This window comes from Eulemur rufifrons, chromosome 24 (assembly GCF_041146395.1).
Source record: "Eulemur rufifrons isolate Redbay chromosome 24, OSU_ERuf_1, whole genome shotgun sequence".
In the NCBI taxonomy this organism is placed as follows: domain Eukaryota; kingdom Metazoa; phylum Chordata; class Mammalia; order Primates; family Lemuridae; genus Eulemur; species Eulemur rufifrons.
This window is the reverse complement of record NC_091006.1, coordinates 31506546-31650724: the sequence shown is the minus strand read 5'-3', so window position 1 is coordinate 31650724 and position 144179 is coordinate 31506546. Positions and strand designations below refer to the sequence as shown.

Genomic DNA, 144179 nt, shown 5'->3' with positions numbered 1-144179 from the left:
AATTAGTGCTCTGGGTAGTAAGGCATAAAGCCCATAAGAAATGTATGTGCCAACTGCTGCAGGAGTTCAAAGGAGGGAAAGATCACTTCCAGCTAGGGCATCAGGGGATATTGCCCGGAGGAGGTGGCACAGTACCTGGACCAGGAAGGGCAGGCAAAATATAGGTCGGTGAATACGATACAAGACCTTGCAGGTAGAGAAAATGGCACCAGTAGGATCAGTCTAAGGTCAATGGCGTGAGCTCAATTGCTTTAGGGAGGCTGTAGGAAGTGATGGGAAATAGAGCTGGACAGGTAGGTGGAATCCAGTCCTGGAAGTCCTTTATTAACAGGCCAAGGAGGGCAGACTCCATCCTGCAGAGGGTGGGGTTTCAGGGAAGGAGAATTGAGCTTTACGAAGATAAAAATAGATATGGCCATGAGATCTTGGATGAGAAGAGCCAGCTCCCGGGAAGCCAAGTAAGCCCATAGCTATAATCCAGACCCTCGGTCTGACGTGCTGGGATTCACGTGTCACAGTGTGACAGAGCAAGGGGCTGACCAAGCACTTCAGAGGAGCTACTGAGTCAGGTGGACCTGATGTTTTGATCCCAGCTCCACCACTTTACTGATTTGGGTAAACTGACTTCTCTAAGCCTTAGTTTGTTCATCACATAGGGTTGTGCTGCAGATTAGGAATATGAATGGATATAAAGAAACTGTTCACAATAGCAAGCTGATAAATGGTACTGTCCCTATAATTATTATTACCATCCTAGCCAGTCTTAATTTTCTTTGAGTTTAGTCTAAACACAATTTTCTTTGAGTTTAGTCTAAATTAGATTCCTTTCACCCAGAAGGTGAATATCAACCTTTAAGGAAGCAATCTCCTTCAACAGATGGAAGCCCTTTCAAAATCCTTTCCAAACATAGACTATAAACCAAACCAAAACAAAAGAAACCAAACCAAACCAAAACAAAACAACACAAAAATCTGTGTGTGTTTGTGTGCATATTTATGTCTCACTGCACATTCCCATCATCGACAAAAAAAATAACAGCTCTCTAGAGGTCAAAGACCACAATCATCTCTTCAGATGGACGCATGATGACCATCCTCCATCAAATCCAAATGCAGCTTCAAGGTCATGAGTCACACCAGTTACTACTCCTGACTGGAACAGATGCTTTCTTACGAGCTCAATTTTATTTATTTATTTAACATCAGACACCACTCTGTCTGACTCAAAGTGTGGTTAGTGTCTGTAACAAAATCCATGTAAATAGGTCTCCCGTGAGCCACTGCAAAGATCCTCAGTAACTTCATGCATAATGGAAGCTTACACGAGTGTGTGTTGCCTCAGGCGGGCACTTTCTCAGAGCTCCTCGGGGCTTCTCTTGTGATTTTTGTGTTCTCTCTCCTTCAGATGTTTGGGTTCTCTGAGATGTCATTCCACAGAGATGATTTCAATCCTAGACTGAAGGGCCCATCAAGGAAAAAAAAAGGCAGAAAGTGAATATTTATTTTTCCCTTCAGAATTAATTTGACTGACCTAAAACTCACAAAACGGATGTCAAGACAATAGACTTAGCTTCACCAGAAAAAGAAATGTGGTCTCTATGGTGAAAGGTTATCTTGTGAAGACGAAAACTTCTCCTTCCTGGGTCTTCCCCATTCTCTTCATATGCTGGATTCTTTCCATCCTTCAAGGCTCGTCATAAAGTCCCATTCTCAGAGAGGCCATCCTTGAACACACACGACCTATAGCAGTTCACTGGGTTTTTAATTTAAAATAATGTTCTTCCTTGTTGTTGTCAAATACAACACAAACACACAGGAAAAGCCCAGCGTAAGACAGACGTATTATTGAATGAGTCATTATCTGGTGAACACCATTGCAACCTCCACGCAGGGCAAGAAACAGGCCTTTGGCGGCTACCCCAGCACCAGTCCTCTTCCATTCACTACAGCAACTGACTTTTACAATGATTGCTTCCTTGCATTTCTCTACAATTTTATCACTCAGTGTACATCCCTAAACAGCCAGTGAGTGGTGGCTCTAGACTGTCCACACTCTGACCCAGAAGTACAATTATGGGAACAGATAACCCAAGACACAAGGGGCGGGAGGAAAAACTGATGCAGGTGCTTCCCGGTGTAGGTGACCTTGGACTTGAGTTCTTTGAGATAAAGTTGGCGGTGGATTATAGGCAGAGAAGTCTGAAACAGCAGGATGAGTTCTGGAATTCAAGCAGTTTAGTGTAGCTGGAGTAGGAGTATAAGGGGTAAGAACTGGGTGGGACGTGAGATTGGAGAGACCACCAGGAGGCAGATTGCAAAGCACTGAATGTGACATCCAGCAACTTAGACTTTGTCCTATGGCTTGTGAAAGACTTAAATAAAGGACAGACATGGCCACAGCTGTGGGCAAAGCCCTGAAGCTGGGAATATGAGTGTCTCATTCTCTGAACTCTTCTGGATTCTAAGTGGATATTTTTCATACTAAAAAATAAAAGAAAGAAAGAAAAATACCCAGGAACCCACAAAGGTTTATTAAAACAAGATGGGTTATGAGACATTTTAACTTACTGATGACTTGGTTCCTTGATTAGTCAATAACACACCTTAGTATCTCATATTAATAAGAGATTTATAAGCTCAATTAATAAATTAATAAGATTAAGAATTAATAGGCATAAATAAAATATGTAATGAAAAAACATTTATTATAAACCCGATTGTCCTCTCTGCTTTCAGAAAGAGCACATTTTTTGAGTGTTTATAGAATAATTTGCTTTATGCCTGCATTTTAGATTCTATCCCCAGATTCAAATCTAAGCTTTATGCTGGGGAAAAAAATCTCAGTCCTATACATATTGTACAATCCATGTACCTCCTGCCCGTGTGCTCCAGACCCTCCACCTTCCGAGGGACATGCTTTCTTTTCACATACACATCAAACAGTGTGAGGCCCCATCTCATGTATTACAGAAAAAATACACCTTCCCAAGATTGCCAAAGCTTCCCAGGAGTCCCACGTTTTCAGGGTCACCTCTTGTTTTGAATTCTAGCTCCCACGAAACTTTTTTCTCTTTCATAATCATACCTGCTTATTTAGGTTTTTTTTTTTTTGTCCCCTTGAACAAAAGAGCTCTTTTCTTCTTAAGAAGAATTTTTGCCCGCCTTCTGGGTCAACCAGTGTAAACTGCAAACAGCTTTTAAAGTAAGAATGTTTTCTTTCCTATTACAATAATACCCTACAATACTACCTGTATTATAATTGCCTGGTACATTACAGTGTTCAAAACATTCTCACAATAGAGCAGATATTATTGTCCTCATTTCAGAGGGGACTGGAGGAGGCACCAACATTTGTAGACCTCTTAGGACTATATGACTCCCAGCCCGCTTCCCTCTCCTGCTTGTCCTCGTCTCTCCCCTAGAGGTTCCCCAAACTTTCTCTATTCAGTGTCCTAAGTCTCTCCCCTGTTTTTTCCCCCATGGTGTCCACAGGCCAAAAGAAATACCTAATAGTTCTCATTATTAAATAGTTACACCCAAACAGCTTAATAAGTAATCATGTCCTAAGTATGTAGCAGTTGTTTGAAAAAAAGTAGTGCATATAAGTTGAACGAAAGTTGCTATTTTCAATGTTATTCTTATATAACCGCAATGACTAGTGGGGTGTGTGTGCCTGTTGGGCACTGCACAACTTAGACTTTGAAATCAGATTGGACACTGCCACCCTCATTGCCTGTTCCACATGGATTTTTATGCAGTCCTTGCATTTTTATCAAAACGACTGCCAAGAATCTAGCTTCATAAGGATAGGGTAAGATCAAAAAGAATACAGTATGAACTGATGTTGAAACGATGAGCTACCTCAAACTAGTAGTTTACACAGCGGATGATGAAAGTGTCACCGTGTTTTGTTTTATTTTAAATAAAAAAATATCCTGTGGTGCCCCTGTGAATTCACTGCAGCACCCTGGGACACCTCAGCATACAGTTTAGGAATCTCAGATCTAATCCCTTGCTACTCAAAATTTGGTCGTGGGCCAGCAACATCAGCATCAACCGGAACCTTATTCCCACCTCATTTCTACCCCACGGACCTACTGAATCACAATGTACATTTTAACAAGCTGCCTAAGAGACTCATGTGCATATAATAGATTGAGAAGCATGGTTATAAACCATTATTTATCACCTAATCACATCCTACTTTTATAAGACCTCTTATATTATTATACATTTTTAAATTCTTGCATTGTTTAGACTTTTCTGTGCAACCTTCTCAAGTGGATAGTTATCTAGATGGAAGGCAGAGGTATTATTCCGTTTTGTGATACCACAAACTGTCCAGCACAGAGCCTTGCATGGAATAAGGGACTCAAATATCTGCTGAATGAAGAGTTCCAATATCTAGACCTCCCAGATGTCCTGGACAGAGTCATTTATGCAAGAAAATTATTGACAAAGCCAGATGAAGGCAAGATCCCAAAGACACTGACAACATTCTCGGCAGGTTTAGAATGAACATGGAATTTTTGGAATCTCGGGTTTGATATGTTAGTCTTTTAAAACGAACACATCCCATGATTTGGGTCATGGCAAGAAGAGAATTATATTCTGCTGTTCAGCTTGATAAGGAAGATAATTACGTTTTAGGGATACACGTCCAAAAACTACAGTGAAATGACTAAATAGAAATGAAGGCAGAGTACAAATTGTTAAAGGTTAGGTAGACTGCATTTCCTGAAAATATAATGCACTAAGTGTTCCAAAATAATGCTGCCATTTATTAATTGCACTCACGAATCATTTGAATGCCAAGATCTGCACGCGTGCAAAATGTCATGGAAATTGGATTCAATTCTATTTGAAACAGCTGTCTCCACTACAGCCAAACTGAATGTACCAAGTTCTTGGGAACAAATTTGAAAGGGAAAGAAAGCAGAACTTTGCTTTGCCAGAGATTTCAGGTTTGCCTAAACACCAACAGCCACTCTCTACTTTTATTTTCTCTCCAGAGGTATTTCTCACGTTGAACACCCCGTTGCCTCATTGAGGCGAAGCATTACGCTAACAGAGGCAAGGTCTCTCTCTGACCTCTCTGTAGGTTAGCCAGGGTCAGTCTCATAGCCACGAACCGCCCTTGTCACCTAATCAGCCACCTCCTAGGTGTGCAGGGCAGAGAGGGGAGCTCAGAGAGGAGCACAGAGTAATGGAAGCTTAGAGGCCAATAGATCAGACTCATAAACATCCACTCCTGGGCAAGTGCCCTCCTCTCTAGCTCTGTGACATATCCCAACTGTTCTTCCCACCACCTCCACTGCTGCCATTGTTCCTCACCGGGGCTGCCGCAGGAGGCTCTTACCTCGTGCCTTTGCTCCATTCTTACCCCAGTACTGTCCCCCTTCACGTGGCAGCCAGAATAATCTTAAAAAATAAAATAAGACAAAAATAGACCTCATCACTCCCTTGCCTAAAACTGTCCAATAGGACAAAATTACTCATAAATATCAGAACAAAATCCAAACCCCTCTCCATAGCCAACCAGACTTACAGGATCTGCCCCTGTTCAACTCTTGGCCTTCATTTCATATCACTTTCTCTTTCATTCACTACAATCCAGCCACACCGACCTTCTTATCCCTGGAATATACCAAGCTCCTTCACCACCTGGGTCCTTGCTCCAGCTATTCTTGCTGCCCAAAACACCCGACCCTAGATTTCTGTGTGAATAACACTTCTCATCACTTAGGTCTCAGCAAAGTAGGAACTTGATCATAGTTTCCTGACTACCCACTCTACACAAATAGTTGCTCCCAACAAACTCACATCTCTCTAAATGCCATTATGCCATTTTAATTTCTTTATACACTTATCCTGTCTGAATGTACCCTATGCGTTTATTAATACCAGTTTTATAAATTATGTTTCCCTGTAACAGTGATCAGTGGGATCAGGAATCTTACCTGTTTTATTCATTCCCATATTCTTTGGGCAGAGCCTGAACATAACAGGCACCTGCTTGTCAGGCCTTACAAATGATCTGTTCTTGCTCCCTTGTTTTCCAAGAGTAATTGAGATCCAGACAGGCTACTGGCTTGTGACGTAACATGTAGCCAGTTAATAATGGAGCCCAAGCTAGGACCTGGTCCTGTAGTTTCTGGTCCACTGCTATTCCTGCTACACCTCCTGGTCATTCATTCAAATGAAAATTAATTCCATCCTAAGTGGTTTTAAAAAATTGTTCAAAATAAATTCAGGTGAGTCTGATTCATGAATGCACCACCTCTGGGTATGAAAAATTCTCAGCAAAGTTCATCATCCAAAGTCTTTCTGTGCAGACACTTCTATACTTCGCTAGATTTCCTTGGGGTATTAACATGCAAGTTGGTTTAGACTTCAAGGTGGAAATGGTTTTATTTTTTCCCTTTCTAAGTTTCTTTTTTCATTATTAAAATAAATCTGTTGACGAAATTAACATATCAGATGGAACAACAAAACTAGAAATAACTTAGATCTCTGAAGATAATTTATTCATTAAATGAGAACTTTTAAATACAGGCAAAAGAGAAAATAACTATTATTAAAATGTTCCAACCAAATTGCTGCTTATCTTACACTATGCTAATTAGCGACAGCACCCAAAATGCGCTCTTCCACAACAATCAGAGAAAATCAGAGATTACAGAAAGGCTGTGGGAGGGGGTGGTGGCGGAGGACGACTAGTTATTAGAAAGGCACGATCAGAACCATTCAGGCTTGAGTTCAAATTCCATCCTTTGGGGTTTGTGCCCAGATTCTTATCTTTCCTCTACCCACCAGTCTGAGGACAGTCCCTTAACATGCACATGATGGATGGGTTTCTCACAGGCTTAAATCCCCTCCAACCTATTCTCTACACTGCAGACAGAATGACTCTAGTAAAAAACACAAATCACATCAGGTCATTCTTTCACTTAAAATTCTTCAGTGTTTTCCCGTTGCCCTTAGGAGAGAAAATGCAAACTCCTTAACATGGACTTCTGGTCCCATCACATCTTACCCCTGCTTCCTTCTCAAGTTTTATCCATCCCCCGTACCGTCTGCCTCAGCTGCCCTGGACTGTACTCAGTGTTTCACTGAGGACATTTACAGTGCTGACTCTTTTGCTGAGATGCATGTTTTTCTTTTAAATTCTGGAAATATAATATTATACGTCCTGGACTGAATTGTGCACCCCTCCCCCAATTTATACATTGAAGCCTTAACCCCCAATGGGGCTATATTTAGAGCCTTTAGGAGAAAATTAAGGTTAAATGAGGTTGTAAGGGTGGGGCCCTGATCCAATAGGATTAGTGTCCTTATAAAAAGAGATTCTAGAGAGGTAGCACACACAAGCGCTCGCGCTCTCCCTCTTTCAGCAAAAATATAAATAGATTATTGAGCACACAGAGAGACGGTGGCTGCCTACAAACCAAGAGAGGAGTCCTCAGAACGAAAAACACACCCTGCTGGCACCTTGATCTTGGACTTCCAGCCTCTAGAACTATAAGAAATAAATTTCTGTTGTTTAAGCCACTGAATCTATTCTATTTTGTTATGGCAGACTAAGATATTATTAAATATAATAACATAACAATAATAATGTACTTTGTGCATTCCAGACATTGTGCTAGCCATTTTATATGTATTACCTCCCCTAATCTTCAAGACTACCCATAAAGTGGCTATGACTGTCTCCATCTTACACGTACAATAACTGAAGTCCAGAAAGATTATATCTTTCTGTTAGCAGTGATAAGCCTGAACTTGAGAAAAGCTAAGTGGTGCACATGAGGCCCAGCTGCCTTCGGGTGCACTGGAAAGCAGGGACTGTGACTTGGCTCTATCTGGCCGCGTGTCCTTCACACTGAGCTGCTGTATAACCCGGTGCCAGCCCTAAAGGGGATTAACCCCTAACATCCCAGGAGGGACTGACTGCTGAAGGACATTGAGATGCTTTGCTCGAGGATTTGCTGTAGCTGCCTCAAGTGTCTGAAGGACTCAGAAGAGGGATTCGATTTATTTGGAAGAAGAATTAGATTTATTTTCAAAAATATAAGCAAGGGCATTTAAACCATTGGCAGGAAGTTTCATAAAACAGCTTTCGGCCCAGTATAAAAAAGAATTTTCTAACAGTCCCTAGGTGGAATGTGGCGTCTGGAGACCAGGACCTCTGTTCCTGAATGGGTTCAAGAAGGAACCGGAAATTAATGAAAGAGAAGTTATGGAATCCATCAGGCAGCAGGTGGTGGTTGAACCGGATGACCATCCAGCTCCGGGAATAAATGACACTTGGATTTCACAAATGATGGGCTCTTCATAACCTTATTATTGGGATAATTATTAGAGTTGGCAAAACACACAGTTCTAAACCCGCCGGACCAGCTTGGTGAAGATGGGGTTGCATTTTTCTAGCACTATTATAACCAGCCTTTGTTTTACTGAATTCCTGAGCAGAGGTACAACAAAGGTTCCACTCTTGTTTGGGAATGAGTCATTCTGCTTAGGAGTTGGTGAAGACCACGGCAGCTCTCCACCCTTCACTCAGCCTTCGTCCTCTCCAAAGCCCAGATAGAATGTTGAACTACAACAGGCCCTGGGAGGGGAGTTAAACTCTCCAGTTTCTATCTTTAATAAGCAAAATCACAATTGTATTATTTTATAAAACGTAGGTGACAGCTATTGAAGGAAGAAGGGAAATGAATATTTCTAGCTTCTTACAGTTTACTTTGCCAAGTTGGCAGCAGATTTCTTCTTTCTCTAGAACTATTTTACTTTTCACCATTTTTCCCATATTGACTTGCACAAACCATCAAGTTCTTATTCTCTCAATACACCTAAGTAACACTGGATGCTTTCTTTTCATTTAGCATTTTCCAGCTCAGCTCTCGATAAATTAATTCAACCAATTTATATTTTGCTTCAAAGCAATAGACATCTTGAGTGTCTGCTAGGATCTATAGTAGGCTTTGGGATACAAAAATGAACAAATCTTGATGTCCACCCTGGACAAGAACCTTATAGGACTCTTGGGTTGCAAGACATAAAAACAAAAATTAGCAAAAATGGAAATTTATTGACTCATATATCCAAACTGCAGAAATGGCTGGGCTGATATGAACCAGAGCCTTGAGCACTTCCTGGATGTTTTCTTCCCACCTCTTATCTCAGCTTGTTCTCTATTCTGGCAATTCTCCCCTGGAAGCTGACATCATAACAAGGAACTCCAGGTTCCACCTTCCAAGAGAAAAAGACGCTTCCACATAGTTTCAGGCTAAAAAATAATGTAGAAGAACTTGATTGGCCCAGTTTAGGTCACACATTATCACTCACCCTGGCTAGAGGGACAAGGACAGCTATTTGAATCTCGTATTACAGCAGGGTGTTTTGCAAGGCTGAGAGAGGAACAGTTTCTTAAAAACAAGAGATGGGATGCTACTCCCTGAATAAAGAATGGCTACTGGGCAGAAAAAAGACAAAAAATCCACCTCAAGGAGCTTACTCTCTTATAAGGAAGGCAGATACGCAAACTAGTAATAATAATGCAATGTTACGGTAATGCAGTGTTATAATGATGCAATGTGATGCTTTAATGGAAGTACATTCAAGAGTTAGGCTGAAGGTCATCAAAACATGAGAGAGCCATTAATGCTGCCTAGGAGTTTAAGTAAAACTATAAAGAGGAGGTAATTTTTGAATTGAGAAGTTTATGGGAAAATCAGAAAAGATGGGAAATACGCTGAAACCAGGTTGTGCTAGTCCTTGGGTACGAGGGTGAGGAGTTTACATGCAATTCAATGGGCTACAGGATAAAACTTGAGAAATTTACACAGAGGAGTGGCTCAGTACCATCCGTAAACTGAGACAGGGGACATCCACTGGGACCTACCTGGCCCTCCCTAGAGCCACATCAATTTCCACAAGGTGAGGAGTCCAGAGGGCCAATGGGATGTGTCTACAGAAGGCCTCACTTTCTCTCACTTCTAGATCACAGTCTGGGTGCTTAAGAACTAAAATTCCCTTGTCAAAGAATCCCAGGCCTGCTTTAGGGTTTGAAAATTGTATGTCTACAGATCCATCCTCTAGGCCAAGGGTTGGCTGTTTGTTGGGGATTTGGGAAAGGGTTTGGAAATGCAGGCTGAGATGTCCACATGTGTGTATGAGAGGTCCTTTGTAATGGGGTGAGAAAAGAAGGAATTGGGCAATGGACTAGAAACCTCCATTTTAACTCTTTTTTGGGCCTCATGAATGTTAGAGGTGGGTCTGAGTTACACACTATCAGGTAAACCAGGTACCTGTGTGAGAAATGGATTGTAGTGGGGAAATAGTGGAAGCAGAGAGGAGCAGATGGTTTCAGAGAAATTTCTGAAGTAGACCTATAGGAATCAATGACCAATTGAACATGAGACATGAGGAGACAAAAGAATAAAAAAAGACTTGAGGTTCCAGCTTGGATTATTGCGATGCACTGACAAAGTGAACAGTATAGAAGGAAAAACAGGAGTAGACGAATGATAATACTATGATAGAAATGCTTCTCTTGTGACTTCACTAAGAATGTGGATAACCAATGCTCCCTTGGAGGGCTGGTAATAATAGCCAAGGGAAAAAAGTTACTTAATATTTAAAAATACAGAATTAAAATTGTCCTATAAATTCTAGTTTATTTTTTAATTTGGCCACTCACATATTCTTTAACCATAACCATGCTTCATTTATCACTTAGAACTCTTCTTAGTTGCAACTGACAGAAAACTAATTCAATAGCTTAAGCAGAAAGCAGATTTCTTGGCTTACATCATTTAAAAGACTAGATATAGTGTTGGTTTCAGATCTAGCTTGATCCAAGGTTTCAAAGGATGACCTTAGACCCCAGCCTTTTCTATCTCTTGGTCCTATTTCCCTTTGGCTGGGTTCCCCCTGGGAACTTCAGGTTTATAGCTTCACAGTGCTAATCCTTCAGGAAGAGAAAACATTCCTTTCCCTGTTGCTCAAGAAACAGTCCAAGATTAACTAGATTGGGCCTGATTGCCTAGGCTCAGGTCACATGTTCATTCTTGATCCAATGACTGCCCCAGGGCATGTGATGCTCTAATTGGGCAGGACTGGTCACATATCTACTCCTGGAGTCAATAATGGCATCGACTGCATCTGAAGTGCAGGACTGAGAGTGGGGTGGTTGATCAGGAGAATGGGGGAATAGAGGACAGGACACATAAACAATGGATGCTCACTAGACTCATCATGGTACTAAGTCTTATATAAAAAAGTGGAAATAATAATAGTAAATCTTATTGGGATGTCAGGAAAATTAGCAAAAAATAAAAAAGTCTAGAACACACTACTCTCTGCCCAAGGATTTCCTAGGAATGAAGTTGGACCTCCCTTTAAGCCCTCTTTCTTATTTTTCAATTGGTTACAAACTCAGGAAAGAAAGAAATCTATTTTGCGACCCATTAAAACTCCAACTTTATTTGCCCTTCCCCACTGTTTGGGCATGGATGGGCGTTAGGTCTCTCTATTTGACTCTATCTAGTGATCAGGAATATCTCCCAAAGCATTCAAATTACAATGGCCCTTTCTTAGAATGTTCTTCCTTTTTATTGAAAATCCGCTGAAGCAGCACTGAACAAAACTGCTCCATCTCCTATATACACATCTTCCAAGCCTTTTATGACAGACATCACATATTTCTCCAGTCAATTATCTCAACTTCTTTCCCCTTTTCCTCTCATAAGAGATTCAAAGAGTGCAGTAGTCCTCAAACTTGAGCAAGCATTAGCATCACGGGTTCCTGGACCCCATCCTTAGAGTTGATCCAGGAACCGCACTTTGAGAACCACTGAGCTTGAGATGTAGAGGATGCTAGAAAGAGTTTTCAACAAGCATTTAAAAGACCTGGGTGGTCATGCTGGCTGTGCCATCTTCTAATAGAATATGAGAGGTTCTTAATAAAACAAAGGTCCCTAATAAAAACTAAGGTCCCTGCCAATATCACACAGTCGTGAGGATTGACAGCGATAACAACATATAAGTGCTTTGCAAACTGAGGCTCTGTAGACAGGAAATATGGCCTGAAGAGACTTGCCTGTAGACGCTAAGTGTTAATATCCTTTTTCAGAATGACACAAGAATTAAACAGAGTATGACAGCTGCGGACGGTAGCAGAATCCACTAACCCATTTCCTGTTTGTTCCTTCTCCAGATTCCCGTCCTTTCCAGAAAGTCTTGTAATCTGGAAATAAAAGCAAAACAATTAACATGTACTGAGTGCTTCCCATATGCACACGGAAGAGATTACGTTCCTAAAGGAGAAGAGCTAAGCTGCTTTCTAGCTGGGACAATTAATTACTCGGAGCCTCAGTTTCATTTGGAGAAAGAGATAACAATAGCCCCACCTCATAAATTGTTGTGAGGATTAAATGAATTAATATATGTAAAGCTCTTAGAAGCAGGACTGGCGTGGATTAATTACTGTTATTACTGTTGTTTCTCCCATTTTAAAGACGAGGATCGAGGCTTTGAGAATTTGATAAATAGACCTAAACCCTCGCAGCTGGAACCTCTCTCCAATCCCGCCTCTCAGTGAAACAGAGGAATCAGGGCAGGAAGTCAAAATAAAACGTGCAGACCACGCCCCTGACATCAGCACCTCCCCTGGTGACAGGCATTGCTAATCGACCCCAGCACTCTGCAGAGCCCAGACATGGCTCCAGAACTCTCGCGAGGAAACTACCGTGATTGGTGAAGGCTGCCTAGGAGCCTGTGAACCACACCTGTTTGGCACACCAGGTGCAGAAAAATGGAATCCTGGGACACTTCTGGAACATTATAAAACGGAACGGCCAACCTCAATCATGGAAACCTCTCCTAAACCCATTTCCTTGACTCACGGTCTTCCCGATCTTAGGGTGAAGTCCAAGAAAAGAAAGGCCATTTCGACTGCCATTCTACCTTTGGTATATAGGTCAATGGTTTCTTCATCATTAAAAAAAAATAATTTGTATTTTAAAAGACCTGTTTCCATGACTCAATTTTGTCCAAGGCGACTTCACATTAAATGCTTCCTGTTCAGCAGCAGGAGCTCCGTTAAAACCAAATAAAAAGGAGCACGTTTTCAGGATCAAAGCAGATGAAACATTACAGAAATGCCACCGTCATATCAAAGATCCAGTAATTCTACATTGTGAGTCCCAGATTTTTTTACTCTGGTTCTGGAAAAATTAATTGTTTAATCATGATGAGGACATGGCTATAAGCAACATTAATTACTATTACCCTGGGCCTAAATTTTATTCTTCTACCACACCAAGAAGGGGATTATTATGCGTGGTAATAGATAATCTTCAAAGAGATGTTTCAGCAGTCTCCCACCCCTCTCGTCGTACCCACTCAGGCACTTTCTGTCACCATTATTCCCTGGCTGACTTCACGTGTTCTCATTCTGGTCCAGAGCTCAGAACAGAACTAAGTTCCCTTGAAGGTGACCACACTTACAATCATAGCTAACATGTATTAAAATTTTAGATGTTCCAGGAAGAGTTTTGTTCATTTGAGAAGCATTCATATAGTACCTACTATGTGTCAGACCCTTTCCTAAGCATTTCATGATATTCACAAATATTAACTCATTTAATCCCCACGAGCTTGTTAAATTTTATAGAAAAACAAGCCTAGGCACAGAAAGGTCACATAACTAAAAAGTAGCACAGTAATTACATTATGAGTAGGTGTGATGATACAGTCTGGAGAACGTATGATGTTAGATGTTCATGGCTATGAACTTCACCCTGGCTGTGAAGACACCCACTCACGTGCATTATCTCAGTAATCCATAGTCAGCCCTCCAAGGCAGGCACTGTTATTGCATTCCATCTTACAGTTAATAAGAATCAAGACAAAAGAGACTAGGTAACTTGCCCACAGCCACACAACTGTTAATAATACACGGGATTAAAACCCAGGCTGTCAGTCTGCAGAGCAGACACCTGTACCCAGTAGGCTGTGTTGGAGAGACTTCTAGCTCTGTTTCTGCCATACTATGTCTCAGACATAATTCCCCTATTTCTGGCTCGTGAATGAAAGCTTTTCCCCACCACCACCAGTGATGCCACTGCTGCGTTGTTATGTGACCCCTGAATAAACAGTTTCAATCATTCAAGTACCCCAACTTCCCACCCCCTGGGTGCTCCATACAGGAGCTCTCAAGGCAAGTCCAGACACACAGGCCTCTTTGTCTCACCTCAGGGTGAAGGTCATGTGCAATAGCTAGGACTTAGTCATGCTCACTGCCAGGCATTCTTCAGAGCACATCATCAAACCTGATCAAATTGTTGTGCCAAGAAACAGAAAACTTCACAGCACATGGCCCTTAACCTAAGAATTTGCATTTCCCTAGCAATTACATCTTCTGGCATACACGTCAGGGATAGTCATCTATGGCAGAGTCTGGAGCAAAGAATGAAACTAAGTTTGGTTTTAAATAAAAAGTGGGGAGAGAGGATTGCAAAACAAAGTGCAATAGAAACACAATATCAGCTTCTAAACCATTTAATGTTTTTATTAATAGTATTTGAGGAACACAGACTTTCTCTGGAGGTGTGGAAACCAAAACACCTGGCTGGCAAGGGACCGGGAGTAGCCAACAAGCCCAGAGCTTGGCTAATGGTTACCCTAGAGATTCTCTCTCTCTTTCTCTCCTCAATTCACAGAAGCGAAGCAGCAATTCCTGTTCATTTCCTGACGGAGTCCTCCTGACTCCTGGGAGTTGGAAACAAGATGTTTTCTATGGATGTGCTTTATCTGTGGAATCCTTTTCCTTCCTGGACCTGCAGAATCTAAATCTCTCAGCCTTGCACAAAACCTGTTCCAGGGTTTGTCTTTTTAATTGAGCTTCCGCTCAGGAATACTTAAGACTCTATTTGCTTACTACTGACAACACAATGAAACTTGGTCATAAAACAACGATGGACTTTTGTGTTTTCCTGACTTTCAAAGATCCAACTCAATGCTTACTTTACTAGTAACCACCCTTCCTCTTGGACTTTTCTATTAAGGATGTTTTCTTTTTTTTTAGACCCTGGAGAAAGGCTTTACACTGATCTCCTTAGGACTTAGTTGGGAACACCAGGAGGAGTTTACCCCATTGTAAGAGGAATGCACAGATATAAAGCCTGTAGAAGTCAGCGTCCAACAGCCAGCCTAGCAGTCTGAGCCAAATCCAGGCGTCAGGTGTGAGTTCCAATTAATTTCAAAGGGAATAAAAGGTTTTTAAGCCTCCAGAACAAATGCTAAAGCATAAATTAACTTTAAAATATTTTTCGTGTTAATGACTACAAAGGTTTAGTAAAGTGAGCTGTTTTCCCTAAGCTTATCTTGCACAACAAATTGAAATACTGTTTCACATGTCCCTATTTGAGAAACCAAACTGATCCGAGATCATTAAATTTTTAGGAAAAAAAATCATGTCAACACAAACTTTCCAAAAGCAACATATTTAGTAACTAACAAAGTTTATTTTCTCTACTGAAATTCGTTTTATTGTGAGTCCCATTGTCCCAGTAAAACTTTAGTGAGAAAATCGAAGTGCATGTTAAAATAGGGATATGATGTTTTACTGATCTGGCTGGCTCTCATTAACTCTTCATTTGCACACTTCTACAAGGTTCTGTTGGCCGGTAGCAGTCACTGCTAGCAAAGCCATTCAGCCCTGTTCCTAAACCCAGTTCATAACCAGGATGCAGCCTCCTGCGCACGCAAGCCTGTCACCATCCTGGTATTTCCCAGCACCTGTTCGAACCCCGCCACGGGCTTTCAAATCACAAAGGTCAGTGTGGCGATGGAGTGGGGAAGGCAGGAAGCCCCACGATGTTTTCAGATCAGAGTGTTCACTGCACCGTGGCCTCTGCGCTCCTGTTTCCTGCATGCTGGCCCTTGAAAGTGTCCCGGGGGACCGTGGGCTGGAGGATGCAGCTTCCAAGACTCAGATCCTATCAAGAGTCCAGTTCTTGGACTTGCCTTTTTTTTTTTAATCATCAACCCTAATTTCATTATTTTTAATAATTATAGGTACATAATAGTTTTATATCTGTATTAGTTCTTGGATTTCTGATGACCTCTGGGTCCCTAGCTTGCTGACTCCTCAGCCCAGCCCTACTGCCTGGGTATTTGAAATGACAAGCTGCTGTTTGTGTAGCTCCATTTCCCACTTTTAATAGAAACCAGTGGTTCAAGATGTGCCAGGTGGTGCTGCTGATTAATAACAAGTTCTAATACCAGATTTCCTCCTGGGAACTCAGGCCCCTTTTTTTTCTGGCTGATGTCCAAGATAGGAGGAAACTTGGCTATGCCTTCTAGACATTCTTCCTTTGGTAGCTCATCTCCAGTCCCCACAGAGTGACAGGAGAAGCTGGCTGTGCGGGACTCCCGCTCTAACCTGACCCAACTTACTAAATTCCTGAGGCCAGGGCCCCTCCCCACTGAGCAGCTGGTCTTAGCGCAGTACCTGTGTGACTCCCGGGTGCCCCTGGTGATGCTCCTCCACCTGCCACAGCCACGAAAGAGCCACCCTTGACACCTGTTGCACCTTCCACCAAAACATTTCTTATCTCTGTTCCTGGGCATAGTAAATACTCAACGGGCATTTTTCAAAGTTAAGTGAACTCTACCCATTCTTTTCCAGCTTCACCAATATTCCCTTATTTCAGAATTATTGCTTCAATCCGGCAACTGTTTTTCTTATTTCTAAGATCCATGAGAGACAGTGGGGTACACTAGAGCCTGAAGGCCTGATCGGTATCGGTTTTGACACTTCATGATTATGTGGTCGTGGGCCACTTCCTTCACACGTGGCATCAAGCACTCATTGAATGACTACGGGTCAAGGACTGTGCAAGACACAGGGGATGCAGAAATGAAAGACGCAGGGCCTGCTCGCAAGCTGCAAGGATCCCACGCCTGGTGGGAACAGAGGGTACAACAATTGCTGTCCAGTGTGGTAGAGGCATGTGATGGAGATGTCATAGACACGGAATAAGGAGTCTGAGTCTAGCTGTTGGCGGCAGGGGCAGGCAGAGAAGACTTCCCAGAGGAAATGACACTTTGGCTGGGCCTGGAGTTATAAATTCACCATTCAGAAAAGAGGAGAAGGAGTACTTGTGGCACAGGGAACAGAATATGCCAAGTCAAAAAAGGTCAGAGGGCTCAAGAACAGTTTTAAAAAGCTGGAGTAAGGAGTCTTTATGGAAGAATAGTAGGAGATGACGCTGGAATGTGAGGCAAGTGGCCTGTGTTTTATTATATAACAAGGTGTTTGATTTTTACCCTGAAGATAGTGGGGAGCAAATGAAAGATTTACAAACAGAAGTAGCCTGATCAGACATGCATGTTAGAATGCCCACTCTAAGGAAGAGAAAGCAGTAGAGGGAGTTAAACTGTATTCATTTAGCAAATATTTAGTGAGGTCTTCTGTGTGCCCAGCACACATTTGGCAGACAGGGTTTCTGCCACACAGAGCTTGCAGCCTAGTCTAGAGACGAGGGGAAGGTTTGGAGGCCAATATGTGGCACAGGAAATGAAGAGAAGGACATTGATTTGAGGAATATTTAGGAGGCAGAGTTAACAGGACTTAGTGACAGCTTAGCTGGGTGAGAGGAGGAGAAGGGACAGAAGGGACTTTGGATGACTTCCAGGTTTCTAACTTAGGCAGTTGAGTATCTACTAATGACATTCACATGATGTTTCTTAACAGAAGTGTTAGTGGCATTTTGGACAGAACAATTCTTTGTCTGTGCGACTCCCTCATTCATTTAAAAATGTTTGACATCCTTGGCTGCAACCCATTAAATGCCAGCAGTATTGCCTAGTCATTGCAACCTCCAAAACGTCCCCCCATACACCCACATTTCCAAACAGCTCTTGAGAGCCAGAATATAGAAAAAAGAATGGATTGGGGTTGGGGAGGAGAGATTAAACCAGTTTGGGGCATGCTCGGTTTGAGGCTCTAACCAAAGCCTCTGTGTCTGTGGAGCATCCACTCAGGCGCCACTGTACCTCCCTGTTTTCGATTCTCCATCCTCACCTGGTTCCGCACTACAGCTCATTTCGCCTAAGTTTCTTTCTTCTGAAAACCCGTGGCAATGCCCATGAGCTTGCTCTTGCCCTTTCCTTTAGACACGATCTGATAATTCCCCCCAGTTCTGGTATCAGCGCTCTAAGTAAGAGGCACTCCCACCTTCCACTCCGATCCCTGTAGGACGCACTTCATTTACCAATGCAGCCAGGAGCATGAATGTAATTGCCCAGAGAACACGTGTTAGCTAAGGTCATCCACGGCCAGAACTTTGGTGAACACCAACACTGAAGGAGGAAACAGAGGTAGAGGCTTCCAAAGAGGACCCAAGAAGCAACAGGCACAGAGTAGGAGGAAACAAGGTAAAGCCACCAAGGAAAATATCTCACAAATAAAGGACTGATCAAGTATTAAATACAAAAGGGAATTCGAGTACAACAAAAACTGAAATGAGTGTTCTGAGTACAGCAACTGGGAGGAAACAAGTATCCTTTCTTAATCAGCCAGGATAAGCTAGATTATTAATGAATGACCCCACATCTCAATGGCTTATGATATTAGAAGTTCCTGTCTTGCTCTCATTGCCTGTCCACTGTGGATTACTGGCTACAGATCTGTCGGGTTCTCCTACTCTAAGACCCAGGCCGACAGGATAGCTTTATTTCCAAATAAGGTCACATTCTGAGGTTCTGTGTCAACATGAATTTGGGGGTCAACATGAAGTCTGTCCTCTTTCTTGCTTCCAAAAATTTCTCTCTCTCTCACGTGAAAAATGTGTTCACCCCATCCAACATTTTCAAAATTCTTACCCATTCCACCATTCACTCTAAGTCCAAAATCTCATCTAAATATAACCAATTCAAAACCTCCCAAGTCTCATCTACTAAACAATTTCAATCAGGTATGAGTGAAAATCATATGGCCCATCCCGAGGCAAAATTTCCCTCCATCTGTGAGCCTGGGAAACTTAGAAACAAGTTATTTCTTTCCAAAATACAATGATGAGATAGGAACAGGATAGATATTCCTATTTCTGAAAGGGAGAAAATGAAAGGAATTAAGGGGTTAGTGGTCTAAGGCATGTTCAAAATCTAGCACAGCAAATTCCATTAGGTCTCTAGGCTTGAGAATAATTATCTGTCACTCATTGCTCTGTCTCTAAGAGCTAGGGAAGCCCCACCTTTTGGGATCTTGGTGGTGGTCCTGCCCTCTGGGCCCTTGAGTCTTCCCTCAAAGTCATTCTTCCATCATTTCATTCCATTTCTGTCTGTTTCAGTCCAGGCTGGCAGTGTTTCCACAGGTATAAAATTCTCAAAAATCTTGTCAGTCTTCCATGGATGTCAAGGAGATCCATGCCATTAAATACAAGGGTTCTCTACAGATATTTCCTGGATAAATTCATCTCTATTCCTGGTTTCTGCTGAGATGGTTGATTGGACCCATAAATCACACACCAAATCTAAGCAAACGATTGTTCAGCCACACTCTTAGCTCTTCTTTCAGAGAGGTTGAGAATTTCCCAAATCATCAAGTGCTAGTTCCTTTTTGTTTAATAGTTAACTTCTCAATGTATCTCTCGCCTCTCACGATTTACTATAAGCAGCAAGGAGAAGCCAGGCTGCACCTTCCACACGTTGCTTGGGAGTGTTCTCAGCTAAATATCCAAGTTCATCACTTACAAGTTTTACTTTCCACCCAAAAGCAGAACACAATTGAACCAAGTTTTCTGCCACTTTATAACAGAAAAAAAATGTCTCCTCCAGCGTCCGATGACATGTCTCTCATTTCCATCCGAGACATCACTGAAGCACCTTTAACATTCATATCTGTAGCAACACTTTGTTCATGACAATATATTTATTTCTCTAAGATAATAGAAGTTTTCTCTACAAGTCTTCTTTCTCTACAACTTCTTTCTTTGTCCTCATCCAAATTGCCTTAATGTTCATAATTCAATCAACAATATCTTCAAGGCAATCTAGCCTTTTTCTATCAAGCATCTCAAAATTCTTCCAGCCTCCGTCATTAACCAATTTCAAAACCGCTTCCTCATTTTTAGGCATTTATTACAGCAACACTCTACTCTTGGTACCAAAATCTGTATTATTCAGGGTTCTCCAGAGATATATTTTAAGGAATTATGGAGCTTACACACCCAAAATCTGTAGAGCAGACCAGGAAGCTGGAAGCTCAGGCAGGAGTTCATGTTACTGTCTTGTCTTGAGTACAAAATTCGTAGAACAGGAGTTAAGACTGCAGTCTCGAGGCATAATTTCTTCTTCTCTAGAAACTTCAGTTTTAAAGGTTCTTAAGTCCTTCAACTGGTTGGGTAAGATCTACCCACGTTATCAAGAGTAATCTAACTTATTTAAAGTCAACTGATTATAGATGTTAACCACAAAATATCTTCACAGCAATACCTAAATTAGTGTTTGATTAAATAACTGGATTCTCCATCCAAATTGACACAAAAGTAATCATTACAACCGCTCACTAACACCTTTCCTCTCCCTGACACTCCTAACTAATCCCCTACCTTGATCTTTATTTATTTATTTTTTTCATAGCATTTACTACCTCTAACATGTTATATAATTTACGTATTTATTATGTTGATTGTTGTGTGCCCATCCCCCTCAAATTTACAAAGATAAGGAATCTTTTCTATCTTTTCACTGATGTTTTCCAAACACTTAGAATAGTGTTTAGAATTCAATAAGTTTGTGTTAAATGAATGAGTTCAGACTCTTCCACTTACTGGAAAGTTACAGTCAATGGATGAATTATTTAACTTCATTGAACAATTAAAAGCAAATAAGCAAACAAGAATATACCTCTTAAAGTTGTCATAAAGATTAAAGGAGATGTTTATAAAGTGCCTGTCACACAGAGAGCACTCAATAAATGGCATCATTGGCTGTCATCGCACTTGACAGCTTCCTCCGCTTATTCATTCAGCAAATGCTTACAAAGCACCTACCATGTGTTATATACCTTTCCAAGCACCAAGGATTCCATAGGGAGAGTAACAAAGTCTCTTCCCTCTTGGAATTTACTTTCTTGTGTAAAAATAATACCATAAACAAATTCCCTTTCCTAGATAACTAGTTGCTATATTTTTATTACGACGTTTGGTTCTACAAGGTTAGGTGCATGGGGAAGAAGAAGGTCTTGCACAGTAGCTTGGATGTGCTTGATCAAGGACATGAGGGGCATCTACTTCACATTTCAGCTCTTCTTCACTGTCAGATCCTTTGACACAGAACAACTGTGCGACACTGAGCAAGGAATTCGGCCCCTCTGAGCCTCGGTTTTGTCATCTGTATGTGATAACGGTAATGTCTCCTACTCTACAGACTTGTTGAAAGCATCAAAATAGGCATAAAGCACATGGCGCACAGTAGGTATTCAATAAGCAGTAGTTATAGATCAAGGGTCAGGTCCAGGCTAGACTTCGGGGCCAGGACGCAGCTGCTCGCTAACTGTGTGACTAGAGGCAGGGCTGCTACCTCTCCAAGTCTCTGTTTCTGCATCAGTGAGATAAGAGCTGACAGCAGAGTGGTTGGGAGGAGAACTGAGTATATGTGAAAGTACTTTATAAACTGTAGGGCTAAAAATGCAAGTATAGGTTTGATATCGTAAAGGTATTTCTTTTTCCTCCTTGATGGGAAAAAGAAAGTGAGACTATCTGTTGTGCAATGGAATTGCCTAACACTTTCCCCAAAACATACTTTCAACAAAGTAGGAAGTTGATACAGGTAACATCTCACTTTCCACTCAAGCCTGGTTACTCTTTGAAAGAAATGTCCTTACTCATTTAAAAGAAAAAAAAAAAAAGTCCCTTCTGCTTTATTGGTGGGACAGTTTCTCTGCAAATAAGGCTTTTCTCCCACCTCACCCTCCTTTCTTTTACAGATCTTGGTGGCAGCCCTTAGCCAAGATCCCTCCAAACACATCCCAGTAAGTCCATTAAAAGGGGACAGGGAAAGGCTATGTGCTTAATGGATACCTAAAAGCAAAATTGGATAATGCTCTGCAGAGGGAGCCCCCAGAGGGGGCGAGGTGGTGGCACCCAGCAGTGCCAGGCCCCTTGTCTCAGCTAATAAAACTCCCCAGCAGCCGTCCCACGTGCCCAGCTCCTAAGTGCCATCTGGCACCCACATCTTGAGATCTGCCGCTTCTGTGTGGGATCCAGACAGCTACAGCTCACTTCCACGTGGCAACACAAGTGTATTGACATTTATCATTGGCTTCCGCTTTCCAGAGCAGAGAGAGACGGGCCTGGCAGACACCGGGGACGTATATCGCTGTGGTATCGCACCCACCAGCTGACATGGGGATTACTTTTCTATTCTGTCACCCTTTGGCACAGACTCCTCTGCTCGGTGCTAATGACAATCACTAGCTTGTGTTCTGAATAAGGAGAGAAGAGTGTTATTCCAAAACCCATGCTTCATGCAAGTTCCTCTCTCTAGGACAAGATTATGCAACTTTTGCAGATGCAATTCACATTTCAAAAAAAAAAAAAGAAAAAATATATATCCATATGTTTCTGTTAAAAATACCGAGGCATTATTTGAGCATGTATCTGTGCATGTGTCAGCGTGTTCACATATGCAAGTCTATGTGGATAAACAGCACTGAAAAATACAGGTTATTTTCCCACAAACTGTATCCTAATGTTGCGTTAAGCAGCACACTCAGTTTTCCATTATTAGGATTCAGACATTTGTTCCTCAATCCCCACTGAAGGGCTAGAAATCTGCTAGAAAACCCAAACATACTCCCTCTCTGTTTAAATTCATTGTTGTTCCATTAAGAAGTCTTGAATGAGCTCCGAGCAAAAAGGAAAACATGACTCAACTTTTGGAGCCCCTGAAAATGCTATCTAAACCAGAAAGTTCCCAAACATTGCCTCATTTATTCAGGTGTTATCCCATTCTTCCCAGTCTTTTTTTTTTTTTTTTTTTTTTACCGACAGGCCATTGTTTTAAAGGTGAGCTCATGGACAAAACAATGCATCTTATATAACTGAGGCTGTCAAAGAAGAAACCTCTCACCCACGTTATCGGGAGTTCTTGTTTATGGTGAGCTCACAGTCAAATAATCGGCCTTAGAACCGGCCAGTGAATCACGCTGTCGCAGTGGCAGGAAAATGACGACAGCAACGACTTTTTGAATCCTCTAGAGAGGAGGAAACGTCAGTGGGTGGACAAAAGTTTACGAGAGAAAATAAAAAGACCTGACCGGGAAGGAAGAATGGATGCGGGCTTCTATTATGCCTAGCGTGTCGCCATTGTTGGAGTAGCTCAATAAATATTATCCGAGTTGAATTGAAAGATCTCTATCAGCCTGCACAAAGGCAAAGACAGAACTCAAATTTCTAATAAGGACATGCATTTGCAAGGAAAGGATAATGAGGCAGAAGAATTCTATTCAGACACACTTGACTTTAGATTGACCTTCCGGTCCACAGGTATTGAGGATGAGCTGGCAGGGATGTTCCCTGAAATAGGCAGATAAAGGATCATAGAAACTAAGAGCTGGGAGGAAGACAGATAAAGGGCCCTGAGCCCAGGGATATGAGTAACTCCAAGGACAAGACAAATAGCTCTTGGTCCAGTGCTTTTCGACTTGAAGCCATTTGCCTCCCTGAGCTGTTTTGGGTCCAGGCCTTCTGGTGGCTTGCAGATGGCAACCCAGACCTTCTTGCAGGAGGGTGGTTCATCTGTCCACTTAAGTAAGAGAAAAAGCCAAATGAAACAGTCACATTCTCCCCATGGAAACACAAACCAAGGGTCAGAAACTTCAAGAAATCTCCTTGGCCATCTCACTCAATAAGCAAAAAACCAAGACGTGCATGTTGGAAATCATGCTATGCACAGAACGGGGCTAGACACTGTAGAGAATACATGGAATAGGAGGCATTTCCTTGCCTTCCAGAAGCTACTCACCACCCGTCTGTAGGGCCTGCTTTTCAAACCTCAAGTCACAGAGCTGTCACCCTTTCAACACTCTCTAATGTCCCTACACAACATAGGAGCTAAGGACCTGTGTTTTGAAATCATATGGGCAAGTTATGTGACAGGCCAGTTTCCTAATCTTTTTGAGTATTAGTGTCCTAATCTGTGAAATGTGATAATACTATTAGCATCACGAGCTATTTCTGAGGATTAAAAGAGTTAATGTATGTGTAGAAATTAAGACAATTTTGGAAGTAAGTCCCAGCAAGTATGACTCAAAATGTGGTTTAAGGATAAAAAGGAATTTATTAATTTACATGATTGAAAATTCCAAAGGGTATTCCAATTACAGGAGTAGCTTGATCCAGGGGCTCAAATGCTGTTCCCAGGACTTGGGCTTTCTCCATTTCCTTTTCTGGGCTTTGTCGGAGGCTCCATGTGGTGTCCAAGATGGCAGCCCACGCTCCTAGACCCCATTCCCCCATGTTCCAGTCCAGTACTCAAATGGAAGTCCTGGGCCTGATGCCCATTGGTCTGAAGATGCCGATTCCCGACCTTATTGCTGTGGCCAGGGAGTGAGATGTGCTGATTGGGTTAAGCTTGAGTCACGAGCCCACCCTTGGAGATAAGCCAGAGGTTAATGGCACCCAAACATCAAGTTCTAAGATTGGGAGATGGGGAGTTACACGGAGTAAAATTTGGGTATTGTTTTACCAGAAAAAGGGAGAAACAAATGTGGTGATATGAAATGTTATGTGCATGACAGTATTTAAAGCATCTGTCACCGTGGCTAAAACATAATACGTGCTTCCTGAGTGGCCAACACCATCATCATCACTGCCCTGACCATCCTCCCAGAGATTAAGTTTCAGTCACAGATATCTCAAACAAACATGGACTCAATACTGTTCTCAAAGAGGAGCCTGCCCAGTGCTGAGTTGAGAGAAATATCATCTGCAGCAGACATTTGTTATTCCTGGCTGCCAAAGACCTCTTGAATGTTCTTTCTGCATTTTGATAGCTCCCTGTTACTATTTGATAGTCTCTCATGAATCCTACCTACCCCCAAATAGGATCCAAAAAAATCTGTATTTTTCCTAACCCTCCCCTTGCTCCCAGCCTCTCAGTTTTTTCCAATCTTGTGCCCCCTGAGAGATTTTGATTTGGAAGTATGTCAAGGAAACCAGAGGGGCATGGAACATCCATTTTGCTGGTGCAAATGGCAGGAGCCTTCTGGCTGGTTCCAGGGTTCCGGTGTCAGCGTGAACCATCACCCTTACCAGGGCAGTTCTCTAGGGTAGCATTAAGCATTGTTCCTAGAGCAGCAGCCCAGAGATTACTCCTCTAGCTCTTCCAAAGATCCTGTGAGTGTTTAATATTCCCTTAACAAATCCCTTCTTACATAAAGCAAGTAGAGTGATAACATCGTCTGCAAATAAGAGCACTGACTGATACTGCCCAAGAACTCCCACAGCATCGCACGGCACGAGCCTGTGTTTATAGTTCCCTGTGCCTGTGTCTCATTTTCTTATCAGACTGTTTCATGCACCGCCGGCAAGGTGCCTTGTAAAAAAGCTAATGCTTAAAAAACACCAATTCTACGTGTGACTGAATAAATGAATTCATGACTGACCTTAAAGATCATTTGGGGAAATATAAGAATCTTAAAATGTGAAAGGATTAGGAAATGATCTAGCTCACACTATGCAGTAGCCAGAGGAGGGATTGAAGACCCAGAAAAGTCCATTTGGCTTGAAACTTCACCCTTCTATTTCTGGTTGACATTGCTTCCATCAAACTATCACAAAAATTACGGGCCCAACATCTTCATATCAGATTCATAAAGGTAATGTTAATTATTTTTGAGGTTTGTGAATTTTGTTTGCTGTTATTTGAAAGAACATAGAGTTTGGAAATCACTTTTTCTTTTCATAGAGACTTTGAGCTTCATGATACTCACTGCAATGAGCTTCAACCAGTGACAATGTTAAATAGGAAGGCACTCCCTATTGGTTTGCTAGTGGCTGTCCCCACTGACGCTTAGAGTAAGGGACAGTGTTTCTAGCTATAAAACTATATACAAGTTATTCTCTTATGCCTCAATCTCCCATCTGATAATTTGGTATGATGATAGTACTTACTTCACAAAGTTGCTGTGAGAATGAAGAGAGTTAATATTCACAAGTCATTTTAGAAAAGTACATGTTAGTACATTATAAGTTTTATATGAGTTTTATTTCTCTAAAACAAGATGTGAAGCTTGCAGTTAACTAAACTCTCATATCCTTTCACATACGTGGCTCCCAATTTCAGTCTCCCCCAATCTAAAGTTGTACGGTCGATTTCTTCTTTCCAGCCCAAATGTAAGACTTGTGCATTTCACCTTGTCGAATGTCCCTTTGGCGGTGCTGGCTCAGCGCTGCTTTCATTTTCCTTCACTCTCTGACCCCCACCCCCCCATCCACCTCCCTGTCTCCTGGTGCTAGCAAGAGAGGTAGAAGAGAGAAGGGAAGGAAATCTGTCTGCAAACCGAAGATGCAGTCTGCAGTCATCAAGATTGGCCTGCATCTTAACATTGGCACCCATCCAAATTTAAGTGGCTCTAATTACTTTGCAAGTGGGCATATAGTAAAAGTTTGACAAGCACATAAACTTAATAGCTGATTTCCAGGCAAAATGACTACCAAACTGATTTTTAACTGCTGGTAGAATAAGCCCATGAGCTTGTTATCCCAAGTACCCCGGTAAAATGAAATAAGGATCAGGACATTGGGGACAGTTGTAAAGATTATGAAATTGCCGTGTCCACAGGTGGAACTGTCTGTCCTGTTAATGGATATAGACACAATTCAGGGAAACAGGCCATCCAAATGCATCACTTGAATCCTGTTTGGCTGCTCTGATGTAGATGAAGATAAGAGAAGAATCAATTGGGGAAATGCAAGACGCGGAACTATAAAAATAAACTTGCGGCCCCTGACGTCTGTTTATAAATGAGTTAGGTGAAGCAGCAGAGGTTTTCCCCATGGTTAGCCAACACCAAAATGGCGTCTGGCATGCTTTGGGTTTGTTTGTTTGTTTGTTTGTTTGTTTTTGTCAGCCCTAATCGTATGGGCTTCCTTACTGTCTCTTTGCTCCCAGCTTTTGTTTTATTCTCTCCATATAGAGTTGGCAGAGCACAGCTGGGTAATTTCAGAAACGTGGCCTATCACCAACCTGCTCTATTATTTTGTTGCTAAAAGTGAGTCTGTGCTGACTATTCCTTAACAAAGACATAGCCCCTGCCAGCCCCCAAGGTGGAGGTTCTCCCTATCAATAACCCCAGTGTAGGTTTGAATCAAAGAAATGACACATCCAGCGGCCAGATGTTTGGAGAGTCAGAAAGGGAGCTGAGTTCACATGATTGTTCTGCCTTCTTGCTTTCCGCCGAGGTTCTTTCCTGTGGGCTGTAGGAGTCATTACCAGATGCCTCTGCGCTGGGCATGCACACGGACAGCCTCAGCCCTGCACCTCAGGCAGAGACTGCTAACAGGCTACCTTCCTTTTCCTGTGCAGCTGGTGTTTGCAGAAGGACATGATTTGAAAGTTGATTTATTTACTCTGCCTTTTTTTTTTTTTTGAATGAATGGACATAGATGTCTGTTTGTTGAAACAATTAATAAACTCTACTGATATGATTAGAACCTAACAGAAAAACATCCTTCGCTTGCAGGTGGAAATCCAAGGACTTGGACTTTTAGAATGTTCATGATGTAACTGCCCCACGCAGAACAAGATTGGAGGACATTTTTGGTCTTTGAAAACAAAAACAAAAAACGGCTGATCGAGACTTATTTTTTACTCAGGAGCCTTGGATTCATGAATGAAGAAAATCACTTTCGCTTGGGGAAGCCAGTGGACTCCAGTTCACACCCCTTCATCTTGTGTCTGTTGTCCATGCAGATCTTGGAGATGTTTATGTGGCACCCTAATAAGGACAGGGAGAGAATGTGCCAGAAGCAGCCTCCTCCTCTTGGGCTAGCTCTTCCTTCCAAGTCCCTTCAAAAAGTCAGGAGATCTGAGACCCAAGACATACAGCTTGACTGAAATGAGGAAGTACGCCAGAGAAGATGTGCTTTCTTTGTTTCTTTAAAAATTTGATGTATAACTTTGAGCAATACTATGAACATACACACCAATTTAGAAAACTTTAAAAGAGTATTCAGTGACAAATAACTCTCTCTCCCACCCCTACCTCCCATCAGCCATGAAGTTCCCATACTAGAAGCAACTTCTATTACATTTCTAGACTATTATTCTGGAGACATCTTATGCATTAATAGATATAAACATTCATATATGTTTGTGTTTCTTAAATACACAAGTAATAATGCACAATGCACATTGTTCTGCACTTTGCTTTGTTCACTTAACAATCCATCAGACAAAGGTGTTTTTTCTGCCCAAAGAGCTATCAGGAGAGAAAAGTCATTCTTCAGTTCAGTGATCTGCATCTGGTTCTGGTTTATTGTACCGACAACAAACAAGGTGCCAAGTTAAACTCTACCTCAACCATAGGTAATCTCAGCCTGGAGAAACAGGAATCACAGTCAGACCCTTAAAACTTTGAATAGCAGGAAGCGTGGAGTGAGTAGAGGAGAAAGGGAAGGGTAAATTCTGTTTACTAGAGTGCTGTGAGCAGAGAGACACTTTGAATGCAGTCGTGCAAAATGAAAACCCATTGGTTTCTCTGCCTTAGTCAGGAGAACACAAACTTACTGGCCATAATAGCATCTTTTTTGCTAGCTAACAGATATCTGGGGCAACATTGCATCAATATTCGGGACACAATATGAGGGAGGTAGAAAGAGAACAGGCTTTGGAATCAGGCAGACCTAGATGTTAATACTAGATATAATAGTTACTAATTTAAAAAGTTATTTAACCTCTCAGAGCCGTGATTTTCCTTGGTGTAAAATAGAAATACTATGCATGTCTTAAAAAGTGGTTGTGATAATGAATTAAAAAACAAAAAGGCACTGTAGGAGTCACCATTACTGCAATAGTGTCACGTAACAAACAATCCTCATTTCTCCATGACTTGAAACAATGAACATTCATGTCACATTCATGAGTCTGTTCACTGTGATTTGGCTGTACTCAGCTTCTCTTGCCTGAGCTTTTCTGGCCTCCAGGCTTTGGGTCGGAGTCAGGTCTGCTCCATGTGTCTCGATACCAGGTGGAGGAGCAATAATTGCCCAGGAGCATGCTCTCGTGGCCGAAGATAGAACCTCAAGAGCACTGGCAGCAAGTCACCCTGCCTCATATAGCCTAAGCTCATAACTAGCACATTGTTCCTTCTGCCCATGTTCTGTGGGCCAACACATCAGGGCCAAAGTCAATGGAGCAGGAAGAATACTCTCCCCATAGTGAACCACAGCAAAGACAGACAGGGGAGAAAGAATTGTAAATAATATATATAGACCACCCAGTACAGTACCAGGCACTTAGAAGTTCACATAAATGGGAGCTATTATCACTAAAGTATCAAATATGAAAGTTTAAGAGATAGCACTGAAATTATGATAATTCTAAAATACACATTAAAAAGTAATTTTTAAAAAACACTTTAAAAATCAATCAGTTTGTAATTTTGTTCTCCTAATCAGAGTAGGCACATACGGCGTGTCTGTGTGAATTTGAAAAAAAAAAAAAAAGTGTCCCCTCTAAGCAGATGTACCCCAGGGCCAACAGCATGGCAAGTACCTAAAACAGGGCCCCCTTTCCATGGGGCAAATGCAGCTCTGCAAAGGGCTGCTGGCTTGGAGGCTTGGACAGCTGGAGAGCTGCCCCTCACCAGGCACATTGTGCAGTGTACAACCTGATCACCACGTGCACTCCTGAGCATGGAAGGTGGCCTGGGAGTCTCATCCTACATGGGGTTCTGGTTCATTGACATCGTTGCTATAAGAAATTTCCTTGGGGCTTTGATTCACAACTTCCTTTCTGCTTTCCAAGTTGTGGAACTAAAAATTTGGAGCTCTGGGGACACAGCGGCACCTATTTCCCAGAACTCCTATAGCTTTTCACATCTCCCGTCCGAATCCAGATCCAGGCGACCCAGCAGCGCCCAGGCAGCTCTGGGGCTGGGACGCTGGGATCACAGAGCGCTGCACAGACTTACCCAACTTAATTTCCTTCATCCTGACTGACAGGATGAGGACAGGAGGGAAGAGGAGGGAACTCTAAAGAGGCTTGCTGAGGCTGACATTATAAGCTTTGGGTAGATAAGCAGCTCATGGGGAGCGGGGGTGAGGCAGCAGGCATGGGGAAAGGGATTGAGAGAGGCACCCCAGGGTGGGCTGGGGGTGGGAGACCCTCAGGTCTACACACACAACTGCTCTGACAAAATATGTGCAGTTCAGTCCTGAGTTGCTTATTTGGAAAATTAATTAGTAAGTGGCTAGCAAACAATGGTTCCACTGAACAGAATTCATTTTCTCCCTACGTTATTTAGACCCTAGCAATAGAGGGGAGGGGAGAAGGGAGGCGGGTAACGGGGGGAGGAGAGAGAGAGGAGGAAGGAGAGGGAAGGCAGGATCTTTGCCTGCTCAGCTCCCCAGGGTGAAGCCCAGGCCTGGCCTGGAGAGCCGGAGCGTTCGCACGGGGGAGAGGCAGGAGCGACTGCACCATCCACGTCCAAAAGCGACGCCCAGCGACTCCCAATGGCTAGTTCAATGTCACTGGGAGAACCGCAGCACGCTTTCTACGTAGCTCGTCAGGCCTGTCGCGCCTCCTTAACGTCATCCTGGATTTTGTTCTCCTCCACCTCCCGCAGGCGCTCGGAGACCCGCATCCTCCTCGCTCGCCCTCTCGCGCTCTCTCCTCGGTTTTCCTGTTTTCTTGCCTGTAAAAGTCGGTCAGACACTTCCTCTGAGGTCTGTTTGCAGCTTGACCTGTGAATCTTTGAAACAGTCTCTCTCGTGGTCTCTCCCTCCGGGGACACCACGAGGCCTCCCCTGGCGGGGCCTGGGCGGGGACAGCCGGTCTGCAGACATTAGCCGCTGGCTGTTTCCTGTCCGCGCCGTCCGGGCATAGCGTCCTGAAGAAGGCAGAAGCGCCGGAAGACGCGTCCTCAATGAGCTGTCCTCGGACACCATCCGGAACAAGGTTCGGCTTCCTGTCACTCTTTCGGAGGTGTCTGGGTTCACTCAGGCCCAAAGCGATTGTGCCGGGACACCCTCTCTCAGCGGCGCGCGCCACCACTGGGCCACCCGGCCTCGTCCCCGTTCCCGGACCTTCCCAGACCCGCTCAGAACCCAGCTGCCGGTGCGGGGACTCGACATGCTGGGGACGGCATGTTTATTTCGAAACAATCGTGAGGCTTGATTTGATGTAGCGAAAGAAATGAGTGCTTGCTGAATACGGCCCAATTATTACTGCATTAATTCATACGGATTAGCAGCTGACATCGGCCGGGACGCACACATCGAGACATTTCAATACACGTGGCTGAAAAGAGCTGCCTCCCCACCCCCACCTCAAAGCCCAGATGACGACTCCGTATTTGGAATGAGGTTCACATCAAGGGCCTACGACGTCATTTTAACCTTAGCCGGAGGTGGACAAAGAGAAGCATGGTGGGCCGATGCTCCCACAGCTGCTCATCAGACCGACACCCTTCGGGACCTGCCTTCTCCCAAGCCCAGGTTCTAGCCATCAAATGACTCTTCAAAGATGGAAGAAACTGTAACCTGACACTATGCTAAGGAAATAGAGCCAAACACCTTCTTGCAGATCATCAGACTTAGCATGTGAATCTACACCTTGTGTAAGCAGTTAAGTGTGTTCTCAGCTGCAAGTAACAATGGATTAAACAAAGGAAGGATTGTTTGCTCGCTATTCTAGGCTGAACTGGATCCTACCAAAATTCATACGTTGCAGCCCTGACCCCCAACGCTCAGAATGTGGCTGTATTTGGAGAGAGACCCTTTAAAGAGGTAATTAAGTTAAAATGATTCGGGGCCTTTGGATGGGTCCTTGAAGGACTCAGGATTCCCCAGGAAAACAGAACCAATAAAATGTGTGTATATGTGTAGACACAAACACACAGACACATTTTAAGGAACTGGTTCACACAATTATGGAGGCTGGCGAGTTCCAGGATCTGCAGAATGAGTTGGAAAGCTAGAGACCCAGGAGAGCTCGTGCTTTAGTTCTAGTCCGAATCCAAAGGCCTAGGCCCCAGGAGAGCTGATGGTGTACCTTCTAGTCTGCCGGCTAGCAGGCTTGAGGCTCAGGAAGTGCTGATGTTTCAGTCAGAGACCAAAGGCTGGAAAGAAGCTGATGCTCCAGTCTGAAGGCCATCAGGCCAGAAGCATTCTCCCTAACTCAGGGGAGGGTCAGCCTTTTTGTTCTCCTTAGGCCTTTAACCAATTGGATGAGGCCCACCCATAGTAGGAAGAGCAATCTGCCTGACTCATTCTACTGAGTTAAATGTTCATCTCATCCAGAAACACCCTCACAGACAAACCCAGAATAATGTTTGACCAAATATCTGGGCACCCTGTGGTCCAGTCAAGTTGACATATACTATTAGCCCTACTCCAATCTGACTAATGTCCTTGTAAGAAGAGGAAATTTGGTCATGCATAGAGCCACCAGGGATGTGCGTGCACAGAGGGAAGAATACATGAGGACACAGAGAGAAGGTAGCTACCTGCAAGCCAAGGAGAGAGGCCTCAGAAGAAACTAAACCTGCCAACACCTGGATCTTGGACTTCTAGCCTCCAGAACTGCAAGAAAGCAGTTTCTGTTGTTAAAGGCACCCAGTCTCTGGTACTTTGCTATGGCAGCCCTAGCAAAACTAGGAAACTCACAGAGCAAGAAGTCAAAGGGTAGGCGGCTGCGGGAGCTCGTTCCGCAGTTCAGTGGTATCGGGCACAAGTCTTTGGGATTCTTTTGGCCTCTTCTGACACACTGGCCCCATGATCACATGACAGCTGCTGTACTCCAGCAGGAAGGAGGGGTAAGAGATTAGGGGGTTAGGGGGAGGTTCTTCTGGCAAGACTTCTGGAAGAAAAGACCATTCCAATGCACAACTGCCTAATTTTACTGGTCAAAACTGTGTCCCATGGCTGCTCTGACTTTTAACAGAAGCTAAAAAATAAAATATAAACCTTCCCAGACTTTAGGGTGAAAGAAGACAACGGAGAAGGCTGCTGGGATTGGGTGTTGAATGAGCCATCCCACAACATGTGCCACGATGTGATCAGCAGAAAGAGTTTCATGCTAGGAATGCTTTGCACTCAGTGAGCACTAGATAAAGTCTTTGTGACTGAAAGGGTTGGCTGAGGTTAGTGATCCTTATCGGGCATGTTTCCTGTCCCTCCTTTGGTGCCACCATTTCCTGGACCCTCAGTCACTTGCTCCGTCTCGCACTAGAGGGCCCCGCCAACTCCACTTGGGCCTGAGCGGTTGCAGCAGGTGCGGCTGACCAGCTGCCTGCCAAGGTCAGACCGTCTCGGTGGGGACTGATGTGTCCTGAGGCTGATCAGCCACATGGCCTTCTGTCTCCCGTTTCTTTTGCCACTCCCGGTCTTAAATGAAACACTTCACCTTAGGATGTAGCTTTGCCTTCCCAAGCAGCTTTCAGCAAGGCCAGGTAATGCCACCTAGAAGTGAGAAGAATTAATTTCCCTGTGGAGCAAAATCTGACCAAAGGCAAATAAGAGGTGAAAAAGACAGTCAGTCTCTGCCTTTATATAATTAACAAATTAGAGGAGAGAGAAATATGTATGTTATTCTAATGAAGTATGTTCAGGCTTCTGAAAGAGAAACTACTGAGTGATATAGGAACCAACAGAAAAAAAATCTAACTTACTATCTGCTTACCAAAACCTTCCCATTCTGCAAGGCCTGGGTCATGTGCTGGCCCGTAGCCATTCAGTGCTCCCCCCCCCCCCGCCCCCGGCCTACCCAACGGAATGAACCACTCTTCTGTGTTTGATATATTTTGTTTAGTGATGTTAAAGAGCATTTGTCATGTGCTAGGCTTTGAGCTAAATACTTTATATACATGGTGTCATTGAACCTTTACAATAATCCCATTGGGTACATTTCCCCCATTTTATAGGCAAAGAAACTGAAACTTAGAGACTCATGTGAGCAGAACTTTGCACCAATGTTTCCCTCTTCCGGAAATTCCTTTCCCCCAGACTGTTGCCTGGCTGCCTCCTCCCCTGGCTCTCAGCTCACATGTCCCGTCCTCCAAGAAGCCTTCCTTGACCACTCATTCCTAAAGAACCACCAGTCCAAGTCACTCTTGCCCATTACTCTATTTTCTTCAGAGCCCCTATCACTCTCTGAAATTATACTTTTTATTGATTAGGTCACTTTGTATCATTAATATTTAGAGAGATGTCTGGTACATAGTAGGCTTCAACTAATTTTTCTTGGACGAATGAATGAACATAACCAAAGTCATATCACTCATAAGTGGCAGAGTTGAGATTTAAACTTCCACGTGTCTTTCTGCAAAGTCCTGGATTTAATTCCTTTTATAGGAATACTATAGACTGTTCATCTTGCTTTCGAATTGGTGATTTATTTCTCTCTCTGCTCCGTGGTTCTGAGGGCAATGGCAACCGCGTCATAGACATCTTCGTATCTCTGGCAGCTCCGGTCAGGACACTGCCTCGCTCCCCAGACACTCCACCCGTATTTGCCGAGATGCAGTGAATATGTTTCCATGACAACACCAGAGGAGAAAGAGGTGCTCCGAGGCCCCGGATGATTTTCCTCTCCTCTCCATTGAGGTCAGCATCCCAGACTGCGGAAGCTTCCTCCTCAGAGCTCCCAGCAGGCAGGTGGACAGGCCACCTCAAGCCCGAGGTGACATTCATGGCCTTGAGAGGGAGGTGCCACCCTGGTGCTGGCGGGGGGCGGGGGCGGCCTGAGTGACCCACATTCCAGGAGTGGAGGTTTCAGCCCAGCCTCCACCTAAGGATTAAGGGCCAAGTCCTCGAGTTTATTAGAAGACGATTATAGTCCTTATGCAAAAAAACTGGCTTGGCCCCATTACTGCGGGCAGGATTCTTCTCCACTAAGGAGGATGACTGGGCATCTCAGTGGAGGACAGCATCTTTTCACACAGGGCATGGACATAGCTCGGCAAAAAAAGGGCTCCCTGACACGTGGTAGCTTCCTGTCCTGTCTCTGATACTTGACTTTTCACATTTTCCCTTAGCTACAAAAAAAATTTTTTTTGCTTAGGTTCTTGGTCCTTTTGAATGGAAACATTGCATTTACTTACTTCTCCCTTAGAGTAAGCATAAATATAAATTATAATTGAATGTATGTGAGTGTGGGATAACCATTTTTCACAAAATCATCATACTCAGAAAAATAAACACGGAGGTTGAGGCCAAGTCGACTTCAGACAAACATGTGCCTCAAAATGCATGTGTGACTTCATCCCCGTTCCCCTTTCCCGCTCTCTTCCTGACAGGCACATGCTGAAATGCAGGCACAGTGAAAACCTGACTCGCCCTCCTTTGGGCCCTTGGCCCATAGTCATCTGTCCTCAGAAATCCTACCTTGAAACAAAGAAATTCTGGAAGAGGGAGGAGGGCAGGACAGAGGGCAGATCTGGCTTGATTTTTAGGACTTTGTCATCTAATGCAGTAAGTAGTCCCTGCCAGGATGCGTGTCGGCCATCACAAAAACCCATGCTTAACAAAGCTTTTATTCTTAAATTTGCATAATGCCTCATTCACATGCATAGAATTTTACAAAGTATTGCGTCTGACCAAAGAACTCATTTGACACACACACACACACACACACACACACACAAATTGTAACGAGGGGCTCGTGTCTGTGGAATCCACCGGTTTTGACACACTCCCATTATCCGGGAGCAGCTGGCCTTATAGAAAGCAGAATGGCCTCTGGAAGCCTCAATCACAGCACAGTTTGGGAGAAGACCCTGAAGGTCAGGGTTCTATCTCACAGGATGTCACCTGTGCTTTGAATCAGTGGCCAATACGTGGTCCTGTTTCCTGCCTTACCCAGAACATACGGGGCCAGGAACCAAGGATGGAAGTGGGAGTGTTTTCTCTCACGACTACACCCAACAACCTCTCACAGAATGTTTGCTTTCTGTCCCTGAAACTTTAGACTCTTCTGGTTCAGAGGTCTATTTTTATGATAGAGAAACATTTCCACCAGGGGATACACGAATTGCTCCACTGATTTGGAAGTTGAGACTGTGGGTCAGCCCTTTGGGGCTCCTAAGCCTGCTGAACTAGCCGATAGGAAAAGGGGGTTACTGTACTGGTCGATCCCGGTTACTAAGAGAAATCCGATTTCTGCTACTCGAGGACTATGTCAGGAACCCACGGGATTCTCCACAGTATTTCTTGGACATCCCTGTCCGATAATAAAAGGTAATGGAAAATGATAGCATCTGTGGCCAAATAAGAAGTTATTATTTTTGTATGGAACTTTAAACACAGTCAGAAAGTGTGTATAGTAGCTGAGTAACCAAAGGGGTGGACTATGAGAATTATGAAGCTATCACCTCTTAGCTCCAAAGCTACCTGTCTTTATTTTGCTCAGGGATGTTGGAGGCTGTCTTTCTCTCTCTTAGTTGGCGCCCTGTTATGTTCTGCCAGTAGGGGGCCCTAGAGAGCACTAGACGGTCTAGGGTGGAGCTGCTGTTGCCTAAGGACCGTTCACCCTGGCACTGACAGTGTCCATCTGCTTTCAGCATGGACAGAGCCACCCTCATTGCACCCTCTTGGAGATGTCTGCACAGCCAGGCAAGGTCCCTTCCCTGAGCATGTAGGTTATGACAGTCCCAGCCGCCTTCCCTTTGTTTCCTCAGCCGACTGCTAGTGGTTCCTTATGATACTGATGTTTCCTTTTGTTCCTTCAACTCTCCCACACCTATGTGATAACTTCTCCATATCCAATCACCTCTGTTGAAATGTCAAGTGGTTTTTGTTTTCCCAGCTGGACACTGTCTGATACAGCCTGAGGCAGGAAGCTCAAGAGATCATTCGACATCTGAATGACTATCACTTTTTCGGAAATACTCATCAGGATTCTCAGTTGCAAAAAGAAGGCAGGGGTGGGATTTTTAAGAAAATTTAATATGGAATTACTGTTTTTCAAATGCCATCATCCAAACAGGAAGGAGAGAAATTCTCGTGAACGCCTGCTGGGAAACAAACTCATTTTATTAAAAGGTTTCCCTCTTTATATTTGGAGGTTAAAGAGATGATAGGATTTATTATTCCACCAAACAAACCATTTCACTTATTTTTGGTAAATTACACAAAATGTGGTTTAATTATTGTGTTCAGAATAGCATTTCACATCTGTGGCCCCAAAGGCTGTCCTTGCTACGGACATTTGGGGAAAAGAAACGGAGCCCTCTGGTGGCCAATTGAAGCGCTACAGCACCTTTGCGGTTCCACATTGGTCGTGTGAACTAGATCGGTCTACTCACGAGATCACTGGATCTTTGAACAGAAAGACCTTCAGGGAAACCACTCTGCATCACCACTAAACAGACATGGAGTCTGCTGTCCAAAGAAATAATGCCTGTGCGTCTTGGCACTGTGGGGATATAACATAAAAACACTTATAAACTGTATAAACAAGGCCATTAAATGCCAAATTTTATAAGGCAGAATTAGAGGGAGTAGAGTCGGTCTGAGTCTACGTAACATATTGGTTAAAAGAGACACTTAGATCCCTTACCTGGCAGAGGTCTTAATACAAACCACAGTAATATCCTTCTGAACTGTTTCCGCACTCAGGTAAGGCCCCAGGGTATCACAGTGAGGAAAACTCGATACATTCAGCGAAAGATTGACATGCACAATCTGCACGTTATAACCCTTTGTGGGCAAAGACAACAGAATCCAGTGAAGTGGAGTGTTAGAGACCTCACAGAGAAAACTGGGGCAAGAGAGAGCCTGGAAGGGGCACGCACTTACATTTGGGGGTTGGGTGCGTCTGGGTCCAAACGCCATCTTAGCTCATTCTTAGCTGTGTGACTTAGGGCAAGTTATTTAACCTCTCTGTTTCTCGGCTTGCTCCTCAGTAAATTGGAAATAACACCATCTACTTCAAGATACCATACAGTATAAATCCCTTTATTAAAACGATTTGTCCTGTAAAATTTGGATTCAGTCAAAAGGCCACACTCAAGGATCCAGAAGGCCCCACGTGCCCCAAGGCCACAAGTTCCCTACTCCTGAAGACTGAGAGCACAGGCTTCAGGGCTAAGCTGCCTGGCTTCAAATTCTGACCCCACTACTTACTGTGTGACCTTAAGCAAGTTACTTAACATCTCTGTGCCTTATTCATAACGTAGGATAAAATAGTACTGACACTGCAGGGCTGTTTGGAAGATTAAATGGTTCAATATACATAAAGCACTTAGACCAGGCCTCATGGATGAGTTTGCCATCATTATTACTGTTTGAAGTGCCCTGTGCATGGTAAGTGTGCAATGTTAGCTTTATTGCTGGCTGTAAATCATCATGGGTAATTTACTTGTCGTCTTTGCCCTACCTACTTCCTTTTCTAGCAGGTTGGCTCCTATGAAATTGCCATTTTCATAGGTCAAAAATACTCGGATAGAGCAATTTCTTGGTTTAGCCTAATGCAGACCAATGCTCGTCAGCAGGTCACATTAAGGGTTATTGGTAAAGGAGTAAGACCGAGGAAGAAGATGGAGCTTTCTGCTGCATTCATACCGCTGGGCCCCGGAACCCTTGCCTGATAAAGTGTGTCACTTACCCACTGTGACGACAAAGACCTTGACAAATACCCTGAGCAGTTTCAGTGAGACTTAGCCCCTCAGCTCGCCGGTGCTCACTTTGGAAAGGAAGGGGGGAATGTATGGGGGGCGGGGGATGGTGGGGCATGCACAGCAGGTGGGCCCCGGTCAGGGAAACAGATCCCACTCCAGGGAGCTCCATGGGGTGTTGGGAAAGATGAAAAGCCACGTAGGGGACGTTGAAGGCACCGGAGGTTAGCAACAGCAGGGCGTGGCCACAGCCTCTGCTGCTGGAAGGATAAAGCCCAGAGCAGGGGTTGCCAGAGGCCAGAGGCCAGACCCAGGGCCACCAGCAGGAGCAGGAGCCATGTGGGGCTGCCCAGCCGCTCCCAGAGATGCCCCCACCCAAAGCAGAAGGGCCAGTGGGGGCGTCTCCCTGCCTTCCGCCCCTCCGCCTCTCACCCATGCCTCTCGACTGAACTCATCGTACCCCAGCTGGCAAAGGAGCCTGGCAGGTGTCATGTGCGGGGACTGTACCCTTGAACGCTGAGCAGTGCAGGAAAGAAGGGGGAAGAGGTACACAAGCAAAGAGGCCAGTGCCCCCACAGGAAGCAGGAGCTGAGAGAGGAGGGGGAAGAACGGGAGGTGGCAGGGCCATGACATAAAATCCAGCTGCCGCCATTTTGTCTCTTCCCTGGTGAGGAGGCCTGCCTGCCATGCTGCCCGCCTCAGGCCGGGGCGCCAGGCCTCAGCAGGGACTCCTGGGTTTACAGCTCTCTCACTCAAGATGCAGAGACAAGACAACGAAATGCAGTGTGGCGTCCGGGACAGAGTCCTGGAGAAGAAAAGGGGCATTAGCCGAGGAACTAGGCAAAGTCTTTATTTAGCTAACAGGACCTACCAATGTTAATTTCTCAGTTTGGACCAATGTATTATGGATTTGTAAGATGTTAACATTAGACAAAGCTGGGCAACGGATATGTGGGAACTCTGTACTCCTCTTTATTTCAAAAAATTTTTAAAAAATTAAATGACCGCCTCCAGAATGATTTCTGCCATTGGCTCAGTGGGCAGCTCTGGGTGGGTGGCCACGTCACTGCTAATTTATTGAGGCATCCTCCAAGAAAAGTCAACCCTTCCCCAAATCCCCATAACCGTCAGGAGAGTGTCAGGAAGACCACATCTGGGACAGATTTCTGCAGACATTTCACTACTTATATAATAGAAAATATGAATTCATTAACACCAGCCTACTTACAGTGAAAATTATTAACTCTTTTGTGGCTAGCACAGCCATGTCGTTACTCTCATCAAAGGATTTGTTTTTTGTTTTTTTTTTTTGTTTGTTTGTTTGTTTGTCATGGCCCCTTTTGCTAAGGCTTGAACTGGGTGATGCTCAAGTTTAATGAACAAAGTTTACGTTTTTCAGTCAAGACCAGTCATGGTAACTGGGCACAGATATTCAGGCTCATCTATAAATGAACTGACCTAACATAGACACTCATCTTTAAAAACTGCCTTAAATCACTTGCAGAAAGAGCAGAGTATAAATGTATACATACACACGTGTCACCAGTTCAGGAAGGGGTGCCACTCATTGGCAGAGAAGTGTGAATGACTCTATTTTATGTTCCAGTGAACTGTTTTCACTGTTCTCTATTGAAGTCCCATTGGGTGGTGGCTCCTTTAAGCCATCTTAATCCAATTCTACAACTATTTTTTTTTTCATTTTTGGTAATTAAAACAGTCTCATCTGGTTACCAAGACTTAGTCATACATACTTTAAATTTTCAATATTGTATTTGATTCCAAGCTGCTTCTCCCACCAGCGTAGGCTGGTGCATGGAGAATCTTTTTCCCTCTGACTTTTTTCTAACGGTTACTTCTCTGGCATTGGGCTGGGAGGGCAGGGAGGGGGAAAGTTTCCCTTTGAGTATTGTGATGAGGTTGTTTGCCCCCATTATGGACGGAATGTTTATGTCCCCCCCAAAATTCATATGTTGGAATCCTAACCCTCAATGTGATGTTATTAGAAAGTGGGGCCTTTGGGAGGTGATTAGGTTGTGAGGATAGAGCCCTCATGAATAGGATTCGTGACCTTAATAAAAAAGAAAAAGACACCAGAGAGCTCTCTCGCCCTCTTTCTGCCGTGTACTGATACAATAAGAATATGGCAGTCTGCAACCTGGAATAAGGTCTTCCCCAGAATCCAACCATGCTAGCATCCTGATCTTGGACTTCCAGTCTCCAGAATTGTGAGAAATAAGTTTATGTTGTTTAGAAGCCACCCTGTCTAGGGTCATTTGTCATAGCAGCAGCACTCCCTCTCTGTAAATTGAGGCCACTAATCTGGCTTCCAAACTATTGACTCCTCCATGGCTACAGATGGAAATTGTAATAATCCCTAATGAAAAAGACATTTGATTCTATCTACTTCTGATCCACAAACACTGGCTCCACAACCATATTCCCCGGATAGAACACGCCTCTTTGGTTGTCACTCCGGCAGTCCCTGGTAAGCCTGAGGCCCCCCAGCTCACGTACTATCCACAGCTCCAATCCGGGGCACAGGCTCAACACATCTTTGGGGCCTCTCAGAAACCAGCAGCCCTGGAGAGTGGTCTCTGCCCCTTCTTTGCCTGGCTGTGCCCCACTCTGATCAGACAGGAAGCTTGGTGGCTGATTAGCTGGGAAAAGGAATGTTTCCCACAACTCTGAATAAGTAATTTGGGGCATTGTCTACCATTCCTGCTCACCCTCCCACCCGCTCGAGGGAGACAGAAGTGAAGGACTGGCCCTCTCTTTATTATACCAAAAGAAGTTTGACCTTGACGTCTATCTATGTCTCTTGACAGGCAGGATCTAACCTCAGTCAGCATCTCTCACCCCTGGAGCTAGAGAGCCTAACTCCAAAACGTACCTCTTGTTTGAACTTGGCCCTAGAAAATGCAGAGGCTTCCCCCCGCAGGATACCGTCTCTACTGTGTGTAACCTCCAGGCAGACGCCGGTGCACACACGTGCATACACACATTCCTGCATGAAACAGCAGCTCCCTCAAGATGATTGACCTCTGTGTCTCCCCGGACATATTATTTGAGATATAATGTGATGCTATGCTATAGATCTGCCCCACCTTCACGCTCCTTTGAACTTCGCATATTCTTATTTATTCATTTAAAACAACAGTGGCAGGGGATTTGGAAGGCAAAAATTAGCAGGGGTTGCTTCAAAGTCCCATCCATATAAAATCTGGAAGACGCGGGAGTGGGGGGGAGGTCACCTCCCATGACTACTCTTCAAGGGAGAGCTGTCTACATCAAAGGACAAAGGACTTGGCTAAGCTCATCCAAAACCACACTTTCATATCAGCCATCTGCAGTGTCCCTGGAGAACTTCCCTTATGTCTCATTCAACAGTCACTTGTATTGATTATTTAACAACCGACATCTCCCTGCCTCTCTCTCACGTGCCCAAACCGGCTGAAAGGTCATTACCTCGGTGCTGCTAATTTCCCTTTGAGCTGCTCCTTCTGGGGATTTAACTAGAAGGAGCCGTGGAGGCTGACAGGTGGAGAAGCTCTTTCTAATTCCATCCAGGGGCAATAAATGTTCACAGCACTGAACACTTTGTTCTTATAAACATTTGCTGATGGCCTACAACATGCCGAGGCTAAAGTAAGTATTGGGAGATGATGAATAACTCACAGTCCCTGCCCTGCAGGAGCACAGAGCCTGGCAGGGGAGACAAATAACCATGCATGCTCAGAGAAAGCGTGCCTGATGTGCTCTGGGAGGGACTCACTTGCTGTTCTTGGGTGCCAAGGTAAGGCTACCAAGAACAAGTGACATAGGAGTTGGGGTCTGGAAGGGTGAGAAGTCGAGGGGTGGCGGTGAAGGAGTTTTTACTCCAGGCAAATGGAACAGCAGGACAAAGGCCTGGGGAGGTGAGGGTCTGGCATTCATAGGAACCGTGCTGTCTGGCTGAGCTACAGGCAAGGGTGTAGGCCTTTGGGAGAAAATTCCCTGGTAACCATGTCAATGGATCATGAAGGATAACCTGACTGCCTTGTGTCCAGACCATACGAAAACTGGTAGAAGTCTGGAGATTCTGGGAGAATGGCCCACATCAAATCTTTACTGCTGCTCGTGTTTGTGTTCAGTACCTACTTGTTTGCCAGGCAGTCCACTAAGCATGAGTAAACCTCATTTCATCCTTACAACTAACCTACACATCGGTACTATGTGTAGACTTCATTTTATAAATGAGGAAACAGGCTTATCAATTTAAATAATTGTATTAAAATCATATTACAAATAAGTAATGGAGCCAGGTTCTAGTTCAGGTGAATACAACTATAAATTTTATAATCTTAACTACCTTTCCCCTGGTAGAGGAATTATGAGGGACAATCTTCCATGGATGACTGTGTGTGATTTCTTTCAATTTTATAACCCAAATCATATTTTGGAAACCACAGGACTCTTTCTCATCGAGATCAGGTAATTTTGCCCAATCTTGCACATGGGATTAATTATCTTAAGCTGAACAGAAGTATTTTCACCCTCTACAGCTGATTCAATCCTGTTCCAAATGGTGGACCACATCCCTAGCTAAGCTATTTACTCTGTTAACCCATTTAAGGATTATTCATGCCTCAGGATGAGCAGAACCTGTAGACTGCCTCTTTTTTTCTCCAAAAAGATCAGCTTTCTATCTACCTCAAATCATGGGCTCATCAATTTTCTGGAAAATTATTACAAACTCCACAATGCTTTTTTTCTGACTATTGTACGAAGAGATCTTTCCATTGAATGTGAGAGGCAAGAGGGCTCAAGCTTGTGTGTGCAGTGGGGAGCAAACTTTGGTCCTGGACCACATCTTTAGCCTTGGATAAAGGAGCATCTGTCTCTAATAAACAGGAAGATTAAATTGTTTAATTTCGGGGAATGATCAGCAACCTATCCCAGGTCGGCAGTGGGTCTAGGAAAGAGAGCTGGATCTTCCCTCTACCCGCCTCTCTCATTCTATCGCTCTAGTAGTTCTGTGCTGCGGGACCTGCTGCAATGAGCAAGTGCATGTTCTTCACAGGTCAGGGTGTATTGGAACCTTGGCACAAGAAAAAGACAGTTATGTTCTGTCTTGTAAAGCTACCAGACAGGGCAGGGCATTCAATTTTTAAAGGCAGATGTATCCCAACTATCATCAAAGCTCCATTCACCTTTGAATTCAAGGTTTTGCCCTCAAACCATGATTTTGATTATCCTGCTAAGATCTTACATAGAGTTGTTAGTTTCATTAAATTCAGATACTTCAGGTTGAATACTTTACTGAGCACAGGAGAAAGCTGGGAGCTACAAAGAAAAACATAGCCTGGCCCTCCAATCTTACTTAGAAAACCGTTTTAATGCATTCATTGGTTTATTCATTCGTTCGTTCCATTCAATCATATCGATGTTGAAGGTGTAATGCAAACCCCGAGACCTGATAACACGCCCTCAAAGAACGTGCTGCCTGTCCGATGAGAAACAAGTGAGTAGCCAATCACAGTTCAGAGTGGCAAGAATAATAATATATGTGCATAGTCTCAAAAAGTGTAAAGATGGGGCCACCACCACACAGCAGAAAATGAGATTGGAGGAAATATCATGGAAGGCTTCTTGGAAGTGATGAAATCTGAGACCCGAATGATCAACTTTCAGGAGCACTGAACCCACACTAAAGTCAACCCTCACTTAAAACCAATAAAATTAAATTGTGTGCTCGTGCACACGCCTGGAAAAGAAAAGCACACAAAATATTAGTAATATGAAGCCCAGATCACAGGTAAACTCAATTTCAAAGCAAAATCAGAATGAGCAATCTGCCTCCCTGGACGCTGAACCCGCTTGTCCCCTGCGGCTTGCCGTCCGCGCAGCCGCGGTGGCCGCCGGTCCTGTGGCCGTCCTGGCCTTGCGGCCTTCCCCACTGCTGTGTCCTCTGCCGTTCCTGGCACTCAGAGAACATCCAAAACTGAAAGTCTGCCGAAAAGAAAGGCACTACCTCCTGGGACAGAGGAAACGGCTGTTGACCAGGACTGGCCTAGCGCTTACCCTGCTGCAGCGCCATTTAAGCCCTCTGCGGGCCGTCTTCCTGTTAGAATGGGTTAGCCAGTAGAAAAGGGCGTGCCCGTGGCAAAGGAGGGAAATCGGGAACTTTGAAAGATCCCCAATTTTCTGCGTTTGACTCCTGTAGCAATTAAAAGGCACCGTGAAGCTCTTAAAGATGTTTGCACTGAGTGGCCAGCTGCATTAGACCGTGATGAGAAATGGGAAAAGCATTTTCCAATTGGAATTGACAGTGCTCATTGTGTTTCATCAGGACCGTCTATTCAAAACCCCAAAGCACGGGTAGTAACCTCAAGGGTTAACCTTTCCAGTTTGAATTTAGATGACCATGCAAAGAAGAAACTTACTAAACTTGTAGGAGAGCGATACTGGGAGACCACAGATGTGCTTAGCATCAAAACAGACAGGTGTCCTTTAAAGAGACAGAATTATGATTATGCAATGTATCTACTAACAGTTTTATACCACGAGTCTTGGAAAACCAAAGAATGGGAAAAAAATAAGAGACTGACGCAGACATGGAAGAGTATATATGGAAAAATAGCTCCTCAGAAAAAAAAATATCCTGGAAACACTTCTTCAGATTAAAGCAGATGAGAAAAATATGGAAGTAAATAAAGAAGAGCTCCTTGGCACTAAAGAAGTTGAAGATTACAAAAAGTGTGTCGTTACTCTTAAGAACAAGGGGGAAATGAAAATACCCTTTCTCAGTACAAAGAATCAGTGAAGAGACTATTAAATTTGACAATGGATTACAAAGTAGAAAAACCTGAGTGATTTATTAATTTTGTGATATATGTAATCACTATCTAATTGGACATAAAATTGAAAATGTTAAAAAATCATTGTCTTATATAAGAGTTAAAATTAATTCCTTTCATGCTCACTGACAATAATTATTCCGAAGTTTTCTTATTTGTATACTGGCACAGTTAGACTAATTAGAAGATCTCTGATTTCTTCTGATTCTAAAGTGTGTTGATTTTATTTCTATACAATTTTAGTATGCATATATACATGTACTTAATTGTTATTTTGGCATCTACCACATTTCTTTCCCCACAAGCTGGCATTCAGTGGTTGCTTTTGAGTAATGATTTTGGTTATTTGTGAAGGTGGGCCCAGAACCCAGTCTCCTGACTTGCAGGTCAGTACTGGTTCACACGGCTGCTATCTAGCCAATCCATTTTTCACAGTTGCCAATTCTGATCAGAAACAGGTCCTTAGGAGGATTTTCTCACCTGAAATGTTTGTTCCATCCATCCCTTTTGGGGGCACTTTATGTTGATTCAACTCCATTGAGCATTCTGCTTTCTATATTGTGAGGCTCATTTTGCCAGGCCCAAGCTTGCAGAAAAGTAGAAGTGGAGATTAGCTGGTTTTCATCCCTTTGGCTGCCCCAGTTAGAGCTTCCACAGCTCAGAAAGAGATGATATATAAGGATCTTGAATGTAATTGGAGTGAATGACAAAATAAGAACTACCCTAAGATGCATTCCATTCAATTTAGCTGTCAGTTCAGTATTTTTAAGTACACCTGCAAGTTGTTTCTTACCAATTCCATAGTTGTTGACAAGTGATTAATTTAAAATAAAAATAAAGGAATTATTGAGAAAAAAAATCAGCAATCAACACAGAAAACCATACTCAAAATATACTGTCATATTAGCAGATGAAGAAAGCTTGAAATTGCTGGTCTCCTTTAGTATAGCTGTCACTTCGAAGTTCAACGCTAGGTGGTGTTCTTAGCACAGTTTGCTGTCTTTGACATCTCGGAAACAGTGAAGGTTCACTCCTTTCCAGGAAAAACAAAGCAAAACGCTGAATACATCTATCATGAAATTAATTTTACAGGAAGAAATAATACCTTTTATGGTATCCTTTCTCTACAATGAACAATAAATTTATCTTTTGTTAACAGTAAATATTTTCTTGTAGTCACATCTTCCTTGCGAAAATGAGATGGAACCACTAGAGGGACAAACGTTCCCAGGACCTTTTTAGCCAAGCTGCTTTGTAACGGTAGCTATGGCCTCTGGATACTGAAGCCACAACGTCTGTATTTAACCTTGACCCAACATTCAACTTCACAGTCTTCCAAGGCGAAGCTTGCAACTTGGAAGAAGTTGCTAGAAAACATTAAACTCCTAAATCGCCACAGCTGGGCCTTAGTACAAATGCTTGTCCCCAGCCCTCCCCACTACCACCAAGCAGAAAACGCTAGATTAGAGGATTAGGATTAGGTGATACTATGCAAAGCACGTTAAGCTCCTTGAATAAAAGGAATTATGAGGATGCCAGATGCTGGCAATAAGTTTCAAAGACGACAAAGGTAAGGAGGAGAGCTTACCTCTTAAAGCCACTCTCGTAAAATAGCAAAAATCAGATAGGACAAGGCGGAGAAGAAAAAAGAAAGAAATAATTATAACTGAAAGCATTTTAAGCAAACAAACTACGGGGGTTGAGGGAATGTAGAGCTCATCTGGTGTATTTAAAAGGGATGGAGACTTTTTTAAATAGTGCAAACTGGAAACCAACTAATATAGCACAAGACACTGGGCAGGGAATAAAAAAGTAGAAAATGATTTACCCCAGAAAATATTCTAGGCAAACCGTTCAATTACATCTGGTTTCCAAACACTGGTCAAAGAACCAGTCCTGATCCATGACAAAGTTCCCACGGGTCTGCAATGAAAAAGGGAAAATAAGGACATTGTATAAAGTCTTTCAAAAGCTAAACAGAATGAATTTAAAGAACTTACTTTTATTCTCACATAAGATCTTTCTTGGCTTATTATAATAAAAGGTCTTTCTAAAGTTAAAAAAAAGAAAGAAAGAAAAGTCTTCTTCTATGAAGTTATCATCATAGAGATGTTTATGTGTCATTTCGTTCCGTTGTTAGTTCTCAGTTGACAAACTCCAAGTTAGCATCATTATGTATATTTTTTTGTAATGTTCCTGGTCTAAGAAATCCAGAAGTCTGAGAACCACTGCACTGACAGCCCATTTGAAAGAGAAATAGTCAGCTAAGGTCATTCCCTCATTCACTCCACTGTTACCCGGTGAGTCCCTCAGTAGTCTAGGCCCCGTACTGGGCCATGGGTGATAAGCGTGAGCAAGGCTGACATCGTTCCTCCCCGCAGAACATACCATCTAGCAGGAATGTCTGAGGTGGTGAAGAGGCTGAAGGGCCATTGTACAAAGGGAAGGATCATATTAAGGATGACGGTGTATTAGACTTGTAGTTGCACGTGGGATAATTTTAACATAAAAATTTATATAAAATTTTGCACTGTATTTTTTAAAATCCAGCTTGGATAAACAGTGTCTTTCCTATAAAGATCAAGTTAGTGAATGTCTGTTTCTATTGATTTACTTAAAAAGCATCCACACCCCACTGTGATCGTTGCCAGACTTTTGGTCCAAGGCACGGGGCCGACTCCCTATATACAGTATGTGATAAAAAGCATCTCTCCAAAGATGGAGCCTCAGAGGTTACATAATGAATATCTCATATCTATACTGAAAGGGTAGATTAGGAAGGTTAGGTGTGGACAGGGTAAGTTATTTCTCACCCTGCCAACGAAGGAGGAACAGGCTGTTTAAGGGATCCATGGTGGCTCCCTTGTCCAATGTGTACAGGCGTCCCTGAAGGACAGATTGTCAGCTGGTTATGTTGCTTTCCAGTGTGACATTTCTGGACTCTCGGGGTCATTGGGTTATATTTATAGTCCATCACAGCTACGGTCTGGGTCTCCCATCTTTAACAGTCAAATCAGCAGGAAGGTTTTAGATAGAGAAGATTGATAAAACCTGACAGCACTGGTTTCCATGGTGACATGCTGAGCACTTACTGGTCCTTAAAGACCAGCAACATGAATAGGTAAAAAATTATTTCAGGGCTGCCTAGCCTAGACTATAGGGACCTGAGATAAGAAAATTTTTTAAATCCTCTGCTTATGGAACAAAATTGATAGCTATAGACATATAGAGAGAAAGGGATGCTAGAAAGTAATATCCAGGAGTAGTTTTGTTTATAGAAAAATAAAAACAGAGATTGATTATAAGTATTTGTACATAAGAGAACTGTTTCAATGCATTACTCGGAGCCTTACTTGATAAGATTTTTGGGTCCTTTGGGAAAGCATTTCAGAACATGTGAAACCTTATCAATTTTTTTTACTGGGACTTGAGTTCTCATTACTGTGTACCTCTGCGCTTTACTTTGCATTTTAAATTAATTTTAAACTATTGTTTCTACACTATACCCTTCAGCCCGAATATATCTAGACTCTTTTGGCTTCTTTGAATCAGTGTGGCTGCCAGCCACCGTGAATGAGGAGGGTCCTTCCTGCTGCACGGCATCTGCCCCCTTGGTCTAGAGATGGCTCTGCTGTGTCCCTTGCCACCTTCTGCCACATCCCCACAGATCAGCTGTACACAGGTCTATATTCCCAATGGTGCAAGAGTCGCTCTGTGTCTAACACCTGACTAGTTAAACAGTGTTCCCAGACTTAACCTATCTACTTCTGGCCGCCGGGTCTCCATACTCCCCCTCTAGCTGGATTCTTCCATGGATGGATCAGAAAGTTCTCTGCGGATAAGCATATGAGAGAGAATGAACTATAATTATAAAATAATGAAAACAATTTCTCTGCACAACTTATGGATATCATTCTCTGGCTAGTCAAATGGTTCTTCCTGCATTCTGCCAAGTTTCTCAGAAATTTAATTAAAAATGGCTTTGATGGTGTGTATCCCAGGGAAACCAATTCCTGGTTTTAACTAAAGAAGAAATGAATACTTAAAGCAGGCTGTTATGATGGACCAGGAGAGCACAAGTAGGGTTTTGAGATATTGAACTGGTTTACATACCATATCTACTCAATAGCTTAAAGAATTTGTTGAGAAAGATGTTTCTTTGGAGTAGAAAATACTGAATAGGAAAAGTGAAAATATTTGATTCGACAAACTTTTTGCAAGGGACCTGCCAAATATTCCCTGTAAAGCGATTGCTTGGACCCCTATAGTCACCCTGCGTTAAACATCCTGTGATCTCAATGTCAATTATACTTCTTCAAATGAATTTTATTCATGTATTTTAGTGCATTCTTACCTGATTCCCTATAGTGTCTTTGTATTACTGCCTTGCACTGCAGTTACGTTTTGGTGGGAAGAATGCAGCTTGTGTGCAACTTGAACAGGGTAAATTTTTCAATTAGCTGCATGAAGTTTGGCAGGCACTTACTCTTTCTCAGTTTTCCCAGTTTGCTATACTATAGAATGGAGCTAGCAATACTTACCTCCTGGGTTACTATGAGGAGTGAATGTGACCATATATGGGAGAATTTGTCTGCTACTATGTGGCATGAGCAAGGCTAGGACCAAGGTGAGGTGCAAAATTTGAGGGGGTACTAAAAAAATCAACATCAAGATAAGTAACATTTTAATGCAACATGTTTTTAAAAAGTCAACATTAATGCAAAAAAAAAAAAAATCCATGATGAAAAAAATACCAAAAATGCTGGCTCTGGGTATGAGAATGTGAGGGATAGAATCATGCATTTGACAGAGGTATAAAGGACAAACATTTGGCCAATAGTCTTTGCCATGTCACATAGTTTTAAGTCAGCTCTTTGTCTTTCAGCAGCTGGTTTCAGAGCTGTGGCGTTGCCATCTTTGTCTGCCTCCTTCCTGTCCTTCAGCTGAAAGCCATTCACTCCTTGCTATTTGCTTAAACTCTTACTTTCTCTTCCTTGTAGTTGCCTTTCTGACCATTCTTTGATTTTTATTATTCAAGTTCCTTCATCGTCCTGCAAGGGGTGCTCCGGTTCTTTGGAAAACTTCTCATTGTAGCTCAAGATTGGTACCAACAGTATTTAACCTTGGTTCTTCTGACGTTGGACTCTTGCACCAAATGCTGGTCCTCTCTGAGGCTCTCAAGGTCGTAAAATGTTGTAAAAAGTGTGCACTCTCACAGTTGTTCACACAGAGTTCCACTCACTGGTTCAGCCAGGTACCAAGCCCATGCATACAACCCGCATATTTCGTGGAAACACAAAGGCAAGCAATGTTTAAATATGGGTTATATGAAGCAAGTTTAGAAGTCTAGGATGTGTGTCCTTAACAAACAGAACTTTCTCAGATTCTTTCCTGGGGAATTCATTGCTTTTGTTATCACCATCATCAAATCCCTACTTCCCCCAATAACAGCTACCCTACACTGCTTACTTACTATGTGGCTACTTGCTATACATACATTATCTCATTCAATCCTTACAACATCCTTTTGGGATAGGAATTACTAGCTCATTTATGGATAAGGAAACTCAGTCTTAGAAAGACTTTTACAGCTATCAATAAGAGATTTATTTATTTAATCATTCAACAAATATTTCTAAAGCTCCTGCAATGATTGAGGCTCTGTGCTAGTATCTTTGAAGGCTAAAATAGACTGGCTGAGTGCTATGTCTTGAATGTTTGTGTCCCTCCCAAAATTAATGCTGTTCTGAGAACTACTCATTCACTTTATGGATATATTCTGAAATGGATAACTTATTGAAAACCATTATTTAATTTTCTGAAGCCCTTTGAGAGACATGTCCTTCAGAACTAAAAGCAAAATACTTTACTTCCCAAGGAAAAGGTATTTTTCCACTAGAGATAATAATACCTCTGTAAATGACCATATTTCCTTCTTTGCTTTGACCACTAGGAAGCTCTGAGGCAAATTTACTGCTCAGCTATTGTAACTGTGTAAGATCTTTTGGGTTTGTTCATCTCCATTTCTCTGGCCCTGCTATTCGATTTTAAATTTATATTTTATTGTATGTATTTCCCATATATTGTTCATAGAACAAGATATGTTATATTAATAAGCCAATTCTGGCTCAAATGATACAATTTTCAAAGTGCATGGATGCCTGAGACAACAGTGCTTAGTGACTAGAATAAGAGGCTATTTACTTGGCTCTTAGAAGGTGTAATGCTTTGTTTTTCTAAAACATAACTCCCACTCTGGAGATGGTACTGGTGGTAGGAGCTCTTTGCTGAGCTTCTGCCCTGACTAACAATGAATTCTTTAACCTCAACAGGTTCTCTTTTCTAATATCGTGTAACATTGCTCACTGATCAACTCCATTTGGATTAATCAGTTCATGTTTGAAATCATTTTAAACATGCAAAGTCCTGAGTCAGGTGCTCAGCATCTATTCCTATCTTAGTTACAATATTAATTCTTGCCTTTGTGAAAAATAAGTGTGCTTAAAGTCTTTCTGTTCTAGGAAACCATTCCCCTTAGGGGTCTGCCAAAGTCACTAGAAAAATAGGTAAAGGGGCCATTGGCAAAGAAGGACCCAACCTGGACGTCTGAATATGACTCAGAGAAACCAAACAAGAGACATAGAAAGAGGTTGTGGGCAAAAATCTAGGACTTGCAGGGGCACCGGACCCCCAAGGCTTCCAGGGGAGATTAAGGAAACATCTGCAAGGTTAAGCCAGGAAGTGCAGGGGCTGCTTCCCAGAGAGGGATGTGCCTTTCTTGGGACCGCTGCCACAGAGTTGAAACAGTGCGTAACCCAAGGCCAAGGAGGCCTCCTGAATACAAGGGAGTAGACTCCAAGAAGGATCAGAATCCATGAACTCAACTCAAATCCTCAGTCACACAGAGGTGAGGACAAGCCTTGAGCTTGCAGACCCAGCGGACTCCGTGTCAACCGTGCCAAGAAGCGGCTCAGCGTCAATCGCATGACTGTAAAGAATCTGTGCTCAGGAAATCTCTTGACTGCTTTTGCTCCCATTCCTTCCAGCCTTTGCCAACCATGGCACTGCAAAGGGCCAATCATCAAAGGCTAAAGCAAACAGGGTCCACTGCTGAGTGATAATCAAACGGTTGCTGAAACTTTGCCATTTTAGTGCTTGGAAAATACAAGGTCTACAAAACCTCAGCTGAAGAACAGATGATTGACCATAAAAATCCAGAAGGGGCTTGGACTGTTCTGGACATGAAAGGACTGTCTCCCTTCAACTCTGTGGGGGCGTGGGGAGGTGGGAGCCGGGTCGGGGCCGGACTGTCGGACACTCGCAGCAAGTTCTGCCAGCCTGGCAAGACACCGCCTGCTGCCCCGGGTTGGCTCACCCAGCACCAGTTCAACCCTTCTCTGCTTGTCGCGCACCCTTTTGCAGGTCCCCAGAGGGAGCTCGCTTTCAGCCTTCCCATTTAGAGTCACCACCTTTGGGAACCTGACGCTTCAGATCAGTCCAGCATTGTTCAGCCTGACAGATGACCCAGCCTCCTGGTCTTCTTAAAATAACAAGAGAACATTTGCTCTCTGGAAATACAAGGCTACATCCAAATTTAAAAAAGAAAAATAGGAGAGGAAAGCATTCAAACAAAACTCTTGGAATTGGGCTCCTGTGCTAACATACGGGCTAAAGGAAAACAGGAAAGCAATTGCAATATTAAAAATAGATGACTTCCTGCATGTAAATTCTTTGCTGACCTTGTTGATTGCCGTGTGGTCCGTGTGCGCTGGCTTTGCCACCTTCTGACTTCATGAGAGTTCATACCAAGGGACAGTTCTCGGGGCCCAGAAATCCACCCCAATTTAAAAAGCATTTGTTTATAAATCTGCCTACTGGCATCAAATCTCTTCTCTTTGATCCTTGATGCCTACCAGAGATCAATTCCTTATCCTTTGTTTCACTGCTGTGTGTCCAGGGCGAATGTCCTGAATACTGAGATTACCTCCGAGGACCCTGGAGCAGAGATAGTACCTGAACATGCCCCAGTGCACCTTGATGATTTCGGCATCCACTGACAACACGGCATGAAGGCAAAGCAGAGGAAGCAATGTGTTTTCTGGCCGACAGAGCCTTCACCCCCTGAGTGGATACTCAATGAGCAGCTGCCACAAGCCAGGATCTACACCACACACTGGGGCAACACCCACACCCTCAGTGAATGCATATGCTAGTTGGTGAAACAGACAATAAGCAGAGTAAATAAGCAAATTAGATGGTATAAGTATATAGAAAGAAGGGAAAGTAAAGCAAGGTAGGGGGATTGGGCAAGTGAGTGGCACTAATGCAATAGTGTGGGCCTTAGTGAGAAAGGGAACATCTGAGCAAAGACACGATGTGAAGGAATAGCAGGCAGATAATCTCGAGGAGTGTCCAGGCTGACACAGCAGCCTGAGCAAAGGCCCTGAGGCAGGACCATTTTGATTAGTCAACAGCAAGACCCGGCATCTCTCTCTTCCACTGTCAGGGACGCTCAGACAAGATAGTTACTCTCCATGGGCAGCGGAAGGAATGGCTTTGAAGCAGTGGGAGCAATGGTAGAATGATTTCAGTGATGAAATAGCTGGGCAGCTTTTGGAACTGAGGTGAGCTGGAATGAAAGGAAAGGTAAAAGGCTTAAAAGAAGAAAAAAGGAAATACCTTCCAAGATTCCACTGCCTGGGCAGAGAATAAGACTGACCTGGAATCCAAAGGACATGCCCAGGACAAAACAGCAGGACACAGGAGCCCCGGTCCTCGTGGTTTGACCCCCCTTGCAGCGACGAGCATGGCTCGGTGCCTTCCAAAGCACTCGTGGAATTTGGCCTCGGATCACAGAGTTTTGAGACTGGATTGTTCCTTCCTGGCTGTGCTTGTTCTCTAATGCCCTTCTCTGGATCGCCTTGGTCACTGGAGTTCTCTTAACCGTTTTTCATTCCGGGCCGCTCTTGAAATTAGATCCAGCCAAGGATGGATGATCAGCAACTCGCAGGGCATCCCTGCTCCTCTCTCCCAGGGCAGATGGATACACTGTCATCTGAGGTCCTGGGCTGAGTTCACACCCTGTTGTAAAAAAGGCCTGGCAGAGGCCGGGGCCGTGGCACTCAGGTGGTTTCAAAACGCATTTGGTTTTCTCTCATAGCCACTAGGGTTCTAGGATTAGAGAGGGAGGTAGAGCTAGAAGCACGTGTGCTTAAAATCCTCGCAGCTCCCCATCGTTCTTGGGAGACAGTCAATACGCCTCAGCTGCCTTCCTGCCTCTACAGCTGGATCTTTTTGAGTCCTCCTCCTTTGCTTACTGAAGGCATTGGCATTTCTCTGCAGGGCCCTGCCTCTAGGTGTTTGCACCTGCTGTCCTGGAATACTGTCCCAGCACCCTCTTCACCGGACGAAATCCTACTCACCCGTCAAGTTCCCCTTCCCTCAGGGAAAGACGTAGCACCTGGCACATGGTGTGTGCTCCATAAATATTGATGCTTTCTTTTTTTTTTTTTTTTTTACCTTTTTTTAATTTCAAAATATTAGGAGGGTACAAATGTTTAGGTTACATATATTGCCTTTGCCCCACCCGAGTCAGGGCTACAAGAATGTCCATCCCCCATATGGCACGCACCGCACCCAATAGGTGTGAATATACCCATCCCCTCCCCCCCACTCCCACCTGCCCCGACACCCGATGAATGTTGCTATCATATGTGCACATAAGTGTTGATGCTTTATAAATTCATTTGATCAATGAATCAATGAGCAGAAAAACAGAAAGAGAAACTAAAATCAATGTGAAAAAAAGAATGTTTTTAATTGAAGACCAGGATGACAAAAGTCGCTACCACAAAGAAAAGGAGAGGAGAATAAAAGATGTATGTCCTTTAAGGCCTGGTGTGCTCTTGCTTAAGGCAGTAGCAGGCAAGGTCAACCAGGGCAATCGCCTGAGAAAGCAAACAGGGTCCATGGTCTCCACGTTCCTGCTTAGCGTCACAAAGTGACATTGTTACGGAGACTGCCAATGCACTGGATTACACCAGGCAGGAGGGGAAACAGGCACAGTCAGGACAACCAAGCGCACAGAGAACATCCAGCTTGCAGGGGTGAAGAAACTAAATTGCAAGAACATAATTTCAGCTTTTTGCTCCACTTGATTCATTGTGTATGTGTGTAAGTGACCTTGGGCAAGTCACTTAACCTTTGGAATTACACTTTCAGTATCCAAAAACAAAGAAAGAAATAAACCGTGGGGCATATCGGGAGAGCAAAGGGTGGTAGCCAAGTTTGCGTACGTTCGGCCAAAGGCCCCACACAATAGGGGCATTATTCATGATCCCCGATGCTAACCCCAGCTGTTCCCCAGTAAGATTTTATTAGTCCCACTGCTATTTCCTGACTTGTTTCCATTCAGGAAGCTTCGAAATAATGGTTAGCAGAGGGGCACGTTGCAAAAATAAAAATTCTCACTCTTTTAACTTTTCCATCCCCTTTAATCCCACTGCCCAGCCCTCCTCTCGCCCCAGCTTCAGCTGGAGTTCTGCCAGCCCTGTGATCAATCAAACGCTGGGGGGACCCCGGCGGGCTGGAGGCTGGGGGCAGGGGGAGCTCGGGCCCAGAGTGTCTGTTGAGCATGATGTCCTTTTGTGGTGCCCTCACAAACAGAAGTGAGGAAACAGGCCGTCATTTATCATGTGGCTTTGTAGTGGATGCTGATAATGCAAAACAGCCAGGCCGCTCTTGAGGTCGCTCCAGTGAAGTACTGAGTCAGCTGTTGGGGGGCAGTCGGAAAAGGAGGTTCCCCACATGACTTGCCCTTCTGCCAAGGATCTCCCTGCGGTAGTAGCTGCCCACTTGTTGATGGAATGGAGCCTGCCATTTGCCCTCCGGAAGGCACAGCTCCTCCTGCCTCACGGACACTGGCAGCGTTTGGCCTCTAGGGGGAGCAGAAGACTTCTCCCCACCCACTCCCCACTCACACCCCAGTCACACCCCCACTCACACCCCACTCACACCTCACTCACACCCCACTCACACCCCCATTCACACCCCATTCACAACCCCCACTCACACCCTACTCACACCTCACAACCCATTCACACCCCACTCACCGCCCATTCACACCTCACAATCCATTCACACCCCCACTCACGCCCCACTCACAACTCCATTCACACCCATTCACACCCTACTCACGCCTCCCAAACACACTCAGCCACACTCTCTCCCTTTGACCTCTGCTGCTCTCCACGTCCCCGGGGTCTCCGTGTTGCTCCGTCCAGAGCTCATTTCTCAGGCCTCATCTGACTTGTCCCAGCAGCAGCATTTGATCCGTCGGTAACTGTCTTCTCCTTGAAACCCGTTCTTTCCTTGGCTCCTAGGACATCACACTCACTTGGTTTCCCTCCTACCTCACTGACCATTCCATCTCAGATTCTTCTGCTGGTTCTCATCCCTCCAATCCCAGAATGTCCAGTGCCCGTGAGTCAGTACTAGGACCTCTTCTTTTCTATCGATGCTCACCCCTCAGGTGATCTCATCCAGTTTATGATTTTAATGCAATCCATGCGCTGCAACTCCAACATGTGAGTTGCTAGCCTAGGCCCCTTTCCTGACCCCCAGGTCTGATACCAAACTTTCTAGCGGCTGTTTCTACTCAAATGTCTAATAGACATTTCCAACCAGTCCCATCCAAAACTGAGTCCCTGGGAGCCCTCCTTCCACCATTTTCAAAAAGAAAACAGCTCTTTCCATAATCCAGGCATGCAGACAAAAATCCACGATGTTGTTCTTGACTCCTGTCTTTCTCTTACACTCTGCATCTTGTCCATCAGAAAATTCTACAGGCTCTACCTTCAAAATTTAACACCACCACCACTGCCAGCGCCCTACTCCTAACAGGTCTCCCTGCTTCTGCCTTTGCCCCTACCAGCCCTTATCCCCAGTCAGGTCATGTTAATCCTCTGCTTCAAAACCCTCGTGGCTGCAGAGTGAAGCTGTGTCCCTGTGTGGGTCTATGTGATCTGCCCCTCATGTACCCACTCACTTCATCTCCAGTTACCCACACCCTCACTCACTCCAGCCACCAGCCACCCAGCCTCCTTCCTCAGCCGTTTCATTCCAGGCACACTTCCCTCTCAGGGCTTTCCACGTCTTCTTCCCTCTTCCCGGAATGCCCTTCCTCTAAATAGTCACATGGCCCCCTCCCCCACTCTTCCAAGTCTTTGCTTGAAAGTCACCTTCTTGGAGAAGTTTTCCCTGGAGACCCCATCTGAAATCCCACACCCCACCCTTTTTGTTCCCCTTCCCTTCTTCTTTTTTTCCTTTCCTTTTATCGCTAACATTCATATATTCTTTTTACTTATTTTATATTGTACACAGGACAGGAATATTTTTGTATGTTTCGGTCATCAAAACCTAATATTGTAGTATTAGAAACTACAATAGTGCTTTTGCATAAGAAGAAAAGTAAACAAGATAGCCTAATTGTACAGCTAAAAGTGGAGTCCCTTGAAATCCACACTCTATATTTGGGCTTAACTTTTGATTAAATTCAGTGATCAGGCAGGATGGATTTCCAAATTCCAAGGCTAATTCTTGGTGGGGAGGGCACCAGGAAGACTTTTTACTCATGTTACTGACTAGCTCCATGGTTTCCAGTAGCGTCCCATCGCCTGCGCTGCCCTCAGGGACCCGGTTCGTAGCTCCATCATCCCACCTGTCCCAGCCCGTCTCCCGCATCAGCAGTGCGCATGTCCTCTCCAGACAAACTGCTCCAGCCACGATTTCCCCAAATTGCCTGAGTTTATCTTTCTCTGTGATCCTTCTCATCCCTTTCTCTCCTCTGAAACACCCTCCTTTATAACCTCCAGCCACATATCCAAGTCCACCCTGTTTTTAAAGACCTCTTCCTTCTCCACGTGCTGAAATTCAACTCGTTTATTCATCTCACTGGGCACCTCCTTCAGAAAGTCTTCCCTGAGTTCTCCAGATGAAATGAAACACTCCCTATAATTTTATGCTATTTTGTTTCTAACTTCATCCCAGCTTGTTTCGTAGTACAGTGTGAAGTAGTCCACAGCAGAGATCCTGGGGCCTAAGTGCACTGATTCAAACCCAGGTTCTGCCATTAACTAGCTGTGTGGCCTCGCACAAGTAACGTCACCTCTCTGTGCCTCAGTTCCTTTCTCTGTAAAATGGGGTCAATAACAATTTTTGAAGAAGTGGTAGTCGGCTGGTGAGAGGTCAGGTGAATATGGCTGATGAGGCAAAACTTCCTAGCCCAATTTGGAGCCCAATGCATCCAACTTTTGAGGTGTTGGTTGTGTGACGTTCGGTCGGGCCTTTTCTGTTGACCAATCCTGGCTGCAGTCGTTGCAGTTTTCAGTGCATCTCATCGATTTGCTGAGCAGACTTCTCAGACATAATGGTTTTGCTGGGATTCGGAAAGCTGGAGTGGATCAGAGCAGCAGCAGACCACCAAACAGGACCATGACCTTTTTTTGGTGCAAGTTTGGCTTTGGGAACTGCTTTGGAGCTGCTTCTCAGTCCAACCGCTGAGCTGGTCATCACCGGTTGTCATATAAAATCCACTTCTCTTTGCACGTCACAATCTGATTGAGAAATAGTTCGTTGTTTCGTACAAGAGAAGACAACACTTCAAAATGATGATTTTTTTTTTGATTTTCGGTCAGCTCATGGGGCACCCACTTATCCAGCTTTTTCACCTTTCCAATGTGCTTCAAATGCCCAACGACCATAGAATAGTCGACGTTGAGTTTTTCAGCAACTTCTTCTGTAGTTGGAAGAGGATCAGCTTCGATGATTGCTCTCAATTGGTGGTTGTCAATGGAATTCCAATGGCCGGCCACTGCGCTCCTCATCTTCAAGGCTCTTGTCTCCTTTGCAAAACTTCTTGAACCACCACTGCGCTGTACATTTGTTAGTAGTTCCTAGGCCAGATGCATTGCTAATGTTGTGAGTTGTCCTGCTTTACGACCCATTTTGAACTCTAATAAGAAAATCGCTCAAATTTGCTTTTTGTCTTACATCATATCCATAGTCTAAAATAAATATAAACAGCAAGTAATAAATCATTAGCAAAAAAATAATAAAATTAGAAATGTGCATTGAAATGATGTATAACATAATCACATTTATTTTAAGAATGTATTCCAATATCAAACAGCAAATTTCAACAATACTAAAACCACAATTACTTTTGTACCTAGCTAAATAGATAATTTTATTATATAATGATTATTTCTTTTTCCTCAGTTTGGAGGTACAGGTAAATTAAATCCATTACAGGGAGATTCTTGGTATAATAAACAATTTTATTGTTTTTTTTCTGACTACACAATGTATAACCCCAATGTAAGTGTTACATTAAATTGAATTGAATTCAACTCCCATTTATTGAATTCAAGTTAATTCAACCCACTGTAAGACACAGAAAGATGAAGAAAAGTCCCAGACCTCATAGAACCACTAGCTATTTAGGAAGATTAAAATATAGACAATTAACTTTCCAATATCTGCTATATACTACATACCATATGGTTCTCTTATTTATATCTTAAGGTTTCAATTTTTCTCAGTCTCCCAATCATATATTTTTATGATTTTGAATCCAGGGTGCATTAGTTCATTGGAACCAGTTTCTTGTTTTAATGTGGGGACACAAGATATTAGCTGTAGGCTGTTACTGTCTACTTAAAAAAATTGCTCTTGAAACCCTGCCCATTAACCTTTAGCCTCGAGGCCCATAAATAATTTCCGTGTTCATTAAATGATTAACTCACTTACCAGAGGTATTTATGAGTTCTTGGCTCAGCCTGAACCTGCCTGGCCTAGTCAAGAGGCAGAGATGATTCCAGAATGGCCCCCCTGGCCTTCTGCAAGACACATCTCTGGCTGCCCCGTTGGTCTTCCCTTTCCCAGCCATCCCCACTCGCTGTTCTCTCACCTCCACTTCATTCCCTTCTCCAGGAGGCACGATTGCATCTGGTCCCCATTGTGGTGATCATCTGCCTTTGCAGTTACTTTTATAAATGTTTAATCAGGTGTGCAGGCAAAAAGATGAAAAATGAAGGGCGGATGTTTCTAAATATTTATTCAGAAAACAAATTCAGTAATATTCAATCTAGCCTCTTCCCCAGGGGCATCGGCATCAACATCCTCTTGTTCTACAGCAGCCTAAGACACTCAGTCCTTGGAGGTGAATCATGGAACTGCAGCCTAATGCCCATGAAATTAATTGTTTTTTCACGCCTAATAGTGTCCTCACCCTTAACTCTGGATAAACAGGCACTGAAGCGGTTTATAAGCCAGGCTTGTTTTCCTTCTGAAAGAGGATCCTTAAAGTAACTTCAGAAAACAGAAGGTCAACTCTAGAGATAAAAGAAGCCATGATTATATGTAAAAACGCTTTTCAGTAAACTAAGACGTGATATGTTCACAGAAGTTGTAAAATAATCTTTCGCCAGTTGCTAATTATAAAGTATGTAGACCAATAGGATGCATAAGAAAAGCACATATGAGCATCTAAGGTAGCACCTTGGGTCATTTTTCCAAAGGTGATTAAGATGAAACAAAATGGTGTAAACCATCTATCTAAAACGTCACCCTGTTTCAGTAGGAAGGAGCTCGATGACTACATCGCCCCTCCTCCCATAGATCTGGAAGGGAAATATTGAGAGTGGGGAATATGTAATAGAGGAAATGGCCTAAAAAAACAGCAAAAATAATTTCTGTCTGTTTAAAACATCCTCCACTCCTTTTTGAGAACTAAAATCTGCATTCCTTCCTCAGGCCAGTGGCTGGGAGGGGCAGGGCAAGCCTTTTGTTACTTGTGCTAAAGGAGATGGCCCAGCCCAGACCTGGTAAAGGAGGTCCTGGGTGGAGGTCAGGGGATTGTCTTCAGCAGAGATGGGACGATCAGAGTCATCAACTGTAGTTGAACAGTAACTGCCTGAAGCTGAGACCCCATCCTTTAAAAGCTCTGTGTTTCTGCTTATTATCAGGAGGATGGCATGTCAGACAGGCGTCTCCACCCTCCTCCTTTGCTGGAAAAGTAATAAAATGTCTCTTTCCTCTCCCCACTAATCCCCCCAAAAATGCTCTTCATAGTCTGATATGAGCCACTTTAGGATACAAAGTCTGGAATATTTAATTCTTGAAAGAGACAAAGTAGTTCCTCAACTACCCCCTGCATGTTCTCACCTCCCAGCACTGTCCAAGTGTATCTTCACACCAGGTGCAAGTTCCAAATGCACCATCTCTTGTCTCTTCCTGACTCTCCTGCTCCCCCCTACTCCCACTAAACGCACAGAGGTGTTACATGTGTGCACACACACGTCTGCTCTTTATGGATAACCCCTTACATATGCCTTTACTTCTCAGCACTGGTGTCCCTGTCTCTGACCTCCAAGGAGGGTCACCCCCAGCTCTGCAGTGGCATTGCTTGATTGCGTGTCTGTCTCATCCACCAGGTTGTCATGGGCTCCTTGCGGACAGAGACTGTCTCATGGGCTGTTGTTGCTCAGGCTCCTAGTACAACGTCTGGCACACTAATGCAGCTGCTCTCTTTTTATGATCACTTTTCAGCACGTCTCTGTCCCCACAACACCCAACACAGCTCTTCTCAGAGCTTTAGGACACCGGACAAAGTGACGATCTTCTAGCACACAGAACAAAGTGACCTCATAAATCATACAGTGGGAAGCAAGAACTGCAGGCAACAGTATTATGTAAAGGGGAATTATGTACTCAGGCTGTGCCTCCAGAGAGGACCAGGGCTGCACAACAATTGTATAATCCAACCTGCGTCATCTTCTGCCAATCCTCCCCCTTGCTTCACATTTACTGCAACAGTGCAACACGTTTGCCAAAGAGTGGGCCAAGACAAGCGTAGGAAATCAGTCTGCCAAGCCCAATTTGGCTGGTGCTTCTTGCTCTCCGTGCAATGTTGAACCTAAATTTGTCATCTATATTTCCTTGGCAATAAGTCAGCAACCCATTCTTGGTAGAACTGAGGACACGATCTTGTCAGTAAGGTAATCAGAAAAACTACTCTCGTTGAGCACTAACCGTAAGTCATGTGCTGTCTGACATACATTATTTCACTTAGTCCTCACAACAACCCTTTGAGATGAGCATTACTGTCCCAATTTTGCAGATGAAGAAATTAATGGAGTTTGAGTAACTTGCCCAAGATCACACAATTAAAAAGTGTTACAGTCAGGATTTGAAACAAATCCTTCTGTCTTATCCAAACTGTACTGCCAAGAATCAGGGTTATAAGAAATTTACTAGCGATTGCTTTGAAAGCCAAAAGCTTAGTTAGGAAACCCAACCTCAAATTAGGATGTTCAACTATGATAGTAATTGACTTATCCAGTAGACCAGGGATCTGGTTGAACTATTGATAAGTATGCAGCCTTTAAGAGACTTAGGTTGTAGTGGTAGCAATCACAGACCTCAAAAGCATGTTGGAAGTTGACCCCAATTAACACCACTGGGCATACTCAGTTTAGCTGTAATATCATGTAACTGCTACAACATCCTTCAAACTCCAGGTTCTGTTTTCCAGGGTCACTGATGACAGTTTTGTTTTCAGAACAAACAGCTAGAGTGGGGTAAGGATTCCCAGTGGATATTTAGTCTCTAGAGACGTCTATGACCCACATTTTAAGCCCTAGAAATAACTACAGTCCACTTGCCAAAAGGTCCGCCTATCGCGTTGGTTCAGACAAAGATAAACCCAATTAAGTATAACCAACAAAGTGAGGAAAGTTGCTGAGTAAAGGAAAATTCCACACCATTAAAAAAGCAGCAAGACAAATCTACTTTTCTATGGGTTTAAGAGGGCCTGGGGTGACTAGATTAACTCTGACATCTGTGCTCAGATTCAAACCTTTGGTGGAAGAAAAGCTTATAGCTTAATTTTGCAAGACCCAGCATGGAACCTTTGTTGGCCAGTAGGGAGATGGGGTCTGAGAAAATTGGATTAGAGCTCCTGATATACGGACTTGAGCAATTGAGAGGAAAGTGCAATTATAAGCAACTGTACCAGACAAGTCTCTTCCCCGTGTGATGTTTCAATTCCAGAAAAGATCACAAGCTTGATAATCAAATCATTACTGATCTGGACTTGAACTGGAGTCACAGTAACATATGCTGGCCTTGTGATCAAAATGCTCTCAATCAAAATGTTTTGAACACACATATTTATAAAACTAACAGAAACCTGCAAGTATTAAGCTATCAATCCTCAATGAACATATACATTTGGAGGAAAAAAGACATGGGGACTATAATTAAGAGATCTAACATCTATCTATTAATAATTGGAATACAAGAAAGAGATAATAGAGAAAATGTAGAAGAAGGCAATATTCAAAGAGATGTTCACTAAGAATTTTCTCAAATTTACAAAAGACAGAAATCCTCAGATATAGGAGACAAAATAAATACCAAGCAGAATAAATAAAAAGAAATCCAAGGCTAGATACTTTGTAATGATACTGCAGAACACCAAAGGGAGGGAAGGAAGGAAGGAAGGAAGGGAAGGAAATAGAATTTTTAAGAAGGAAAAAGATAAAGAAAAGAAAGAAAATCTTTAAAGCAGCCAGAAAAAAAAAAAAAAACACAGATTACTGACATAGTAACAAATTCAATTGATCTAATCTCTCTATTGAGAAATTAGTGGCTATTCTCACTAGCCATATTAACAATCAGAATAAAATGGAATTTTTTTTTAAAGCAAAGAGGAATAACCATCAACCTAGAATGATACTACCACAGAAATGGTCTTTCAAAAACAAGAGTAAAATAAAGACATTTTCAGAAAATAAAAATTGGGAGACCCTTTTTAAAGGAATGTCTAAAAGATATACTCAGGAAAGAAGAATAATGAGCTCCAGGGAAGTCTGAAATAAAGGAAGAAATGATGAGCTAACACAATGTTAAATAAGTGGATAAACCTAAAACAACATCATAATTTGAGGGGTTAAAGACCAGAAGAACTAAAATACTAGATAATAATAGCAAATATTCATAAATTGGGATGGAATGAACAGAATCAAAGGCATTTTAAGTTCTTTACATTATTTAGGAAAAGAATAAATAAATGAATTAACTTTAGCCTTTGCTAAATTAAGATGCATTCTAAAATTTCTAGGGAATCATTTATAAATAAAGGTAAAGATACAACTTACCATTAGTTGAGGCAAAAAGTGAAATGAGAAAAAACAAACTCAATTCAAAAGAAAGTATTAAAAGAGAGAAAACAACAAATAGAAAAAATGTAAATATAAAGCACAACATAAACAGTAAAATAGATCCAAATATACCAGAAATCACAATAAATGTAAATGCATAAACTCTCCAGTTAAAAGACAAAGACTGTCAGACTGGATAAAGAAACAAATTCACCTATATGTTATTTACAAGAGAGCCAACTAAAATCTAGGGACACAAATAGATTGAGACTAAAAGAATGAAAGAATATTTTCATGCAAATACTAAATAAAAGCTAAATTACCATCAGACAAAATCAACTTAAATAAAACATTGTTAAAGACAAAGAATCACTACATAATTTTTTTAAAATTAAAGTTGCTAACAAGGTATAACAAATACAAAATTGATAAATTTACCATCATAGTGAGAGATTTTGATACATTCCCTTGGTAACTGAGAGATCAGGTAGACAAAAGAACCAGTAAGAAAATGAACTTGACTGGTAAAATTAATAGGCTTGAACTAACAGACAAATATAGAACAAGCATCTAAAATTTGGTTATTGGCATTTTTTCAAACATACACAGGACATGTATAAAAACTGACCATGTGTAAGGCCATAAAATAAGTCTCAAAAAATTTTACAGAAATCAGAATTCATACCAAACAATTTATCTGACTAAAATGCAATTATGTCAGAAATCAGTAACAAAAATAACCAAATCCCTTTTTTAAAAACACATGCTTCTAAATAACTTCAAAGAATAAATCATAAAAAAATTTAAATTCTTAGAATGGAAAGAATAAAAATGTGTGATGCAGCTAAAGCTATACTTTGAGATAAATTTGGAACCAAATGTATTTTCTAAAAAAGGAAGACTAAAAGTTAGCAAACTAAAATATAACTTAAGAATTTAGTAACAGAACAACAGAAAATATATAAAATTGAAAGAAGTAATAAACATAAAACTTAAAGTTAATCAAATAATAAGCAGATAAAGAATATCATCAAAGCAAAAGTTGGTTCCTTGAAAAGACTAGTAAATCAACAAACCTCTGATAAGATTGAGAAAAAAGGAAAAGAATGAATAAATAATGTCTTAATAATTGATTGAACATAATTATCAATGTAGAACAGTGACAAGATGGCTAGTGAATATCAATAATAAGTAAATTTGAAAACTTAGATACTTGAAAAAATTTCAGGAAAAAAATGACAAAAATCAATTTAGGAAGACATAGAAAAATCTGAATAATCCTACACTTACTAAAGAAAAGATATCAATAATTTAAAATATTTTCACAAAGTAAAAACTCATCCTTGAACATTTTACCTGTGAGTTCTACCAGACATTGAGAGAACAGATTCAGGTTGAGTATCCCTTATCTGAAATGCTTGGGAAGTGTTTTGGATTTCAAATTTTTTTATATTTGGTAATATTTACATTATATCAGTTGAGCATACCAAATCTGAAAATCAGAAATCTGAAATACTCCAATGAGCATTTCCTTTGAGTGTCATGACAGAGCTCAAGATTTTGGAGCATCTCAGGTTCCAAATTTTTAGATTAGGGATATTCAACCTGTAATTCCAATCTTATACAACTCTTTCAGAGAATCAGAAAAAAAAAAAAAGGAAATCAACCAACCTCAATTCATGAGGCTATTATAATTTTGATATTTAATACCAAAACCAGACAAAGTAGTACAAGACAGGAAACAAATCTTGAAAATTAAAAGACAGTAGAAATAAAAATTAAATAAAATGCCTAAAAAATAAAATGAAGAAAAATTTTCAAAAGACTTAAATTTATAAAATGTGAGAGAAGATAAGAAAAGATCAGAGAACCAAAGAGAATCAAAAAGATAAGATTAGAGACTCAAAAGAGGAGGTCCAATGTCTTACAAACATAAGTTCCAAAACAACAAACACAGAAAATGGATTAAAAAAATTATGTCCTAGTTCCATCACTCTCAGCCCCGTGGCCACCACCTTTTCATAAGGGAGGCAGAGGGACCCGCCGCAGTTCCTTCACCTTTAGTTCTTTTTTGTTACTGGCATGGATAGGGGATCTGTTTCCGCTAATCTTAACTGTGGCAAAATGCTCCAAGATGTCTATTCTTCTGGTTATATATGGAATTTCCTGGACTTCAGTTGATTGCTGGGGATGGGGGCTGATTAGATGCAGCTATTTCCAGGCAACCTTGCCTTTTCTTTCCTGAAAAACAATTGTGTGAGCAACATAGTTCTAGGTGGGGCTACATTACTCATATACATCATTTTCTTTTTTGCCATACAATTTCAAACCAAGTTTTCCTCCAGAAACACACACACACACACACACACACACACAGGCAGCTAGTGCTACTTTCAACATTCCTACTCTTTGTAAGACTATTTGTACGTTCTTGTAATTTTGTAATTTTATCATTTTTATCATTTCAAGGCCCATTTTTTTCCCTGTGCAATTTCGAAAGGCTTCCTCCACCCTCCCCACCCGTTTCCCATATATCTATTTATGGGTCATTATTCCCTTCTCCATCAGCATCTTCTCAGCATAGCTAAATGCCCCGGGGAGGCTGGTGTGAGGCTCTGCCGTGATGAATGGGTTTCTTTTCACTCTTCAGTAACTGGCTGGCTTCCACTAAGGGCTGCTAATTTCTTTGTAGCCACTTGGAGTAAGTAGATTAGGTTACCAGTGTTGTTGCTTATCTCATTCTAGAATCAATGATCCAATTCACACGATCACCACCTATAAATCTCGGGAAACTATTACACAGAAGCCCTAGTAATTGATTAGTGGGTACTTCCTGAAATGAATCATGCATGCTGTGATGCCTTGGTTCCCGGCCTATTTCTGAGGCAATCAGGAGCTACTGAGTGGTTTATTTGTTTATAGTTTGATGACAGCTTTTATTTCTGGCCTAATGTCTGAATTTTACTCCCAGTTTCTCAACATTCTGGCCACCAGCTCCTTTTCATTTCTTTGTTGTGTGCTTCTTTCTGAAACCTTTTCGGGCAGATGCCCAGCTTGTGATGACACAGCTGATCCTCGGTGTCCATCTGTCTGTTGAGTTGAATGCATGAAAGTATGGTCGTTTTTATTCTTGGTATTTATGATTTTGTATATGCCCGCCACTATATTACAGACTGTACCTTAAAACTGGGGCGGGGTGGGAAGCCAGGTGGCAATTGCTACCATCCACTGAGCGCTTTCTATGAACAAGGTGATTTGTGTTGAGAGTTTTGCCTACAGTATTTGGTTTAATCTTACAACCATCATGCGTCCTGGGTGTTATCATCCACGCGAGAAACCTACCACTGGGGGAGGTTGTGTACATTTTCTAGGTCACTCAATTAATAAGTGAAGACATTCAAACATTGACTTAACTAATGCAAAAGGGTGCTTTCAGCCACTACACCAACCTGCCTCCTTCTTAAAACAATAAATGATAGGCCTGCATTACATGGTGCTAACTAAAAGGAGGTCGCAGAACGGCAAGTTCAAGGTAGGCTGGAGTAGTCGTGGGCTATGGCAGAAGGAAGGGTTTCCTAGGGAGCATATAACCCCATGTTTCTTACATTACTTTTTCTTATTGTGGAAAAAAAACATGTAATATAAAACAAAATATGAAATGCCTCATAAGTTTGTAGATAAAGCAGGATGGCTGTGCATCCTCGCTCAGGGGCCACGGAATCTTCTCTGTACTGTTGCAGTTATAGTACATGTGCTGCCGAAATGAGCTCTCGCAAACTCAACTTGTCGTCCTCAATTTGAAACGCATTTTCCGTCATGACTCAGTACACACATGCATGTATAACTGAAACAAAATTTTACTTTGTAATATTTGCCCTTATTCTATGCAGTGCGCTATATTTTTCTATCATATATCTTTAAAAAAAATAATTCTGGTTACAGCCTATTAAATGGACCTTGCAACCTACAAATACTGGTCTACAAACATCAACAGATGGGGAAATTGAGGCTCAGAGATGTGTTGAGCACCCAGCACAGTGTCTTGCAGATAATAATCCTAAGGGTCCCGCTTTATCTCCCTGGGTCACAGCAAACCCTCAGCGGGCGGCACCTCAGCGGCGGAGCTGGGATGGAATCCAGCTTTCCTGATGCCCAATACAGGGTCTTCCAGTTTGTCAAAGAGGAGGGATTCTTTCATGGCCGAGTTTCTCCACAGGGGTGGGCAGAAGGAAGAAGAAACAGTGACATTGTGGAAGTTTCACGCTGCCCCCCAGTGTGCCTGGTCCAAGGTCACAGAATGCTAGAACAGGACTATTAATAATCCCAAAGCCCACAGTCTTCTTGTGGTTTTCTGCCCTGGTTGCTCAGTAAAATCACCTGGGAAGCTCTACAACAATACCAATGCCCGGGCTACCCTCAGATGAATTTAATCAGATTATTTAGGGGTGGGGTGTGTTCTAAAAGCTCCCCAGCTGATTTTAATACAGAGCTACTTCCCAAGGTAGGATAGAAGAGACCTCTTAAGAAAATGTTCTCACTTATCCTTCAAGCCCCAGCTGAAATGCCCCACGGAGTCCTGACTTAAATTCAGTGAACAGTAATTGCCCTTTCAGTGTACTCATCTGGTATTCATGGATCCCTTTATCCTGTGTTTCTCTCCCCTGCTAGATGGTGCAGTTATTGAACGCAGGGCTTATGCCTTACTCACAGTTGTATCCAAGTGTGTAATAAATATTTAGAGAATGCCCTTTGCTCCGATGGCTGCTCTTCCCCAAACCATCCACGCTTCTGAAATCTGCTGTGATTCAGCTGTAACTGCTAATGAGAGTGATTGAAATTCTCCCCAGGACCAGCTCCACAGGGAACAAGAGGGACGCTCACTCCAGGTGTTGCAGAATCCTGACCAGTGAAACCCTGAACAGCCACTCAAGGCAGTGAGACTGCAGCGTCCCTTCTCATGTGGCTGGGTTTTCTCTCCCCATCTTCCCCCTCCAGTCACCTCCTTCAGGTTTTCAAATCCTCCGGGATTCCTCACGAGGCAGTGTCGCCCACTGGGTGGCACCCTGGCCCGGAAGTAGGGAAGACGAACTTCCTGTCCAGGTCATGGCCGTCAGTGTGTCGCTGTAGGGGCTCCCTCTTGTGTTTTGATAGCTGGGAATGACAACATTCCTAACTCAACTGTCACCCTCCGGCTCCTTTGCCCCCTGGGGATTATGTAAGAACTCCTCACACGTGAAAACAAGCTTCGTTTGGGTCCTTGAGCTTTTCCGAGGAAAGCTTCGTATAAATATAAGATACCTTTTGTTATTGTTTGTGGCTCAAGGGATTTGCGGAAAGAAGTTGGGAGCCAGCAGTGCTCATTTTTATGGGCAGAAAATAGCTGTTGGAAAAACAACCTGATGTGTGGAGCACAATGTTCTTATCGAGTAGACAGAATTATCTGTCCCAGGCAGCCACGAACATGAAACACCTGGTACACACGTTTCCTGCCCCTTCACATATTTTGAAAGAGAGAGACCTTTCCCCTGACCTGTCAAGCAATGATCTTCGTGAACTTCTGTCCACAGACCCCCGACTGTTATCTTGGCTTGCTTCTGTGGGTTTAAATGGTAAACATAGCTGATCCTCGCTAATAGGGCGTCTTCTCCAGATATCACCCAGACCTTATCAGATCCACACACGCAGTTCGTCTTCCTCAAAATGCAGCCACTGGATGGGGGCTCCTGTCACTGATGTCGGGGGCCGCGAGTCAGGGGCTTCCTGCCCTCAGCCCCACATGGGCTTGGGTGCTGTTGAGGAGTTGGGGACCTTGAAGACCTGACCCTGACCTGGCAATTGCTGGAAAATCTTTTGGGAGAGAAAACAAAATGAATTCACTGAAAATATTTAGAGAACAATACAAATCTATAACTACTCTCTACCTCGAAGGCTCAGAGGGGTTTAAAGAAGGTAGAAATCAGTGTGCTCCACAGAGGACAGGGCACAATACCGCAGAAGGTGCTCAATAATATTATTAATAGTTGAGTGAGTGAAGGAAACTTGGAGCAGATGAAAAGCGTTTGGAATGGAGGACAGAGCAAACAGCCATGGCTGGGGAAGCCGCGAAGCACATTCGTGTGGGTGTTGATTTCGGAGCCAGGCAGATTGACCTGAATGTGCCACTCACCGGCTGTGTCATCCTAAGCGAGTTGTGTAACTGCTCTAAGCTTCACTCTCCTCTTCCATAATAAATGATCCATAACAATACCTCCATCCTAGGTTCGGGGGAGCATTGAATGAGATAAATAAGGCAAAACTCTTAGCACAGTGCCAGGCATATAGTAACTGTTCAAATAATGCTTATTATTATTGTTTTTGTTATTAGGGAAAACATGAACAAAGGCAGGAATTACTTAGCCTGTACGTGGGGAAAATGTATTTTCCCTATGATAATAAAATAATCAAAATACTTCATACTAAGTGTTTTTTAAGTGGATTTGAGCAGACAGTGCCTGCCCACTGCAATATTGTGAGGGAAAGAAAAATGCATATTTATTATCTCTCTCTAGCTCTGATTTCTCGCCTCTTCCCTTTCTTTCAGCTCCCTTCTCCATCCCCACTATTTCATGTCCCCACGGTGCTGCAGTGACCTCTCTCTTCCCCTCCATCCTCCTCTCCTCTCCATTCCCACCCCACCCACCCAAAAATCCCATCTCCCAGGCTGGGTGGAAGCCTGGTAAACCCTAAGAAATGGGTCTGCAATGCTGGCCTTGCAGGCAATGGTGACAGCATATGGTGTCTGGGGACAGAGAGTCTCTTAAATATTCCTTGATCTATCAAGCCATATATAGGCAGCTACCACCTCTAACACAGGGAGCACTCAGTAGAACTTCAAGTTCCTTTACAAATCAAATTTTCAAGAGTGAGAACTTAAGGAATTCTTCATTTTCCTCTTGGAAGAGATATGTATTGAGTCACAGACACCGTAAGTAAGCCATGATGTCACAGGTCATTAGGGCTGTTATGTACTGTTGTGCAGTTTGTGCACTGCACACAAAAGCCTGATGTAGTCATCTGCCTGTCAAGCTGAGCACTGATGGGGCTGTGAGCACCCACGCCTCTCGCTTGCCAATTTGCCCTATGGATGGCAATCAAGTTCCTACTGAAATGGCCTTGGCCACGTGCCCAGGTTCGTAAGGCTCCTCTGGCTCCAAATTACCTGCAAGATAATACACAAACTTCTTAGAAAAAGCTCTTCACATCCATCCCTGCCTTCTTCTCCTCACCTCCTGTCATGACAAATTTTTCCCAAGTATTTCTGGATGTAGCACCTCCTGTAGGCCAAGGGCAAGTCTGCAGTGAGGGGTGCAGCTACAAGCCATTTTGTCACCAATACTCACAGCAGCTGAGTGAGGAGAGAACTGGTCTGTAAAGAGATGTGAGCAGCGCATCAGCAGCCTCTACCACACCCCTAAAATAAATAAGATAATAAAAAGTGTTTACTCCAGATGGAGTATGCAAGCTTGTAACTAAAACCTATCTACTCCTACCTGATCAACAAGTCTAATCAACGTAGTTATCCGGGCTGGTTCTTTACGTCTTAACAGATTAGAATCAGCACAATAGAAGAGGAGACAAAAACCCTTAAAGGTCAGTGCACCAGTGGAAGCAAATACAGAACGGAAACTCCAAAAAGCTCAGCAGTCTGGAACTTCGTAGTGTTGAGCTAGGGCTTCATTGGTAAATCTCGATTTTTTAAAGACTTTTCTTTAATTTGCTACTCTCTGGGGCTCTACATAATTTTAAAACATAATTTTAAAAGATGTCATATGAAATTTGGAAGTTTAATTTGGAAGTGAACAATTACATAGACATTTTATTTTTGCAAAATATCTCCTCTGCCAGCCCTGGGTAAGCGAGGTGTTACTGATCTACACCGTTGAGAACATCTGGCGTCCGGGAGCTCCCTGAAAACTTCTCAGAGAATAGCAAAACTTCTGACTTGTTTACAAGTTCTGACAGTTTTGATCCCACCTAGCATGCGTGATTAAAGCATCAGAGCTGATGGAAACATTCTTCAACTACATATAAACACAGTTTGGTACAGAGAGAGTCTAGCCTGGCATCAGACAAACGGACTTCAAGTTCCTCCCCTGGCATCAACATCCATGTGACCCTAACCACATCATTTATCTTCTCTGAGTCCCAGTGACTCCATCTGTAAAAGGGAAATATTAATATTTGTTATATTATATCAATGCATTATTTATAATTTATTATATTTACTATATTAATACTACTATGGCTCACAAGTCTGTTGTGAAGAGCAAATGAAATGTTTGTGAACTTGCTTTGTAAGGGGCAAAATATAATTAAAATGAAAGTGGAGCATTTGGAAAAGTAACCACCCTTTCCATCCCTTTCTTCTTTTTAATGAACCTTTTGACAGTTTTCCTAAATCCGTAAAACTGGTGAGAGGCACACGGATGCCATTTCTCATCGATTTATTCTGTCCCAGTTCACCACCATCTGACCTGTTATGCTGCCATCAGGGGGCCTGGCCTGAACCCCCATTTCTCACCCCTGTTTCAGAACAACTGCCTTTGGAGAACGGGATTTCTCAGGAAGGACATTGCACAATCAGAAATCGCTGATCTGCCAAGGCTGTAACAATTTTTTCCTGGAGCACTTTCAGGAATGTGTCACAGGAGGTGGGCGAGATGGGCAATGGAACAGAGAGTACTAGGCACCAGCGACCAGGTAATAAAATGTTCAAGCATTCCTGTCCAAAATCTAATGAAGACATCAATCTTCATTAAGTCAAAGGGTCTGGGGTCCACAGCGGTGAGATTTACTGAGCCACTTCAAAAAGCTGGAGAAACAATGACCAAAACGCAGGCCATAGAGCGAGCAAGAGGCAGTGAATTCTAGAACTTGATGATGTGTATTTTCAACAAGTATTAAATTTGCCAATAGCTATTAGCCCTCAACATGAGCCTCAAGCTCAGTGGTGTACTGGAGCCAGCTTGCACTGGCTCGAGAAGGCTGACTGTTCATGGCTCTTTCCAGCTCCCTGCTCGGTGACTTCATGTTGGTAGCGTGTCATCGGCCATGGTGGCGGTATTTACGCTATGGACATCAGCAGGTGCCACACAGAGGGGTGGCTCTTTTCCCCCAGAGAGCCATCTTACCAGCACACCACTGCTTAACGTTGTATCCAAATGTCAATAAGATGTGTAGAATCCTGAAATAGCTTCCAGAAGAGCAGTGTTGTTCTTGAATTTCTGTGTGAACCACTGGAGGTGGGGAGTGGAGCTCACATGTGTATAAATATCAGAACTTCTTTGCTTTCATAATTCTCCTCCCTTGGTTAGCCTCTCTTTTCCTTGAGGCTAAATGTGGAAATTGGTTGCTACTGAACTGAGAAAAGCCTGAGGCATTGTTACCTCCTTGGCTTTGTCAACTTCATTGTTTTTTCCACCAGTGTTTCCAGGGGATTCTAGAGAATGCCTCTAGAAAGCAATTTTTCCTGCAGAAAGCATACCTCAGAGCTTGAAGTATCTTACAGAAAGGTAGAGGCAAGATGCTATTGTTTGCTTGGAGGAATTTTGTAAAACAGATTGCATTTAGCTGAAAGTGACCAATATACAAGGAGAATATAGTTTCTTCTTTCTTTCCATATCAAACTAGGATTAATGGTGAAAAAAAATGATACAAATACAAACGTGTACATTATCCACTTCCACAGACCTTTATTTTACTAATATCCTTGTGACTGTAGCCAATGATTTCACTACACTTTCTCATGACTTCTCTAGAGGCTGAAAGGAAAGGAGTCAGGCAGAAAGCTAGCATTTATAGAGCACCAACTATATATTAGATATTAGAGTTCCTTCTTTAATTATCACAGCAACTATGCAAGGACAGTACTATTATTTCCCTTTTTCCAGGGAAAAGGTCCAAAAATTTACTAACCTAGATGAAGTGAACCAATTTCTTGAAAAACATAATCTGTCAAAACCCACCCAAGAATAAATTGACAATCTGAGTAGATCTATATCTATTAAAGAAATTGAATCAATAATTAATAACCTTTTAAAAAAGAAAGCACCAGGCCCAGATGTATTCACTGGTGAATTCTAACAAACATTTAAGGAAGAGATTATACCAATTTTTTATCTTTCAGATAAAACAGAGGGAATGCTTTCTAATTTATTCTATGAGGCCATCATTACCTTAATACCAAAACCAGACAAAGACATTACAAGAAAACTACAGACCAATATCTCTCATGAACATAGATGCAAAAATCCTCAATAAAATATTAACAAATCAAATCCAGTCATGTAATATAAGAAGTATATAGCACAATCAAATGGTTATCTCAGGTATGCAAGTCTAGCTCAACATTGGAAAATCAATGAATGTAATCCATCACATCAACAAGCTAAAGAAGAAAAATCACATGATCATATCAATAGATGCAGAAAAAAAGCATTTGAAAAATCCAACACCCATTCATGATAAAAAAAAAAAAAAAAAAACTCTCAGTAAACCAAGAAGAGAGGAGAATTTCCTCAACTTGATAAAGAACATTAAAAAAAAACACCTACAGCTAATATTATACTGAATGGTGAGAAACTTGTAGTTTTCCTGCTAAGATCAGGAACAAGGATGTCCCCTCTTACCAATGTTTTCAACATTGTACTATTAATAGAAGTCCTAGCTAATGCAATAAAACAAAAAAAAAAGCAATTAAAAGGTATACAGATTGGGAAGGATGAAATAAGGCTTTCTTTATTCACAAATGACATGACTATCTATGTAGAAAGTCTATAAGAATCAAGAAACTCCTAGAACTAATAAGCAATTATAGCAAGGTTGCAGGATACAAAGTTAATACACAAAAGTCATTCACTTTCCTAAATATCAGCAATGAACAAGTGGAATTTGAAATTAAAAACATATCACCATTAACATTAGTATTCAAAAAATGATATGCTTAGATATAAATATAACAAAATGTGTACAAGGTCTATATGAATAAAACTCTGATGAAAGGTATCAAAGAAGAAATAAATAAATGGAGAGATATTCAATGTCCATGGATAGGAAGACTCACTATTATCAACATGTCAGTTCTTTCCAACTTCATTTATAGAGTTAATGCAATCCAAATCAAAATCCTATCAAGTTATTTTGTGAATATTAACAAATTGATTCCAAAATTGATGTGGAGAAGCAAAAAAAAAGAATAACCAACTTAATATTGAAGGAGAAAACAAAGTTGGAGGACTGACACTACCCAACTATAGATTTACTATGGAGCTACAATAATCAAGGACGTGTGGTATTGGTGAAAGGATAGACAAAGAGATCAATGGAATAGAATAAAGACCCCATAAATAGACCCACATAAATATAGTCAACTGATCTTTGACAAAGGAGCAAAGATAATAAAATGGAGCAAAATTAGTCTCTTGCACAAGAATTAACCCAAAGTGGATAATAGAACTAAATATAATATGTAAAACTATAAAACTTTTAGATGATAATACAGAAGAAAATCTGTATGACCCTAGGTACAGTGATGACTTTTTAAATACAACTCCAAAAACACAATTTATGAAAGAAATAATTGATAAGTTGTATGCCAATAAAATTTAAAAATTTTGCTCTACAAAAGACACTGTTAAGAGGATGAATAGACAAACCATAGACTGGGAGGAAATATTTGCAAAAGATAATATCTGATGAAGGATTGTTAGCCATAATATATAAAGAAACTCTTAAAATTCAGCAACAATAAAATGAACCCAATTAAAAAATGGGCAAAAGAACCTAAAAAAGCACTTCACCAAAGAAGATACAGAGATGGCAATAAAGCATATAAAAAGATGTTCAATATTATATGTCATTAAGGAATTGCAAATTAAAACAATAATGAGATACCACTACACACCTATTAGAATGGGCAAAATCCACGGACAACATCAAATGCTGGTGAGGCTGTGGAGCAACAGGAACCCTCTTTCACTGATGGTGGGAATGCAAAATAGTACAGCCACTTTGGAAGATAGTTTGGCACTTTCTTACACAACTAAACATAGTCTTACCACATGACCCAGTAATTGCATGCCTTGGTATTTACCTAAATGCATTGAAAATACATATTCACAAAAAAACCTATACATAGATGTTTATAGAAGATTTTTTTCATAATTGCCAAAACTTGTAAGCAACCATGAAGCAGACAGAACAGGCATTGCTGCTGTACGCTTTCTGAATTCCTGATCCACAGAATCTATGAGCATAATATAATGGTTGTTATTTTATACCATTAACTTTTAGAATAGTTTGTTATGTGGCAATAGATAACCAGAACACTAACCATATCAATAACTGTATTAAATGTAAATTAACTAAACACTTAAAATAAAGGCAGAGATTATAAAATGGATTAAAATGTAGCATCCAACTATATATACTGTCTACAAGAGAAACTCTTTGAATAAAAAGATATAGACAGAGTAAAAGTAAAGAATAGGAGAAACCTATAAACATTAATCATAAGAAAGTTGGTATGAATATAATAATATCAGGTAAAGAAAACTTCAGAACAGGAATTATTATTGGACATAAAGAAAGATATTTCATAATGATAAAATGGTCAATTCATCAAGAAGACAAAAGAAATCCTAAATATGTATATACCTAATAATAGTTGTACAATTAAGTAAAAATTGATGAAATTAAAGGAAGATACAACCAAACCACAATTACAGCTGGAAATTTTAAGATTGATTTTAGCAATTGATAGAATATGTGGATAAAAATCAGTAAAGTTTTAGGATACTTTATTAACATTATCAACCAACTTAAGTAAATTGACAATTATTGAACACTAAACCCAACAATTTAGAATGCATATTCTTTTTAAGTGCCAATAGAATGTTTACCAAGATAGACTATATCTTGGCCATAAACTAATCTTAATAAAATCCAAATGACTGGTCAGGCTTGGTGGCTCAAAGGACTGGTCAGGCATGGTGGTTTATGCCTATAATCATAGGGGGCCTGTAATCATGCGAGGCCGAGGCAGGAGGATCACTTAAGGCCAGGAGTTCAATATCATCCCAGGCAACCTAGCAATACCCCATCTCTACAAAAAAAAAAAATGTTTTCTAATTAGCAGGACATGGTGGTGTGCACCTGTAGTTCCAGCTACTTGGGAAGCTGAGGTAGGAAGATCTCTTGAGCCCAGCAGTTCAAGGCTACAGTGAACAACGATTGCACCATTGCACTCCAGCCTGGGTGACAGAACAAGACCCTGTCACACACACACACTCATACACACACACACACACACACACACACGCACAAAATCCAAAGGACTGAAATATTGTAAAGTATATTATCTAACCACAATGAAATGTATTTATAAATTAATACAAATATATCTATTTAAATGAAAATTTTCCAAATATTTGGAAATTAAGCAGCATGCTTCTAAATAAGCCTGACTCAGAGACTAAATCACAAGGGGAATTAGAAAATATGTTAACTAAATGGTAATGAAAATACAGCAAAATATATGGAGCATATGGCTAAAGTAGTGCTTAGGAAAACCTTTATAGTTTAAAATACTCATATGAAATAAGAAAAGTTAAAATAAGTGAACCAATCTTCCACTTTGGGAAGCTAAGTTAAAAAGAGCAAACTAAACCCAAAACAAGCAGAAGAAAGGAATAATAAAGACAGATGTGAAAATCAACGAACACAAAAATAGGCAAACAACAGAGAAAATCCACAAAGCCAAAAGTTGGTTCTTCAGAGAAATTAATAAATCTAAAAATTGCAACAGAAATCATTTGGCTCACAAAACTCAAAATATTTACTCTCTGGCCTTTAACCGAAAAAGTTTATCAATCACCAATATAGATCCACTACAACTCTCATGCATTTATGGAGGGAGTGAACAATGGTACCTTCACTTTGAAAAAGATTTTGGCGGTATCTTAGAAAGTTAAACATGTACCTATCTTTGACTCAGCAACTTCACTCTTAAGTATTCACCCTAAAGAAATAAAAACATATGTTCACACAGGACTTGTACAAGAATATTCATAGTGGCTTTATATCTAATAGCCAAAAACCAGAAGCTGCCTAGATGTTCATCAATAGGAAAAAAGAGAACAAACCTTGGCATATTCATAATATAGAGTACGACTCAGTAATAAAAATGAATGAACTACTGATACGCACAACACAGCTGAATCTTAAAAACATTACACTGAGTTTTTGAAAAGCCTCATACAAAGAGTATATAATACATGTTTCCATTTACACAAAATTGTAGAACTGGAAAAACTAAGGTGGAAAAAAAAAATCAGAACTGTGGTTGCTTCTGGTGAGGGAGGGAGTTGGCAAAGATTGATTCGGAAGGCCCAGAACAACTTTCTGGGCATGATGGTACTGTTCTGTATCCTGAAAGTGGTTTAGGTTATACAGGTGTATGACTGGTCAAGTCAGCAAATCTACACTTAAGATTCATGCATTTTCTCATTTGTAAATTTTGCACCAAAAGAAAAAACTACAACAAATATTAAACTTTGCTTAATGTTATGCAAGCCGAAATATTTAGAGGGAAGCCCACTGCGGCCTGCAATTTACTTTGCCATATAATAAAGAAAAGGTGGAGTAAAGGATGGATAGGGGTACAAATAGATGAATAGATTCATGATAGAGCAAATAGAGTTCAATGTTCATGGTAGACTCTAGGGAGAGGGTATACAGGTGTTCGCTGTAAAATTCTTTCCACTACGCTGTAGCTTGAACTTTTCATAGTAAAATGCTAAAAAATTATAAAAAGCTAAAAGTTATTTAGAAAAGGGAGAGAGGGCAGACAAGGAGTGAGCAGTTTTGGGAGTTGCTCCTTTTTCTTTGCTGTGATTCTTGCTTTATAGGCAGAAGAAAATGCTTCCATAAAAACTGAGTAAACAAAGACCCCAGCAGAGTGGAATTTTACAGGATATCTATATTAAGTGGTTTTCAAATCCTTCCAGAATATGTCGGAAATGTCCAGGTTCCTGAGGTTGTAGGAGACTTCCTTGCCTGAATTTGCCATGGTCTGCTCATCGCTGGTGGCCTATTTGGTATTGAACTAGGGATGCCCAAATACAGCAAGCATTTGCTTTCAAAAACACTCAGGCTGAGAGACCTATTGAGACGATATAGTCTGTAAATGGACATCTCCAAGGAGCTCGTTATTCTAGTATAGTCCAAAGAATTTTTCCTATACAACCCCTAAAAAAATACAAGGGAAAAAGTCCCCTGTAATATAAACTCCACAGAGGCAGAAACATATCTATCTTGCTCACCATTTTATCTCCAGTACTTAGAATAGTGTCTGGCACAAAGCAAAGCCCTATTAAAGATTTGCTGAACAAATAAATAAATGAATGATGATCCCTCCTACTGTAATTTTAGGGTAACAACATAAGTGATCTACACATTTCAACTGTCCTCTCTACTCTGTATCAGTAGAAACAACCTCCCAGCAAGGAAGGTCTTGATTGAATATAGAATTTTATATCTCTGTTGGAATGGTTAATATGTCTTCCCAATAAAAGATCAAACAAAACAACAATTCCTGCTGTTATTACCATTTATTGAGCAAGTACTTGAAAGCTAGTAACTACGTTAAGCAGCTTGCCTTGTTGTCAATCCTTACAATAATCCTGAAAGGTAGGAATGAGATAAGAAAATGAGTGCTTAGCCAAGATAATAATTTATCAAAGGACATACTGCTAGTAAGCCCTAAAGCATTCAAACATAAGCTACCTGATTCCAAAGCTTATTTGCTAGAAACATCTAGCACAGTATGAGACATATACTTGTATGTATGCATAATACAACACATAAATAAATGTAGAGAGGCTGTTATCTAGTTAGGTTGTTTTTCCCCATATGCATATATGGAGAGGATACTCTTGGCAAATAGCTACTGTAGACCATTGTGTGTGTGTGTGTGTGTGTGTGTGTGTGTGTGTAGCAACTGCCTAAACAATTAGAAACAGGAAGGAAGCACATCCTCCCTGGCCTTTGGCCTCTCCCTTCCTCACGCCCTAGTCAATATAAGCCCATCCAAACCAAAAAGCTTCTTCTACCTCTAGTAGAAATGGTGGCCCCAGCATTATTATTCTCCTCCCTGCACAGTGTTTTTTTAATCCATTCTCATAAGAGGACGGCTCCTGGGGCTTATTGTTTTTCCATTCCTTAACGGACACTCCAGAACGCTGTTCTTCTCCCCAACAGAAGCTCTAAGCACTGAACAAGTATGAATGCTCCTGCCCTGATCATAACCATCCGCAAGGGACAACACAAGAATAGCACTGATGTAGGGACATAGGGACCACAGACCTGGAGAAGAAGCTCATCTTGCCCAGAATCAGGAAATATCCCAAATTTGTCTTTAGTGCAACCCACCACTCTCTCATCAGTGTCTCTCTTCTCCATGTTGAAAACCTTCCTATCCAGCTGGAACCTTGTCTAGAAATGAACAGCTATTAACACATGGGCCTGAATCAGGACAGGTGATTACTAGGCTACAGTCAAAATGTCAACTAGACTCTCATGTCACGCAGCTTCAGTAGTATAAACCAGAGCCCCATTCCTGGAAATACATGTTATATCATCAGGCATCAACATCAAAAAAGAAAAATAAAATTCCTATACATTTTCTTTCTGATATGAAATATATCATAATATAGAATAGTACAGAAGACATATTTAACATACAGTTAAAATAGTAATTACACAGTTAATACCAATCTTAACACCCAAATCCCAAAAGAGGTCCACTCCTGAGAAACAGTTAGCTAATTCAAGAAGCAGAACATAGCCATCTACAAGCCAAGAAGGGAGCCCTCACCAGAAATTAAACTGGCCAGGACCTTGTAGCCTCCAAAACAGTGAAAAAAATAAACTTCTGTTGTTTCAGTATGTTATGGCAGCCCAAGCAGATTAATGCAATGCCTAAGATTATTTCCCTGAACCTATTAAACTAAACTTTGCTCAGGATGATAACTTCTTCCTTTGATGCCTTACCACTGGTAAAATACAAATGATACCTTTGCTAAAATCTCTCATTTGGATTCCCTGCTTCTGCTCATGCATAGAAACGATCAAAGTTTTACATCTCACAAATAAGGACATGCACTCTCAGTTCTGTTGACTGCATTCATTTAATGCCAACAGAGTTGGTCAACAGTAGTTTCGTTTCTACTCTCAGGCAACCATCAGGAGATTTAGCGGTTGTCTGGATGTGCCTCACCTGAAACCTGTCACAGCTATTCTCAATTCAGGTCTGCTACACAGTGAAAAATGTGTAATTTTTATTTAACATTCAAGTTTCCCTCAAAGACAACAATAAACATTTTTCTGCAATAAAACACAATTGTAGGTTGATTATGACACACTGAGCAGATATAGATAGCCTCCCCCACCTCTCCAACACATGAAAATGATGAGTTAGAAAATATGGGATCAACAGCAGATATTTAAAAGGATGCAAGAAAAATCTCCAGGTGCCAGAGTCCTAACAGGTTAGGGGAAGCTTGGTAGATCATAGGTATTTCTGCACTGGGGGACCTTAGGGCCTGGGAGGTGAATGCCTTACAGAGATGGGAGATAATGTGCTTGCATGTCAGAGAGAAAGACCTGGGTTCCCTCATGAAGTCAGGGGACAGGAAAAGTTACCTTGGTGCTTGGGAAGCACCAGTAAAGTGGGCTGTCCCTCTGGTTGTAAGAGAAAAGAAAAGGGAAGAAAAGAAGAAAAGGAAAGGAAAGGAATGGGAAGTAAAGGAAAAGAAAAGAAAAGAAAGGGAGGGGAGGGGAAGGGAATAGAGAGGAGAAGAGGCGGGAGGGGAAGGGAAGGAAGGAGAAAGGAAAGGAAAGGAAAGAAAATAAAAAAGGAAAAGAAATCACTTGTAAGAAACTGGAACCTAAGTATGGTGTGAGTAGTATAGGAATCTCAGCTAAGAAACTAATAAAAAACAGTCCAGGCCTAGCAATATCTATAAGAAGCTGGCAGAGGAAAATAAGAAACCATCATGTAAGGCCCTGTACAATAGTGTTAGACTTGAATGAAAACCCCAAGACAAAACAGCCAACCACTAGTGAAGATAGATTTACAGAAGATAAAATTAGTTGTGAGAATCATTCAGTAGATGGAACAAATACGAGAATTCACACCAAAAAACCAGAGATCGTAGAATAATCTGAAAGAGACTGCTGTGGTTCACACGTGTCTGTGTGGTCTGATCGTGTCCCTCCAAAATTCGCATGTTGAAATCTTAACCCTCAAGGTGATATATTAGGAGATGGTTCCAGGTGACTTTGGATATTTGTAACACTTCAAGGGATCAAAGACGTGAATGAACCTCCTCAATCATTTAATAAAAGTGTTTATTTTATGTTTTCAGAAATACTTTGTAAACGGTTAGCTTTAATACAACAGTTTCACTGAATGTTTTGGCAATTGTTGAGTTTGGATATAACTATCCAATGCATACAGTATTTAATTAAATATCTCGTGTTTTGGTCAGTACATTGCAGAAGGTACAAGGCTCTAAAATCTTCATATGCTGAATTTTTATAAATTGCCAACAAGCTTCAAAAAGTTTTTTTTTTTGATGCAGGGTTTTCTTAAAATCACTCTTAGCAAGAAGGCTGTTATAAATAGTACCTGGTTCGAAGAGGAGTTCAACAAGCTCTTAGGATACCTTGCACGGCATCCATTCTTAATACAGCCCATCGAAAGCACCATGTCTGAACAGCTGATGGGCGCAATGGGGTAACACAAGCTGTCTTTTCAGGCAAATAGTGAAAAAAAAAAAAAAAAAATCAGTGAGTCCCCAGTAAGAATGGCAACTTTCAAACTGCTCCTCCACTCTAGCTACCTAGGCTAGGAGCACATTGGTCTGAGGAGACAACTGTGACCCTCCCAAGCCCTAACCCTTCCCAGTCACAGCTGCACAATTAGCACAAGCTGTGGGCTGCCAATAAAACATAATAAGCCAGACTCGAAGACACGAGATCACTGTGGGAACCCAGTCGGGCCCGCCACACTACTGATGGTTTTCGTGCCATTAAACAGCAAGTAAGTTAATAATTGCGGTGGTTTATCTCAAGATTCCCTGCTGCTTTTAGTGCTTAACTCAAATGTAATGTTCATCAGCTTCTGCCAGTAGGCAAGAGGGAGAGCTTTATCAGAAAATGTAAAGATCGCTTTGTGATTATTATTTTGCCTTAGGGCAAAGCCACCCTAAGTGCCCCCACGCAGCTCCCGGTGGTACGTTATCTCCTGAAGGCTCTGGAAATGAGCGCCGTGGCCTTTCGAAGATTTCCGTCTGTGGCTACCCCACCCTACCCCCAACACACTTTTTAAAAATTTAATACTGGGCTGTCTTAAATCACACAAAATGGCAATTGATAAGATACGGAGTAAGCTGTGTTTTTCCCCCAGCGCAGCCTGGCTGACCTGGACAATCCCTGCTCCAGCCCCACCTGGTCTTCGCTTAGCCCCAAAGCCACATACTTTCTTGCCATCCTACATCTACTGCACGAACTCTGTCGTGTGGTGTGCTAAGCGTTCAAGACAGCCATATTGCCCCCTCCTATGGACTCAGTGCTTCATGCTACAGAGCCTAACTCTGGTGGACTAAGAACTCCAGCAGGCTGCAAAGGCCAAGATAGCCTGAGCCTAACTTTGGATTAAGTGCTTGGTGGGAGAATCTCTTGTCCTTTAAGAGAAATCATTCAAGCTTCTTAAAGTGATTCAGTCCCTGGGTATTTTCCATCACATGAGTGGCTTGAAGATCCAGCAAGTGTCTTAAAGGGAGCAGTGACGTCACAATGTGCCTCTGCAGTGAGTGCAAATTGGATTTGCAGGGCAGACATTTTTAGCATTCAAATAGTTTTGATTAGAAGATGCATAGAATAAACCAGAAGAGAATGTCAACTCACAAAAAGGTTGTACACCAGTCATCCACCCAGAAGCATCTTCTGTTGGAATTCTAACTGGACAAGTCAAAGGAAAGAGTCTTTCTCAGGCTTTTACCTAAAAATCTCGAATTTTAACTCGCACCGATCTTCCCAGCATCCTATCCCAACTGTTAGTTATTTTCTTGAAAAGTCCCATCCTCATAAAATTGAAGAAATCCAAAGATATGATTGTAAGTGCTTTTTACTACTGCTCTGCTCTTTCACCATCTCAGAAAGTTCCCGAACATCATAAAGTTAACCACCAACGAATGTCCAAAGACCAGGCTAGACCAGGCAAAGAGAGAACGTATGCAAGAGCACATTGTTTTAGTCTCTGCCTAAGCTTCTGTGTCACTCATTGTTAGTCTATTTGATGCCAGTTGGAGTCTGAGGAACTGCAGAGTTTTTCCACAGGGCATTGAGACATGTTACTAGTGAGCCCTAAATTATTTGTTATTATCATAAATTCCAGAATCAGCTTCTGGGGTTAAAAACCTGGATCTACTACTTACTAACTGTATAACTTTGTTGTTTTTTTTTGTTTGTTTGTTTGTTTTTTGACAGAGTCTCACTCAGTTGCTCAGGCTAGAGTGAGTGCCGTGGCGTTAGCCTAGCTCACAGCAACCTCAAACTCCTGAGCTCAAGCGATCCTCCTGTCTCAGCCTCCCGAGTAGCTGGGACTACAGGCATGCACCACCATGCCCGGCTAATTTTTTCTATATATATTTTTTAGCTGTCCATATAATTTCTTTCTATTTTTAGTAGAGATGGGGTCTCGCTCTTGCTCAGGCTGGTCTCGAACTCCTGAGCTCAAACGATCCGCCCACCTCGGCCTCCCAGAGTGCTAGGATTACAGGCGTGAGCCACCGCGCCCGGCCTAACTGTATAACTTTGGACAAAAAAAGTTAACCTGTCTACACCTGTTTCCTCATCTGTAAATTGGTGATAATATTAGTCGCCAGCTCATGGAGTTGTTGTGAAATATACATTAGATAACAGATACAGAACTGCTGCTTACTCTGCCTAGCAAGCTCTGAATTATTGATTATTATTATTAGTATTTAAATTAAATCAATGGGCGTACTACAGAAGGGCCATTGGCATAGGAGGTAAAAGCCATTTAGAAATGAGACTTGGAGTCTCCTTCCTCTGACAGACTGTTAGCCCCGTGCAAAACTACAGCTTTCCCAGCCTTGCCTGGCATCCATTTGGCAGTTCTGGAGGGGAAGTGGCCTTCACCGAGACCCCCTGGCACTTCCAGGCAACCTAACATCACAGCGCCAAACCGTGGAGGCAGCAGAAAACGCCAAGTGAGCGCTGCCATATTACGCCTCCTTATGACTTCTTCAAAGCCTCCCTCGTTGTGGAAGCAAAAGGCTCAGGGGCCCTCGGTCTCTTGCAGCTGTGGCTCCTCCAGGTTTTGTTCCCTCGGGAGCCCAGGGAGCTCGGCCACCTGACCCATCATCAGTTGCCTTTCGAACCATCCAGCAGGAAAGGATACCTGCCAACGACTGGGTCCCCCGGGGTAGACTCCGAGTAATTTATGAGCCAGAAGAGCGCCCCTTCCTCAGGACTTACTATGCTTAACAGCTAATTGCATCGGTGTAGGGATTACACTTCACATTGTCCCGCTTTATGAAAACAAACCCCGGCTTCCTCAGATTCCCTTAAGCAGCTCCTTATCTCTAAGCGTGAGATCCTTATCAGCGCCATATGTTAGAGGGCCTGTGCTGTTTCCACATGACCCGGGAAAGCCTCCTGGGGTCTAATCAGTCTGCAGGCAGGAGGGGGAGCCTGATCCCACCGGGAATGCAGGGCTGGCAGGCCAAAGCCAAGGGGGGAGATGCCTCCCTGCCTTCTGTCCTCCATAAACCTGTCAAAGGTGGAGGGTCTGGACCAAGACGACCCCACATCAGCGCCTCTCCCAAGGTGACCAGCACATCCTGTGACAACCTTCATGCAATATGGAGCTTGAGCGTGCAAATCCCAGGGGATCATGGGACACCATTGGCCAAAGTCAAAGTGAAGTCTCTGCCCTCTCCAGGGGTGCCGTGGAAGGACTGTTTTAACAGCAACACTTGGGTGCAAAGGACAGGCCTCTGGCTTTCCAACTCCCAAGCTAGCTAAGCCCCTCCAACCCCGGAGGAAACAAGTCAATGTGGCCGGCTTCCTTTTGCCATCATGGCGAGGGAGTCCCCCACAGGGGGCCAGCTTGCCTCACGCTCCCTGTTCTCAAGGCTTGGGAGATTCCCAGCCCTGGCAGGCACTGAAAACACTCCTTCCCTTGGGTTACAATTCAGCCGAAGACCTTGTCTTAGGAAATTCTTGCAGGGAGGGGATGAAGAGTGCAGAGAGCAGGAAATGTCTCCCTGGGTGAAGAGCCCAGCAGACAGAGGGACAGTGCTGTAGCTTCCCAGCCTGTGACTCACGGGCCCACTTCCCTGCTCACCCCAGCCCAGACTCCAGCTCCTTGGCCACCGTGTCTCAGCTCCTCTTCCTGTCTCCATGCCACCCGAGCCCCGAACAAAGCAGAGGTCTGCAGCCCACGGCAAATACTGAAGTGTTGTGTACATTTGGGCGTCATCTGTGGAAGCAGCTATTTTGAAAACAAAAAATAACTTTCCTGCCCTCAGAAGAACTTGGTGAGCTCTTAGAAGTGCCTACTTTAACCATTTGAGACTGAAACCTGGGTTATCACTTCTTGAAAAAAGAGAGGAAGATGTGGTGCATTCCTTTTCATTGGTTTAGAATATTGGCTAGGCATTTATTGCTTATTTTGTGTCAGGCACTGCACTAAGTGCTTTATATCCATTATTTAATCCTTATAGCAACCTTATGAGGTGCATATTATTATTATCTCCATTTTATGAATGAGGAAACTCAGGCTCAGAGAGGTTGAGTAACTTGCACATGATCACACAGCTACTAAATGGTGGAGCCAGGATGAGAACACAGGTCTGTCTCACTTGGGAGCCCAGCTCCTTGGTGTCCAATATGCTGGTCTGAAAGGGAACTTAGAAGCCACCTGATCCAACCGCAGTTCTTATTCCTTAACACCTTATAACTTCTTAACTCCTCTCCAACAAACTTATAGAACAATCTCCACTTACCCCATGGAGGAGAGAATCCAAGAAGCACAGAGGAAAGGGCATGTGACTGGGAATCAGATGACCAGGATCTGCCACTGTCATGGATTTTATCCATTGATCTAACTTTGCCCTTTGGGAAGACAAAAAAAAAGGAAAAGCCAAAATACTTTCCTTGGAATCCTCTTCGTATATGAAAAGAGAGCCCTTGCCCTCTTAAATCAATCCTCTCCAGTCTATTTCCAGTTTCCCAACCATTCCGTAGGTAAGACCATCCTGATCAGCTTCCACTGGGGGCGCTGCGGCTTGTCAAGTCCTCTCTTCAATGTGGGTACGAGCATTGAGCGTCAAAATCCAAGTGGGTCGGACCAGCTTGGAGACAACAGGACAGTTCCCTCCTTTGTCTCCACATGGTTATCTAGATACACAGCTTAAAATTTCCTTCACTTCCTTGGAAACCCCAGCATACCCTGAAAACACGGTCAGCAAAAACCCCTAAGTATTTTTGCCCTTGCAAAGGACAGCAGGTTAAAAATGCCAAAAGTGAATTTTCTGAGAGCCACCCAGCTAAAATTCTATTCACCAAATGACCAATTTTATCATTGCATTCCACGGATATTTATTGAGCGCTTACTATTGTTAGGCATGTTCTAGGTGCTTGCTGGTGATAAAGCAGTGAAAAAAATAGACAAAAACATTCTAGTATGATAGAATTTCTCTAGCCACGTTTCAGTTTTTCTGATTCCTTTGGAATGTTGTTGTAAATTTTTTCAATATTTGGACATCTTTACCATTCTTTCAGTAAAGCCTTCATTGGCATATAAGCCTTAATTTTTTATTTCTACTGGCGGGAAAAATTCAGCATTTCATATTGATGTGATTAGCTTGAATCCTTCCACAGAATTTTCACGTTGATGGCAAATATATTATATAACCTTATGCTGAAATTGATAAATTTGAATAAATCATTGAAAATCATTAAATGTATTTATGGGAAGTTTAAGCCTATATGCCTCAATGTTTGAAAAACTGAAACTTCCATGAAATTCTGTTATGAAGGCAGAATGAAAATCATTCCATTCAACCTTCACAGAAATCTTCAATACAAATCACCGTAAACTTTATTAATAATTCTTAAGAATTTTGGTTTATTGATAAATTTAATTTGATGAGTTAGTCATTGAGCAAATTGATCATTTGACAAACTGATCTTTAATAAGTCGATCACTGGCTAATTGACTTTTGGCAAAGTGATATTTGCTAACCAATTTAAAGCTGTTGCTAAGCCTTGTGTCTCATCCCGAAATTGGTGCAGAAAAATCAATTTAGCTTATTTACTTCAGCCTTCAAATCCTGACCAGTGAGTTCTTTCTGAATCTTGACTCTGTCATACTACAGCCTCCCCACGCACATGTCATCCAGTAATTTGTTATTCAAGGACTGTGACAGTCCTCGTGTAAGTCTTTAAACCAAATTGACCGGGAAGGGCAGCATATTCCTTTGAAGATCCCCATCCAGTTTGTTGCTGGTAAGTTAATTGACAATTTTTGAGAACTGTCATTCAACAAGGTATAAATAGACCTACTATCACTATCACCAGCATTATCATAAGATAAGCTAACTTTTATTACATATTTTCTATGTATCAGGTAGTGTGCTACGTGCTCTACACACATCTCATTTAATCTTCATCCAGCTGAGGGATGTAAGGCTCAAAGACTGTTAAGTAACTTGCCAAAGGCCACACAGCTAGTAAGTAACACGTCTTTCTTCTGAAAGTCAGATGTTTATTACTACACTGAGCTTTTATGTTTAGTCTTTGTCTAGGGGAATTATCTTACAGATAAAGCTGCCTTAAAGATAGGAATGTTGAAGCCAACACGTATTGACTAAGACATGTAAAGGCACCAGGTCACCTTACATGTAACTTTCAGTGGAGGGTTGATTTATAGGATGAACCAGCTCACTGCCTTCCATCAAGAGAGAAGATCCCATCCTTGTTCTTATCTCAAATAACAACATGGCCCCAACGTCTTCAGGAGACTGGATTTACTCCTGGTGTGTATGACCTTGCATATTGAGGCTTCAAGCCTTACCTGCCAATCTTCACTTGTAACATGGTCATGATAGCACCTAATGCAAGGGCCCATTGCAAGGATTAAAAAGGATGTATGAAGCTCAATGCCTGGCATGTGGTAGATGATCAACGTCACACCAGGAAATATACAAAAATAATGAAAGTTAAATCCATAATATGTATTTATTTTAAAATTCCATTGTGCCGTGATTAAACTTGCTCCAACATATATGTTGTCCAAAATTAATACTCACTGGTGCCTTTTTTAAGTGAGCATTATTAACTCATTCTGTAAGATACAACTCAGGAATGGATTCTGGCATGCCATCTTGCTCCTCTGTCAAAGAAGCAATAAGCCCTCCTCTAGTACAAAAGGTCACAGGAACAAAAGCTGGGCTGAATTCCGAAATTCACTGATGAATAAGGTGATAAGAGAAGAATGAGGATCTTTTTTCTCTCTTCATGACAGATCCTCAAGGTAATTTGCCAACCATATTAGACAGGGGTGGGGGTTGGGAGGAGGCCCAGCAATACATCATGATCTACTGACAATGATTGAATGGAAGGAAAATTCATTTCCATTGACTCAAGTACAGGCCACTGAAAAGATCTCAAGATGATCTATACAGGAGACCTTGCTTTGTAAAACAGGCATATTTATGAAAAGTTGTGTGATATCCGATAATATTTTTGAAATGCCAAGAAGAAATCATTATGTGAAACAATTCCTACTGAATAATTCCTAGTAAAACTAATGGCAATGATAGAATCTATTCTCTCTGTACTCTGGATTTTCATCCATGGGAAAAGTTTAAAATGTAGAACAGTGGCATAAAGAACAACACGGTGTTACTTATAACACCAGAGAGTCCTTCTGTGTTGCCATGCAGTCCCTGCCAACATGGAGTTCTTCTGGAGCACTAACAGACTCTTATCTTGCTTTACATGAGAAATGCAAATTTTGCAATATGAGGTGAACCAGATAAAAATAAACCTAATTTCCTCAGTCTTCTGTAAGAAGGTTCTTACCTGGGTTTTTCCCATGAGCTTCCTGACTCTGACATCAGGTTAGGTGCCTCCTATAGTGGTGACTCTATGTATTACAACACCTAAAGGGGTCCTTGAACTCAGATTTTTATTCAAGAATAACTGAATGAAGAATGACGGAGCCGATGATGAGAACTATGCTCAATTCATTAAGGTGAGACTGTAAGGACATATAAAGGAATAAATACCTGGAGTAAGAGTGAGTATCCTCCTCCCTGTGGTTCTGTTCACGACCATTAACCATGCAGCTAAGAAAATGATTTTGACCACTGCCTGCTAGGTTGTGTGGCACACAGTAAATCCTTAGCAAACACTTGTAAAAACCATTAAGGAGGGTCCCTTTGTGTATCCTACTCTGGCTCACCCACTCGGTCTACACTGCTTTGCCTACAACCTTCTTTAGGGTCCCTACCACTTGAGTTAATAAACTTTTTTAAAAGAATATCTGGCATATTGTATGCATTTTGTAGATGCAATTAAATATAAACAAACAAATACATATATAACTATTATTCATTTAAACTTTAGTATTAAGGGCTGAATCTTTGAAACTTGATTTCTAGGGAAGGCTCTGCTTTCCCCACCATGGGCTGCGGGATGCCGTCTGCCAGGTTTCTCGCTCACCTGGGCAATGACTGGGAGACGATGCCGCTCACTTTCTGTCTAGCTTGAATTCTCTGCCTCGTATCTAGGTTTTCATCCCCAGTTATGTTCTCTCTGTGGCAGTGAAGGGAATGTTTTCAATCCCCTTTGACAGGATAAGTCATTTCAGCTTAAAGAGAGCTCCTGCGCACAGCACCGGGACCCCGTTAAGCCTCCCCCGGTAACACTCGAGCAGGGGGCCCCTGGTGACTCATGCCGTGTCCGTGTTCTGTGAGCCGCACTGGGCCCCAGAGCCAGACACTGCGAGAGGACCTTTAACGGCAGAACTCAACCCACGTTCCTGAATTTATTCGGCCCAAATACTACTTCCTGAAGAAAAGACAAACTGAGCAAAAAATGAAATAAACTAGAGCAAAAGCCCGTTTTCTTATTCCTCCTATCCTTTTTCCGTTGCAAGGTATTTAAAAGTTAAGATCTTCAAACAATCAAGGTATGAGGGTATACTGTGACCAGTGTTTGGTAAGGACACTGATTTGTATGTTCTGAAGTACTTGGCATTTATAAGTGAGGCTAAAATACAAAATTAAACCACGTATTTATCTCTTCATTTTTAAATTTTTAAACAAAAAAAAAAAAATCAGTGGAACTACTGAATGTCACATTGTTTTTTAGAGGCATCAAGCTGTTCCATAAAAGTCACATGTTTTAAAGAAAATAAAATGTAAGGTACAATTTGATGTCTTCTAACTAACAGTCACTTGATATCAATCACAGTTTACTGTAACCCTTGTCTTATCAGTAGTATTCATTAGAATACTATTCCCTAACTCAGAGTCCTTATCTCTGAGTCAGACCTCTCCCGAGTCAGATATTCTACCCTGTTAGCTCCAGAATTTCAGGTCAACTTGGCTGTTTAATTTCTCTCTGGGTTGCTCCTCCCAGATTCTGCCATTTCTCTCTCCATTTCAGTCAAAAACAGAGTAAACAACTTTATTTTACCGTTTCGATTTATCACGTAGAAGCAGTCTATAACTTTTCCAAAAATTGGACTTAAAATGGCTTTCACAAAAATGATGATGTTTTTACATATGTCTAAACTCTTAACATGGAAGAGATTCATTCAGAAAATGCAATTTTATAAAAGCGAGTTAGAATGCACTTTGAGTTGTGCTCACGCATACCCAAGAATGCAAGGACATGCCCACGGCCCCTAAGGGAAAGAGACACGCAAATGTGGAAAAAAGTGTATGAAAAGCTTATTTTCTGGGTTTGCCTGCATTTTAGCATCTGGTGATAAATATCTGAGTCAAAGGTAGAAAGAAAGACTTGCTAGGGAGAGACAGAAACACTGGGTTAAGTTAGCAACTAGAAACTTGTGAGTTTGAAGTTTTCACTTTTCTTCTTCACTTTTACGGAAGAGGACAAAGGAATATGCTTAGATAGGATCACTTAATCCAGAGGGAATGAACTTAACCTCCCCGGGACTCTCACCTCTCCTGCTGGGCTTGGGGTGCAGGGGAGAGGAAGGTAAGTGGGCAGAAAGTGGAAGGTGAGGAGCCAGAAGGGTTCAAGGGGCGGGAGAAGGACGAAAGCAAATTTAGGGAGGGAAGGAGGGAGGAAAGGAGAAGGGGAGAGAGACCTCAACTAAAACACAGCAAATGCCTCCAATCAAAGGTTTGAAACTAAGACCATGGGAGAAGCACTTTAAAAAGCCACATTTTTTTTTTTTCTTCAATACAGGAGCACATGAGGAGAAAAAAAGAGCTAAGAACAAGAGGCATGGATGACAGAAGAGAGAGGAAGAAGGCCAAACCTCACCTCCTAATCATCCTGCCTGAGGTGTTGAAAGCATTTCTTAATAAAGTGTGAAGCTTCGGCTGAATCCAAATTCCCGGCATTGGAAGCAATGCCACGAGCCACTTAGGAGAAACAAAATCTTCCCTTTTTCCTAAAGTGGAGAAAAATCCTGTGTGTTTGTACGAGGTCTCCTCCATCCTGAATAACCTAGAGTCTTCTTCTATCCGTTTCCTGGAAGAGGCTATAATAACGGGAACTCTCTGCAGGGCAAACCTGCCCCATGGTTTACCAAAGTCTGTCAGAAGACCCTGCCGCTCTCCTCCCAGCCAGTCCCACGACCCATAAGCACCATTCCCAGGAATCTTCTTCATTGCTAAGTTGTGCAGAATGTCTGTGACATGATAGGGTTGGGAAAATGATACAAAAGATATTTCCCTAACCACAGAGAAAAGGCGGATATTTAATAAATGGTGCTTCCATGATTGACAATCTGCATGGAAAAAAAATGTTAGACTCCTATGTCACCCCATATATGAAAATTCCAAATGGATTAAGTACAATAAAAGAAAATTTAGAATTTGGGGTTATTTGAGAATTGGGAAGACCTTCCTTAATAAGACAAAAAAAAAAAAACAACAACCTAGAAGCTGTTTCTTTTTTTTTTTTTAAAGAGAGAGAGAGGCATATTTGACTAGATAAACATTTCAAAACCTTGTATAAAAAATATCACATATAAGTAAGGTCACTTACCGGTGCCAATGATTTGTTAAATAATCACGCTTACTGAATTCAGGCAAAAGTAATCATTCAACATGATCATAGGGGGTCTGATGTTTTTCCCTGTAAGTGTGCAGCGAAATACTGCTGGGCACTGTAAACATGCTCCGTGCTTCCCTGTGCTGCCCCGGGTCTGGCCACCTGTCCCAGGTCTCTCACCCCGAGTTTCATGGCTGGCTATCCTGACACACATGGGGTTCACTCCAGGGCCCCAGAGCCATGTATCTCTCAGTCTACGTTTTAACAATCTCAAAGTGCCCAGAATATAAGAAAGCCTGTGTGTGTGCGTGTGTGTGTGTGTGTGTGTGTGTGTATGAGAATTATTTGTGTAATGAAGAAGAGAGGGGAATAAGAAATTAGACCTCAAACCAGAAGTACTTACCCCAAGACAGCTGTGGTAATTATGCCATGCTATTTTTCACTGTGAATACATTTATTGGTTTATAAAGTATAAACATTTTGTGAAAACGTTCTTTATAACTGCTGTCCGCAACCCCTGGGCTGCAGACTGGCACCGGTCCGTGGCCTGTTAGGAACCGGGCTGCACTGCAGGAGGTGAGCGGCAGGTGAGCCAGCACAGCTTCATCCCTATTTACAGCTGCTCCCATCACCGTATCACCACCTGAGCTCCGCCTCCCGTCAGATCAGCAGCAGCCTTAGATTCTCACAGGAGCCCGAACCCTACTGTAAACTGCGCATGGAGGGATCTAGGTTGTGCTCCTTATGAGAACCTAAAGCCTGATGATCTGAGGTGGAGCTGAGGCCGTGATGCCAGCGCTGGGGAGTGGCTGCAAATACAGATTATCATTAGCACAGCGGTTTGACTGCACAATAAACATAACACACTGGAATCATCCCCAGACCATCCACAGTCTGGAAAAACTGTCTTCCATGAAACCAGTCCCTGGTGCTAAAAAGGTAGGGGAACCACTGCTTTATGAGAAGAAAAAACAACCACGTGGAAATTATGTCGGATTCCTCCTCCCCCAGTTTAGACATGAGAAAATGATGGGTACAGTAATGCAACCTTGCAAAGAGATCCCTTCGAGTTTTTCAGTATTTTTTAATAAAATGACATCAATTGCTGAAAGCATTATGGCCTTGGTTATGCTACATAATACTGATACAAAACGTGAATGGTACAAAGTTCATTATATATAATATAAGGCTTTAATATATTACATTTGTTTCTACATAAACAGACTATAAATATATGTGCCATAGCATGTTTTATAGTCATTGTTCCCAGTATTTCACACTATGGTACCAAATGAAAAACCCATTTTCTTCTTTTTAAAGAAAAGGAAAGAACAAGGGCAAGAACCAGTAGAAATAGCTCTATATGTTAAAAGTCTAAATAATACAATAGATGTTGTTAAATTTTGGCTATAAAGTAATTTTTGAAATCTGGCTAATAATCATTCAGGGGGTGAAAAAACCCAAACAGGTTTACTGGAGTGTAGGGGCCACATAACTAAAATACTGGCGGGTTGTGGGGAGAGCAGGCTGGAGGGTGGGGGAGGAACAAAAGGGTAAATTCCTTCCTGAAGCTTTGACACCACAGCTTGACACTGAACTAGTGCATTCAGTCTCAGACATATCCCATCAGGACAGATATGTGGGTATTCATCCAGAAGAAACCAGAAGCTGGTCTGTGCAGTCAGAGCTCTTCAACACGGCGGGGAGCCCCGGGCTGAATGTCCTTTCTTTGTGGTGCTCTGAATAAAGGATCAGCCTGGGAGACAAGGAGCCAGAGCTGCATCATTTCCTTCCTGGGGCCTGGCCAGGAGACACGTAAGGGTCCGGAAGGAAGGCTCATTAAGAGTCGGAAACAGCACAAGGAACTCTCCTTTAGCCCAACTGCGAAGATCACGCAACCTTCTAAAACCAGAACCCTCGTCTGAAGCCTTTCGATTCCTAGCAGACCACATGCCCACCTCCGCCAGAGCTGGCACAATGCACTTTCAGGCTCCACTACTCTCTCAAAGCAAGCTAATGTCTTCCTTTCTATCAACCCAAATCCCACACTTAAGACTTGGCTGGGACCCAAAGCCTAAAACAAAGCCTCGCAGACAGACGCAGCCCCACCAATCTTTCCCATCTTCAACACCTAAAGCACATGCGTTGCCGGTTCATCTTCTAGTTTAGCAGAAGTGTCAACTCCCCAGGTTCTGCTACTTCTTGGAGGATGGAGCCATTTCTTGACCGTCTTTGTTCAAACCCATGTTGAGACCCACAGCCGGGGGCATTATAAATGCTTTTTAAAGGAATGAAAAAGAGAATCGGGTCAACACTGGGAGAAGATACAAACACATTCTTGGGTCAGAAACATCTTCTCAGGAAATGCCTAGAGGACTAGCTCCCTGCAGTCCAAGGTCCTTTTTTTTGAAATGAAAATCAAATGTGGCTACTTCCTGGTGGTGGAAAGAACAACACTTGACAATCTGAGCAGCACCTCTCATGTGGTATCCACGAGCAGGGGGCGGGGGGGCCTCCTTCTAAACAGGGGGCAAGCTCAGTGCATGCCCAGCATCAGGCTGGAGAATCTGGGCCACGCTGCCAGCTTGCACGCCCATCTCCACCAGCTTTAAAAGTTCTGCCTCCTCGCTGGAGTACACGGTGGTGTCCGTGTCGTCGGAGTGATACCCGGACTGGTAGCCACTCGTCTGGTTTGAGCCTTCAGATGCCACAGACTCCCTGCTTTTGCTGGGCATCATCCCGCTGCGGAAGAAATGGCAAACAAATGAGTGGGCAGAGAGAAGACAGTTCTTTTGCTTCTCACCCTAACCCCATTCCCAACTCCATGTGGGCTGTAATCTCCCTGGAGACTCCAGCCTCCTCTCTCTCCCAGCCGTTACTCAGCACATCAAGTTTACTCCAGCAATGTCTATTTTCAGGTACTCGCATGAATTAGTAGTTGCAGATAAGTCCTCTTATGGAGGTCCAAGTCTCCCAAGCCTGGGATGAGATGAAAGGCAGTTCTTCTGAGTTATGCAAAGGCTCCGACCAGTGGAACATTTTTACGGTCTCGCAGATTGACAAGTTTGTATACAATGACAGGAGCCAGAGGGCCGCTGTCAGGATATTCAAGGAAATTGGGATGTTCTGAAAGTTCACTCGTGCTTTCCCCTATTCCATCAATTAAGGGATTACAAGGTATGTGTATGGTGTTAATAAAGTTCTTGAGCAACTTTAATAACTTAAAGCATGTGTGCGATCAAGCCAGACATGTCAAACACTGCTTTTTACTCATCAAAACCACATTCTTTGGAAGGACTAAGGACCCCAATCACTCAGCAGCAACTAGAGAATGTTTTCAACAGCCTGGAATCATGACAGACGGTAATCATGTCAAAGCTTAGAAATGTACTCTGTGTTGATCTAAAACTTCAGGATTTACATGTTCTCAAGCCATGTGAGGGTGTTTTTCCCCTTTAATAGGTATTTTACCCAAATTATTCATATTAAAAACTGCAAAAGAGGATTTTATGAACTTTGTGTTCGCATATGGTTTAAGATACTTCAAATAACTAGAAATATAATTTTTTTAATCCAATCCCAATAAAACTAGTTTAGGTATCTCAATCAATTGCATGGTCCCTGGTACATAGTAGTTGCTGAATAAGTATTTTTTTGAGTCATTAAATGAAAGATCTGATTGGCTCTCACAATTTCTTACCTTGGGCCTTAAAGAAAACAATAAAATTGCACAATGGCATATTTTAATTTTTTTGTGTGTGTATCACTCAAAAACTCATGAGTATCCCATTTTATATAACAGATTATATCAAATTCTTACTTAGAATGAGCCCTCTAGCAAATAAATTACTACTCTTATCCTCTTATTCTTATAGATATTCATGTATTTGTTAGGTTAAAAGCAGGTACATCTATTCAAAGCAACTATAAATTCCTACTGAACCATATAGAGGAGATTATATTCAAAACCAAATTTAATGCTTTTCCCACAATTTCCCACAATTGTTTTAGGGATTGTATCTAATGACCTCTTTGTTATTTAGCAAGTACATACAAACCACTGGCCATAGTAAATATGCTCAGAAATTCCCTAGTATTCATAAATTCTCATAAAAATTGACCAAATCCTCTAATTTATTTCAGTTTACTTTTTAGATTTGTTGATTTCATTGTTTTGTCGGTTTCAATTTTTCCTTAGGTGGATGGATGCTAATTTCCCCAACCAATAAAGACACTCACAAGGGGAAATCTGAGCTTGCACTGAAAATCCTAAGTTTCTTCCAAAAATTCCTGTTGAAATTTGTCTATTTTATGGAGCTGAGTCTTACCTAAAAGATGGAGCTAATTTTGTTCTGTCTTCCAAAGTTTTCAGCTCTTCTGAGGCAAGAACCATACCACTATCCGTCTGGTTGTCCTTTTTAAGAGACAATGAGATGGCACAGTTGATTGAGTGTATACACTGACCAACTATTTAATGAAACTGATTTTTAACTCATCTATCAGACAATATGCTCCAATGGCCCTCAGAGGAAGGTAAAGGTATCAAAGCCAAAAACTGCATGCTACAAAAGGAAGCAACTGCTTCCTGTACGTAGACTTAGGCCAGGGAGAAGAGAAAATTTATAAAGCAGCAGCTGAGGATGCCTGTTTTCATCCCTCTTTTCACAATGATACTATTCAGACTTAGTGAAATTGGGCATAAAGCTAGACTATCTTGAACCTTGGACCCGGGCCTTTAGTAGTAAAAACCAAAGTTCCATCTCCATAATGACTGCGGTGACACATACCTTCAAGGACAGCCTTATAATGAGGCTTCAAGACTTTAATGCTTAGGCTAATATTTATCTAGCTAGTGTTTCATCCTTTGTATTATTTCTGAGACTATTTTTAAAAGATGTACTTACATCTGGGATTACTTTTACTTCTGGTTCTTCCAATGGGATATCTTCAAATGTTTTTACACTCACAGGCCGGCTCTTTCGCTTACTGTTCTGCAGATACTGACTGCAAAAGAACAAATATTTATATTTTAGTGGTGGTATATTTGGCTGCAGATACTACCAGTGGTACCTAAGTTCATTATCTTTCAACCACAAGTTTAAGAGCAACCTTCAAAACATTCTTTGGAAAAAGAAAAACAAAAAAAAAAAAAAAAAAAAAAACAGAATCTTTCTCTGCTAGCACACATGGAAGGCTTAATTTCCTGTGAATGTCCATCATTTAAAAGTATAATATAACTGAGGAGCCCAGATGACCCCCGTTCCTCTGAATCGCAGTTCTGAGATCCACTGCTGCCCTAAAGACAACAGCGGCAGACTGGGTGATCCCCTGCCTTCTACTTGGCTTCCTGATTGCATGTGATTCCTCCACTGGGCTTTGGACACATCAGCAAGAGTTTCACTCCAGATCTCTCCGGCCATCTCCTAGGAAAGTTTTCTAGATAATGCTCACAGAACAACCATTCAATGAAAGATGGGCAGAGGCTAGCCCTTAGCCCTGTAGGTCTCCCTAAAGGATTCTGAGCCCAGCAGTGACCTAAAGACAACTCCTCCTTCTACATGTGACAGAGGCTTAGTGTGCAGGGGAACAAGGGCTGAGTCTCACTGTCCCTTATTTTTGGCCCCCCGAGCCGCCTGTCTCAGGAAAGGGCAGTGGTTTGAAAGTCATAAGATATTTTGCTTATTTCTGAGTCTTCCACTGACTACAGGAACATGGGAAAGTCATGAATATTTCTGCGTCTCTGATGCTCCCATTTTAAAAATGTATTTGGCAATAGCTATCCCTCCCTAGCTCACTAAGATATTGGGAAAACAATGTGGCAAATGTTGGGCTTATTGTTCTTAGAAAGAATAATGCTCTATCAATCAAAGCTTGTTTTTCTCCTTTCAATTCCAAAGGGTGCCAAAAGGGACTCCTTCGGGAGTCCAAAGAATAAGACTTGTCAGACAACAGATCACCTCTTTCTTGGGAGATGCTCCTTCCTGGCCACAGGGCTTTGGGTGAGTCTGGGTGATCTATCAAAGTCACTTAGAGCTCAAGGGGAGAGAAGAGAAGTCCTTTTCACAGGAAGGAATGGAAAATACACTCTTAACTCTTATCCCAGCCTACTTTCTACTACAAGTAGCCTTCTGGGACATGCTGCATAGACCTGGGGCCAAAGAAGGAGAATGGAAACTAAATCTCTCTCCCCTCCCCCTGGAGGCTGGTTCTTCCCCTTACGGAGAGGAGGGAACGAGGTTTACCAGTGGCATCCTCACTAACGAAGCTCCACAAGAAACAGGACAAAATATACAGGGATCAAGCAAAGCCCACTTTCTCCGAGGTCTAGTCCCTAAAAGTAGTGGCTGTCAAGAACTACTGACACTGCAGTCACTCATTTTTTCATTCGCTCATTCAGGAGCCCTGATTAAGAATGTGCCACCTGCCAGGCACTGTGCCAGGTGTTCTCTAAACAGCATCCCATGGCATCGTCACGACACATCTCTAGGGATGATTATTATTATGCCAACTTTTTAGATGAGGAAACTGAGCACAGCAAGTTTAAGGAATGAATCCAAAATCGTCTAGCTAGAATGCTTGCATTACTCTGTGGAGGGCAATGAGGTGCCATGAAGGAATCTAAGCACGACACTGACAAGGTCAGATATGCCTTTAGAAAGGTGACTCTGGGTTGAGGAGGATAAGACCAGAGGGATGCCACACTTCTCTGGGAGGAAGGAGGGAAGCCTGACTAGAGAAAGAGAATGCCTGATTTCAGATTTCAGTGGTATCTGGGGTGTAGAATCAACTTGAGCTGGTGAGCTTGGGCAGTAATTCAGCTGCCTTAGAAAGGACAGCTGCTTGAGTTCTGAGTCCAGTAATTTGAAAAATGATGTGGCCCTTCCCATCGGACAAAGCATTTGCACAGACATTGTTGCATCTACTCCTCACAAGACTAGGAAATAGGTCTTTTTATTATTTCCCACTTGCAGATGAGGAAGCCAAGCCTCGGGGAGAAAATGGCTAATAAAGGGTAGAAATAGGACTCAAACTCAGGTCTTCAGACTCCAAAGCCCATGCAAGGTTGGTTTGTTTGTTTTCTGTTTTTTGTTTGTTTTATCCTACTCCACATTGAATGCCTTTAAGGAGTCTCAGGAAGGAAAAGGAAGAAGAGAGCAGCAGACAGGATTGTTCAAGTCTTTATTAAGCAGCTACAATGTGCACAGTGCTGTCCTGGCTGTCGTGTGTGCACTGACCGTGCAGTAGGGGGAGAGTGCGGGTAAGTGTGGGGTATGAAACTGACCAGAGGTGGAGAACGGACAGTCCCACTTCAAGCAGTCTAACAGCAGAGCCAAGTTCAGGAACATATAGCCAGCAGGCTGTCCCAAGCATCAATCTACAAGAGGCATTTAATCATCACTAGCAATTAACCAAAATGAAGAAAATGGTATGTACCGAAACCTTTCTCCGAGAGAGAACTGCAAAGAAATCTTTGATAAGCTGCTTGGAGCGGGAGGTGGAAGTCCCAGGGGAAATGACAGAGCAACCCCAGATGGTCCCCAAACTGCCCTCAAAGAAAGAGGAGTCCAGTGGCCATGTGCTTTCTTGCAGGAAGCATGCAAACTTGGGGCCAGAGCTGATCCACAGGGGAAACTAGAGACAAAACTAAGTCTAGATGTGCGTGGTCCTTCCCCCCACGCTTCTCAGCCTCTTCTCTAAATACATGCTGAACAAATATTTTTAAAATGGTTCAAAGGGGCAATGACAAATCATGAGGCCAGTTCCCACAGTGATGTCTCTGTCCAGCTCTATTTATAATGCCATGGAATTGAAAATTACAAGGAGGAAGCAAGTGAGAACGACGCCTCCGTGTTTCTGCTTGGCTGGAAATGAGAACGAGGATAGAGCAGTCCCCCTGAGAGGCACCCCAGCCTCATCTCCCTCTCCCCGGAGACGCGTAACCACAGGAGAGCATCAGAGTGAAGCGTGCCGGGTGCAGATGCCTCTATCTGCCTTTCTTTGAACCCAGATGATTAGAAGGTGACTGGGAGTTTTATTTTTATAAAAAGGAAAAAAGGTGGAGGGGGTTGAGAGGGGATGCGGACAAAAGATTCCCATTCCCATTTTATTTTTCAAAGAACAGCTGGATAAAAGAGAAATTGGACTGGAAAACCCATTCAAAAATCACAGACAGAAAACAGGAGCCAGGCCTGGGTCAGGAGCACGACGTCACATTTGTCCACGCTGCTGGGGATAAATGTCAGCAGTCCTTTTTTAGATCCAGCATCATGGCTGGCACATCCGTCACACAAACGTGACTTGTCTCCTGCTCTGCACCGTGTGCAAAGCACCCAGCGAGCCAAGAGGCTGCCGGCTTGGATCCTCACTCCAGTTGGTCACAGAAAACACAAGGAATATAGTTCAGGACCAAACGGCTTTCTGATAAAGGAGAGGCCAATAATAGTGTTGCGGGAACAATTATCACACCAGGAGGCCGAATGAACTTGAACTAGGAATTCGTCAACATAGGAGTGGAACTGGAGTCTCATTTCACGACTCTTTCTCTCTGACGGCCCTCCTCGGTACGGGAGAAAACAGCGCTGAATTAGATGTCAGAGGAAATGGATTCATCTCAGGGGCGTGACTTTAAGCAGCTCACTTAATAGCTGTCTTTTATTGAGTGCTTTCGAGTGCTGGGCACTTAGAAATACATTCTATCATGTAACTCTCCAAACAGCCGTTTCCAAACAGCACCAGTGGTCTTGCCTCATGTCACAGATAAGGAAACTGAGGGAGAGGGTAGGGGATCTGCCCCAGTCACACAGCTGCTAAAAGGCACACTTGGGAGTTCTACTGACTCTAATACCTGGATAGAGCTGAGCCTCGTGTTCAACTGTACATCAAAAAAAGACAATAGTTTCTCCTTTGCCTAACTCTGAGCATCATCATGTGGGCAAAATCTGAGAGTCTATGGAAAAGTCCTTTTAAAAATGCCACATGCTTTTACATGAAGGGAATGGTCAGCTCACTTGTTGGCTTCTAACCGTTCTAAGCTTTCCTCTCTCATCACGGTGTTCGTGCTGCCCTGCGTGACTCCAGGGGGCACACAGTCCACCGGCACCTCCTCAGCATCCCCTGCGATGCGGCACCCCGGCCAAGCGCCCGGCACATGGGAGAGCTCCTGCCCCCTCCTCGCAGCCACCACACTCAGGAGGACAGGCTGGACCCGGGCCATCAGGGGTTCCAGGCGTTCCAGTCAAAGGAAGAAAACACCCAAAGGGGTTGGGAAGGAAACAAAGCAAAATGAAGTAGTCCCAGGCTTAGTAAAAGGCAATTTTAATATCACATTGCAGAAACCCGTATCAACTCCTTCCTTATGCACAGGTGCTGGGAGAGAGAAAAAAGAAAGCTGCCTTCAGAACCCCTTGACAACCCAGGAAAGGGCTGCAGTGCATGTGTTTCAAATAAGCCCAGACGTCCCATTATGCAAATAAAATGCTGAAGATCAGACTCAGGAGGGGCTTCCGAGACACAGTGTCCAGTCTAATTCGGGACTCAGATCTATGGCGTGCTGTTTCCCCGCCAGAGAGCCCTAAGTGTGTTCTCATATAGGCACAGAACTCTTCCTTCCTCAATCTCTTCTAAGCCATTTAATTCACGTTAATAAAAGCGTACATGGGGATGATTTAAATACAGATGTCTCTGTAAAACCGGTCTCTCTTTCTGGAGAGTAACACACTGTGGCATTCCAGCTATTGCAGCTGCAGGGCTCAGGATTCGTAAAGGAAGAGCAGTGGCAACAGCGTGGGCTACAGATGGGAGGAAAGTCACCTACCAGCCTCCTCCAGGAGCACTCACCTACCAACCCTCCTCCAGGAGCACTCACCTACCAACCCTCCTCCAGGAGCACTCCGCTTTATGTTAGTGTCAGGGCTAAGGTTACCCAGAAGTGGGATGCCGCAGCCTTAGACAAGGTCTTCCTTCCACTCCCCCTCCCTGAGATGGCCTTGAAGCCCCCCTGCCCCGGGGGATGTCAGCCGTATACAGTACCTGATTCCTGCTGTGTTGTCATAATGGAATTTGGGGTCACACACTTCCTCTTCCTCCATACAGGAAACAGGTGAGGTAGGCAGAGAGAGTCCAGAATCCTCTTCCATGCTCAAAGTCTCTGATATTGGAAGAACAATGTAGTCTTTGCCATCCTGAAACAATAAACACAGCATACTATTGTTGTGGCTTCAGTCCTTCAAGAGTCTTTTCATGCAAACAAAGGCCACAGGGGCTTCTTGGCTATAGGGTGTGTTTTCATATCTCAACAGAGAACATTAAGACAACATTAAACATGGCTTGTCAAAAACAAAAGGGCACTTGAAAGGGATGTGTATACTAAGGTCTGTTAAAGGAGAGGACTGAAAACGAGGTGGGTAAGGAGACCACAGGGAACTGTGCTTACACTGCAGACAAAGCAGGCTGAGGTCAGATGTAACAACACGACACACAGAGCTAAGAAATCATTTCTTCACAAAGCCCTGTCTACACGAGCCAGGCCCTTCACAGGGCATGGCATCCAAGTTTAGCCTCCGCATTTCAAGGCAATGGAAAAACTGATGGCAGTCTAAAGAAAAGCAATAAATAGGTAGGAAAATGGGTCTTCTGAGGAAAGGTTGCACAATTTAACATGACTTCAGCAAGGGAAAGAAAGAAAGGGCAATTTGATACCTTTAAATGTTTGGAATGTTTATTGATAAAATCAGATTTGACCCATCATCGTCCCCCAGCTGTTCAAAAGAAACGGAGGAGGACAGTGGCATCTATTGGGGTGAGAGGTGTTGGCTGTAGATAAGTAACTTTCTAATGGTGAAGGCTACAACTCTCAAATCCTACAATGGAAGTTATTGGGGGGGGGGTGGTCTGAGATTTTACCAAGGAAGAAACCACCTATTTTGCATAGTTTGGATGTATTTTTGCCTATAGAATTTATTAAAAATTCCTTCCATTGTTGATATTCTGTGGACAAACCAGATTCTTTTTTTAAATTTTAGAAGAGCACGTGAAGACATAGCAAAAAGACAAGCAGGTAGAAATAAGAGTGATCTGCTCCCAGGTTATAAATTAGGTTCTCATCTGCCTGAAAGGGTCATGTCATTACAGCTCTTAGAAAAGCATCACTGCTCAGATGCAGAAGAACACGGCTCCCCATTCGGTGGCCGAGAGGACGGCATGGTGGCCGTGCGGTTGGGCGGTAGGGAAACTCCTTGACACCTGGGTGTTTCTGTAGACGTGTCTCAGATGGAGGTCACAAACCTGCTGAGCATTAGCTTGTAACAGATTCCCCAGATGTTCCACCAGCTCTGAAAACGTGGGTCTCTGGTCGGGCTCCCCATGCCAGCAGTCAAGCATAGTCTGGTACCTGCGGACACAAAACACTGATGTCACGAACTGCCTCCTTCCTCCTGGATCTGAGGCTGAAAATAAGCACTTGAACGGGGAAGCATTTAGAGAGAGCCCACCGTGAGTCAAGAGGCACAACAGGCAGACAATACTACACGAGAGACAGAGCCCTACACTCGGAGGCTCAAGTGTGTACGGAAAAGAAAACATCACAAATCAGCACCTAGTAACAACTAACTGGCTGGCGCGGGTCATAAAGTGCTGCCATTTTTAGAAGCGATGATTGCACTTGAGATGACCAAGAAAGGCAGAAGCAGGACACGAACCGGGCCACGGAGGAGGTATATGTGCTGGGAAATCTTCCAGGCAGCGAGAACTTGTGAGCAGAGGAAGAGAACAGATAGACACTTTCTAAAGTCTTACATTTCCGGTGTGGTATAGTCAGGGGCCCTCATCCTAGTTCCTTCTTTCAATCGCCTACAAAATTCCTCGTCGATCTTTACCCCGGGATATGGAGAAGCACCTAGAATAGAACAGGGAGAGGACATGATTTAATTCGATTTTCTTTTATGGAAAGCCCTGAGTCTGATTCTTGCACATCTTCATCTCCTATATATGTTGTTTGTCTCCTTTTAGATTTTACAATCCAAGGCGTCCAAGAAGTTTCACCTGACAGAGGTGAAGTACAGGAGGGGAAAAGACACCAACTTTTATCAACCTATTTGGAGTCTAGATGGAAGGACAAAAAGAAGTGACTTACCCAAGGAAAATATTTCCCAGAGCAAAACACCAAAAGACCACACGTCACTCTGAATTGTGTAGACTCTGTCAAAAATCGTTTCCGGGGCCATCCATTTCAAAGGGAGGCGAGCCTGAGAGGGTAGAAGACAAGGAATCAGAACGTAGATTAGCAAGAATCTGAAGAAAAAAACTTCTTTTATTCCAGAACACAGGTCCTGAAGTTTGCTATGGGGAGTTTGAATTCTATAACTTGATAGACCACTGGGTTCATCTTTGAAACTTACATCTCCTTTTCTGACATAATCCGGGTCTTTATAAATATCCCGGGCCAAGCCAAAGTCACAGATTTTAACCACGTTCTTCTCCGACAAGAGGATGTTTCGAGCCGCCAGGTCCCTGTGGATACACTGCAAAGAGAATTGCGTTAGGTCTCGGCACAGCTGATCTCTTTTACATCTGTCGTGACCTCATGCTTCAAAAAAAAAAAAAAAAAAAAAATCCCACATCAGAAAACCAACGATTAACACGGACTGGGTTAGTATCTGTTATCAACACTTCAGGAAAAAAGTCTGCGAGCTTCGTGGAGACACACATCTGCTTATTCCATAACCAGCCCCAGCCTTTGGTGTTAAATAATTTAATTATAATACGATAATGGAGTCATAAATAGACTTCTCTAGGACACAATTAAAAACGTGTTTCTGGTCACATCCACACATCCCTTTTGCCTGGCACCATATATGGTTAAAAGTGTGTTATTCTAAGGAGGCCCCAGAGTGGGATTTATTTTGAATGAATGCACGGAAATCAGAAACAAGAGCTCTCACTGGTTTGGTGCTCTTTATCATTCTCCCCATTCCATATGGAACTGAAGCCGGACCGGCTCTGATGCACCATTCCCAGTGGGGCTCATTCTGATCTCAAAGTGTTGGATTATCCTAAAGGTCTATTAAGGCAATTTCAGCCTATCATGAGGCAGATCCAATTCTCCAGTGCACTAAAAGTAAAATGGATTCACCTTGGCTTTCCTTCTATTCTTTTCAGCTTTCCGTGTCTCCTTTCTCCGTATCTAACTTCCTACTACTTGGCTGCTTTAGTTCTACATGATGAATTTGTGAGAGAATAAGAATCTCAGGGAACATGACAAATGAAGCCAAGACTTAGACGAGAATTCTCAAGTCAGTGTAGGAGTGATCGTGTGGGCTGGCGTTACTGACCTCCCGGCCACTCACAGCTGTACGGCACTCTCTTCTGAACAAGGCATATTCAGAAGCACATTGTCCAAAAAATAGACAGTACTTTCTAATGTCCCCTCAACCGCTTTTTGAGCCCAAGAACCAAGTGGTATTCAAGACATCACCTGGCAGATGCCAGGGAAATTAAAGGATTCCCTCTCCCCCCACCCCACTCCCACCTCCACGCTCATTCCCTTCCTAGTTGCCAAAGGAACCCTGACTAAATGGTGAGCTCTGGCCTTAAAATAATAATAATAATAAATCATAATCTCCAAGAAGGGCAAAGGGCTTTTCTCTTTGGAAAAACCCTGTAAAATCCCAGTTCTCCCCCTTCCCCTAAGGGAACACAAGATCTACCAAGCAGATACATCTGAGATCCTGACACTCTGAAGGCTGTGAGAAGCTTTAAACTTCAGGGGGGAAAAAAAATGGGTTAGAGATTTCATCTAATTTAGAAAAAACAAACGACAACAACAAAAAAAAAATACTTAAGTCTTTCCTTCCCCAGTAGGCTGTGGCAAAATACATTGTTAACTGACAGTTTTCCTGAACCTTCATTTGGATTTTTCTTCTTTAATGTAAAATTATGCATTTTTACCCTTTCCAGAGGGGTGACTGCGACCAACCCCGCTCGCTCCCTCCGTGGTGTTCACAACCTTTGGGATATTTGTCACTTGTCACGTCCCCACCTCAGCCTTTGTTTGGCCTACTTTTCTAATTTTAGCTCTTTTAATCGCTTTCATCTGAAGCCTGTCCTTCCTGGTTTCTAATTATACTACTAACAAATACTTCTGATGGATGGTCATGAATGCAAAATGAATTAACAATAGAGACTCTCGTGCTGAGATACCTGTGAGGCTCAGTCCCTCTCCTCTCCAGGTCACTGCTCCAAAGTCACATTCTCAGTAAAGCCTTCCTCGTCCACTTGTTTTAAATGGCTGTGTACACACACACACAAGCATAGGCACACACACTCGCATCCCTCCTGTGTCCTCTGTAACTGTGTCCTGCTTTATTCTTCCCATAGCATTTACTCCCATCTAACCTCCAGTGGATTTTACTTGTTTATATTGTTTATTGTTTGCTGCACCCTCTAGAATGTAAACTCCCTGCGGGTGGAGAGCTGTGCCTGCTGGTTCACTACAGTATCCTGAGTGCTCAGAAAACCACCCAGCACTTCACAGATGCTAGATAAGTATGTATTATACAGATTAGTTCCATGAGCTCTTTAACCATCCTTAATTAGCAGAAATAGAGCCTCCCTGGTAGGGCTCTGTTAAGAGTCCTAAAGGTGATGAATGAATTATAATCCCAAACAAACACCAATGGCTGCCACTAGATACCTTATGTCCACACCTGTGATCTCAAGAGACAGGGTCTTTCCCCAAAACCTGGCTTACCTTTCGTGAAGCCAAGAACTCCATGCCTTTAGCCACCTGGAAGCTGTAACAGATGAGATGCTCCAAGGTCAGGAAGTCCTTATACAGATCTTCAGGAGCTGTCCAAAGAGGCAGGAGGATGGAGATCAGTATTTCTACCCATTAATGTGATTTCTTTCCAAATTTGCTAGAGTAATGAGCTCTTCAAGACTTGGGGGTTAAATTTCAAGAAATAGAAGCAGAGAATAAATGCCTCTAACTTCTGTAATTTGCAGAATCTCAGTATCATTAGCCTTCATCATACCCCTTAGGGAAAATACTGGTTTTTCCATTTTAGCCAAATTGAACCAGTAAATCCAGGAGGTAGAATAGAGGTAAAATTGGCCTAGATAACAGGGAAAGAAAGAGAACTTTTTCAAATTCGCTGTTTTAAACTATTGTTTTTTTGTCATGTACTCAGAGGGATAAACAATCGTTTCATATCAAGAACTCTAAAAATAAAACAACAATATTCAGGGTCATTGGATCTTTTCTCCCCAGGCTTTGTCCTAGGACAGAGACCAAAGGTCAAACTATAATCTACAACGGATAACTAAAAATATCCAGAAACGTATTTTCTTCTCTCACTTTCAAACTTAAAAAGTGCTGTAAATACATTAAATCTTGCCTCCGAGAATGTTTTTTCCTTCAAGGATGTGAATGAGAGATAACAGGAACATGGAGAGAAAGATGAATTTACGTAAAGTAGTGGTATTTACTTCAGTGCAACTGGTACAAATAAACACCAAGACATTAATGGGTGTTTCAAAATGATCTCTTAACTTTGGTCAGATAAGATAAGACTTATGGCTTCTTTCCTGGAGACAAATACCAGCGTAAACAAAAACTTAGTTGTAATAATAACCTCATAAGTATTAAAAAGGCTGCGAGCCTTTCTCTCAACAACTTGTTATGCTCAGGTTAAAGGCCTCTGAGTGAACAATTAGTGAAACCTCCGCGTTTCCCAAAAGAAGAAATGGAGGCAAGATTCCAGGCCAATGCCCTTTCCGCTCCAACATACTACCTCAATCCCTTAGGTTTAGCTCACTGGCCACTATTTTTTGAGAGAAGGAGCAGATTACAGACAGCGCCACTCAGTGTGGGTCCAACTACATGTGGCCTAGACAACCCCTCAGGCACTTCTAGACCAAGTCCCAGCCTCACCCCGCCTACTCAGCTTCTAGGGAAAGAAGCCAATTGTAAGTTCTCTCAGTAGCCCCAAGTCAAGGAAAACAGAGTGGGTTTCTTGCATTCTGTCCTGATCAGATTCTTCTAGACTCATGCCTCAAGACCAGCCAGACGCCAGGAAGCCCCATCTCTCTCTACACCCACGGGGCTGTCCCTGCTCCTTCCGAGGGAAGCAGATACACAGTGTGTCCTGGAGCTGGCTGAAGTCCTAGACGTTAGTCTGGGGCCGCAGCGCCGAAGAGCACTAACATTTCACTGGGAACATAACTGAATAAAGATGAGTAGATGTACCAAGACTCCGCTGAGGAAGTGTGGCTGGAAGGAGGACTTGATAAGCCACTTGGGGTTGGGCAGAAACAGCAGATGGCTCCTACACTGCCCTGGGGAAGGTGGGTATGATGAACCGAGAGACTCCTTGTGTGCCAGGGAAGCATGCAACGTGGGCTGCACCACTCAGGGCCATGGCACTGTGCCTCTCCCACTAGCAATGCCGAACCGGTACTTTAAGAGCATTGGTGTGGTTGCTGCCCACCGCCTAGCCCACCCATGCTGCCCAGATTTCTCAGGCTGGCACTGCCCTGCCCCCCAACCCAGCCCACTGCTCGTTCAGGGCTCCCACGCTCCACTTCTGGGGAGACTGGATGGAGGCGGGCTAGAAATTCAGGTGTCCTTCACATACGAGGTAGTATCAGCCTTTTCCTATGACCAATTCCTCGTGTCACCCTGTCTACTCCTACAAGAGCAATGGCGCTAAGCATGGAAGAAGCAATGGCAGGTACCTTCCTCTTCCTCTACGTCGCTGAGGGATTTCTCCTCCACAAATCCCGAGCTGGCGGAGCTCTGACTGCTGGTGATGCTGTCCAAGCGGCGCTTCGGATCCCCCGGGATCTCCCCGACATAGTCCTTCCCCTGACGGAACCGTGCCCCTTTGGACTGCAAAGAAGCAAAGGAACAAACAAACTCCTTGGATGCAAAACGGGCTTCCAAAACAAGTAAACTGTGGAAATAATTGAAACTATTAAAAAGCAGACAGGAAGGACATCCATTGCAGGGGCACGGAGTCTCTGGGCTGAAATTTGGCGCATGTTTTGTACATAATAGGGTTTTTCCCACGACACCTAGTTCCTTCTTTGGCTTCAGGAGATAAATGCCCCATTTCGAGTTGCCCTCAGACCCACTTCCAACATTCGGGTGCTTTTCACAGAGGGTTTGCACTCCACGGGGCCAAATACGGCTGGGGGAGAGACAGAATGATCCAGAGCCGTCCTTCCCTCTGCCCTTCCCTTTCCTAGATCGTACTCGCCTTCTCCCCAACTCCGGCACTCTATAATGGGTCAGTGGATGAAAGTCACAAACATAAAACACAACCAGCATCTGTCCCGCAGAAGGTACAAGAGAAAGTGACGACAGCCAAGAGGTACTCTGAGATTTCCACAAGTTCCTCCCCGAACTTCAACTAAAAACCTAACCTGGACCCCTCTGAGTTTTCCTTCATTTCACAACACAGCCAGAGTTGAGTTAGGAAATGACATACCTTGTAGGGGACAAATTCATTTCTCTTGCTCCTTAAGTAAGTTGATAGGTTTCCAAACTTGCAGAATTCCACGATCACCATGAGAGGCCCTGCAGACGGCACAGCACGGCGAGAAAGGAAAATGTGTTTTCACTCATGTTTCGCACTGAGTGCTAAATTTATTGATGAACTCAAAAACATGTTAGATGCAGGATCCAACCCTTCACTGGGAAAGGATCATGGAAATCGCCTGGCCCCAATCCCCTTCTGTTGTAGCTTTTTCTTTTCCAGAAGGCAATTTTACAACAAGATTAGCCAACATTTCAGAAGAAAACCCATCTACTTGCTTCTCGGTGCAATCACTTAAGAGGACTGCATTTTGGGGCACACTATTCTTAAGTCCTCTGCTTTCAGATTTTTTTGAGAAGTTTATTTTTCTCATCTGAACATCTATTACACAGTGGCAGACTATATCATAGTGGTGTGACATTTTTTAACTCAGAGGAAGTTTTAGAACAGTTTATGATGCCCATTAAACCTCCATGAAATCTATCTATATCTAGGAATCTGCAAAGTATTCTCAGTTAAGCAAATCAAGGCCTTGGGAGTTAGGTGGTTTCCCTCAAATACTAGCGGACAAGCATGTGTCACAATTAGGCCACCCAAACCATCCACAGTGACTCACCCCCTGGCTTGGTACAGGCACCTAGGAGGTTGACCACATTGAGATGGTGGCCGATGTGAATGAGGATCTTGAGTTCAGACATGAGGGCTCGGTGTTCACTGTGTGTTGCTCCTTCTACAAATACAGGGCGAAGAGGGAAATCACCGGCGTGGACATTACCTTAGGATGACTGATGCCCCTCTCTCCACCGCACGCCACTGTGCAACTTACCCTTCACGGTAATACAACCGTGGCCTCGCTTACAGCCTAGTGCATTTCCTCACAAGTCAAGTATACATCCTATTTTCTAATTTCAAATAAAATTCATACTTTAAGCAAAGCCAGAATGTTCGATATTGAAAGGAATCCATTGTGAAGTCTTCTACAAAGTAGAGGCTACATCTGCAGTGGGATCATGCCCAGATTCTCTTCTTTTATAAAACTAGATTTTCATTTTTCAGGTTTACTATGCTTGTTAGGGTCTGATCGTTTCAGTGCTTCCTCATAAGGAAGCAACACCATGTATTAAATATCCTCGTGTTTCAGAGGCTACACTGAGTGTTCCAGCCGGTCTGTGCCAATCTGTTCAGGCAGCTGGCAAGGCCAATTGGCACAGGAGGCCGATAGCACTGAGACCATGTGTCTGATCCTGCATACTCCGCTACAGTCCCCTCCAATTCGCAGGCATGGTCCACACCTCAGGCCCTGACGAGCCGCCTCCAAATTACACACTCCCTTGGCCACACAGAGAAAAGGCAAAAGGAGAGATGGCTTCAAAATGCACGAGACCTCTTGGCAACGGTTCAGTAGCATTGTCTTCATCAATGAAAGCACATCACAATTGGAGCAAAAAGCTTTATATGTCTCACTTCCCAAAATTAAAACAGCCAGACCAGAATTCCATCACTGTTAGGACTAATAATTTTTTTATAAAGCTTTTCATTTTGTAGAAAATCACCCATAATCCTTTTTTCCTAGCACAATCATTCCTTTTTGGAAAATTATCTTTTATATATGAAAATCTGTTATATATTCCAATTCTAGGGAACATGTTGTTTTCGCATTCTATTTTCCTTTCCATGTTTCTAGATGGTCTATAATTATCTTACACCATAATCCACTAAGAAGTAATTTTAATATAACCACAGTACTTTTTTTCCTATAATCAGGGCCACTAAGCACAACTGTGTTAGCTGAACCTTGCACGAGGGCACCCAGGCAAGGGAGGTGAAACTCCTCTCCACCTTCGCTTGCCATATCGTGCACCCTGGCATGAGGCTACAAGGAGGATCCTTTATCTGCTTTGCACCAGGGCATTATGTAAGCTGGTCACATGTGTGGCTAGTGGGCCCACCCAAGGGCAGAGCCACTGATACAAGCCTTGAATCATGTTTAAAGACTGGATAAAACAGAGAGAGAGCTACATCACCATACAATTTTGCTTTTACCTTTCAACATTTTGACGGCCACTGTCTTGCAAGTTGCTGTCTTGTCAATTCCAAAGGCATCTGCTTCAATCACTTGGCCAAAGGCACCACGGCCAAGAGGCTTGCCTAGAGTCAACAAGAATGGCAACAGCAAAATAGACTTGGATTATTATACCCCAAAAGTGACATGCAGAGATTCCAGCTAGATGGGGTGATCGGACCTCCCAGTTTAACATGGGTAGTCCACTTTGCTCCCTTTTCCTGGCTTGATATTTAATAATTTCCCTTTCACACTCTAAATGTCCTGCTTTGGAGGATTATTCAGGGACCCTACTTCTAAGTGGCTATATGAATGATTACCCAAATTTAAGAGATGAAATTAAAATTTCTAAACCAGAATCCAACATCTGAATAGACTAGGTTTGTCATCATCCTAATGAAAGAAGAAATGGCCTCGTAAACCCAACATCAAATTATTAATAGTGTCAAGTGCAAAACGCACCCAGTTTCAGCCGGTCTCGGGGAAATTCCCACTTGCTGGCATCGTAAGGCAGGCGTTCGCAGCGCTCGTCCAGGGGCAGCTCGTCCGGGTCCATGACGATGGACAAGTAGCCCGTCTTCAGTTCCCCTCCATTGGCCTGGAAAGTATCAATCTTTCCAGTCACATACACCCTGTTGTTGGCCTGCTGTTTGTGTGCTTGTTATTGTGGTTTGGAGGAGCCTCATTCCTGATGTCTCATTTTCCAATAAAACTCACAGAGTTTGAGAGTGGTCCTATTATAATCCTGCTCCTAGTGTCCCTTTATCCCCCAAAAGAGCTCAGAATTAAGTTTTTAAATCTTAATTACACTAGACAGTCCAAGTCCTTTTCCCCTCTAGTGGCTTCTAGCAATTAAAGCCCTGAGGTCCAGCCAAAAGAAAGTGGGCAAGAATGTTATTGTATTGAAATAAAAATGCCCCCATTGAGCCAGTAACAATGGGAAGAAACAACTCAAAGAACCCCAGTCAGCTTTCATTAATCATGAAAACCAATGTGCTTGAGACAGAAGAGAAATTATTTTGTTACCCGCTTAACGGTCCGTAGGACGATGACAAGAAGGAGCCAGAAGAACATGGCGATCACCGCGGTGCCTACTAGAATAATGACTTCCAAGTTCGTCTTTTCCTGGGCACCTGGAAAGACACAAGCAAATGTGCATCAACAGCTGGAAATTTATATCTTTTGATATAAGATGACAAAGTGCAGCATTAGATTAAGATCTCTTGAAAGTCTCAGAAAATTTGGAAAAATTCTAGCAGATAATAGTCACACACCCCTAACTTGGATGGGGTCTACAGAATTCTTAATGGAAAATTTAAAAGTTGCCAGATATGTCACAAAAACTTCCAACAATAAAATCTTCAAGTAATTAAGGATATAAGTATTAATGTCTTAAAAGACAAATATAGAAAGTGTTTAGAGAAAGAACAACCTTTGATGGGAAGAAAACAGATCATGTTCTACAGAGAAGAAAAGTATTTCTATTTCAGGAAAATAAAAGTCTGGTTTTACACGGATGGTCAACGTTTTGAACTGTACAGTTTGTAAAAGTGTCGTATAAGAAATCAAGCAGAGAAATGAATGAAATCCTTTAACCAGAGAGCTACAGATGACCACATACCTACTATGCATTCATCTCTTTAAATATATCTTCCCACTTAATCTTTTCAACCCTTAGTTTTTAGATGAAGAAACAGAAGATCAGAGAGGTTAAGCTACTTGATGGAGGACACAGAGCTAGTCGGTGGTCCAGTCAAGGGTTAAACAAGGTCTGTCCAACATGAGCTAAAAATTACATACGCTACCCTGTCCCTGTGTGGCAAGAGCCTGAGTGAGGAAAAGCGAGAGAGCTGAGATGAGCACAATGTGCATGGCCTGTTAATAGGAGTTTCAAGCCACTTGTGAAAGAAAAAAGAGATAACTAGAGGTCAGCAAAGAAAACCGCAGATGCTCAGGGTTCCAGAGGACGGCTTTGAGCGGGAGAAATCAAACGCAGAAGGAGGTTTTCCACTAAGAGTGATTAGCGAAGAGGTGATAAGGAAGCAATGACCACTTGGGGGTCTCCCATCAGAAGAGTGCAGGGCGGATCAAACTGGCCCACAAGCTGTGAGAACGGCTCCCCCCGCCCCACACCCCACACCCCCTGCAGCCTCCAGAGGGCAGAAGATAAGTAATAAATTAGTTAGCAAAATCCGAGTTAACCGTTCATTGAGAGACGAGCACCAAGTATGCTTGGAGTGGATTTTGTTTCTTTGGTGGTCCTAGCGAAGAAATTCTCTACTTACACATAGAGATTTAAAAGTTCACTTCTACGTAGAGAGTACAAAGTGCAAAGAGTCCAATTTTATGTGTAAATACTTTCATATAACATTTGGGAGTCTTCCTTTCTTAGTACTCTCTCCAGGTAAGAAGCGAGTACAATGTCTGTGCCAATGTTACCTAGTTAGGCATCTGTAACTGGCTGCAGACAGCTAACAGGTGAGGCAGAGCACCAGGGAGAATCTGGACGTCCTCCCAAGGATTTGCCCTAAAACACGAATCACTCTGGAAATGACAAAACCGCCGTGCCCTTTGAAACCTTTGTTTGCAAGCGCAGTTTATGAAATGGTCATAAGCCCACAGATTTGAAAGCACATCAACATATCCAGATGCAATACTTGGCAACATAGATTTGACAGCTTAAAGGGACCAAAATCTAGACTTCGAGAGACAGGTTAGGATGAGCTCATAGAAATCCCTCAATTCTCCCTCCCATCACCCTCCTTCTTCCTCCACCTCGCATACCATTCCTTCACCCACACAATGCGGTGTTATTGTTCTCCTGGCGGGTTATAAAAAACACACGTAGGAATACACTTCTTAAGATAAAATAGTCTGTCACAAATTACTTTTCCTATCCGAGAAAATGCCAGATTTCACATCACTCCTGCACACACACACAGGTTTCCTTTCATATTTATTTATTTTTTTTTTTTTTTTTTTTTTTATTTATTTATTTTTTTTTTTTTTGAGACAGAGTCTCACTCTGTTGCCCAGGCTAGAGTGAGTGCCGTGGCGTCAGCCTAGCTCACAGCAACCTCAAACTCCTGAGCTCAAGCGATCCTCCTGTCTCAGCCTCCCGAGTAGCTGGGACTACAGGCATGCGCCACCATGCCCGGCTAATTTTTTTTTCTATATATATTTTTAGCTGTCCATATAATTTCTTTCTATTTTTAGTAGAGGTGGGGTCTCGCTCTTGCTCAGGCTGGTCTCGAACTCCTGAGCTCAAACGATCCGCCCACCTCGGCCTCCCAGAGTGCTAGGATTACAGGCGTGAGCCACCGCGCCCGGCCTTCCTTTCATATTTAAACAAAAATTTTCCATTTCAGAAAAGCAATGATCTGTTGTTCACAAGTGACTCTTAATCATCTTTGGTCCAATGAAAACTCTGAACCCTTGTGACTATTGGATAGCATTTACCTTCATGACAAGGCAGCGATTCTAATATTTTTCCAAATAAATACAGAGGTATCATTTCTATAAGTTAATGGAGCCATGCAAACAAAGAATCGGGGAGAGGTGGATATTCATCTTGCCTGGCTAAGAATTTTTCCATAATGAGAACTGTAAGGATAGGAAATGTGATGCCAGCAGAATTAAAACAACATTAATTACGTTTTCTGGCTAAAAGAATACACACTTGTTGCAGAAACTTTACAAAGTGTAAAAGAACATTAAAATCACCTGTAGTCGTCCCCCCCAAAGTGCATGGGTGTATGTAAGGCACAAACTAGTCCTAGACACAATGTGTCTATGCTTTCCCACTGACCTTCTATTATGAAAAATGCTTCCACTTTTGCACATCCCAGGACACTGCATGCCTGGCAGGTGTAGAGGCCTTCGTCCTCCTTCCTCACTCTGCGGATAGTGAGGTTCCGGTTCCCATCTTTCAACACAATGCCTAAGACAGGAGGAAAACGATTATTCTTATTTATAATGATGTGATCTGTGAAGTTTTCCAAAGAATGTCTTTAAAACATAAATGCTGCCCTTCATCTGAGGCCATTATCTAACTTTGAAGAGTTACATAGGATCTACTGCTCGCTGATCTCCCATGAGGCTTCCATGGGAATTCAACAAGGCTCCAACCCTTCCGAATCCAAGTCTATGAAACGAGCCAGACCATACACACTAATGCTGCTTTTCTTTTTTAACCTTAAAACAAATCAAGAAATGATATGCATTTTAGGTGACACCCCTGGGAAAATTCTGCAACCAAAGAGAGACAAACAAGTTCTACTTACCTGAGTCTTCTACAAGGGTCTCATTGTCTTTAAACCAGGTAATCTGTGGAGGGGGATTCCCAGAGGCTGTGCATGAGACCTCAATGGTTTCACCAATATTTGTCGTCTGATTCTCTAGGTTTCCCGTGATCGTGGGCGCCACGCGCTCTAGGCACATAAAAAGAAAATCATGGAACATGTAGTTATAACGTGGAATGATTTTTATATTGGTAAATTTTTTAGACAGTTTAAACTTAGTAAATGGCAACCTGTTGAGTTGCCAAGCTGAAAATACACAGAGGTTGATAACAGCACCACTGGCCACAGGGCAAAGCTAAATGAAACAAGTCAGAGCAGTTGAGAGAGATTCCTGCGTGTCTGTGAACATTCAGAGCAGTGATCCTAGCTGGTAATCACATCACAAAATAAAGGTTCAGGGTCACCTTTATAGATTTTCCCTTTAATCAGACATGGCTTCCCCAGGAGAAAACTTGCCTCCCATCAAAGTGCTAACCAATGATAGCCTAGAACTCTGCCATGTTTTTCTTGGAAAGTGCCAAACGTCAGTGTAATTCAACAAAGAATACCGTGTATTTATTTGACAATTTTTACAAAACTAATTTATATAATTTTTGTTCTTCACTATCAATCTCATGTGACAGGCTGAACAGGACTATTAGCATTATTTTACAGGTGAAATAACTGCAGTTCAGGAAGGGTTAAACAACTTGTCCAAGTCCCTATAGGTAAGTAAACAGTTGAACTGTTTACTGAATCTGCTGAATCCCAAAGACTAGTCCAGTGCTATTTCCACTAAAACACAAACAACCCAAACACCACCACTCTCAGGAAAGTCACGGATTTAAAGAAAAGCCTGTGAGTATTTGTTTAAAGGTACAGGAAAACTTCAGATTTACCCTTTCCCCAAATCGTCAAAGTGCTATGGAAGTATCATGTCCAAATCAACTGAACATCCAAAGGAATCGTGCTGAAGAAATCCACTTTAATGCTGTAGCGAAATGAGATTACCTCGACAGTGTGCTACTTTGGGGTTTAAGCAAATGTACTGGACTCTCGCCTACTTCCAAGAATAGATTTTAGGAAGAAAGTTCGGAGTCCTTACAGAAGCAAACCAGCTAGCTGTAAGCACATATTTCCTGAGCATGGCGAGCCTGGGAGTCCCCTCACAATCTCTTTCTGAATTCTTCATTGCTCGGAAACCAGACCAGACACCAATGGCCATACAAGTACATGGTCATATAGGTGGTGTGATTTGCAGGGTCCTGGGGATGATGTTACCTCAAAATATCTCTTCCTCGGATATTTGAGTCTTAAAGCTAGCAAACCTTATGCTGGTATCTATCAGAGGATATCTTGTAAAATATGCCAAGGCCTCTGAGCAAGACGTTATTCCCCTAAAACTTTGGTATAGAAAAATTCACCTGGGCAGTTCCCCTTCCTAACAGTAAAAAAACAGAGGACACATACATACATTGTAGGAACTGGGAAGGGACACTAAAAGAAGAAGAAAATGGAGAGAGATGCCACAAAGAGAAACTCCCAAATTTGCCTGACTGCCCCAGAGGCAGAGCTGTAGCTGCCCAGTTTTAGCACAAGGCACAAGGTTGGACAAATTGTAGAGAGTTGCTCCATGGGGAATTCACAAAGCTATGGGCTCACTGAAATTACCATCCCATTGACCTTGAGCTACAGTTGACCACATGGGATGAGCCAGAGGTATAGGCAGTGGGTGTAGTACCCTTCCCATGGCTCCTCTAGGTCCTAAACTCAGCCCATCATCCCACTCTTCACACAGCAGGTAGTATATGCTTCCATGTTCCATGACTAGAGCTACAGCAAGGAGCAAAACAGAGACCAGTCCCTGTCCTCGTGGACACAGAGACCTCACTGTGCTCAGACTGCCCAGTGGTTGCCTGTGCTCTCATCCTGCCCACCTGGTTCACCACTGTGGACTTCTGGAACTCTCCTAGTTCATAGTAGGCATTCCACAAATATATATCTATTTAAATAAATAAATGTCCAAGAATAAGGCAGAAATTTCCCAGTTGCAAGCTAATACCTTGCATATACCTTGCATATACTTGAGTTACTCCATCATCAGGGTTAAAAGGAACCAGGTTATTTTCTTTTTTTCATATATCATTTCACCTTTACTAGCTTTTTTCTGCCTCAAGGACTTTGAGTGAATAAGATAAGTGTATTCCAGTCTACTTCATAAGCCCCTAGAGGACAGTAATTTTGGCACAGCACCCGAAAGCACTCCGTTTAGGGCATTCCAACTGCCTTCCTACCTAGGACTGTGAGCTGCCTGACCACACAGTGTCTTCTCTTGGTCTTCCTGTCTTGAGCAAAGCAGACGTAGTCTCCTTGGTCCTGCAAGGATGCATTCTGGAGCTCCATGATCAAAATGTCATTTGTGCTGTTAGAGAACATGGTGGCATTCAATTTCCAAAGAGGACCCAGGTTCTTGCAAAGAGGCGTGGGCAGCTCTCCCACGTGGATCGGCAGAGCCTGCGGGCCAACCTTGTACCACGTAAGGTTCTCAAACGTCGCTCTGTCTGCACTGCACCACAAGGACACTCTCTCCTGCTCGGACGGCTGGGTGCCAGGTTGCAAAGTAATTTCAGGACCCCCTGAAATGCAAAGCCCACAGTTAGAGGATGGTGATTTAACTTGGTGCAGCACAGTATCGTTTTCTTGCTGCTTTCAGACTGCTAGAAAGTACCAAAAGAAGTGGAGCTCTAGCGCTCTCAGACGATGATAAGGAGACAACCAAACTAGATGATCCAGGTCCCCAAAAATGTACTATTTGACCAAAATGTAAATGAATTCCCCAGATATTTATCACATCTCCACAATGAGCTCTAAGCACAGTGTTGAGGATAAGAAAAAAAAAAAATCCAAAGCAGAGCATCTAATCATAATATAGAATTTTTAAAAACTTAGTTCCTCATTAACAGATAACATCAATACCTTTAAAGCTACATTTATTCTAACCAACTAGCCCAGATAAAATATTTTATTCAGTAGAGCTGGCTAAGCTTATCCATAAAATTAAAATGCATAGGCGAGATCAGCAGCACTGGCCGGGCACGGCTCCTGTGCCACTCCGTTTGCCTCCAGAAATGCCAACCGCATCCAGCAGCAAGCTCACCAGGATCTACTGCAGCTCAGTTAGCGTGCACTGTGCCAGACTCTGATGACCAAGACATAAACATGACACAGAACTTGTGGCTTAAGGCATCTGTGCAACCATACTCTCTCCAGCCGGAGGTACCGACGTCACACAAGCCCAGGAGATAGCAGAGGAATTATGAATGTTTAATTTATGAACATTTAATTCATGAGTGAAAGCACCAATTGTCAATCCAAGTTCTCTTCCTAAACGCCATGCCCCTCACTTGAGTGGCAAGGACAACAGAGAATCCCACAGCTTACTACGCACTGTTTGAGTGACCCAACCCACCCCTCCAGAGAGGTACACTTACTGGTCACATGGAAGGGGATGACCCGCTCTCCTCTCCCGACTTTGTTGACCGCTTCGCATTTGTACAAAGCTGACACATTTGCTGCTTGGATGATAAGGGTACTTACAGTCTGTGGGAAAAAAAAAAACAAATCCCAGGCCGTAAACAATGCGGGCTGTGTTTGTGCACATGCATTCAGACTCAAATCCAGCCGTCTCCACAACTGCTCCACTGACCACCCTCAAACTGATACAATTACAGGTTGAGCAGCCCTTATTCAAAATGCCTGGGACCAAAATGTTTTGGATTTGTTTTTTGTTTTTCATTTTTTGGAATATTTGCATTATATCCTTACCAGTTAAGCATCGCTAATCCAAAATTCATAATGTTCAAACGAGCATTTCCTTTGACCGTAAGTGTCGTGTCAGCACTCAAAAAGTTTTAGATTTTGGAACATTTTGGATTTGGGATTTTCAGATTAGGGATAGTCAATCTATAATTATGCTGCTGTGTAGCTCAAAGAACATACAAAAGGAGCTTTGGAGACTATGAAATTAATGATGTGTTTTAATATAATGATATACATTTTCTCCTCCTGTTTATAAAATCAGAATCACTGTACACAGACGTATGATTGAATGGCATGGATGTTTCATTTTTCTCTGATAGGCTATCAATAAGTTAATGGGACTGCGAAGAAAAGTCAATGTTGTTTTCAAATTGACTTAAAATGCTAGAACTTTATTATCCAGACTCTGATTCTTAACCTCCAAATATGCCTCACACATGATTGTACCACCCTTCCATCCTTCCACGAAAGAGACAGAGAGATTTTCAGATTAAAAAACTTCAAACTCACTTTGTTTCTCCCTTCAATCAGGGCAAATTGATTTTTGTTGACTTCAATTTTATTTCCCCCCTGGAAGTGCTCCACGCTTCTCCATTCTTTACAAGTATACGGGTTCGTCACTGAGACGGCCTGGCTATAAGAAAGACACACAGATTACGTTACGATCCAATTTTTCTTTAATTCAAATCGATAGTAAGGAAAAGAGCCAGACTTCGGTTATTCTGTTCTTAGAAATAACTTTCAGTGCAGCCTACCACGTTACCAGCCTTGGCGCCAAATAAAAATAGGCCCCGGCCATGAAGGAAAAGGTTCTAGGTAGATTCATTCAGGATACAGGAGGGAAGCAGCTATTCTGGGAACAAACATTCATTCATAAACTGGATCGACAAGACAATTCAAGTTAAATTAGTTCAAAGGAAGCAAGGAAACTTAGAAGCCATCGGGCTTCTTAAAGTCATTTCTCCGAGACCACGTTCTCTGCGAAGGAAATGGTCTGCAACTGAGAAAGAAGCTATAGTGGCCATTTCGAAAACAACAACAGGAAGTGGACTGCTTAGGGTGGTGTTGGGTTGGCTGCTGCTGTTGTGCTTTTCCCTGAGGATGTCTGGACTTGTGCTGGAACATGATAAGCTGGGACCGAGACGCGGAGGGCTGGGGCCGGGTCTATCACCGCTTCACACCCATCAGCACTTCCTCCGAGAGAGGCACCTTCTCACAGGCAAGAAGCAGCCGTGTGGTCTTCGCCAGTCGATGGGTACAGGGAGAAAAACCAAAGATGGGCACTGAGCCAACAAAGCCAATCAGCCTGCCTTTGGAGAAGTGTACGTAAGGGCCACCCTAAAAAGAGAAAGCTAGCTAATCCCAAAGGGCGATACCCTAAGTGAAGACATCCCCTAAAATTTAAGACACAGAGAAAGAAGGAAGGAGATTGAGGGAAAGCTTTCTTAGGGACAGCCTTGCAGGTTTGGAATGGAGGCATAGCACAGCTTGGCCACACGAAATGCAAAACAGCAGGGCAAGAAGAGCGCGTGGACCTGCTCACCTGGGCTTGCTGGGGCACTCTTCCTCCAGCTGCCAATACCAGTGGATGTGGTGCGCGGGAGGAATGGCATAGACCGTGCACGTCAGCGTCTGGGTGGTGCCGTACTGGTAGGAATCCACGGGAGAGATCAGAGACTTCTCACCGATCTGGGGTGGGACTGAACATAGGAAAAACCGAGTTTGAATTACCCATCAGCTTTGAAGAATGGGAAGTAGAGGGTTTCAGCAACTAAAGCTGATACTTTGTCGAGCACATGATTTTGCCCCCATCTTCTTTTGCAAAGAACATCTAGCCTTGGAAACAGATCTGAATTCTAGTGATACTCATAAAATTAATAGCAAGCTAATAATAATAATGAACTGATAAGCCGAGTGACTTCAGGCAAGTCTTACAACGCTGGGCCTCAGTTCTTCTCATCTGCATTACAGAGATAGTTCTCTGTCCTGCCCATCTTGCAAGACCAGGGCGAGACTACAGAGAGAAAGTAGCTGGAATAGGATCAACGCGCTTATTACATGCCAAGTGCTCTGCACCAATTAAGTCACTTAATCCTCGCAACCACCATCATTGTCCCCATGACACAAATAAGAAAAAGGAAACATAGAAAAGTTAAATGACTTGCCCAAGGTCACCCAGTTAGTAAGTGCCAAAACCCAGAACAAATGAGACACTCCGACTTCTGAACTGAAGCACTTACCGCTAGACTATAAAGGAAGGTGCCAATCTCTGCAGGGTGCATCCCTGTCACCACCTTCCTCCCTTCCTCCCCCCTTCTCCTTTTTCTTTCTTTCTTTCTGGATCCAAAGTCTTTAGGTCAAAACTATTTCCTTATCACTGTCAACCCAAAGCCTCAGATTATACTTTCAAACCTTGACCTGCTTTTTATGTTTATTTCATATAGCAAGGAAAGTGCTAGAGTGAATCAAATGTTTACTGACTTCACCAGTTGATGAAATGAGGTTATTCACTGTCCATTTTTCTGTCTTTATTTCATGTCCATTTCTTTCTCCCATCCTACTCACGTGATCTCTGCTTTCTCTCCCCTCCCCCATCCCCCACTCCCAGGCTGCAACTAAGCAACCTTTCTGGAACCTGTTATCTTTAAAATACTCCCTGAAAAAAGAAGTGAAGCCAAGCTCAGCAGACATACAGAGGAGTATCAGGATACATGGGGAAGCACCTTGATGTCATAGGAGAATACCCTGAAGTTTTAATACACCATGCTGGTAGGGAGAACCAAGAACGACAACAGAGAAGTGTTTCTCAAACTAGAGCAAGACATGAATGGATTTACTGGGAAAAAGTACTCGGGTCAAATAAATCTGTGAAATCTTGACTACTCTGTCTCTCCCCCTGAAGAACGGCAATATACATTAGCATGTTAAAGGTCCTGACAAGTTCTGCAATAAAGAAACCTGGTTTATTCACCTTAGCACCTGCCACACTCACTTGACCACCATCCTTCTCCCCCTACCCCAAACATTTGTATCTTTCAGCTTGAGAAAACGACGTCTAAAGCGTGCTTAAATCAAAAACTTATTATCTTCCCTTTACAGATTCAGAGTCAGATGCTAGACTCCTGTTAAAAAAAAAAAAAAAGATTCTAACCAAGCCAATGGTGTCAACTTCAAAAGGCTTCAGAGCTGAAATGTGCCTGTGCGTCACTGACACATCAACTACAGCATCAAGCTAGAAGCTCCACACAAAATCCAAGGAGAAGAGTTTTACACATCTGTGTACCAGGTGTGCGCCCCATGAGAGAGGAGCAAGAGTGATGTAACTTAGGCTTGACAACTGTCCCTGTAGGCATGCTCATTTCACAGCAATTGGCCGTCAACGGCGCCACGCACGTTAATCTCGCATTTGACCACCATACAGCGCATTTGCGTGGCCTCTTACGCACACGTGGCTAGAGCACACTGTCTCACGGCTCATCTCAGCCCCACCACCCGTTATGTACATAGGCCCAGTTAGGATGCGGGTGAAGCCGCAGGAGACAAGGGAGGCGGCTGTTTAGGGAGACAGAACCATACCCTTCCTCGTAAATCTTGGGCAGAGAAGAAAACCGAATGAACTCACCGTTGACAACCAGAGATACCACGTGGCTCTGCTTCTCCTTTGAAATGGGATTGGTAAGGATGACGGTGTAATTTCCTGTGTCTTTTTCACTCACTTCCATAATCGTCAGCACGTGGCCCACTTTAATTGTGTGATTGGACTCAAGGGGTCTTCCATTTTTATACCTATGGAAAAAAAATCCTCAGGAATTAGAACCATCCAAGGATTCGCTTCCGTGTGAAACAATGCTTCGCGTTTATTTCCAGTAGCCATTACCATTTTATTTCAGGGGGTGGGTAACCAAGGTACTTCACGGGGACTCGGACACGCTCCCCCACCGTGGCTTCCACCAAAGATTCCATGCCACTGCCAAAAGCAACAAAAGGTTTTTCTGCAACAAAATAAAAATAATTATTCTCATAAATGTCAACTTACTGCAGTCATTTGGTTTCGTTTTTCATTTCAAGCGAAAAGTCAAAGACCTTGGGGGTCTGAGGAGCTACAGTTCCGAGATCGTCCACACTACCTTCCTATGGGTCACATTCCAGCTCCTCCCACACCTCCAGTCTTCGCATTTGTTTTTCTCTGCCCCTCAGCGTGCTCCCACAAGGCTACCGATTGCTCAAGTCTCAGTTCAAGCATCTGCTCCTCTGCACAGCTTTCTCTAGTCCCTCGGGGACCCTGGGGTACGCCTTGTCCCTTGCTCCTGCAACACCTTCTACACACGCTCCATGTGTCGATGCCACCAGTCCTCAGACCTCTTCTCTTTATCTACACCTTCCTCTACTCTCAGATTTAAAGTATCACTGACACACCTAGATTTATATCTCCTGCCCCAACTTTGCTGGGTTCCAGGCTTATGCATTAAACATCTCCACTTAAATGCTTAATGGGCATCTCCAAATGAGCACACCCAACACTGTTTCCCCCAATCTCACTCCCCTCTCGAACTTTCCTATCTCAGTCAACAATAGTCCCATTTACTCAGCTGCTCGTGCTACAGCTCAGCAGTCATCTCCCACTCCTCTCCCTAACACCCTGCAGCCAATGAATCCATCAGCAGATCCTGTTGACTCTTCCTTCAAAACACGTCCAGAATCAGATCCCTCCTTACTACCTCCACCTCTACTGCCCTTGGCCAAGCCACCCACCATCTCTCACCTGGATTATTGCAATGAGCCTCCTAACTGTCCCCCCTACTTCTGCCCTTACGTCCCTAAAGTATTTTGTACAACAGAGTAATCCTATAAAAACATACGCCAGGGCACGTCTCTCTCTGCTCAAAACCCTTTGATGTATTCCCATATTATAAACTCCAAAATTCTCAACAAGGCTTGTAAGTAGGATGCCTCATAAATCATCATCTAAACAGACATTTATGTGAGCGAAAGAGAGTAAATTAAAAATTAAGGTGATTTACTCAAAGCCCCAACAGAAAGTTATTGAATTCCCAATTCAATTACAGTTGACCCTTGAACAAGACAGGTGTGAACCAAGCGGGTCCACCGATAAGCAGATTTTCTTCGGCTGCTGCCACCCCTGGGACAGCAAGACCACCCCCTCCTCTTACAACCCCTCCCCAGCTACTCCATGTGAAGATGACAAGGATGACGACCTCTACGTTGATTCACTTCTACTTAATGAATAGCAAATATACATTCTCTTCCTTATGATTTTCTTAATCATATTTTCTTTCCTCTGGCTTACTTTATTGTAAGAATACAATATATAATACATAGAAGATACAAAATGCGTGTCAATCAACTGTTATGGGTAACGCTTCTGGTCAATAGTAAGCTATTAGTAGTTAAGTTTCCGGGGAGTCAAAGTTATATGTGGATTTCTTACTTTGTGGGGGTTCAGTGCCCTTAACCCCTGTGTTGTTCAAGGGTCAGCAGGACATTGCAAAATGTTTCCCCAATTTACAAAGCTCTTGCTTATTCAAGTAGGCCTCTCAGCCTTGCGATACAATGAAATTTTAAAATATACCTTAGATAATAGCACTCTACCTATAGTAATAATCATAATAGCAGCAACAACAATAACAAGCAATGTTTAGTGAGCACTTGTTAGCTTATCTCATCTTTAAAGCTGCGATTTGAACCCAAGTCTCTGACCACACAGCTATGCTCTTGACCTCTAGGTCAAGTGGCCTCCCCAGCAAGAACTCAAAAATATCTTATGAATGAACAAAGTAAGAATCACTAAGTGATCTAAACATATTTAAATCATCTCACATGTCAAGGCACAGAATAATTTGCGAGGAGACCCCGGCTTACCATGGACTCTGACAAACGTGCTGTTGCTCTTGGTCATCAGCCCGCTGGAGGCCGCACAGTTGTACCACCCTTGGTTACTGCGCGTGACACCGTCGATCGTCAAGATGCTCAAAAACTTCTTCATCTCACTCCCAGACGGGGTTTTTAGTTCCCGATTTACAAGTTTCTTATGTTGATCCTGAAAAGAAGAGTTTACTGAGCTTCCAAAGCCCAGCATGACATTACCCGATATCTTCTAGCTACCCCCCAAATTAACACTTCGCCCTTGGTGAACATTATAGGGACTCCAGAACTTTCAACATCATGCAGACAACAAAATATATTTGGTTTCAGGAGAAATAATTGGAACCAGCTGAATGAGGATTTTAAAAACCTCACAAGGTGAGAATGAGACGCACACAAACTGCAGAGACACAGACAAACATGACCACTGTTTAAGGAAAAATGTATCTCTTGCCACCTCTTAAAGAGAATTCCCTTAAAGGGAAAATAGAGCGAGCACTTTGGAGAACAGAAAAATAACATAGCATGGAAAGATGCAATCACCTGGAGAAAACGAATATTCACAGCCTGATTGTAGCAGAGTAGGCAGAGTTCCTGGCATTTCATCTTTCTGTGAGTGATGTATGTTCTGCAAAGCTCTTAAAATATGGGTGTGTGTGTGTGTGTGTGTGTGTGTGTGTTTTCAGCCCCTTATATTTTATCTGGCCAGAGAGTCCCCTGTCTCTCAAGCAAACTCCTTTGGGGCTTACTGTCATAGTATTTGGAAGTCTGGCTCTGAATTGTTAGTGTTACCTTCAAAGAATGGTGTTCCCAGTTGAATTCAACCCTCACGTTGAGTTCAGTTCTTGCTGTGCAATTTAAGACAAGCTTCTCTCCGACAGATAGCTCAACCTCATGAGGGGGGCTCAGGAGTACATCATAAATCCTATACCCTGGAGCAAGTCAATTGCAAAAAATAGAAAATGAGAGGGAAAACAAACCTATATAACTTGTCACAAATTATTTTAAAAGTGAAGCAATTTAAAAATGTGCCACATCCTTTTGCCCTGAGGGCTTCACCAATATTGGTAGCTCCTAGGAAAATGGGCTGCAGAAATTTACAAAGCACTTCCTTCAGGGGTTTCAAAGATGTTGAAGCCCATTGGATAGAAAAATAGTCAAATTTCAGTGGTTTGTAGCCCTAGGCCAATGGGGCCAGCTTTAACAAATTGCTGAACTTTCCATAAAATAAGCATAATTAAAAAAATTGATACCGAGCAGTGCTCTCCAGGACCTTTATATAGGGGGTCACTCTTAGTTGTCTGATATTAATAATAGGGAAAGGAGCTGTCCTCTTACCCACAACCGCAACTACGTAGGTAATAGACTGGTAACTTTCATCATTAATTTTGGCTTCGCAGAAGACCATGCCAGCGTAGCTGATCATGTAGCTGGGAATAGTAAAGCCTTTCTTGCTGTCCCAGGAAATTCTGTTACCATCAGGAACAAACCTCTTTTCTGGATACCTCTGGTTAATAAAAAAAATATATATCCAGTACCAAAAATGAAAGCCATGCACAATGATCACTAATGAATTTACCTTATTCCAAAGAATACATTCATTGTCATCTGACTCTTCCTAAAGGATCTTTTAAAACTCATTGTGGATATCATGTTTTAAACAAGCTACCCACCTTAATATTAGTTTAAAATTATAGAAACTTGAGAGATGGCTGAAGAAGATGTAACTTACCGCACAAAGTGACACGTTGAGGTTTGAAATGGACCCAAGACATGGAATCACCACAGTTTTGTTTTTGTTCTCAGTGATGTACACAACCCCATGTTGGTCACTAACAGACGCAATAAATGGAGATCTGTAATCTGAAAGAAAATTTTGTTCCATTAGTGAGTTAATGGTATTTACGAGAAAAGTTGGTCATCTTTCAGGTTCCTAAACTCTAACCAGAGAAGTAAATGACTGGAAATGACACCTCACACAAGTAAAGGTATCCACAGGTTAGTCTGCTGGTAGACATCTGGCTCCAAGGATATGCTACAGGAGGGGTGTGTGTGTGTGTGTGTGTGCATTTGTGGGTATGAAAAAAATTGAAAAAAAAAACTTCCAATTGAAATAGCCTCCTCTTACAAGGTTCATCAAAAAGTAGCAATATATTCTATAGATTCCACATTTTAACAGACTAATCATTATATTTTTTCCAAAATTTACTTTAAAATTTAAAGTTAAATCTATACACTTTATTGACAAGTTTTACTGATGTTAAAAAAGTTCATGTTCTTTCTCTTTAGGTAAATAATGTAAATGCCATGAAAACAAATTAATGTATCTTAAAGGATCTTTAAGTTAACAGGAAATGACTAACAATGTTTGAACTCGGTTATATTTAAGAGAGCATTTTATGTGGGCATATTAAGATTGTGAAGACTAGAGATGTGATTCTTTATAAAATAATATTTAATAGTTATTTCATTTAATTTTAAAATGCAGCAGTCATTACTGTCTTTGATGAGAAAAATTTGAAAAGCCACCATGCCAAAGACAGAGAAGAAAACTAAACCATGATTCATAGAGTGTTAAGACGCTGCTGGGAACCTACTCCACTCCCCAGAGATAGAGATGGACTCCTGCTTGAAATCTCAGAGAGAGAACATTTCACGTTGCTACGCCCAACACATCTGATCAAGCATTTTCAGAGCACTTCATGATGGTCGTCACTCAAAGTGAAGAAAGAGTTAATTAAACCAAAGGGCAGAACAGCAGCTAACTCCCTGCCACAGCAGAAGTTTGATTTCCTTCCCAGCTGGAAAGCACAGAAAATCAGCCAATCTAGCCCACCACATGCCACAGCCATTATCTTAGGAGGCCAGGGCCCACTTCCTGGCTCCATCCATTGCTGGGGGGATCGGGGTCAAAAGACTAGGGAAGTAAAGTGGAGACCAGAGGGGACATTAAAGGCCTGCCCATAGGGAATACTTCAGTGTTTTCTTTCCCATTGTTAAACTTCATGACCAAACTCTCGGGCAGCCCAACTCCTACAATACTACGCTTACATAGAAAAGCAGAATTTACTGGTGTACTCAAAGACGGGTAGTGTTCAAATAAACTGCACTAGAGATTCTTAACATGGCCTACCTTTCATCCACATGTCATGAAAAATTACATAACTTGCTTACAGAGCAAGACTTTGGAAGCTAAATTAACCCTTTGACGTAAGACTGAAGTTATTCAGTAAATCGATTCTATTTCAGTATCCCAAAAAAAAAGGAAATAAACAAAAGAAACCCAAACAACCACCCATCCTCTCAAAATAAAATATTTACTGTAACTCATGGAATGGATTTTCACATGTCTCCGAGTTTCCTGACTTAGGGAGAAGGAAATAACGAGATATTATGGGAGAGGTTCATCTTGCAGTATTTCCAGACAGGCTGAAAGCAGGAAATCCTTGCAATCTTCTGAGAGAGCCTCATCTCCCAAGACTGCCAGATCAAAAGGAGCCAGAAATTCTCCAAGATCTGAGCCTTGTCTCTTTCAAATCCTGCAGAGGGGAGGAGGAGGGCACAGAATTCTGTCTTTGACTCTGCTTACTCTGGGTGAAAATACTTCTCAAGCGTTGTGCAACCCAGGAGTGACATAGGTTATTTAGACATGGTCTCCACTTGTCCACTGCACGACCAATCTGCAGTGAAACCTAAGTGGAGATATGTAAGCGTATCTCCCAGAGCTGATGAAATTCCTGTCCTGTAAAAGTTGCTTCTGGAAAAAAAAGTCCAAGCCATCTTTATCTGCCTCAAATTCTCTGGGATTTAAGAGACATATAAATGGGTAAATAAAATGTCTTTAAAAGTTAATCTTCACTGAAAAAAATGTTTTAGTATATTCAAACAAAATATGATGCAACATTTACATTCCCCCAAATTATATTACAGATATCTCATTAAACTAAGCTCATTAGGTTTTCACAGGAAAAATGAATAGTGTAAGATTTTTGAAACACAAAAGAAAGCATAACTCATATTCTAAATACTGAATACGTGTCACATTGTATTTTAGACTATATGGATCTTAAGTCAGTCTCTGTGGTATCAATCCCAAAGTGCAAATCCTAGAATGATTGGCATATCATCCATGATTTCAGGCCAAACAGGCAGAGGAAAGAAATATTGTCCTCAAAAGGTCCTCTGAAGCACTGTCTTTGCACACAAGTATGGGAATTGTTTTTTATAAAGTATAAGTAAGAAAAAGAAAGTTCCTACGTACAAAAAAACTCCAGAGCCCTCGGCAAGAATGCTTCCCTATGCATTCTTGGGGAAATCTCCTCTCTGCTGTAGATAACTTATCTCTCCACAAGAAACCTCTGCATAATTCATCCCCAAATCAGGATCTCAGGTTTTCTTCTTAAACATCAGAAAGCTTTCCATAAGTCTCCACTCACTGCCAATGGTGAACACGGATTTACCTTGGAAACAAAGATCAGAACCAAACTAATCGGGCAAAAGAGAGGAATCAGGGCCCACGTTCCGGAGCCAATCAAGGAGTCTGATTTCTCAGAGGAAGCCCCAGGAGAGAATTTTGTACATTCCAGTTGGCAAACAGCCCTCAGAGCAAGCCTTTTGTTGTACGCAATTCTTCTTGGCGCCTATTGTGTTTTATAATTAGTAAATAGACGTGGGAAATGAATTCTATTCCACTGCTTACCTTGAACGTGGACATAAATGACCGAAGCCGAGTCAGTTTCCCGGTAAAAGCACTTGTAGGCTCCAGTATCATTTCCGATCACTTTTGGGATTGTGAGTGTCTTACAGAAGAGGCTGTCGCTGCACTCCGTTATCTCCACCCTGTCCCCAGGGCCGCTCTGATTGTTGGGCCAAAGCCAGACCAAGTCCCGATGTCCTCTGAAAAAGTAATTCCAGAGAGGTATCAATGTGAGGGGCCCCACTGTAAGGCTGTCTTTAAGAACACAGAAGATTTGGTTCTCAAACTTTATAGAAACTCCTCAACAGACAGATGTGAAGCTTTATACTAACAATGACAGGTTGGATTGACATGTGACAAAAAGCCATGGGCTCAGCTTCAGAAGTCACTTATGGAGATCCCTGAGTTTTCTATTAATCAATGCATTTGTTCATTCACCAAATATTTATTAAGCATCTACTATGAGCCAAGCATTGTTAAGGACTGGGGATAGAGCAGTAAAGGAATTAGAAATCAATACCCTTATGGAACCTCAGTCTAACTGGAGGAGACAGGTAATTAAAAAATAAGTCAAATTTACGGTCCAAAACATGGTGCTCAGTCCTATGGAGAAAAATACAGAAGATGCAAAGAAAGGGGGTGAAGAGTTCTGGAGGGAGGGGCTTGATGAAGCTGGCCACATGAACATTGGGAGAAGCAGTATTCCAGGCAGAGAACACAGTAAATGCAAAGGCCCTGGGGTGGGTGCACATTTGGAATATTAGGAGAAGAACAGCAAGGAAGCCAGGGGTAGCCAGGTCAGAGTGAGCAAGGGAGAGACTAACAGGGGAGGTCAGGAAGGAAGGAAGTGGAACTAAGAGACTTGCAGGACCTTTAAGGACCACGTTAAAACATAGATTACTTGCACTACAGCATTTCTCTACCCCAAGAAGAGAAGGCCCCAAGGAAGACAGTCAACACCAAGAAGAACGTAACATTATTGGCCCTTCATTCAGAGAACTTGAAATCTCCATGAAGGTGCAGCTACATCAGTGAAGTTGCTTTTAACATACTCCATACCTGTTTCAGAACACAAGAAAAGTTTATGCAGAGTTTTAAAAGGGAGTGTGGAATATTTGGAGATTTTAAATAACCTTTGTTTTCAAGGGCAGGTTAAAAGGAAATCTACTGGGAAATGTGTCTTGAACTAGTAAAGCTAAAGAAATGGCACCTGCTACTATGTTTTTCCCCAAGGGTTGGCTATTGGTGATCTACCCTTGATAAGGGGGCTGGGGTAGCCCCTACAATCTGCAGTCTAATATAGACCTGCGTCATTCTGCTGAAAACTTGGTGCTTATCAAGTGTGAAGCAATGGTAGTGAGCTGCCCGAGGTTCTTTTGGACCCCCTGGCACTCTCATTGGAGGGCAACATCAGCTCCACTCACCATGGTCTCTGCCAAAAACACACTAGTGCCAAGAAGCCTTCAGGTCTCTCATGCATGATTGCTACATTAAACCCCAAGGTCTTCTATCTTTCCTTTTTGGGTAGGGGCTAGAAGGCAAAATTTAAAGCCCTCTTCCTCTTGCCAAAGAGGTCTGCTCCCCAGTTATGAAAAATCAATAGCATGACTTCTTGGTAGCAAGTGGGAAGAGAAACATTCCAGAACACTGAGTCAGAGTATGAGGTGCATTACCTATGCAACACATGCACTCAGTAATATTACTGGCTAAATATTAAATTAGTATACTATCACAGTCATAATTTTATCATAAAATAAAGTTCTTGGAAAGGGCTAAAAAGATGTCCAAGAGTCATACTGAATATAATAAATATGGCCCAAAACATGGTCTCAACTTCATTCAATATTATTATTCATTCACTATTTATTGAGTGTCTACTATATGCTAGGTGCTATACCGGTTATTGGTGTGTTGAATGTGTGCTTGTATGTGTGTTGGCAGAGTGGTAGGAAAAAGTACCAGCAAAATAATACAGAATTTTTGAGAGAAGACCTTTCTTATTTTTTCTTTATTACATTAGTTCTTAGAAACCTCACTACTTATAAACAATTACTACAACTCTATTGTAACTCTGCTGTAATGGAAATTATTTTTCCCTCGATAAACAATGAGTTATTTAACACAGGAAATCTCAAGCTAGAATGAATCCTTACCTGCAATTAATTTGAAGAGTTGTATTAGCCATAACTGTAAGTATGTCTTTTTGTATGCTGAGCTTGGGCGGAGCAAGAGAAACACTAGGCAAACCTAAAAACAAATTAAATAAATGAATGTAGTTGCCACTGAGTTAGACCCAGTAGGAAACACCTTCCATAAACAATGCACACTCTATACTTTAAAAGGCCTCTTCAGCAATTCATTGTATAAAACTGGGAATTTACTTTTCACCATTCTCAGTAAAAGTTCACAAGCTGTGTCATAACAGGAAGAATGGGCAGATGGTCATAAACCAACACAACAGTTCTGCAATTCAGGGACCTAGGGTGGAGTTCCTGTTTTCCTGCATTGCCAACTTCAAGGTCTTACAAAAGGATATGGGACATTGAAATCAAATGAACCTTCATCTGATGATCTCACTCCCTTGGGAAAGGACCCACTGACATTTCTTATAAAACATAGGATGTACACATTTGGCTAAATTGCTGATTAATGAATACTACTTAGCAAGAGTTCTGTATGGTTCATCTCTGCAGCCTGGAGGGGGTAAGAGTGTCTATGACCTTGTCTCATTTTCCTTTATCAATTTTCTAGTGTACTTCCTTCCTCTGGTACCTAACTGAACTGTCAAGGTTGAAATAATGGTTCAGAAAGACTGTACATTAAAACTGGGGCAGAGGAATCGAGGAAGAGAAAACATTTTCCAATTTCATACCTACATTCGTAGGAATATCTCGTCTTCAGAAAGCGGTACTAAAAATACCTGTGATCTGATGAATTACAACTGGGGAATCTCAACTTACTAATCAAAGCTCTGAGCTCATCCTGACACCAAGCTTGGAATACAAGAAACCTGCTTTTACCTAAAGGCTTACGAGCCAGAAAAATACCCTGGGATAGATTCCTCGCCATGGGTCACTCCACAGCAAGATAACTGAGTTCTCTGTCAGCTAAATGTGAAGAGCTACCAGGTGTTGAAAAAGCATCAGAGAAAGAAAATCTGTCCACTATGCTATGGTCTTAACACACATCAAGATGTTCAAAACACCAGCTTAAAAAGCAATTGATGCTGGGCAAGCACCCAAGCTTTCTAACTCACATCAACTAAGAACAAATGACTCTCTAGGCCAAAACTAGCATTGACCTTGTTGGACAAATAAGGGAGTATGAACAAATATGAGCAAGTATGAGACAATGTGAATAGAGAAAGTAGAAGCAAATATCCAGTCCATTAAATCTGTGGACCCCAGTGTGAACAACTGCAGGCAAAAGGAGCAATTGTTTGCACATGCTCTCACACACCTACCCAGATGTGCAAAATAGGCAGCTGACATAACTAGATTTGTTGATCGGTAACACAGTTTTTTTAATTAAAAAAAAAACCTAGAAACTATTTACATTAATAAATCTCAGAAACGAATTGACATTGGTACTCTGGGTACTGACTTACTGTGTTTGTGCAGGGGTTCTTAAAACTTCAGGCTGTGTCAGACTATCCCTAGGCCTACAAATCTGCTTTTTAACAAGCACTTCAAGTGACCCTATCATGCATGGTCTCTGGGCCACTCTTGCATAGCAACTGGTCTGGGTAGTCACAGTCACTTAGATAGCACAGTACTTTGTAATATGAAGGAAGTAACTGCCCTCAAAGTAGGCAAACAAAAACCCAAATTTTTTAAAAGCAAAAGAAAAGCCTTCCCATAATGGAGCCCCACTTTGTTTAAGACAAGGAAAATGAAAACAATTCATTTGGATGAACACATTTCAAACTTGACTGGGAAACGTGACAAACAACTCACACAACAATCCACCTGAGAAAGAATCCATTATATGGGCACATTCACGCGAGAGAAAGAAAAATGGTAGTAAAACCACTCGGCTCTCAATAAGCTATGCTGCCCCCACCACCAAAATAAGAGACTCTTGAAGATCCCTGAAACTTACTGCCCATAGATCTCACACTCTAGACAGACTTTCCTATGTAATAACATTTTTTAAAAAAAAAAATGGTATGTTCTTCATTCATGGGAAGCCAAGACACCACCATACAATTCTAGACACACATCTACAACAAAAATCTGTTCAACAAGGCTATCAATGATAACTGCAAATTCATATCTGTAGACCAACACTTTTTTTTTTGATCCATTACGCTTCATTCATTTTCATTGGCAAGCTTGAGCTCTACTCTTCAAAAATTTCTAAAGAAATAACTGTAAGAGGTACATATGCTACTATTCAATGAAAAGCCTTTCTATGTTCAAATCCCATAACCAATATTAATTAATTTGGGCACTGTTACCCTTCCAGCTCGAAGATGGGAAGGAAAAACAACAGTGCCTCTGTCTCTAGAAGCTGATGGCACCAATTACAGCCCAATCCAATTAAGCAAGTAACACACTCCACAAGGGCAAGCTCACCATTATATTCAGGGCAACCCGATTATGGTTACTACTGCTGCACTAAGAAACACCCCGGGCTTAAAAGCAACTCACTTCTTTGTGGAATACAGAACAACCACATGTTCCAGACCTTCATTCTCCTCCCAGAAAGGGGAAGAGAGAGTCCTTGTCAGGGACAAATGAGTGTCCATGGTGGAGCTGGCCTTGATGAAACAAGTCATTATTAAGAAAATTCAATCACCGTAGACAGATGATCTTGGTACTGCGTGTGAATGTGCCTGTCTTTTAAGACATGTGATTCTTTTCTTTGGATACAAGGAATTTTTCCCCCTGAATTATTTGACTTTTTTTTTTTTCTTTCTCTGACCCGCTCCCCTTTCTCACCCTCCAAAGGGTGGAAATCTGGGAATCGGCAAAGGATGGCTGCAGAAAAGTGGTATCATCTGGAAAAGAAGGCGGAGGAGAAGAGAAGAGAAGAGGAAGAGGAAGAGGAAGAGAAGAGAAATAGCTATTCCATCAGGAGCGTGTGTGTTCCAAACTGAAGGATCCAGAAATTTTAGGTGGCAGAGTGTGTGGCCAGTGGTGGTAAAACTAGGTACCAAGCCCTGCAGGGTAGATTTTCAGAACTTGAACTTCCAATTATCCTCTTACTCCAAGGAACAAAAGTCTTTGAAAGATGTTAAAAGTTTTCCATAAGAAAGTTGACTGTTACTTGGAGACACTTGGGGAAGTTGTCACAGCTCCGGGACAAGCCACAATTTTCCCCTCTTCTGTCTAAAAGGAGAGTGCTGTCCTGGACCAAGGAAGGAAAAAAAGTTTCCCTCCCCTCCGGACCTCACTTCCCGCATTGAGCGTGCACGTGTATTGGAGCCCAAAGGGACCAGCAGGCCGGGGTCCCGGCTCAACTCCTGCAGCGGCGGAGCGGAGGGCACGGTGGGATCCCGGCCACCCGGCTTGGTCTCCCTGCAAGGCTTCGTTCCCCGAGCCAGGGCTAGGATGTTCGCGCAGCCAGACTACGTTTCACCGCCTGTTCTCGCCTGCGGGGGCACCTCCCGCCTGCCAGCCCGGGGCGCTTTCCCACCCCCGCCTCCCGAGAGCCTGAGGGTGTGTCGGCTCCGCGGGACACGCTCCAGCCGAGTTCCCTGGCGGAGACCAGCGTCACGGAACTGGGCTAGGGCAGCGGAGAACATCGGCTGGCTGGATAATCTCGGGCCAGTCTCTGAGCCTCAGTTTCCCCACTGGTAAATGAAAGCACACAAAGTGTCAAGTCCCTTCCAGTTCTCCAGCTCTGTGATTACGAGTTAGATCGCGCCTCCAGATCCTCTCCGCCCGCACCCGACCTCTCCGCCTTCCTCCTGGGGAGTGGGCTCCTTACCCACAGAGGCGGCCCAGGTCTCCACGCAGAGCCACAGAGCGATGGCCAGCAGCGCCTTGCTCTCCATCCTGCACTTCGAGCCGGGCGCAGTGCCCAGAACTCGGGAGCCGCTTCTTTCTCCCCACGCCTGCCCAGCGAAGGAGGCAGGGAGGTGGGTCCGGCGGCGCAGCGCAGGACCCCGGAGCGCGCAGGGCGAAGGAGCCTCAGCTCCGGCCGCGGCTGCGGGGGCTTTTGCGTGTGCCTGCAGGAGAAGCTATCCCGGCTGCGGGACAGGCTCTGCGCTTTCTGCAGAGCGCAAGTGATGCCCCGCGCGGGCGGAGGAGACGTAGCGGCCACACACCGCCTGCTTGCCCGGGGTCCCGGGACTGTGCCGGGTGGGAGCCGGCGCCGCAACTCTAGAGCGCTGGGGCGGGGCCACACGGGGCGGGGCGGGGGCGGGGCTCTCCTGGGCCGCCCGCCCCTCCCCTCACCCGGGTACCCGGCCTGGATCTCGTGCTCCCCACGCCGACTGCATCCCCCCCATTTCCCCAGAAGCCCGTGACTGCGCCGCGCCCGAGTCGCCGTGGGGAGAACATCCTGCAGCGACAACTCGGTTTCTGGTGGAAACAAAATGCAGCTGGTAACGGGCTCCTAAGCCACTCCAAGTTTCACTTGGCTGCCGGCGTCGGAGATTTGGGAGCATCCCCAGGGGCGCGGCGAGGGACGCCGCGCCCTCACTAGGCGCGTCAAAGCGCAGGAACACTCTTAGCCGTCGCGCGCGTCTGAACTGGCCAAGGAGCAGCAGCAGGTTGGAGCAACGAGGGAGAAGTGGACACTGAGCCAAGCCGTATGCAGGCTCGCACACTGGCAGTGACTCCAGCTAGTAGTTTTGTTTGTTGTATTAAAGTGTTTGTTTTAGAGTGTTCTGTTTGGGCAACAGAATTGTAGTTTAAAAATCTGAATCTGATTGCCTTTAATCAGAAAATACACTTGCCTGGTTCGCCATCATGCCTGCTATTTCCTCTTCCACCTGGCGGCTTTAAATATTTTGAAGTTACCTGCCTAACCCCGGAAGGGTTTGGGCCCCCTGCTTGGCTCTGGCCAAAAACCTACAGCAGGGCCCCTGGGAACTGGAGGTACCCAAGGCTCCGGCGTACCTGCGGCATGAAGGTCACTTGTCCCTCGAATGAGACTCTCCCTACAAGGAATCCCTAGCATGGTTTGGGCCAGGCCCCTTTTCAGAGCAGAACTTCCAGCCAAGATACCCTCAGACCAGGGGAAGGAGGTTTCGCTGGGAGAGCAATGAAGAGAAAGCACCTAGGACGCTCTGTGACCAAACCGCACAACCGTCTCTGCGCGTGTGGACTTCTGATTGGCGGGGAACTCAGATTCCTTCCTGACCACGTTTGTTCCCTCTTCTTTTCGCTCCATCTCTCCCCACACCCGGGAAGTAACATAAAATGTTCCCAAACCTCATTAAATAGGGATCTTCCAAATCCCTCTGTCTGACCTTCCAGGTGCTTTTTGATGACAACTTAAAGGACTATTCTTCAGCAAGATGAAGAGACAAAATTATTCTCACATCTAATTCAAACTAGATTAGTTGTATACAATTAATGTAAAGTGTTGCTTTTCTTCATCTGTTTTTAAATATTTACTGTATTCACTCTCCTTTTCCAGGTTGACAATTGAAATATTTTAGCACTGTCTGAAATATGATGAATGTGTATGGTTAAAATTTTTTTGGAAAAATACAAAAAGGTTTAGAGTAAAAAGACCTTTGTTTGGTAAAGACAAGCATTTTTTTTTTTTTTTTTTTTTGTAAAGACAAGACATCCTTTTTTCCAAGCAAATTCTGTACACATAGAGGTATATAGGTATATCACCCTCCTCTTTCCACACACAGTAGCTTGGTATATAAATGTTGTTTTGAGCTTTGGCTTTTATCATTCTAAAATATACCTTGAAGATCATTCTACATTGACCCTTAAAGCCCCATCTTTTTAATGGCGGCATGGGGTTGCACAGTATAGATGTACTAATATTTACCTAGGAGGTATTTATTTGGGGGAGGGGAGAGGATCTTTAAAGAAACCTCTATCTTCCTGCTAGAAAAGTTAGCAAATAAAACAGAATGGGCTCTGGCAGAGTTGGAGAAAGGGGAGGGAGATGGACCCTGGTTTGGAGAAAGCTATTTTTCTCCACCTCCATCACCAGACAATTCTTCTCTCTGAGCCTTATTTACAATTCATGACACTTCCTCTTCCACGTCCCATTTAGGAAGATAGTGTCTCCTCGGAATGCAAACCAGAACCTGCAGACCCATGGTAATAGCCCCCTTTAGAAGTCCTAGAGGAAATGATGCGCCTTTGATGGCCGAAAGACCAGAATTTGGCAGAGTCTCAATGAAATCAGTCTACCACACTCCCTCCCACACAGCGCTTAGAAGTGCCTTGCGTTCATGCAAAGTGGCAAAGTCTGTTACAAAAAAAAAAAAAAAAAGTCTGTTCCCTGTGCAATGCCCTTCCATTATCTGGCATTGCAAAGAGGTGATTTTTGTGAGTTAATCTGTCAGGACAGGTATGGCCACCATCTAGCAAAGTGCATCCAGTGTCCCATAGATGCTATTCAGACACAGTCCCTGGAGAACAGCAGAGTGTTGGCTGAGGGCACAGACTCTGGGGCCATTGCCTGGATTTGACTTCCAGATCTACCACTTATCATCTATGTGAGCTTGACCAACTTACTGGTTATTTACCTATGAAGCACACAAAAGATTACAATAGTACTTTCTTCATAGCATTTTTATAAGAATTAACAGACTTACTACATATAAGGCACTTAAAATAGGACCCAGCAGCTAGTAAGCACAAGATCGTAGACATAGTAAGCACCGAATACACATTCTGCAAAGGTTAGTTACACTGCAGTGCACAGGCTCCTTCGCGCTGCCAAGATCTAAACCACACGTTAGGTTCATTCATTCAATAGTTTCCGAGCACCTATTACATGCTATGCACTGTACCAGGAACTGAGGTTAAAATGGTGGAAATAATGGCAATATGGTCATAAATGAGCAGTCATCGCAACAGCTTCACCCAGGAGAAATTTAATTCAATCCCAGATCACTCTGTGTCTTCAGCTCCTTCTTTGGGCTTGTGCACACGGAATATACTTTGCTCGTATCTAAAGCACACTGCATAAATTACACTCTGCGGTCCCCAGATTTGTTTGCGTTATCACCAGTATTTTGGACTTCATATCTTCACAAATAAATATGAAGATTGGTAAAAGGTTAATAATTGTGGGAGTTGAATGATGGGCACATAAGGGTTCATTTGACTATTCTCTCTGCTTTTACATGTTTAAAAGTTTCCATGATAAGAATCTTTCTGTTTTAAATAATTATAGTCAAAGTGATGCCCAGTCTGGTGGTATAACACCACTGACTTTTTGACTGTCAGTGTCTTGACATGGTGAAAATAAGGATTTGGAGTGACCTTGAGCAGAGGTGTTAATCACTTCAGACATCAGTTTCCTCATTTGTAAATGAGAATAATAATTCTTACCTAGCCTACCTCAAGGTTTATTATGAAACTCAAATGAGACCATCTCATGAAAGTGCTCTATAAACTGTAAAATACTTTATAGCCATGATGATGGTGGTAAGAAAGATTCTTTCAACAGATGTTTAATTTCTTTCCTAGAAGTACTTGTTACCAAGGCCTGTAATTAGCTGGCTGGTGTCTTCTACACACACCTTCATTATCTGAAAATTGTTTTCAACATTATGAATATCAACTGATCAAAAGTATTTCCTGTCTTTCTTTGACATATAGATGTAGCTATAGAAATAGGTATACAGATTTAGAAGAGATATGTAAAGATATAAATGAATAGTAAAATATTTTACAGAAAATATCTAGAAGATATCATCCTACAGCAATCAGAATAACTATTATTAAAAGAGACAAAAAGCAACAGATATTGTCGAGAATGCAGAGAAAAGAGAGAACTCTTATACACTGTTGGTGGGAATGTAAATTAGAGCAACTTCTATGGGAAACACTATGCATATTCCTCAAAGAACTAAAAATAGACCTACTATACAATCCAGCAGTCCCATTTTTTGGGTGTCTACCCAAAGGAAAAGAAATCAATACATAAAAAAGATACCTGCACATGTATGTTTACTACAGTGCTATTCTCCATAGCAAAGATATAGAATCCACCTCAGTATCCATCCATGGAGGATTGGATAAAGGAAATGTGAGATAGATACACACACACACACACACACACACACCACGGAATACAACTCAGCCACACAAAAGAATGAAACCATGTCTTTTGCAGCAACATGGATGCAACTGGAGGCCATTATCTTAAGTGAAACAATTCAGGCACAGAAAGACGCATACCACATGTTGTCATTTATAAGTGGGAGCTAAATAATATGTACACACGGAAGGAGGGTATGGAATGATGCATGATGGAGACTTGGGGGGTGAGGAGCGGGTGGGGGTGGAGTGGATGACGGGAGGTGGTGCCATCAGACGTTGTACCGATGTGTGTTGCTCCAGTGACGGATGCACTGAAGGCTTTGATTTCACCACAGCGCAATATCTCAATGTAGAAAAATAGCACTTGTGTCCATGAATATGTACAAATAAAAAATAAATAGAAAAAACAATCAAAAACAAGAAAAGAAAATATCTGGAAGGATACACACTACAAAAAAATGCCTACCTCTGGGAAATGGCTGAGGCACAGGTGCTGCTGGATGAGAACTTGTGCCTGTTGCTTCATATATTTCTAGAATATTTTTTCAAATCAAGCCTACCTCAAGCACGACTTTTATAAATAAAAGTATCAATCAAGATCAACTCTCTTTTCTAGGAGCTGTCATGTTTTTAAATATTGCCGTTTACTGATTACATATTTGTATGACACTTTCTCGCATTTCCTCTATTTAGTTTCCCATATTTGTTTAATTTCTAACATGCCAGAGCCTGTGACTACCTCACTAGATGTTGGCTCAGTTTCACAGCCCAGCCACGCTCATAATTATGTGTGCTGGGAGATTAGGAGCATACCCTATATTTCTCATTATCTGCCTTCTTTACACACACAAGTTTATTTTACCCCTTGTGTGACGTATATTTTTAAATTAAACTTAAGATATATTTTCGTGTTCAAGGAAAAGCAGGCTATGTTACCACAAAGCCAGGCCTTCCTTAGATGCTTCCAACAGTCTTCAAGTTTATTCTTAAAGTCCTGAATGCTAATAACTATAAAATACACCCCCCATCATTTTGGTGCGACAGATTAAAGAGAACTTCATTACTTGCTACCTGCAAAGGAAAAAATCTCAAGTACTATAAATATGTATACCTGTATTCCTGCCCCAAACTTTCCCAACAGTTTCTTGAAATATCTCACATAAGTATAAATATAACAATTTAAGAATGTGTAAAGGTTGCGAGGAATTTAAATAATCCACTGAAAGTCCACACAGCACCAGAAAAGGATGCTAAAAATAATAAGAGCCAACACTTTCTGAGCACATCATTTGGGCAGACACAGTTCCAAATGTTTTACTTTATTTCTCATTTCATCCTCACACACCCCATGAGGACAGAAAGCACTACTAGCATTCCTTAGAGAGAAGAGAAGTAAAGAGAAAAA

At 42.7% G+C, this 144179-nt stretch overlaps 1 protein-coding gene and 1 pseudogene across 1 annotated transcript; one reads left to right on the top strand and one right to left on the bottom strand.

Annotated features, from left to right (window-relative positions):
* The first annotated feature begins 39611 nt into the window (after positions 1–39611).
* LOC138374290 (small ribosomal subunit protein mS35 pseudogene) lies at positions 39612–45706 on the top strand (annotated as a pseudogene).
* Positions 45707–95368: 49662 nt separating this feature from the next.
* KDR (kinase insert domain receptor) lies at positions 95369–138879 on the bottom strand. Its single transcript, XM_069457058.1, has 30 exons — positions 138513–138879; positions 134732–134825; positions 132582–132778; positions 129615–129745; positions 129221–129389; positions 128675–128814; positions 127880–128057; positions 125877–125991; positions 125622–125785; positions 123543–123699; positions 122510–122633; positions 121672–121780; positions 120475–120816; positions 118184–118330; positions 117709–117840; positions 114927–115033; positions 114363–114498; positions 113882–113986; positions 112455–112568; positions 111791–111879; positions 111036–111189; positions 109051–109148; positions 106700–106822; positions 106435–106546; positions 106098–106197; positions 105588–105693; positions 104334–104485; positions 99209–99308; positions 98633–98718; positions 95369–97046 (listed from the first exon to the last, which is right to left on the bottom strand). Exons 1-30 carry the CDS (start codon positions 138577–138579, stop codon positions 96824–96826), a joined length of 4071 nt encoding a protein of 1356 aa, XP_069313159.1. The 5' UTR covers positions 138580–138879; the 3' UTR covers positions 95369–96823.
* Positions 138880–144179: the final 5300 nt, after the last annotated feature.

Excerpts from the sequence above, each read along its gene's own strand:
- KDR (XM_069457058.1), bottom strand. The coding sequence starts at position 138,579 with ATGGAGAGCAAGGCGCTGCTGGCCATCGCTCTGTGGCTCTGCGTGGAG. Across the intron at positions 113,987-114,362 it reads CCGAGACCGGCTGAAACTGG|GCAAGCCTCTTGGCCGTGGT; the intron begins GTGCGTTTTGCA and ends TGTTGACTCTAG. Across the intron at positions 104,486-105,587 it reads TACAAGCTAATGCTCAGCAG|GATGGCAAAGACTACATTGT; the intron begins GTTTGTGACCTC and ends TTATTGTTTCAG.